Source organism: Lepidochelys kempii, chromosome 17, assembly GCF_965140285.1.
Source record: "Lepidochelys kempii isolate rLepKem1 chromosome 17, rLepKem1.hap1, whole genome shotgun sequence".
Lineage (NCBI taxonomy): Eukaryota > Metazoa > Chordata > Testudines > Cheloniidae > Lepidochelys > Lepidochelys kempii.
Window position 1 is genome coordinate 20433306 of NC_136396.1, and position 144179 is coordinate 20577484.

Sequence of the window (144179 nt, forward strand, 5' to 3'; positions counted from 1 at the left end):
TGCAGGGATTCAAACCCTAAGCCAGCTCTTGCTTGGGGTAAATGTTTGAACCCTGATCCCTGTCCCACGGGTCAGGGGCGTCAGATCTTAGACCCAGGCCCTGCTTCACGGGATGATGTTGGAACCTGGACTCTGCCTGGGGGCATTCAGATTTGATCCTGAAACAGGGCCCTGCCCAGCGTTATGAAGCTCCAGCTAGGTCGGGCCTGGGGCTTTGCTCTTGGAGTCCAAGGGTGGGATTTACAAGGTGAGGGGACCCTGGCACCAGGCTCTGTAGTGGGGTGAGGCTAGGGTGACCAAATGTTCCAATATTAGGGGCTTTATTTTATATAAGCAACTCTACCCCACTCCCTGAAAGAATTCCTGATTTTTCACACTTGCTAGCTAGGTGAGGGGACCCGCCCCTGCCTCGGGCGGGATTCGAACCCTGTTTGCCAGGGACTAGTTATTTCCGCCCTCATGGTCTGAGCACCACTCCCGGCCTGAGTTGCGCTGCCCCCGCCTCCCCACCAGCGGTCGCTGTGGCGGCGCCGGCCGGCAGGGCCGAGAGGCCGCTCTAGCCCTCCTCTCGCTGGCTTCCACCGCTCTGGCCCACGTCTCGTTGGCTGGCGGCGCCGGGTGGGGAGTTGTCATAGCGCCGCCGCCGCGCGGTGCGGAGGGGGAGGTTCGATGCAGGCGCCAGCGCCCTTCCCCTCCCCCCCCCGCCCTCGCCGGAGGGGACGGCCCGGGCCGGGTGATACCAGAGACACCCCCTCCCGGGAGCGAGGGGCAGAGCAGGTGAGGGGGACGGGGGGCGGGAGAGAGGCGGGGGGGCTGCCCGGGGTTGGGAGGGTGGCCCGGGGTTTTGGGGGGGGGCGGGAGAGAGGCGGGGGGGGGCTGCCCGGGGTTTTTGGGGGGCGGGAGAGAGGCGGGGGGGCTGCCTGGGGTTTTGGGGGGCCAGGAGACAGGCGGGGGGCTGCCCGGGGTTTTGGGGGGGCGGGAGAGAGGTGGGGGGCTGCCCGGGGTTTTGGGGGGTCAGGAGACAGGCGGGGGGGCTGCCCGGGGTTGGGGAAGGCAGGAGGGGCGGGGGTCAGGAGACAGGCGGGGGGGCTGCCTGGGGTTGGGGGGGCAGGAGAGAGGAGGGGGGACAGGTGGGGGGGCTGCCTGGGGTTGGGGGGGTGGGAGAGAGGCGGGGGGGCTGCCTGGGGTTTTGGGGGGGCTGCCCTGAGTTTTGGGGGGAGCGGGAGGGAGGGATGGGCTGCCCGGGGTTGGGGGGGCAGGAGAGAGGCGGGGGGCAGGAGAAGGGGGGGCTGCCCAGGGTTTGGGGGGGCAGGAGAGAGGAAGTGGGGCTGCCTGGGGTTTTGGGGGGGGCGGGAGAGAGGCAGGGGGGCTGCCTGGGGTTGGGGGGGCGGGAGAGAGGCGGGGGGGCTGCCCGGGGTTTTGGGGGGAGCAGGAGGGACGGATGGGCTGCCTGGGGTTGGGGGGGCAGGAGAGAGGCGGGGGGAGCTGCCCGGGGTTGGGGGAGGCAGAAGGGGCGGGGGTCAGGAGAGAGGCAGGGGGGGCTGCCTGGGGTTGGGGGGGGCAAGAGAGAGGCGGAGGGGCTGCCTGGGGTTGGGGGGCAGGAGAGAGGTGGGGGGGCTGCCCGGGTTGGGGGGGCTGTCCCGGGGGGGTAGGAGAGAGGTGTGTGGGGGAGGAGTTGGGGGGTCATTGGGCTTTGTTCTCTCTTGGGCGGGGGGTGAGGCGAAGGGGGCTGTATTGCTGCGGAGGGGTTGGTGAAGGGTTGGAGAGCCCCTTAACAAAGTCTTGTGGGTAAAGCCTGAGCTTGTGGGGACTGGGAGTTAGGAGCTGCTGTATTTCTAACCCTCGCTGCAGTGTGCTGGCAAGTAAGTCCCCTTCCCTCTCTGTGTGCCTCGCTTTCCCCATTTGTCCAAGGGCCACAGTGACACTGAACGCCCTGGCAGAGGGTTTTGAGGCTCAGTTAGCTACTATGTGTAAATTCTGCCAGACAGTGGAGTGCTGTGGAAGTGTCAAGTGTTGTTATTTTGCCTAAACTGTTTGCTGTCATGTGCATTTTATCATGTCCAAAGTCCTTGCTCATTTGGTACAATGCCAGTGGCACCAGGATGCTGTTTTCTTGATGTAATGGAGCCAAACTAGTTTCTCAATGAATAACTTTACCCGTATAGTAGAAATACCCTTCCTGTTTTTATGTCATAAACAAAATCAGGCAAAAATTAAATATTTATCTTAACAAAGTGTAAATAACGATGGAAACGTTAACAGGAAGGCAAAGGGGCATTATCTGTGAGCCAGGTGAAAAGTGAAGGTAGTTTGCCTGTTCTTCAGAGGCTTTTTCCTGTAAGCTAGACAAAGTGTTGCTGGGGAAGTAATGACATGCCTTGTCAAGGTAGGCTTCTAACAAACATTGCAGTATTGTGATTAATTGTACATTAGTGTCTCACATTGAAAACTCACTTACACATAGTCCAGTCTGAATTTGTACAGATTAGGCACTTGGTGGGCGGGGAAGGAAGCACCTGCAAGTACTTTATGGAAGGACGTTCATGGAAGGACTCTTGCACTTCATGACAGTTCATGTATCTTAATCTAATGTATCTTTATGATAGCAGAAGGCAAGCCAATACTGTAGAGGTAAGCATGACATAAGAATTTAGCTAGCTAGAAGAATTTAGCTTTACAGTTCACAGATTCTAGTAGTGTGCAAGGTGATGTTTAATCTGCCAAGAGAGATGGAAGTGTGTGTCATTTATGTATTGTTTACTAAGACTCTGCATTGCCACTAATTTTTTTTCACAGAATATGTATATGTTATGTCCTAGAGCATGTTGTGCAATTCTTAATTAGATGTTCTCTTTAGAGAACGATAATGCTATGGTGTATTAAGTTGTGTTACTCGGTCTTTCTCACTTGACTGGATCAATAAGGAACTGGACTAAGGGAAATACTTCTCTAGTTTCAGCACTCCCTTTCATTACGCTGGTGATTGGAAAGTAAAGTAATTTTTTATTTAGGATTATCTTTCTGCAGGTTTGAAGGCAGTGGGGGGTTTCTTTTTCTTACACTAGCTGTACTAACTGCAAATTGATATGGCATAGATGGCTACAGTAATCCTTTTTGGTTTTGTTCGAAATTTACTCAGTGTCATAATTTTCACTAGTACCATTTTATTTTGTCAGTTCCAAATAAATTGAACCCATATAAGTATTAGCAGAAGAGTAGTGGGGGTGAACTATCTGTGTTCAAACAATATTTTTATATTATTTCCTGTATGTTCTAGATCAGTGGTCCTCAACATTGTGGGATACACATGCAGCTCTCTGTGTTTTGTGGGCCTCATCCACACACAACACAATATACCAGGAGTGGCCAAACTTACTGAACCTCCAAGCTGCATACAATAATCTTCAGAAGTTTGAGAGCCGCAAGACACACACAACCTGCCCTATGGGGCGGCACCTGCTGGGCTGTGGGGCTTCTGTCCCGATGCTCCCCCCGAGGGCTAAAGTCCTTAACCCCCTCCCGGCAGAAGCCCCATGTCTTACCACACTGCCGCAGGGCAGAAGCTCCGAGCTTCTGCCTTGCCCAGTCTTGAAGGTGGAGAATGGATGGGATGCTCGGGGAGCTCCAGGAGCCGCACTTCGACTGTGAAAGAGCTGCATGCGACTCGTGAGCCACCGTTTAGCCCACCTGCAATATACTCTACCTGTACGTCCCTGAAAATGTCACATGGGCCGCAGCTCTGTGCTGATTGGGCCGTGGGTTGAGAACCACTGTTCTAGACCCTCCCTTCTCTCATATTCAAAATACTATGTCCCTATAACAACTTCTGTGTTCACAGTGTTGGTGGTGAGAAGGATTTGTGGTTATATCAGCAAGCTGCCCTATGGATAAACATAACTGGTTTTAATGGAACAACTGGGTCCAATGAAACAAATTGATCCACCTAAATCCATTATCGTGTCTACTACACTGGCCAGTGCTGGCTGCTTCAGGATGCATCCTGTGAGTGGTTGGGGAACTGTCTAACTATAGAGCAGAGGGGTTTGGGCATTTCCTCTGTCAGTATTAATCAGACTTTAATGAAAGCAAAGATATCTTCCACTGTAATTTGTCTGTGGATAAATGTTTATTTACCCATGCCTTTACTGAGGTGAAATAGACTTCCACAGGTTTCCACAAGAGTTATGCCCTTTGAATGGAGTGTCCCCGTACCCTCTCTTCCTATGCTTGCAGGATTAAAAATAAAATTAAGGCAGAAAGCCATACAATAATATCTTTAAACTATCTGGGGCTTGTTAGCATACTAGATGCATTTATTTTGTCAATCTAATTCCTTCCTCCCTTCCCCATCCCAAACCTGTATTCCCTGTCTTTGTTGTTGGCTTTGGAAGTACATGCTTTTAATTTTCATAGCTAAAGATGTACTGATTACTTGTAATACTGTAGCCTTGTAATTCAACCCACCAAGTTTGTTGGTTTCATTTACTTATAACCTAGACCGGGGTGGGCAAACTACGGCCTGGGGGCCGCATCCAGCCCTTCAGACGTTTTAATCTGGCCCTCGAGCTACCGACGGGGAGCGGAGTCTGGGGCTTGCCTTGCTCCACACGTGCCGTGGCTCTGCACGGCTCCCGGAAGCAGCGGCATGTCCTCCCTCCGGCTCCTACGCATACAGGCAGCCTGGGGGCTCCGCACACTGCCCCTGCCCCAAGCGCCAGCCTCGCAGCTCCCATTGACTGGGAACTGTGAGCATTCATGGCCCGCCATACAATTTCCATACCCTGATGTGGCCCTCGGGCCAGTTTGCCCACCGCTGACCTAGACTGTAAATTCTTTGGGGGCAGGGACTGATTTAAATGTTTGTTCAGTGCCTACATATTTTGGAAGGAATATTAAATCTAATGTTTCAGGCCTTAAACTAGTCTCTATAGAGATCATGGTGAAACCTCATGTCGAGGCAGGCTATCCTACAGCTGTCTACTGTGGGGATCATACACCTTTCTCTTGAGGTATCTGGTTAGACTTACTCAGTTTCTCTAAACTGGAGGTGAGGCTGATCAATCTGTAATTCCTGGAAACTCCTCAAGGCTTTTTTTTCTAGAAGATACATTTCCACATTAGTGACTTCAGAAAAATTTTTTGCTTTTAGAGCAGGGGTGGGCAAACTTTTTGGCCTGAGGGCCACATCTGGGTATGGAAATGGTATGGAGGGCCATGAATGCTCACGAAATTGGGGGTTGCGGTGCAGGAGGAGGTGAGGGCTCCAGAGGGGGAGGGCAGGGGCAGCGTGTGGAGTCCCCTAGCTGACCCTACCTGTAGGAGTTGGAGGGGGGACATGCCGCTGTTTCCAGGAGCAACGTGGAGCCATAACATGCGCAGAGCGGGGCAAGCCCCCGACCCTGCTCCCTGGCGAGAGCTTGAGGGCCGGATTAAAATGTTAGAAGGGCTGGATGTGGTTCCCGGGCCGTAGTTTGCCCACCCATGTTTTAGAGACAAGATGCATCCTTTTCAGGATCTCCCAATATCTATTGAGTACCTAGTAATTTACTGCACTTGAGTTTCTCAATTTGCTCTAGAATACTAATTAGATTTCCTTTTTTGGTAAAGCCACACTGACTTCCTATGTCAGGTAAGGTTTGAATAGGAATTGGTATGCCTTCATTTGTTTAGCTTGCCCCAAGAGCTAAACTATGTAAGTTGGGTTTTAACCTATGTAAGAGTGCTCACACACAAAAATGCATTGATTTAACTACATTAGTGCAACATCACACCCTTAGGTGCACTAGTGCAACTTGTATGTGTAGATCAGGGGTCGGCAACCTATGGCATGCGTGCCAAACACGGCACGTGAGCCGATTTTTAATGGCACGCTGCTGCCTGCCGGGTCCCAGCCACCAGCCCCGCTCAGCCCGCTGCCGAACCCCGGGACCCCGGCAGGCAGCAGTGTGCCATTAAAAATCCTGCCTGCCCTGGCCTGCCCTCCTCCTCCCCCCCCCGTGGGGGCAGGGTGAAGAAGGTTAGTCCTGCTGGCTACTGCTGCAGGGCAGGCAAGCTCCCTCCTCCCCCGCCTCTTCCCCCAGCGTGCTGGGTTGCTGCCCCTCCTCCTCTTCCTCGACGGAGGGGGAGAAGCCGAGCCTGCAGCGCACTCGCTGCTTCCGGGAGGAGGTGGAGAAGAGTTGGGGACAGGGCCTTGGGGACAGGGTGTGGAATCAGGGCATGTCCCCTCCAGCCCCCTGCCATGAGCCACTCTGGGCAGGGGGCTGGGAGCACTCCCATGACCCTAGCCCACACCCCCAGCCCTCTGCCCTGATCCCTGCACCCCCCTCACACACTCCTAGCCCTGACTCCAGCCCCCCCCCAGACTCAGCCCCTCCACACCCCATGCCCTGATTCCTGCACCCCCTCACATGCCCCCAGCCCTCTGCTATGACTCCTGCACCCGCCACACCCCATGCCTGGCTCTTGCACCCCCCACATTCCCACCCTGAGCACCAAATGGGAGTTCCTGCACACTCCCCCCCCCAAACATTCCCACCTGCACCCCTTGCACCAAATGGGAGCTGCCCAGGTAAGCACTCCACACCCAAACCTCCTGCCCCAACCCTGAGCCCCCTCTGTCATTCTAGCTCTTGGCCAGGCCCAACACCCCAACCTCCAGCCTACTCCTTCACCCCCAGCCCTGTGCTCAGTGCACTCCCACCCTCAGCTCAGTGCAGAGAGAGAGGAAGAGAATGGGCGAGAACCAGGGAGAAGGTAGGTACCCACTCTATGTGGGCAGGGCTGGGATCCCAGACTGGCAGTGGGCTGAGCCGCTCGGCCCACTGCCGGTCTGGGGTTCCGGCCGCTGGCCCCGCTCAGCCCGCTTCTGGTCTGGGGTTCTGGCTGCCAGCCCCTTGTCAGCCGGGGTCCTGGTCGCAGGCCCCGCTCAGCCCGCTGCCGGCCTAGGTGAACGAAATCCCAGGCTGGCAGCAGGCTGGCGGCGTAAGATCAGCATTTTAATTTAATTTTAAATGAAGCTTCTTAAACATTTTGAAAACCTTGTTTACTTTACATATGACAATAGTTTTAGTTATATAATAAATAGACTTAGAGAGAGAGACCTTCTAAAAACATTAAAATGTATGACTGGCACGCAAAACCTTAAATTAAAGTGAATAAATGAAGACTCAGTACACCACTTCTGAAAGGTTGCCGACTCCTGATGTAGATCAAGCTTATGTTGATATTGTCCCTTGTCAGTGTCAAAACAATCTGCTCTAAAAGCAGTCATTCTATGGTATCAGTAAATCGCTTCTTCGTACCATACCGTTCAGTCAGTTTTGTGATTGTTAAAATCACCCACTGTAAACATTTGCTAATGAGAGGTTATTTATAGTGCTTTCGGTTTATGTGCAATGATGATATGTTTTGTAGGCTTGCATCATGCATTCATAGTTTTCTTACACATTCACGTCAATATTCCTTTGGAACTTTTTTCTCTTTAGATATCTGTGGCTCAGGCAAGGCACTGAGCAATGGAATTCTTTGGCTGGGAGGGGTGGTGGGTAGCAAGTTAAAGCTGCATTGTACCTTGCAACTAGTGCATTCTGATACAACACAACTTTGGTAACTGCTGTGGTCCCCGTGAGGAGAGTTGGATTGGTGGACCCTTTGTCCTTTAACTAGTTGCAGTGAGCTACTTTTATTCATCACATCTCTAATGGGGTCTTCACAGGTACCTGGTTTTGTAATTTTGAGCACAAATGGGTCCTGGAGTCCTGAAATAATTTTTTTTAGAATGATCAGTATCTCTGTAATTATAGGAGGATGAATGGCTTCTGTGTTTAGACAATTAGCATTTTTTCTCATGTGAATCCAGGAAACTCTTCCCATATGTGCCTGACATTCTAGGCTAATTGCAGAGTCGGGTGAAATGTGAAGCCTAATAGATGGTTGGAGGGTGTTTTGGGGGGTGGGGTGATTAAACAATAATGAAACTGTTAGATGCTTGCAGGGAAACACTGCTGCCTGTGTGTGGACTTTGCACTGGAGAAAGTTTCAATTGTTCCAAAGCAGGGCTTGCTCTAAAATGTAGCTTTTGTGGCTGCTAGTAGCATAGTTGTCTAAATTACTGACTCTCTTGAGGCCATTATACAAGCATTGCAAAATATTTTTGGAAACAGTTTATTTTATGATTCAAATAAAGCTTTGTCTTAAATGTCCCTTCCTACTTTATAATCAAAAACCTAGAAATTGAGGAAAAGAATTCTTATATTTTTTAATTCACAGAATGCTGCAATTCAAAATTCAGGTTCTTCAAACTGGAGTCTGATATTTGCGTAGTTCATGCCTTGTAGTTTTTAAAGAAATTGAAAAACTTGTCAGGTGTTGTATGTGATCACTTGTTTCCTTATAAGGTCAGTCAGCTTCTGTTCTGTGTTGCTATTTCATATCATTTTGGTGCCCAGGGACCTCTGTTACCATAAGTAAGGGCAAGTTTACACTACAAAATTAAGTCAACCTAAGTTACGTTGATGTACAGCCGCCACAATAATTAAATCACTTTTACACATCCACAGTACACTCCTTGTGTCCGTGGTGCATGTCCTCACTAGCAGAGCTTGCACTGATGCAGAGAGCAGTGCACCATCTGTAGTTACCCCACTGAGCAACTTGCCACCGTCTAGCGCATAGTATTTTGGGAAGGGTTTGCACTGCGTCTTGGGGGCAAATGAGTCACACAGGGCTGACTGGAAACATGGTGCAGTTTTCTCTAACCCATAATGTTATCTCCATCCCATAGTTATCTCCATCCCATAATGTTTCACGCCTCTTTTCAAAAGCCCCACAACCCACTCCATCTGTGTGAGAAGGATGGATCCTGCAAAGCTCTGCATTGTTGTGATGAGCCTTGCAAGCATGGCACGCCTGATCCTGTGGTATTTGCAGAGCTGCCAGAGGAGCTACAGGGAACATGATGACTCCTTGCAGGCTAGGTTGCTGTGGGACATAGAAAGAAACAATTCAAGGTGGTTGTTGGATTCACAGAGCAGCTGCAGAGGTGGAGTGCTGGTTCGGAACCTTAGAAACAAGCACTGACTGTTGGGATCACATTGTTATGCAGGTATGGGATGACTCGCAATGTCCACAGAATTTTTGGATGTGCAAGGCCACATTCCTAGGTGTGCTTGTGTGTGTGTGTAGCTTTCCCAAGCCCTCCAGCAGAGTGACACCAAAATGAGAGCTGCACTGACCGTGGAAAAGCAATTGGCGATTGCTAGTGATCAGTTGGGGATCAATTTGGAGCAGGGAAATTCACTGTGGGGGTTGCTGTGATGCAAGAATGCAGGGCCATTAATTGCGTCCTGCTATGAAGGACTGTGACTTTGGGCAATGTGTAGGACATATTGGATGATTTTGCAGAAATGGTGTTTCTGAACTGTGGTGGAGGGATAGTGGCACACACACCCCTATTTTGGCACCAGACCACCTTGCCACAGAGTACATCAACGGAAAGGGATACTTTTCTATGGTATTGCAAGCATTGTGGATCACCAGGGATGTTTTACTGACATCAGCGCAGGATGGTAAAGGAAGCTGCATACACACACATCTTTAAGAACATAGGCTTGTTCAGAAAGCTGCAAGCAGGGACTTTCTTTCCAGACCGGAGGATTACCACTGGGGATGTTGAAATGCCAGTAGTGATCCTGGGAGACCCAGCCTACCCCTTACTCCCGTGGCTCATGAAGCCGTACACCAGCCACCTGGACAGCAGCAAGAAGCGCTTTAACAACAGGCTCAGCAGGTGCAGAATGACCGTTGAATGTGCCTTTGGCTGTTTGAAAAGCTGCTGGTGCTGTCTACTCATGAGATTTGATCTCAGTGGAAAGAAAATCCCAATGGTTGTAGCTGCTTGTTGTGTGCTTCATAATATCTGTGAAACAAAGGGGGAAAAGTTTCTGCTGGGGTGAAGGGTGGAGGTGGAATGGCTGTCTGCTGATTTTGAGCAGCCAGATACTAGGGTTGTAAGAAGAGCTCAACAGGGAGCTATATTGATTAGGGAGTCTTTGAAAGACCATTTTAATAGTGACCCACAGTAAAGTATGTTGCTGTAGTGTGCTCTTCTTGGCATTGGTTTTTTTGAACCCCGGTATGAACCTTATAATGAGTGCTCAGTGTGTAGTAATATAACATTGAAAATGAATGTACCTATTGCCATTATCTGTGAATGATGTCAGACTCACCCAGCATATGTTGTGAACTAATAAAGATGAATTAAGTTTCCATAAATAGACTTTTATTCCAAACCCATGCAAACAGACATATTTATAAATGAATTAAACTTTATAAATACAAGGAAAAGAACCTTTGAAGGGGAAAGAACATTCATTTTCATTTCACAAACACCAACTGTATCTCTCACAGGTCAGTGTATGTGTGGCTGTGATTGCCTGTACTCTCCTTCAGGGTGGAGTGATGGGGTAGTGCATCAGCCCCGGATTTCCTGGGAATGTGTGTAGGGAGGTCCCAGAATGCAACTATCTATGGGCTGCAGAGGAAGGCGAGCACGGATGAACCTGAAGATCAACAGGAGTCTCCAGCATCTCTCGTTTGCTGCTTGAGAAGTGCTAGTAGCATCTCCTGCTGCTCTCGCTCTCCTTTTCCTTTGCTTTTCTCCTCTCCGTTCTATCCCTGTCCTTTCTGTCCTTGAGGGTGATCCTCCAAGCTCTGTGCTCAGTATCTGAAGCACCAGAGGCTTGCAGGATCTCTTGAAACATGTCACTACACGTCCTCCTCCTTCTTCTTCTTATCTGACTGAGCCGCTCCGCTGGTGTGGATGGAGAGACCCTCAAGGTCACATTTCCAGATGCAAAAGATACAGTACACAGAGGTACTATTGAGAGTGTAATCACAAGATAAACGGAAACTTGGTATCCTGAACTCACTCCCCTTCATCCACACAAGTTACAGGCACTACATTCTCACTTCTCCTTGGGATTCATAGAGCACAGCGGCAGTCCCAGCCATGGTGAATACCGCCCAAAGACGGGGCGAGTTGGGACAATGGGGGTGTGGTAGCTCATGGGCATGACTATATGTGGTTAGGGGAATTGAACTGAATGCTGGTACCGTTTTCCACAGGCAGTGGTGATGTTAGCTGAGATCTCACTCCTGCGTGTAATGGAGGCTGAAAGGGAACAGCTCCTGCATGCGTCTGTCTGCAGACCGGGACCCTATGCTGCTAGCCTGTGCGCTGCAATGGTGCCTGCTGAAGTAATTGCTGAGTGGTGTGGGAAAGTGTCCTATTGTGGCGGAAGAAATAAGGCAGCCCCACCCAGAAACCTTGGGCAGAGGATTGCAGGCTACCTCCAGAAAAGTTTCCTCGAGATCTTTATGGAGGATTCATGGGACATCCCAGTGCACTTAAACAAATTATTGTGCAGGGCTCCCTTGGCCTAATTGTACAAGGGAGTGAGAAGCAGATAGCAACTTTGCATCTATTGATTATTTCACTACGTGTTCAAGCATGATTTAAAAAAGAGTAAATGAACAGAGGTGTCCCTGCAGTTTCAAAGCAAATTGCGCACTTACCAGAGGTTCCTTTCCCTGCATCAGGCTTGCCCATGCTGGACTGTAGGGACTGGCTCGACTGGTCTGGAATAAACAGGTCCTGGCTGGCTGCACCACTGGGTCCCCCGGTCATCTGTCCCCCATACTACTCCTCCCTTGTCCAACATCACCTCCTCACTATTCACTCAGGGGCCTGTGATTCTGACTCCCCCGAAGTACCCCGGGGCTCTTCGGGGTGGTCTCAGCCGAGGATGGCACGCAGCTCTTTGTAAAAGTGGCATATCTGCAGCTCGGCACCAGAACAACTGTTAGCATCCCTGGCCTTCTGGTATGCCTGCCGCAGCTTCTTGGCTTTCATGTGGCACTGCTACGGGACCCTCTTTTAGCCCTTCTCCCTCATGCCCCAAGCGGTCTGCTCGCAGATATGGATGTTTCTACAGCTAGATCATAGCTGTGCCTGCACAGTCTTTTCTCCCCACAGACACAGGACCTGCTGTGTCCTCCAGGCAGGAGCACGTCTGTGGCGTGTAACCAGCATGGTCAGCTGGGCAGTCGCTAGGTGAGCTGTCCGTGCTAAACAAACAGAAAATGGAATTTCAGAAATTTTTTGAGCATTTAGAGTAGAAGGGTGTATACCTGTGTACCTGGCTGCTGGGCAACAAAGTTCAAAATGGTGATCATGGCGGTCACAGCAGGGCATGGTGCGACACCTCCCAGAGGCCACTAAAATTGACATAAACAATGCAGTGTCTAGACCGATGCTGCGTCGACCTAAGTACTAGGCCTATCGGGGAGGTGGAGTTATTAAGTTGGCGTGGTGGGTGGGTTACATCAACAGGAGCCACATTTTAGTGTAGACGCTTACAGAGTTAGATCAACATAAGCTGCCTTACGCCAGCCTAACTCTGTAGTGTAGATCAGGCCTAACCCTATTTATTATAGAGGCTTCCTTTACACAGAGGAGAACTGCAATTTTTGTGTTTATACCAAGACTTTTCCCCTCCCCATCTCTCTTTTTTTTTTCTTCTTCTGTTTAATCATTGAAAGGTCACAATCCTCTGTGTATGACATCACTATATTCCCATGAAAATTACACAAGTCATTCAATCCGCATTGTGACTTCCTTCTAGGATGAAGTAAGAAATGGCTAAAATGTGTTGCCACTGATGCTATTAAATATATTGGAGCTCTAAAAGTGAATTGAAATATTTTAAAAACACATACAAAACTGTAAGATGTCAAAATGTAGGTAATTATGTATATTTAAATATTACAAATAATTAATGCATTTTGGAGCATAATGAAATAATCTTTGCATTTCAGAGCCAGTTTGGGTATGAATTTCAGGTTTATCTTGAATAAAACTAGTTAAGCAACACGTTTGCTGTATTTGTAAGTCACTAGTATTGTATCTACCTCTAATTAAAACTGTGTCCAAGTAGAGTAAAAGCTTACAAACATTAGAACAAGCTGAAATCAGATTTTTATCAGAATACAGATGGACAGCAGGGCTTTAGGTTATGCTTACAGCTCTACTTGAGTTTTATACTTTGATGCACAATTCTTCTGCAGTATCATGGATTTCGACTCCTCTTTTCCAGCATCACAGTTCCGTCAAATTTGTGGTATCATTTTTCCTCTTCCAGTGTATAGAGTGTGAAAAGAAGCCCATTTCATGTATGACTAGCAGCATTGCTCTTTATTTTTAACTTCAAAAATGATTTTAGAAGTTGAAGCTCAATTAAAAAAAATACCACCACCAGGACCACCTAGACTCTGCAAGGTTGTCATCCTGCTCTTGTGCACAGTGACACCTCCCAGGGCTTTCTCTCTGGAGGCTTGGCTCCAAAGCCTGCAGTCCTTTTTGTCAGGGTGTTTCCAAGCTACCTTTTCCGATGGCAGGTAGGGAAACTCAGGCCCTCCCTCTCCTCTGGGTTCTAGTCCATGGACCACGTGGCAAGCAGCGAAGATCTGCTATTGCAGACTCCTTGCTGCCTCCCTGGGACTTCTTCCTACCTTGGCCTTCCTTCAGGCCTTTTCCCACAGCTCCTTCCTGGGCTTATTGTACAATCTGCCTGTTTCTAGGCGCTTCCTTCACTCTCTAGTAACCAGAGAGGAACTGCATAGTTTTTCCCTTCTTTTCTTGCAGCTCCTTTCTGATCTGGGCTTCCTCCCTTTATTCTCCCCACCGAGCTTCTTCCTTAGCTGGGCCCACCTGCAAGATGTAACTATGTGCCTTAATTGAATTCAGTAGCTCCCGTTAAATCTCTTAGTGCTAGTGTGGGGTATATACCACATCACAGGTACATGGTGTAGGAATCCTCCTGAACTTCTATTTGATACTAAACTCTCAAATTGAAACATTTTCCACCTCTGATTCGCTAGGAGACTACATCCTGTGGTGGTCCGAATGGACTTTGAGACTGGACTGTTGCAACATGTTATACTTGGGTAGGAATCCACAGATACTAAAGAAACAGCGAGTGTATAATGTAGAAGGCCTGCTGACAGGAAAGTTGGGTGGAGTTTGTTATGCCATTGTTGCGTTTGTGGTGCTGGCTACTGATCAAGTTTAAGGACCTGATGCTTATCTTCCAGGCCCTCGGTGGGCTAGGTGTGAGCTATTTTACAGAGCTTCTCTTCCTCTTTTCAAGATGTTTGTAATAGTTTCATTGTCCCTTAATATCAGCTGATAGAGGCTAATGGGAACTGGAGATGGAGACTTCTTGGCAACTGGTGAAGGTCTGTGGAACTCCCTTCCCAAGGAACTGAGGATGACCACAAAACTGACTGTTCAGAACTAAATGCAAGCCTCACTCCTTTCCCATATATATGTTTTACATACATAGATGCAGAGAGAGAGGACACACACTTACACTTGCATTGTTGTTTTACCTTGGTTAGGATTGGGGGAGAGGAGAATAGTTGTAAAGTGAAGTTCCCAGCCATCCTGCTGGCTCCAGGGCTTTCTCTTCTCTCCGTACTGTTCTGTATGTATGTTCATATATATATATAATTTTTTGTGGTGATGAGTGTGGAATAAATATCTAGATAGTATGGTTATATTAATGTGAAAGGATATTCCACAGGAACAATTTTCATATCTTTAAAATATGAATGAGTGAATATTTTACGTAATATTATATGTATTTGTTCCTCAGCATAGTCTAGGGGAGAGGGGAAAGGAGACCATCATTGGTAAGGTTCTACCAAATTCATGGCCATGAAAAACACGTCATGGACCATGAAATCTGGTCGTTTGTGTGCTTTTATCCTATACTATACGGATTTCATGGGGCAGACCAGTGTTTCTCAAATTGGGGGTTCTGACTCAAAAGGGAGTTGAAGGGGGGGGTCACAAGGTTATTTTAGGGGATGGTCACGATATTGCCGCCCTTACTTCTGCGCTGCCTTCAGAGCTGGGCAGCTGGAGCGTGGCAGATGTTGGCCGGGCACCCAGCTCTGAAGGCAGCGCCGTCACCAGCTGCGGGCAGAAGTAAGCATCGCAGTACTGCAGTTCCCCCCCCCGCAATAACCTTACAGCTTCCCTACAACTCCTTTTTCGGGCCAGGAACCCGACAGTTACGACGCCATGAAAGTTCAGATTTAAATAGCTGAAATCATGACATTTGCCGTTTTAAAAATCCTGTGACCATGAAACTGACCAAAATGGACCATGAATTTGGTAGGGCCCTAATCATTGGAGGTGAGTGGGAGATCTTTGGGGTGGTGGTGGTGGAATGAAAGAGCTCAAAGGAGGTAAGGGAAAAAAGGCAAGATTGGGTGAAATAAGCCAATTTTATTTAAAACATCTCAGATACAGATAACGATATTCATCTTTAGTATTTTTGTATGTTTTGAGTTAACTTGCTCAAAAGAACCTCACTGACTTACAAATTTTCCACTTTCCAATATTTGCAGATTTCCAGGGACCCTAATAATGACTGATAGCAAGATGAGCACTTTACTTAACATTTCTCAATAAACAAAACACAACTTCAGGTCAGTAAACAGTTATTTGATTCAGATTACGCCTCTCCCCCCTCCCCCCAGTTTTCCATTCTGCATTTATGCATCTTTTCTTCTGCCTTCAATCAGACAAGGCTACAATTTGGGTATTGTCCAATTCCTCCTTTTTTTTAGACAAGATATTGCACAATAGGCAGTTCTTGCAGCTTCTCAGGTTTTCACTCTTTATTACAGAAGTTTCAATGGGTACTAACTGCAGATTTTTTTGGGAATGTGTGGCAGCCAAACATATCAGAGATGTGATTTAAATATTAATTCCTACCTTGTTCTCTGCAGAATCCAGCATCAGCTTAAGCCTTCTATTGTATTTCATTCTCCGATAACTTAAAATTCTACTCCCTCCTAAGTGGAGGAATGGAAAGATCTAAAATTGAGGCATTGCATCCTGTAATGCAATTAGTTTTTACTAATGCCTGGTCTAAGCATAGAGTTATGCTGGTTTAACCAAAGATGCAATTTTAAACCAGATTAGTTTAAATGGGTCTAACTGTGTGTGTGGAAGCTCAGTAAAACTAAACGGATATAACTAGTTTTAAACTGATATAAGTGTGTCCACACAGGTGTTTGCACCAGTTTAAATGGGTTTTAAATTTACATTAAATCAGTGCAACTTCTGTATGTAGATAAGCCCCACAATTTCAGTGCTTGCAGTAATCTCATTTTTGAAAAGGAAATCAGTAAGGACACATTAAAAATCACACATGCATTGAAAAAAACCTCTCTCTTACTACAAACACATTATGTAATTAAAAGTGAAAAATTTTAAAGTGAATCACGTAGCTGAAGTCAATGTACTTAGATCTACTTACTGCGGGGTACACGCTACGCGATGTCGACTGGAGATGCTCTCCCGTCGACTCCCCATGTGCTGCTTGTTCAGGTGGAGGACAGGAGTCAATGGGAGAGCAATCTGCTGTTGATTTAGCAAGCCTTCACTAGACCCTCTAAATCAACCGCTGATGCATCCATCGCCGCACGTCGATCCCCCGGTAAGCGTAGACAAGCCCTGAGACTGCAAGATTTTTTGACATGGACTGTATAATCCTATATCTCTCAAAAGATTCTAGCACATTGTTGGTGCTGTGTTTAAAATAGTAATGGCTTTGCTTTCCTGGCAAGCCCTCTAGTAGCACAAAAAACAAGTTATAAATACTTCTCTAATAAAGTTAAATTCAAACTTTAAAGTACCGTGGAAAATAGTCTCGTCTCTTACTCCCCAGTACTGAAGGAAACTGTTTTGTCAAATTTTGTACCCTATCAGAATAAAAGAAGTCATTTTTTTTTCAACCTGGCCTTTAAAAACATACCAGCCAACTACCCCAAACCCTCAGTTACGAAGCACTAATTTCTGGTGTATGTACATAACTGTATGATTGATAAATATTGGAAGACTTAAGACTTACTCCTACTCCCATCTACTTCAGTGGGAGTAGTAGTAGACCTCTAGCTTCTCATTGCTGTATTCACTCTGAAGTATAACTTTATTCTGTCTACAAAAGTCCTTTTGTAACATGGCCTTTCTTACAACTGTTTGCAAACACATACTGAATGTACAATATACAGACCATGGTGTAACTTAAATCAGTTTATGTCTCAGGAAACAGTTTCAAGTGGAGCATTTTTTTATGTTCCAGTAGTACTTAGGAAATTCCCACGTTCTCAGGATTTGTTTGTCTAAAATTGTACACTCTAATTTTCTAGGATTTTAACTCTTCTGTCTCTGTAAAACATTTGGTTTCAGGCATTTTACATTCCTTGGTTTTCACAATTTTCTTCCGACAAGACAACCTTTTTATTAGTCTTCTATAAGATAGTACTTACTTACATAATCTAAAACAGTTATGTCTCATACTGTTAAATTTATTTGTAATTATTTGTGTGTGTGTTACTTTTTCAACTGACACATCCACCAAGGTCAAGTAAATCTGGTGGTATAGTATGCCAAAGGCAAGCAATTAATAATTGTTTCCATTAATTTTAAATACGATCACCTTCTAGAATATAGAGTTGTTGTATCACTGTGAATAATACCGTGGCACCAGGCATTTAGTGGGAGTTGTTATGTTAGCTAGTTAGCGCGTCACAGGGGGAATCTAGCCCTTGTAGTCTTCAATGGGGGTACTTTTACTTTCTGCAGCAAAACTAAATTACAATGAACTGTGCTCCGTACTTTTCCTCTCAGACTATAACAGCTCATTAAAATAAAAGGGACCAGGAATCCTTGTGCCACATGGATAGAATCATCATTGCTGTTATGACTTCTCTTCTGTCTCATGGAAGGCTGCTTTAGGTATGATCAGCAAGTCCGTCGTTGCTGGTGCTTCAGTGATGGCACAGCGTCTAGTATACGTCGGTCATTTGAGCTGCGGTTTACAGAAGTTCAAATTCCTAGGAAAGAGTTCTGTTAGTAAGGCAAACCTGGGTTTTCCCCCTCCCCGATTTTTTTAATTTTGACATTTCTGAAGAATTGAGTGAATTTACATGCACCAAGTGAACAACATAAATTCAGTCAAGCCGTCATCTGATAAACTAGATGTGAAAATGAATTGATAAAACAATGCTTCATCTGACAGTTGAAAACCTAACAGTATTTTAAGTAATCACAGCTGAAACTTAACTGTTAGCAATCTGTTTGCAAAAGCACCCCACCACCCCTATGGCCACACAACAACATCACAGTGAGGGAATAAGGCTTACCTGGTGTTACAATCCAACACTGCAATACTAAAATTGGGGTGAAAATTAATGTACAGGATACATGAAGGGCTATTTGCTGTATTGTGTATTATGTAAAGCAGAAATCACTGAGTAGACTTTGCACTCTGATTTTATTATCAGCTCTGAGTCATTGTACTGTGTAAACTTTAGTCCATTGCTGAAGTAATATTTGCCAAAGATATGTCACAAGTTTTGCCAGTTACTCAGCTGGAAACCTGATGACTGTTTCTCATGTGGTGCAGTTATCTGAAAGCGATCTCCGCATTCTTCTTTGTACGGAGAACTTAATGGGAGCTAAGCTTGGACATGTTTTGAAATTTAAAAATACTATATTCTTTATGCCAACTCCATGTACTCTTTGTCCTTTAACCAATGCTTTTCTTTCCTTACTTTTGTACTGCTGCTCAGGCGTATATCTGTATCAGCAAAACTTGTAAGTTTAGACAAGCTCAGAGAGAAGATACCTGCTACTGTGGGGCTTTTAAAAGTGATAGACAAAACAGATAAGATCTAATGGCTAGAAGTAAAAATCAGCAAAATTTAAACTGGAAGTAAGATGCATATTTTGAACAGAGAGGGCAATTAATGACTGAACAGATTACCAATGGATCTGGTAAATTCTCCATCACTTGGAGTCAAAATTGGATGTCTCCGTAAAAAGTATATGTTAGTTCAACAAGAAGTTGGTTGAGCTTCATGCAGGAATCATTGAATTAAGTTCTGTTTGTGTTATGCAGAAGGTCAGGCAGGAGGTTATAATGGTAGCTTCTGGCCTGGAAATCTATGAAAAAGCATAGGTAACTGGATTCTAAGTTTAGTTACCATACACACAAAATAATCAAGATGAAACCTGAACCTTATCTTTGAACTATTCTGCTGCCAGCTGGTCTGTTTGTCAATGTCTCAGCAAGGGCAAATGTTCTTTACTTCCATTCTTTCCTTTTTTTCTAGTTCACTGTGGTTTGGCGAGGCTAGGTGGTGTTGTCTTCATTAGCAAGTTATATATTACTTTATTCCTTAGTCCAAACACCAGTACAAATAGATTTACATTTTTTTCATAGATTCATAGATATTAAGATCAGACAGGACCATTATGATCATCTAGTCTGACCTCCTGCACAACGCAGGCCACCGAATCTCACCCACCGACTCCTGCAATAAACCTCTCACCTATGTCTGAGCTATTGAATTCCTCAAATTGTGGTTTAAAGACTTCAAGGTGCAGAGAATCCTCCAGCAAGTGACCCGTGCCCCATGCTGCAGAGGAAGGTGAAAAACCCCCAGGGCCTCTTCCAAACTGCCCAGGAGGGAAATTCCTTCCTGACCCCAAATGTGGTGATCAGCTGAACCCTGGGCATGTGGGCAAGATTCACCAGCCAGATACCCAGGAAAGAATGCTCTGTAGTAACTCAGATCCCACCCCCATCTAACATTCCATCACAGGCCATTGGGCCTATTTACCATGAATAGTTAAAGATCAATTAATTGCCAAAATCATGTTATCCCATTATACCTTCTCCTCCATAAACTTATCGAGTTTAATCTTGAAGCCAGATAGGTCTTTTGCCCCCACTGCTTCCCTTGGAAGGCTGTTCCAGAACTTCACTCCTCTGATGGTTAGAAACCTTCGTCTAATTTCAAGTCTAAACTTCCTGATGGCCAGTTTATATCCATTTGTTCTTGTGTTCACATTGGTACTGAGCTTAAATAATTCCTCTTCCTCTCTGGTATTTATCCCTATTTCAAGGTTGCAGCATGTTTGACTAGCTTCATTTATTCCTTTTTGCCACATAAACAGTCTTTCATTTTCTTCTAATTTTTATGTCTGTATTTCAAAGATTTTTTTCACCTTTTTCATAAGAACTCTTTGAATTTGTCTAAGTTGTGAAAAGAAAAGGAGTACTTGTGGCACCTTAGAGACTAACCAATTTATTTGAGCATAAGCTTTTGTGAGCTACAGCATCCGATGAAGTGAGCTGTAGCTCACGAAAGCTTATGCTCAAATAAATTGGTTAGTCTCTGAGGTGCCACAAGTCCTCCTTTTCTTTTTGCGAATACAGACTAACACGGCTGCTACTCTGAAACCTGTCTAAGTTGTGAGTGATTTAAATTGGATATGTACAAATATTGTGCATAAAACTAATTTGTCCAGAAGATTAAGTTTAACATCTTGGAATCTTTACCTATCTCTCTTTCTGTCTGAGAGCATACCCTCTTTTGGAGCGGTTTTTGTTAGCGTGTTAATGAAAACTTTCATGCTATGGGTTTACTCTGTTCCATGCCAGAGTACAGTCTGGAATATTAAAGTTTATAGAAAAATCCATCATTCTGACCATTGGAAAAACAGGTTGATTTCATATTGAGTGGCAAGATACTGTACCTACTGTCCTAGTCAATTTGTTCCTTTTCTCTTGAACTTCCTGCTCAGAGCTGCTGTTGTCGTTTCAATTTATAAATCAAAACTGAAGGTTCATTCATTTTTCTTTGCAAAGAATATTCATTATCACACTAATGTTTAGAAACTAAGTGACTTGAGATGTCTTGGCAGGCAAAGGCAAGATAAAAGCATTTCTTGGCCAGCTACCAAGAGGTTACATACTACTGACCCTATATTCTAAAACCGCTGCTAAAATATCCACTTCTGCTAGCTAAAATTAACTGAGTATAACCTTATGAGTTTTCTGCACATGGTAAGGGTATTGATCTGAATTCTGAACCACATAATCTACTAAAATGGAAACCTTAATGTGAAGCAGATCTACTTTGAACAATGTCTATGGGAGCATCATAGAATCACAGAAATGTAGGGCTGGAAGAGATCTCAAGAGGTCATCAAGATCAGCCCCCTATGCTGAGGCAAGACCAAGTAAATCTAAACCATCCCTGACAGGTTTTGTCCAACCCGTTCTTAAAAAAATCTCCAACGATGAGGATTCCACAACCTCCCTTGGAAGCTTATTCCGGAGTTTAACTACTCTTAGAGTTAGAAAACTTTTCCTACTATCTAACCGAAATGTCCCTTGCCACAGATTAAGCCCATTACTTCTTGCCCTACGTTCAGTGGACATGGAGAACAGGTGATTGCTGTCCTTTTTATAACAGTCCTTAATATATTTGGAGACTGTTATCAGCCTTCAGTCTTCTTTTCTCAAGACTCAACATACCCAGTTTTTTTAACCTTTTCTCACAGGTCATGTTGTTTTTGTTGCTCTCCTCTGGGCTTGGACCAGTTTATCCGCATCTTTTCTAAAATGTGGCATCCAGAATTGCGTAAGAATCAGCTAAGAGCATCAGTACTCTGGCAGCTCCGTACTATTTGCTGGGGTTTACATCTGGCCTGCTAAAGCTTCAGAAGCCGTTTTAATATAGAGTAACTCCTCTCTTAACGTTGTAGTTATGTTCCTGAAAAATGTGACTTTAAGTGAAACGATGTTAAGTGAATCCAATTTCCCCATAAGAATGAATGTAAAAAGGGGTTAGGTTCCAGGGAATTTTTTTCACCAGACAAAAGACTAAATTTTATTTTATTTAATTTATATAAAGCAAACAGTCTCTCTCTCTCTGTATATATACATACACACACAGTATAAGTTTTAAACAAACCATTTAATACTGTACACAGTGATGATGATTGTGAAGCTTGGTTGAGGTGGTGAAGTCAGAGGGTGGGATATTTCCCCGGGAATGCCTTAGTGTTAAATGACGAACTAGCTGAGCACTCAAGGGTTAACACGTTAATGTAGCCTCACACTCTACAAGGCAGCACAAGTGGAGGGAGGGGAGACAGCATGACAGAGACACACCGTGTGTGTGTGAGAGAGGGGTGCGCATTGCCCCTTTTAGTACACTGACACCCTCCCCACCCCCCCACAGCAAGCAAGGAGCAGCTCCAAGGCAGAAGGCAGGAGCAGCACATGGCAATGGTGGGAGGGACAGCTGAACTGCCGAGGTAGCTGCCGCACAGGGAACTTAAGGGAGTGGGGAGCTGATGGGGGGCTGCTGGTCCACCCTGGTGCCAAGCCACCACCAGCTCGCTGCAACGGGCTGCTCTTTCTGCAAGCAGTGGACAAAGCAGACGGCTGCCAAACAACGTTATAAGGGAGCATTGCGCAACTTTAAACGAGCATGTTCTCTAATTGATCAGCAACGAAACAACGTTAACCGGGACAATTTTAAGTGAGGAGTTACTGTAGTCTCATCTCTTCTCCCCTTGGAGTTTGACAGGCAGGTTCCTGAAGATGATTTTCAAATACTGCATTTTTGCTGATAGTTTTGTTCTTTGATGTCCTTTGCAGGAAAGAGAAATCTCTTCCCTCCCAACCTGCCTCCTTTGAGGGCAGCCCCTCTCTTTCTTTAACACAAGAATTTTTCTTGCTTATCATACTCTTGGGTCGCTACTACTAGGGTATTTGTGCATCTCCCTAATTGCAGCAAATTCTGTTTCTTGTGGTAAATTAGCAGCAAAATTAAACTTTTGTGCTTTCTTATAATCTTATGGGTTGATGGAAACCCATAACCAATTATCACTATTTGTGGTGTTACATTAATGGCTGTCATTTACTCTTACTCATTTCTCTTAAACCTGGGAAGCAGCTTCTTAAGAACCTTACAGTTCAATGAACTAAAGTAACTGTTAACTTTTTCATATATAGAAGCTATTCTTTCAGACTTTATCAGCTAAGCAGGTTTAAGGATCTTCTGAAACCACATCCGAGTCTTATTGTCAACCTTCTGATAATGCTAGAACAGAATGTAGGCTTAATAACATTGAGCTCAGTCTTTGTTTCTTCTGGTTTGCTCATTCCTTCTTTGCAATATCTGAACTGGTGCAAAGTTTGAGTGAGTTGGCCTATCTTTTTAAGAAAAATAAATCAGGACAAACCGTAGACATTTGTATATGCTGCTACTGTGGGTGGCCTCAAGTTCACAGGAGTCCTTATGGGCTTAATGTGGATGTAGTTTTTTAATCTCTTGTGGAGGCTATGAATGCTTCTTTCAGTGTTCACAGGGTTCATATCTTGGGTCTGTAAACCGTAGGATCAAATTAAGACTCTCAAAACAGCTGAGTCATTCCATAAAATAGCAAAATTGCAAAAATGTTGAATTTCCAAAATACATAACTTCTAACAGAAATGTAATGCTCTGAAATTAGAGTTCAGAAAAAAGCATAGGTAAGTTCTGATGTGTATTTTATTTATAGTCTGTGCATTTATAGCCATTACCACTGGATACTGTGGTTTCAATTTAAGGCTAATACACATGATGAAGCTAAATACCTTCTGTATTATGACTTTGTACTATGGACTGCTTTTGTTAGACTGTATTCCTTGAACACGAGGTGTGTTTTCTTACTTTGGAACAAGTACCATGAACATATAATATAGAATGCTGGACTAACTACAGCTCCTCCACTAACATACTGGGACCTCAGACCTTACACCATGTCAATAACCATTTGTCCTGCTTTTTGTTGGTCATTAAACTTGTTTATAATTTGACATAAAAACTGTGTAAGGTTAAAAACCTTCTGGCACCAGGTTTTACACATACAGTTGTAAACCAGTCTGTATTGTTTATTAGCCTAAATGACCAGGTTATTTTTCAGTATGGTAGTTATCCCCAAATATTTGTTATATGGGATATACCGCCCCCACCCTCCGTTTCCCATGGTACATTCCTATTTAAAAACGTCTGGGCAAAAATAAAGCAGACTAGCCCCCTCAGCATATTTCAGAACAGCTTCAAATGGTATAGAAGTAAAGTCTGTGCACCTACACAAATAGATTATTTCCGTGGAAGTTAGAAAGAACAGGCTGTCAGCACGAGGTGATGTATGTAGACATAAGCATAAGAGACTAATTCAGTTAACCTGAAAATTTAAAAATCGCATACATTTGCTTTTTCATCTAAGGTGAGACGTCTAATTGCTGCTCTAAGTGTATAATTCACAGCATGACACACTGTATGAACTGTTTCTCCTGTATCATCAAGACTCTTGTTTTCTATTTGAACATTAAAATTTGCTGAACCTGCAAGCTTATGTTGTCATGCTCAGGCATGTGTCCACTATAGCGACAGTGGTAACTTTGATAGACCAAATTCACCTACACTTTGAAAGGATTAAAGAGTCCAGTAAATCTGCAGATTATTGGAACTGCACCAAACTTCAAAAGCCTCCTTGTTTAAGTACATCAGCCCAACAGGGCTGATTGTATAAAACATTCAAATACTATGTTAGCACCTCATGCCAAACACTCCTCAGAGCTTGTATTGATTCACCAATTTCCAAAGTATGGTTTAATCATGTCATAAAATGTTATGTAGGGAACATGCACAAACAGCCTAGCTAAGAAAAAAGGTTGACTCCAGGGGTTTGGAAAATCGAGGAAAATTGAACTGGCAGATACCAATGTTGACAGAATCTGGGAGATTTCAGGGGGGAAGCTTGCTGTGAATCAGGGGTGTGGAGTGGCTGCGAGGGGAGCTACTGAGAGTTGGCAGGGAGCAGCTGGGAAGGGGTGTCCTGGCAGTTCCTACTGCCATTCCTTGGTGCCCAATGCCATGTGTTCCCTCTTTCCGTTGGCAGCTGGCACAGTGATGCCTCCTTGTCCCTGATCCCAGTGGCTGACACGTGTGCTCCTGCCCCTCCCTCAGGCCAGGTGCCTATGCCAGGACCTGTGGTGGCTGGAAGGCGTGGAGAGGAGAGCAATCCTACCTGCTCCTTGGCGGTTGGCCTAATCTGCTCTGATCTCTCCTCCAGCTTCCGTGCTTGCCTCCACCAGATATTGGGCAGAAGTATACCTGAGCCCCCCAGTATTTCCATTGTGGGGGTGTTAGCCCCCCGCTCTGCCCCCTGCTTTCCTGGTTCTGCTGCCTCTGGACAGAATAGGCTGAAAGATTTAAAAGAAGCGTAAAAGTATCTGTCTGTTAACTATAACATGAATGCAGCAAATACAGGGTGGGAAGCAGAGTGTATTCCTTATGCTAGTGACTGATGACACCTAGCATATGGTCTGAGTGCCCAGAGGAATGTTTTCAGGCCTATGTGCTTAGTAGATTACAAATAAGTATGGAAATGTTATTGCAGAAATGGTTTTGCTCCAAAAATACTGAGAGGAAGCATTCCCCCTCCTCTCTTTGCTCTCCCCCTCTGTTTCCACACTGTTTCCTCAAGGAGTCTAGGTGGGGGGAGGGATAGCTAAGTAGTTTGAGCATTGGCCTGCTAAACCCAGGGTTGTGAGTTCAATCCTTGAGGGGGCCATTTAGGGATCTAGGGCAAAAATTGGGGATTGGTCCTGCTTTGAGCAGGGGGTTGGACTAGATGATCTCCTGAGGTCCCTTCCAACCCTGATATTCTATGATTCTAGGGGTATATCTCTTACCACCAGGGCCCAAGCAAATAGATACGTAGAGACATTCATAATTTCTTATCAGTTAGCTCCCCTGTATTCAACTGTGTTTCTAAATAAGTTAGCAGAGGTTAACACTGATTCACTGTCTGGAAGCTTACTGAGTGCAGGACGCAAATTAGGGTAGCTGTCTGTTTCCATTTCAGCTGAGTCCAGCTGAGTTCATGGGCACCGACACTGCCTGTTCTTGTCTGTTTACAGGCCTGCAGCTGTAGCTTTATATGTGGAGCCAGGCTGTCGAGAAAAACCAGCTAGGGTCTCGCTGTTAATCTTACACAAGCACCATGTGAGAGAGAACACGAGTCTCTAATATCTTTCTGAGGGAGAAATTCACCAGTGCCTCTAACCTTTCCCTTACTCCCTACTGCAAAGTAACTGAAAACTGCCTCACTCGGTTGTAGCTCCATAGTGTAATACAAATGACTGTTCTGCGATCATAGAGTTCTGAACAATGCCCATGCACAACAGAGTGGAATTTAAACATAGTCTTCCTCCTGCCCTAACGAGAGTCTCCGAAAAATGTCAGTAAAGTCCATTCTGAAACTCTGCCCGTGCATTTTCATTAAGGGTTTAGAGCATGTTGTGTGTTGCAGATATGTACGTTTTTGGCCTACGCCTGCAGTTGGTAAGAGAAAAGATCTAGTCCCCTTGCTACTTGCTGTCAAGTAGCTTAGTTAGTGAAGGAAGCATAAACATTTCAGTTCGTGCCCGGCCCTCACTTTGGTAGCAAATATGTGGCTTCCAGTACGTTATTTAACTTGTGTTTTTTCTCACCCTTTTAGTTATTATGTGGGCAACCTGTTGTAACTGGTTTTGTCTGGATGGACAACCTGAGGAGATGCAGCAGCGGCCGCAGCAGGGTGCCAGACCCCAGGCGTATTCCAACCCAGGTTACAGCTCCTATCCTTCTCCTACAGGTTCTGAACAGAACTGCAAGGCATGTGGGATGCACTTTGAAAATTCCTCCAGGAAGGTAAGGGGTGAATTTAGCCACTGATTTGGGCACCCATTTGGTTTGACTGACATACACAATCTGACTCCCAGATCATTTATTTACAGAGTCACTTTCAAGAGCCTGCAAAACACACAACCAAAGGAGGCCCTTGATTTAGGGACATAATGTATAGCAGAAGACAACTTGCCTTGCTTCTTTATTTCCTAGTTGCTTTCACAATTAGCTGGCACAAATGAAAATAACCAACAGTTCTTGTTAGCGCACAGTAGTCATGGCTGTACTGGATGCTTTATTAAAGGACAGCAAGCTACTTATAATCAGTTAAAGGGATACCACTTTAAAAATATGTTACCTACTGTTATTGCAATGACCACCTAGGGTTACTGAGCTTATTTGTAGATTGTTCAGGCATTTGACAGCAATTCATGTTGTAGTCTGTTTTTCCTGGTCGTCTTGTGGGCCTTTACACAGTAATAGGGGAGAAGAGAAAACGTTTTAAAAACTGGAAAATGCCATTGCAAAACCACAACAATTAGGCAGGTGTAGTACCTGAAATCATAACTAAGTTATTTTCAAATTGACTCTTTAAAACTCTTTAAAACATTTAGTCCTCAGCTAAAAAGCCATCACTGTTTATAGGGAGTGAATTGCCAGTTTAGTGTTCATCCCTGAATTTCTGCACTTCTTTTTTTGTTTTGTTTTACTTGTTATCCCGTTTTGTGTACTAGATCCTTGTGCATTGCAGCTGCCAAAACTATTGGTGTCACAAGATTCAAAATTAATCAGCAGCCTCTGGCCAGGGAAATGATTTAAATGGGGAAGTTCCTAGAGTGCTTCCTGAAAGTCTTTAGGAGCTGGTTAGAATCCACACTCCATGACACAGCCAGTATTTGATCTGTACCATGTTCTCAGAGTTAGGGTGATGAATAAAGAATGGAGGCATTTGACCTGGATAAATTAAACTTTTAAAAAACTCTATTTTAAGGTACTGCTTCATGACATAGTCTTCAAAAAGAGCTATAAAACCTACAATCAGCTCGGCAACTGCTAAGGAGTCATATTTGTTTTGGCTTTACCCCTTTTCAGGCATTGGAAATTTTGGACTGGGAAATTCATCGAATTTGACTTTGCATTTTTAGCCATGTTTGGATGCTCACATGTGTCTGGGAGAAGATAACTCTTGATAAAGCTGCTTTACCTGTCTGCCCGTAGAGACAACATGGATATGTCTGGTTTTGGTATTGTTATATTATGAGAATCTTACATTGCTTAAGAAACTATTCTAAGGATTAAAATTTTGGAAATAAATTTTTTTCGTAAGCAGGGTTCAGGCATATATGTGTACTCAGAACTCTGTTCTGAAAGTAGGCAGTTTATCTGTGTATAGTACTTTATACCACTACACTAGGCATCCTCTAAATATGTCCCCAGTAAGAGAGCATCTCTCTCTACAGAATACATGGCAAAAGAATTATTGAGAATCAAACTTTGACTCTTTTCCACAACAGGGAATAAAAGGTGAGGAATAGGTAATTTTTGTCAGCACAGTGAAAGATATGAATGAGATAGGCAGCCATAGTTCCAAGGGTGGTACATTATTGGTGGTAATAAAGACTTTATCTCTTTGCAAAAATCTAATCCACGAACAATGGAACCCTGATTTTTTTAAATGTGTATTTTAATAGAATCCATCCTGAAATTGATGGCCTACTACTTGAATCCCCATCAATAGCATCCCACAGAGTTGGTGGCCAGTTCACTGAAGGTAGAATTGTTTACTGATTCACACTTCTTGAGTTACTTATTCTCCACAGTGAGACTTTGGACTACCCATTTGCTCCATAATTTATTCAGATTTGTGCTTCTAAATAAAACCAACAAGTGTATGTAGTGTCGTGAAGATAATATTTTACTCATTTGTTTACCAAGATGTCATTAATGTTGTCTGGTCTAAGGTGATATGACTTCAGGCCACCATCAGGGAAATGAATTAAAGGATATATTAGAATCTGATTCTGCTGCAACAGGATCACAGAAAAAAACCAGTTACTCACCTTTGTAACTGTTGTTCTTCGAGATGTGTTGCTCGTATCCATTCCAATTAGGTGTGTGCGCACCGTGTGCACGGCCGTCGGAGAATATTTTACCCTAGCAACACCCGGTGGGTTGGCTGTGGAGCCCCCTGGAGTGGCGCCTTCATGGCGCTTGATATATACCCCAGCGCCCCCTCATTTGATTCTTGCTGGCTACTCCGACAGAGGGGAAGGGGGGGAGGGTTTGGAATGGATATGAGCAACACATCTCAAAGAACAACAGTTACAAAGGTGAGTAACTGTTTTTTCTTCTTCCAGTGCTTGCTCATATCCATTCCAATTAGGTGACTCCCAAGCCTTACCTAGGCAGTGGGGTCGGATTGAAGCAATGTGTGGATTGTAGGACTGCTCTACCAAACGCTGCGTCATCTCTGGCGTGCCGGATGATGGCGTAGCGTGAAGCAAAAGTGTGTACCGAGGACCAAGTCGTGGCTCTGCAGATCTCCTGGATTGGCACCTGGGCCAGGAATGCCGCCGCCGAAGCCTGGGCCCTTGTGGAGTGAGCAGTGAGGGGCGGGGTTGGTACGCTGGTCAGATCGTAGCAAGCGTGGATGAAGGACGTGGTCCACGAAGAGATCCACTGAAAGGAGACTGGGAGGCCTTTTATCCGGTCCGCCACTGCAACGAAGAGCTGGGTCGTGTTCTGGAACTGCTTCGAATGCTCAATGTAGAAAGCAAGGGCTCTACGAACATTGGGGGAGTGCAGCTGCTGTTCCTGGTGACTGAAATGCGGTTTTGGATAAAAAACCGGAAGAAAAATGTCCTGGCTGATATGGAAGTCTGATACAACCTGGGGAAGAAAGGCCGGGTGAGGCTGAAGCTGCACCTTATCTTTATGGAAGATTATGTAAGATTGTTCCGAGGTAAGGGCTCTCAGCTCAGAAACACGCTGCGCCGACATGATAGCAACCAGGAAAGCCGTTTTCCAGAAGAGGTAGAGGAGGGAGCAGGTGGCCAGTGGCTCAAACGGGGGCCCCATGAGTCTGGAGAGGACCAGGTTAAGGTCCTATGTGGGGACTGGCTGTCAAACTTGTGGAAAGAGATGGTTCAGGCCCTTGAGGAACCTGCCAACCATGGGATTGGCGAAGATCGAGCGGCCATTCGCACCGGGTGAAAAGCCGAGATGGCCGCAAGGTGAACTCTGACAGACGATGCTGCCAGGCCCTGCTGCTTTGGGTCCAGGAGATACTCCACAATGAGAGGCACGGACACCTGGAGAGGGGGCGTGTTGCGCTGAGTGCACCAGCATGAAAACTGCTTCCACTTAGCCGTATGCGTAGCCTGAGTGGAGGGCTTCCTGCTGCCCATCAGTACTTGCTGTACAGGTTCCGAACAGAGACGTTCTGAAGGGTTCAGCCACGCAGCATCCATACTATGAGGTGGAGTGTTCACAGGTCGGGATGGCAGAGGCGACCGTGACCCGGAGTAATCAGGTCGGGAAGAGGAGGCAATGGGACTGGAGTGTCCACAGAGAGCTCCAATAGCACAGGGTACCAGTGCTGCCTTGGCCACGCCGGAGCCTCCAGAATCACTTGCGCCCTGTCCCTGCGAACCTTGAGCAGGACCCTGTGCACAAGGGGGAATGGGGGAAAGGCGTGAAACAATCGGCTCGTCCATGGGAGTAGGAAGGCGTTTGTGAAAGAGCCCGGGGAGTGGCCCTGGAGGGAGCAGAACGCCAGGCATTTCTGATTGCTGCGGGAGGCGAACAGGTTGTCCTGGGGAAACCCGCACCTTCGGAAGATTGGGTGGATGACATTGGGGTGGAGTGACCACTCATGGGAGTGGAAGGACCTGCTCAGGTGGTCCACCAGCGTGTTCTGGAGCCCAGGTAGAAAGGACGCCACCAGGTGAATGGAGTGGGCTATACAGAATTCCCACAGTCAAACGGCCTCCTGACAGAGGGGGGAGGAGCGGGCCCCTCCTTGCTTGTTTATGTAGAACATGGCTGTGGTGTTGTCTGTGAGGACCGGCACACAACGACCCTGCAGCCACTCCAAGAAGGCTTGACAGGCAAGGAGCACCGCCATCAGCTCCGGGACGTTGATATGAAGGGAGAGTGCGGACCAGGGCCATATCCCTGTGTCTGAATGTCCTCGAGGTGGGTGCCCCATCCCAGGGCTGACGCATCCATGACAAGGGATAAGGAGGGCTGCGGGCTGTGAAAAGGAACTCCTTCACATACCGCCTGGGGATCTAGCCACCAGAGGAGGGAGGTCAGGACCCGCTCTGGGACGGTGTCCCAACCTGGGCGATAGACTGATATCAGCCAGGCCTATAATGGGCGGAGTTGAAGTCTGGTGTGCTTGGTTACATACGTGCATGAAGCCATGTGGCCGAGAAGACTCAAGCAACTTCTTGCCAACGAGGCTGGGAAGCTCTGAAGGCTCCGGACGAGGGCCACAATGGCCTGGAAATGAGCATCTGGAAGGAGGGCTTGTGCCTGCACGGGTCTAGAACCGCCCTGATGAATTCTATTCTCTGGGTCAGTTCTAGTGTCGATTTTGCGACAAGAGGCCTAACCGACGAAATGTGTCTATAACCAAGCAGAGGTAGGAGTGCACCTGTTCTCTGGTGCTCCCACGGATAAGCTAGTCGTCGAGGTAAGGGTATACCTGCACCTGCTGCCGACGAAGGAGACCAAAGGGAAGGGCTGTGAACTGATGATGTTCGCGGTTGACCACAAAGTGGAGGAAGTATCTGTGCGCCAGATGAATCGCTATGTGGAAATACACATCTTTCATGTCGAGGGCGGCGTACCAGTCTCCAGGATCCAGGGAAGGTATGATGGTGCCCAAGGAGACCATGCAGAACTTCAGCTTTACCAAGAACTTGTTGAGTCTGCGCAGGTCCAGAATGGGTCGAAGCCCTCCCTTTGCCTTGGGGATTAGGAAATAATGGGAGTAAAACCCTCTGCCCCTTAGCTCCCTCGGGACCTCCTCGATCACCCCCTTGGCGAGGAGCATCTGAACCTCCTGAATAAGGAGTTGCTTGTGAGAAGGGTCCCTGAAGAGGGACAGGGAAGGACGGTGGGGAGGAACAAAATTGGAGAGAGCATCCTGCTTCCACCATGTGGAGGATCCAGTGGTCTGTGGTTATGCGGGCCCAGGCATGGTGGAAATGGGATAAACGATTCAAGAAGGGTGGGGTAGGATCCTGAATGAGGTCCGGTATATCGTTCTTGAGCGTCCCTTCTTAAGGCCTGTTTTGAGCCTGAGGATGGTTCAGACTGGCCCTGACCTTGCGCAGACGGGGGTTGGAGGGCTTCCTCCTGCCATTACTCCCCTGTCTCCTATACAAATCCTGCCTCGGTCGAGGAGGGAGTTGGAGCGTTATTGTTGTGGCTGCTGCGGTTTGAAGGGCTTCCGCTGGGTAGCCGGTGTGTGCATGCCCAGGGACTTCATTATTGCCCTTGAGTCCTTAAGCGTTTGTAGCCTGGAATTGGTTTTGTCCGAAAACAGGCCCCCTCCATCAAAGGGGAGGTCCTGCAGTGTTTGCTGAAGCTCCAGTGGCAGGTAGGAAGCTTGCACCCAGGAGATATGCCTCATCGCTATCCCTGAGGACAAAGTGCATGCGGCAGAATCTGCAGCATCCAGCAAGGCCTGCAACAAGGTTCGTGCCACTATTTTGCCCTCATTGATCAAGGCCCCAAACTCTTCTCTGGACTCAGGAGGTAATAACTGCTTAAATTTCAGCATGGAGTTCCAGGAGTTAAAATAGTAATGGCTCAGCCTGCTGATTAGTGATCCTGAGCTGAAGACCCCCCGCAGAATAAACTTTGTGCCCAAACAGATCAAGGTGCCTGGCGTCCTTTGATTTGAGAGCTGGGGCCTGCTGGCCTTGCCATTCTTTCTCATTCACTGACGCTACCACTAGCAAACAAGGCTGTGGGTGGGCGAACAAATAATTGTACCCCTTTGAGGGGACAAAGTATTTGCGCTCCTCTCCCTTAGCAGTCAGTGGGATGGATGCAGGTGTTTGCCAGATTGTTCTGGTGGTGGATTGGATAGTCCGAATAAGGGGTAGGGCTACCCTTGATGGAGCTTCTGCTGAGAGAATATCCACCACCAGGTCCTCCACCTCTACCACCTCCTCCGCTTGCAAGTTTATGTTCCGCACCACCCTATGCAAGAGGTCTTGGTGGGCATGGAGGTCTATAGGAGGGGGACCCGAGACTGTAGTGCCTGCCACCGCCTCGTCGGGTGAGGAGGAGGAGGAGGATACGGGGGGGGGAGAGGGTCATCTAGGGCCTCTTGCGGAGCTGGGCCCAGCTGTCCTGTGCCAGTGACCTCAGGGCCCGGAGCAGGAACTGCTGTTAGAGGAGGTCCTGCAGCGGGAAGAGGAGCCACCATGGTCTCCATGCCTCCCGGGGCGGCGGCTGAGTGGCAGTAGCCTCTGGCACTCGTGGCTCAGACGGGGCTGAGCGAGAAGCCCCAGACAGAGCACCCTGTGCTTGGTGGTACTCCCAGTGTGTCCAGAACAGCCATTGGGTGGACCCTTGAGCAGGACCCTGCTCTTGTGCCTGCCAATGCCCAGCCCCTGACTCCAGGTGGCTATGGTCCCAATGGCGGCAGTCCGAGAAGCGCGACCCTGCCTCCGATCCCGAAGAATGGGAAATGGAACAGGAAGGCCACGGTGGTGCCGAGTGGATCTGCACGGGGTCGTGCCAACGGGGTGAAGTGAACGGTGCCACAATGCTGTGGAGCGGCGCCGGTATCTGGAACAGTGCCTGGATCTGGACCTGGCTCTAGACGATGAGCGGCATTGGGAGCAGCATCGGGTCCGGCATCTGCTCCTTGACGGCAACCAGTGGGCAGAGTGGTGCCGGGACTGCGAGCGGGAACGGTGCCGAGAACGAGATCAGTGCCGTGGCTCGACCGACGGTGCCGATGGGTGGATCAGGGCCAGCTTGCCTCGGGACGGTGCCACACATGCAGTACCGGTGCTTTGGCATGAGGCTATGGGGATGCCGATGCTATCATGGCAATAAGGTCCCTTGCAGTCGCAAAGGTATCCGGGGTGGATGGCAAATGGACCTTGACCACGCTGCGTACCGGGGAGTCCAGGGGTACCGGACTTAACGGCTCTCCTCCCAGGGCTGGAGTCCACGGTGCTGAGGCCGTAGATTGTGCCCCTCGACATTCCCCTGTGGGACGCGCCTCCAGAGGCGGTTCCAAGGAGGCTGGCCTCTGTGTCGGCGGGCCAGCCTTTGCTGGTTTCTGGTGCCACTTCTTGTCAGGAGAGTGGGAGTGGTGCCGGGCCGATGATGTCGGCTGCGGTGCCGGGGAGCGTCGGTGCTGCGGGTCTCAGTCACAGTCCAACCGTGGTGCTGCTCCTGCTGGAGCGCTGGGCACCGAGGCGCTCGGTGCCGGATCTTGGCGCGCCGCAGGAGGTTGAGGCCTGTTTGAGATGAAAGTCCCGCTCCTTCTTGGTCCGGGGATGAAAACCCTTGCAGATCCTGCACTTGTCTGCTTGATGAGACTCCCCCAGACACTTCAGGCACAAGTTGTGTGGGTCGCCCACTGGCATGGGCTTAGAGCAGAAACTGCAGGGCTTGAATCCTGGAGCTTTGGGCATGAGCCCAATAGAAAATCGGGGAGGAGAGGAAACCCCCCCAACCCACTAATCCTAACTAACTACAAGTATAACTATGAGCGATTATAAACTATGAACTATTATAACTAGCAACTGTAAGTGCTAGCGAGAGTGGAGACCAGCAAAGCTGAACTCCACAGTTCCAATGGCCATTACGGGTGGTAAGAAGGAACGGAGGAAGCGCCGGGTCGGCTGGGGTATATATCAAGCGCCATGAAGGTGCCACTCCAGGGGGCTACAAAGTCGACCTACCAGGTGTTGCTAGGGTAAAAATTCTCCGACGGCCGTGCACGTGGCACGCACGCACCTCATTGGAATCGATATGAGCAAGCACTCGAAGAACTCTGTATCCTATCCTAGGATGGCTGAAGCAGTTACTTTGAACTGTGATACCCAGTTAATATTTAAATCAAGCCACTTATATGTAAAACATAATGAATATGAAAGCGAAGTCCTTTCAAATTGGAGGCCATACAGATAAATGAATTTGTTAGAAGTGAGATTCAACAGAACGTTGACCTCTCAAAAAATATATTTTTTCAGGGTATTCAACCCCCTTACCACATATATATCAGTCCTGATACATTGTTAAATGGATCAGGGCAGAGAACAGTGAAGACGGTTGCAATGAGGCAAGTGTGGACATTTTCTTTGTATCTAATAAGATGCCTTTATATAATCATTGAAGCATCTTTAAAGGACATTCAATTGTTCTTGGTAGTGAAAGCAATCTTGTCTTCCTTATTCTCCAAGCTAACTTCTGATCCTGGCTTTCTGTTTCACAGGATGACCATTAATTTAAGTCAGGCTTCGCTGATTTTATATTTTTTCCTGCTGGTAGCAAGGTAGACCAGGCATTCTTCTGGGGCAAGGTCAAGTTCTCCTTGCTGCCTCCTCTTCCGCCCCCTGAGAAAGGTTTACGTGTCTCAGCCACTGGCTGACATTTTCAGGAAGGCCATTTTCTCTGAAGAATACTTACTGGAAAAGCTCCTGGCAAGCTCAGGTGTAAGATATAAAACAATAGCTCTTGTTAAATCTTGAATGTTGGCATTGACTCACTTTTATCTCAAACAAAATGATGTGCCAAGTGAATTGAATAGGAATTCTATAATCTCTGGAACCCTAGTTGTTAGTGCAAACTGAACCTTTCACAATTTAGAGCGTGCTGTCAAAGATTAAGTTCTAGGCAGTGTTTTGATTAAAATATTATAAAATTAGCTGATAGGTTGGCATTTGTGACAGATATGGCAATTCCCTGCAATATCCTTGAAAAAAACATATAGAATTACATTTAAATATATTTGGAGTCCATTGTATTAAATGCAAAGGTTATGTATTATTCTGGCCTGAGACTATATGTAACTTCTGTAGAGAGATGTGATGTAAGGCCTGGATGATCAAAGGACTATATTAAACAATATATGTCAGACAAGAATGGACTTTTGAGACAATAAACATGAAATGAATTTCCTGGGAAGTATCTACAGAGAGGTGAATGCAAATTCTCCACGGCCAGTTATACAAAAATGCAGCCTTTTGAAGCTACGCCCTGAGAAGTGGGCCTTTGTCTGCTGATCATCTGTTACATGAGGCCGAGATCAAAGGCGCAAGCTGTATAAAGGGAAGACTGGTTGTTCTGGTTCTGAAGTAAGGCTGTTATGAACTTGTAACCAAAGGAATAAACCCTTTGTTGGGTTTGAAGGATTGACTCCTACCAGAGACCTTGTTGGAGTTAAGGGCTGATCTCTGCTTAGCTTTTTAGGATGCATATAGGTTATTTTATTATTTTTAATATATTTTCTCTAATGCTTTCATCTTAAAAATAAACACACTTGCTTAGAGAGAGCTGTGTGGTAGCTTGTAATGGTTGTCAATTACAGCTGTTCATAGCCTTCAGAGAGAAAGCAAAGCACCCTGGCCTGTTGTAGGCACTCTGATTTGCTGGGGAACTCAGTGTAGGTACGCAACTGCGCAGTCCTGAAAAACCTTGGTTGGGAGGGAGGGTGGACACGCACCTCTCTCGGGAGAGGTGATGACTGAGGAACTGGGAACCTAGAGCAGGTGGGCTTGAGGGACCATGGAGGGGGGATACAGGTTGTTGCCCTGAACTGTGACAGGGTTATTGTTGCTGATCGCTTGCTGAGATCAGTTAGATGATGTATCTCTTGTACTATGCCCCTGTGGTAGCTGAACACCTCTGTGCTCCGGAGTGTTAAATGCAGGGACATTCTAGGCGAAGGGTCCTCAGCTGTGGAATGAGGTCCCTCTGCTGTTCCTTCAGAGCCAGTCTGCCAGGTTTTGAGTGTGGTGAAAAACTCAATCTTTTCAGATACGACTACCAGATGCTTCTAAACTAAAGCATTGCATCTCCCCTCTAATCTTCTCTGATGGCTAACTGGAAGAGGGAAAGTATTGGCCACAATAGATGTTCTCCATTAATATTTGTGTAATGTATCCAGATGCCCCTGTGATGAGCACCCCCACTGTAGGTTGTTAAAATAGGGATTGTTCGCTCAACTAATCTAGATGGTGCACAGACAACACTCCCCATCTTTGCACTGAACAGTGTTACATTGACTAGATCCCTTCAGGAGTCCAGTGTCCAACAAATCAGACCAACAGTAATATTTTATATTAACAAGTGGGGGGAGGAGGGGGAAACTGGTGAAGCTGGACAGTAACAAGAAGGGTTTCTTCAGGTATGTTGGCAACAAGAAGAAAGCCAAGGAAAGTGTGGGCCCCTTAATGAATGAGGGAGGCAACCTAGTGACAGAGGATGTGGAAAAAGCTAATGTACTCAATGCTTTTTTTGCCTCTGTCTTCATGAACAAGGTCAGCTCCCAGACTGCTGTGCTGGGCATCACAACATGGGGAATAGATGGCCAGCCCTCTGTGGAGAAAGAGGTGGTTAGGGACTATTTAGAAAAACTGGACGTGCACAAGTCCATGGGGCCGGATCAGTTGCATCTGAGAGTACTAAAGGAACTGGCAGCTGTGATTGCAGAGCCATTGGCCATTATCTTTGAAAATTCGTGGCGAACGGGGGAAGTCCCGGATGACTGGAAAAAGGCTAATGTAGTGCCAATCTTTAAAAAAGGGAAGAAGGAGGATCCTGGGAACTACAGGCCAGTCAGCCTCACTTCAGTCCCTGGAAAAATCATGGAGCAGGTCCTCAAAGAATCAATCCTGAAGCACTTACTTGAGAGGAAAGTGATCAGGAACAGTCAGCATGGATTCACCAAGGGAAGGTCATGCCTGACTAATCTAATCGCCTTCTATGATGAGATTACTGGTTCTGTGGATGAAGGGAAAGCAGGGATGTATTGTTTCTTGACTTTAGCAAAGCTTTTGACACGGTCTCCCACAGTATTCTTGTCAGCAAGTTAAGGAAGTATGGGCTGGATGAATGCACCATAAGATGGGTAGAAAGTTGGCTAGATTGTCGGGCTCAACGGGTAGTGATCAATGGCTCCATGTCTAGTTGGCAGCCGGTGTCAAGTGGAGTGCCCCAGGGGTCGGTCCTGAGGCCGGTTTTGTTCAATATCTTCATAAATGATCTGGAGGATGGTGTGGATTGCACTCTCAGCAAATTTGCAGATGATACTAAACTGGGAGGAGTGGTAGATACGCTGGAGGGCAGGGATAGGCTACAGAGGGACCTAGACAAATTGGAGGATTGGGCCAAAAGAAATCTGATGAGGTTCAATAAGGATAAGTGCAGGGTCCTGCACTTAGGACGGAAGAACCCAATGCACAGCTACAGACTAGGGACTGAATGGCTAGGCAGCAGTTCTGCGGAAAAGGACCTAGGGGTGTCAGTGGACGAGAAGCTGGATATGAGCCAGCAGTGTGCCCTTGTTGCCAAGAAGGCAAATGGCATTTTGGGATGTATAAGTAGGGGCATAGCGAGCAGATCGAGGGACGTGATCGTCCCTCTCTATTCGACATTGGTGAGGCCTCATCTGGAGTACTGTGTCCAGTTTTGGGCCCCACACTACAAGAAGGATGTGGATAAATTGGAGAGAGTCCAGCAAAGGGCAACAAAAATGATTAGGGGTCTGGAACACATGAGTTATGAGGAGAGGCTGAGGGAACTGGGATTGTTTAGTCTGCAGAAGAGAAGAATGAGGGGGGATTTGATAGCTGCTTTCAACTACCTGAGAGGTAGTTCCAGAGAGGATGGTTCTAGACTATTCTCAGTGGTGGAAGAGGACAGGACAAGGAGTAATGGTCTCAAGTTGCAGTGGGGGAGGTTCAGGTTGGATATTAGGAAAAACTTTCACTAGGAGGGTGGTGAAACACTGGAATGCATTGCCTAGGGAGGTGGTGGAATCTCCTTCCTTAGAAGTTTTTAAGGTCAGGCTTGACAAAGCCCTGGCTGGGATGATTTAATTGGGTATGGGTCCTGCTTTTGAGCAGGGGGTTGGACTAGATGACCTCCTGAGGTCCCTTCCAACCCTGATATTCTATGATTCTATGACTTTCCTGCCAGCAACTCACCTTGTAGTTTAATGGACTTGAATTACTTTTGTCCTGCATAGGAGTGTTCTTCTCCTGAGACAGATTGTGTGCTTTGGTGAATAGGAATCTTGAGACCTGATTTACGATCTGTACTGATTATGTGATAACCTCAGGATAGGTATAAAGGGGTGGAGATGATTCTTATCTAGAAATGTTTATGGGAGGAGGTTTTGCATCTTTCCATCGAGCCCCATTAACAGGTCTTTTATGAAGTTCCAGAACACCAGCAGAAGTCCCACAGATGTCACTGGCCAGGGATTCAGCTGGATATTTACCCTTCAGTAGGGTAAAATGGGGGAGCAGTGATCTAGGTTGAGAGGGAGCTTATTTAAGAGGTATAGTAGTCATACCTCTCAAGGCATTATCCACGAGAAGAAAACATCCGAACAGATCAAGCTCAAAAACCACACCCTGAATTCCTGTTCTAAAACAGCTGACTCAGAGGCGTGAATCTATAAATCTGCTTTCTTTGAACTTTATGCACAGTGGAGTTGAAGATTTTCTCATTCACCATAAGTAATTCATAAAACAAAAAAGAGGTTTTTTGTGTTTGGTTCAAGAGTTTCTATCTCTTGCTTTCAAGCCCAAGTTCTGATTCCTTATTGCTAAGGCTACGATTTAGTCACAGAGGGTGCGGAAGTCACGGACTCTGAGACTTCCAGTGACCTCCATGATTGCAGCCTGCAGCATTTAGGAGCCGCAGAATCCCCCATTGTCCGTGAGGGGCAGAGTGCTGCAGGGTAAGTGGCAGGGCCCCTGGAGCTCCAAGCCACCACAAGTGGTAGGGGAAACCCAAAGCTCCTGGCCCCGACAGGCAGCAGGGAACCCCGCAGCTCCTGGCCACCGCAGGCGGCAGTGGAAGCTCCAAGCTCCTGGCTAACGGCAGGCGCCCATGGAGCTGCTGTAGGCCCCCCGGAGCGGTGGGCAATGGGGGCAGCTCGCGGCTGCCATAGGACCCCAGAGCTGTGGGTGGCAGGGGCAGCTCGCGGCTGCCACAGGTGGTGGGGGCAACCTGCAGCTCCCAGGAGGGGGGGGACCCAGCAGCTCCTGGCCGCCGTGGGCCCTTGGAGCTGTGGGTAATGGGGGGCCCCTTGAGCTCTGATATCCAACCTGTGGTGGGGGACCCTGGAGCACCTAGCCACACATACAGCGGGCAGGCTGTACGGGAATCCACAGATCCCCATTTTGTCACAGATGTTTTTAGTAAAACTCACGGACAGGTAACGGCTTCCGTGAATTTTTCTTTATTGTCTGTGACGTGACAAAATCTTAGCCTTACTTACTGCATAGCGCTAAAGAGTCTGGACGGGAGTGCAAATTTATGGTGAAATCTAAAGGAAGAAAGCCAGTGACTAAATGGATGTGGGAAACAGGGGGATTAGTAATAGAATACAAATCCAGTTCAAGTTTGTAGTGATAGAAAATGATCTAATGGCTGATCTGTCGCATAGGCCACCAAAGTTTGGTCTCAGTCCAACTGCCAGTGGAGAACTGATCCTGACACAAAAATCTCCTTCGTAACTGGCAATCTCAAGAGAAGGGCAAAGTACTGAATCAGCTTGCTGAGTCACACCCTAGAGGTGGTCACTCTTGAGGTTAAGGTAAACTGCCAGACTTAGGAGGGGACCGAAAGTTTGTACATTACTGCATACGCTGTACCTGTTTTGTAGAGGGGAAGTGTCCCAAGTACGGCTGACCTGGCACCTTTTACTAGCACTGAATCCATCCATGCATAAAAAAACAAACAAAAAGACAAACAAAAAAACAGGAGAGAAGGAGGACTCAAGTGACTGTCCTAATGATGATCCTATTGTGAGTGCTCTCACCTGACTTTCAGAAATGCTGAACAGAGTTCCAGCTGTCAGCAGGAGCTGTGAGTGTTCAGAACCTCTGAAAATCAAGCCCCTGTGCCCAGGGTGCTGAGGGTAGTAGAAAAACTTAGATATGAACAAACAGAACTTAAACATTAAAATTGGTTTTGATGCTTGAAGCCGCCAGGCTCTCAGAAGAGCTCAGATGTTCCAAAATACTTAGCACCCAGCCACTGTCATTGTGACGTTGAAGGCCAGGTTCTGAAGAACTTACCTTGTTGCCAGTGTGCTGGGCTCCTTTGAAAACCTTGCTACTTATTTTGGAAAATAGAAGCTAAATTATTTTGAAAAACTGGCCATTGTTGTAAAACTTCTTCTTGTTTCCTTTCCTCGTGGCAGAGGCCTCCCCCAGCAGATAATTTATGCATGCTACTGTTTACATTTTTAAACCAGCACACACATCTGATTTACTTCGGAAAGTCTGTTCCCTTATAGGATAGTGTGGCATATTGCCGGCACTACTTTGATGGGTCTCGCGCTTTCTCTTCTTGGGGGGGTTCAGGGCACCGTTTCTCACCCCTGAACTGGGGTATTAACTGCCCCACTAGTGTCCTAGAGGAGGGGAGTGGAGAGGGAGGGACCCGGGCCCGCCCTCTACTCCGGGTCCCAGCCCAGGGGCCCTAGGGATAGCGGTAAATCGCTTAAACTAGAGGTTCCTTCCCCTGGGCTACTTCCGTCTCCTGCCCTTCAGCTTGTGGGGCTTCCTGCCCTCCCTCTGCACAAACCAGGTGTCCCTTTACCTAGGGTCTTGGTCGTCTTAGCCCACTGCAGCACTTCTCCAAATTCTCCTCTGCTTCCCTCCAAACTGCTCTCTGCTCCAGCACCAATCCACTCTGCTTCAACTCCTTCCCTTGTCTGATTGAAGCAGATCAGATGACTGGCTTCAGGTGCTTTAATTAATCTATAGCAAACTTTCTTCCCTCTACAGGGAATAAGGCTCCCTTCTGACCCTTTCCTGCTGCCCTCTGGCCATGCTGTATCACAATAGATAGATCTGTTGTATTCCATCTGTGATTTAGCTGGGCAGATGGGTTCAGAATAAACCATTGAAAACCGTTGCAGTGTTGGCATTCATTATTGTTTAAAAACATTTTTGTGATTTGTGTAACAGAATTTATCTAATTTCTTTTATAAGAACTGTGTGTTGAATCCAGACACGTCAGAAATATTTGTTAATTTTCTTTCAGTCAACAGCACACATTGTGTGCTTGACATATCTTTCATAAATAAGGTTTGATTTATCTAGGACAGTGGTTTTCAAACTTTTTTTCTGGTGGCCCAGTTGAAGAAAACGGTTGATTTCAGTAGAGCTGGGGATGAGGGGTTTGGGGTGCAGGAGGGGACTCTGGGTTTGGGGGGGCTCAGAGGTGGGAGCACAGGCTTACTTTGAGCGGCTCCCAGTCAGCAGCGCAGCGGGGGGGTGCTAAAGCAGGCTTCCTGCCTGTCCTGGCACTATGGACCATGCTGCTCCCCAGAAGTGGCCAGCAGCAGGTCCGGCACCTAGACAGAAGCACGCAAGTGGCTCTGTGCAGCTGTCACCCGCAGGCACTGCCCCCCCCCCCCCCAGCTTCCATTGGCTGATTCCTGGCCAATGGGAGTGTGCAGCTGGTGCTCGGGGCGGGGGCAGCGGGCGGAGCCCAGTGTCGTGTCCCCCCCCCTCCGGAGCCAGACCTGCTGCTGGCTGCTTCTGGGACATAGTGTGCTGTCGCAACAGGTCGGGACTTTTAATGGCCCGGTCGGTGGTGCTGACCAGAGCCGCTGGGACCCAGTGTCTTACATTCTGCAACCCAGTACTGGGTCACGACCTGCAGTTTGAAAACCACTGATCTAGGACATGGGCTTCAATTTATATTATCTCCAGCTTGCATGTTGGTTAACCCCAATACCATTCTTCGATAATCACTCTAAACCTTTGTGGCTTGGTGTCTTTTCTCTCCCCCTCTTCTGTTTTGAGCAGCACATCTGCTTTGACTGTAAAAAGAATTTTTGCACTTCCTGTTCAAGCCAACCTGAAAGCAGTCCCCTTCTCTGCCATCTCTGTCAGCGGTTCCAAGCCACAGCGTTTCAGCGGGAGGAGTTGATAAAGATGAAGGTGAAGGATCTACGAGACTATCTGGCACTCCACGAGGTTTCCACAGAGTTGTGCCGTGAAAAGGAAGACCTGGTGTTCCTGATTCTTGGGCAACAGCCTGTAATCACCCAGGAGGATAGAATACGAATCCCACCGTTAAATTCTGGCACATCTGGACAGCAAAGCTTTGTGATTCTGCCAGAGACCAGCACAGCATCTTCTACCTCACATGGAGATACCTCTCCAGTGTCTGCAGACTCCATCTTGAGTCCAATAACTCAGGAACATCAACAGGTACACCAGTCTCCAGTTAGAAGCACCTTTAGTGTACTTATTCCCTCTCGTTGTCAGATTAATTATTGAGATGCTGCCTGTGTTTTTGCCATCAAAATTCTGCACATATCTTCCTTGATTAAAGATCAGTGCCATGAGACTGCAGGACTTCTATTTACCACAAACGACAGTGCTTCAGCTGCGTATTACGCATGGCTGTCCCATGTTCATAGTAAAGCTAAGTCCAGGGGGTCAAATCCTGAGGTCCTTGCTTAGGCAAACACCCACTGATTGCAGTGTTTGAGTAAGGACCTCAGACATTTTGCTGTAGAATGAATTCCTTTAGTTTCTGAATTGTTCTAACTTGTGAGTTTCATTGTTGCTGTTTGTCAGTTGTGGCATTTGTCCTGCCTGCATTAATGGAATTTAATTTTTTTTTTTTTTGGACTTTCAACCTTATTTTTGGATCTTGTTTGGATATACTGGATACTTCAGTCACTGTTTTAAGGCAGTCTGATCATTGCTTTGTTTTGCACCCTTACATCAGCACTGGATACTCCTGTGACTAATAAGTTATATGGATATTTAATATCTATACTGATGCTAAAGCATATTTTACTTCCTTTTCTAGCCAGGATGTTGATATCATACTGACAACTACAAGCAGCTGTTAAAATGTTATATCCTCATTCTGTATTTCCTTATTTCTTGTGCCAGGAGGTCTCCAAAATTTCAAAGTGATATTGGAGTTGAAACAGTGGGGGAGGAGGATGGTTGAGGGGGCTCCTGGAGTCTGATCATCTACTGATTTGGGTCTGCAGAAATGCTTTGACTGAGGCCAAAAGTTATTAGTCCTGGCACAGAGAGTGCCAGAAACGGTCCAGCTGAATTCTTTTAGAGGAAATTAGTCATCTGATTATTTATATTGCCTTGCTTTGTTGTTAGGCTTTCTACTGACTGCTGTGGAATGTTTCCTTAGGGCTTGTCTATACAAACACTAAGTTCAGAGCAAGCTGGGGTGTAAATCTACCTCACATTAGCCTGCCGCACACTAGAAGTTCCCTACTGTGCTTTAATCTACTCCTATTTCAAAGTGGGATAGATCCAAGTGCACTGTGGAACTTTGAGTGCATGGCAGCAGGGTCCATGCAGATACTTAGTGCACTAGTGCGAGGTGGATTTACACGCCAGCTTCCTGTGAACTGTTTGTTTAGACAAATCTTTAATGTTTAACATCTACTCTGGGCCTTCCTGGCGGGCTTAATTATCCCGGGGCCATCTCAGAAAGTGTGCTGCTTAGTTTCTCTATAGGTGTATCATGAGGCATGGTATCTTGTTTAAAAATGGAGTTATTCTTGAGGACATCTTTCACGTGTGGAGTTAGAAGGGCTTCTTACTGCCATCGCGGTAGCTCATGTTTGGAAATACCTGTGTTCACCTATGAGTTCTAAGTTTTTTCTCCAGCAAATTTCAGCTCCTGGCTTGACTCCTGGTTTCATCTGGTCATCTTGTGGGAATTCTCAGTAATATCAGCTCTTAAAATGCTTTTCATTTTCCTAAAGTTTTACAGATATTAACTGATCACAGTTACCCTAAGTAGTAGGGGAACATTCTCTCCATTTTTACTAAAAGGCAAACTGAGGTGGAGAGGATAAATACCATGCCCAAAGCCACAGATGGGGAATCAATAGGAACTGGGATTACAGGTCTGTTCCTTTCACCCAGTCCAGTGTTCAGAACCCCTGCCCTCCCTCTCCAGCTGCCATTGTCCTGTCCCCATTGCAGCTTCTCACCCCTACCTGTCCACACAGCACTCCACTCTAGGGAAGCCGTAATCTCCAGAGCAGTTTGAGGTGTGGGAGCTGGAGGAGAGAGGCAACTAATCCCTCACTTAACATCTCCAACACAACACCCCAAACCCAGCAACAATGTGCAGAGAGCACCGTGCCCTAATGGTCATTGAGTAACTGATCTGAGCAATCTTGAAGAGCGCCATCAAGTGGTCTCTCAATGAGAAACACAGCACAAATTCTTGACATATTCTAGTGATTGTGCTGTCAGTGACATCACACATGGATGCCACCTCACAATGAAGGATTGTAGAGCAGTGTCAAGATTTCACATCATGATAATCAGGTGGCTTTGTGCAACGCCATTTTGAGTCTCTATACCATCTGTCTCCTCCCAGTCCAGACTCGTAAGCCCCGTGAGAACAACATGTGGGGGTATATTGTACATCATCAAGTATTCTAACAGGGCTCAATATATAATAAGGTGGGACCTGAAAGGGCCAAATGTAACACTAAAGTTTCAAATTGAGTTTTACTTGTTTAAGTGTCAGGAATGTAGTATAGGAAACTTACTTTCTGCTAACGTGGCTCTGTTTTGTCTTGTAATGACTTTCCTAATTCCACACTTGAGCTCTGTGCTCAAGCCCATTTCCACTCTGGATATGCAGGGAGATTCCCTGCTGGTGAAAGATTTATTTCCTCTTCTAGGCAAATGGGCATGTGCCGCCAAGCCAAGACGATATGACAGAAATTGAGAATGCAGCAGAAGCACCAACAGAGGAGGAGACACAGGTTTGTGTGTGTCCCCTAAAATCAGACCATAGAACTAGGAAGGGTTCTTATAAGGGTTATTTCGTCCAACAGCCAGCTAGTGAAGAATTGCCCCTACCGCGGGTACTGCACAGAGCAGCAGAATAGCAGTTCGGAGTACAGCTGCCAGAAGACACTTTTCTGTACGTGGAGAATGGCAGGACATATGCAGAGAACCTGGTGTCACTTTAACACATGTGTCCTCCATAGTGGAGGACATTATAATGTAACTTTATAATAGGAGGAAGTGCTTTTATCTCCCTCCTAGAAGGCCCTTGTGTTCCTCGTAACTGAAGGGATGAAAGATCATTCACCTCCATGGATGAGTTCCTGCTAGTAAACCTACGAAAAGCTGCTTTGAATTCTGTCATCACATTGTGAGGTCAAATGTTAGTCTGTCTTTGTTCCATTTCAGTCTGTTGACTCGGAGGATAACCTGGTACAGGGACGGAGGGCCTCTCTTTCTGACCTAACGAGTGTCGGAGACATTGATGCACTCTCTGTGCGACAGCTGAAGGAAATCCTGGCTCGCAACTTTGTTAACTATAAAGGCTGCTGTGAGAAGTGGGAGCTGATGGAGAGAGTGACCCGTCTTTATAAAGAGAAGGACCTTCAGCATCTGGGTAAGGAGGAGGAACTGAATCAGTTTGCCAGACTAACTGTCTTTCTCAACTCTTCGCTTTGGCATCAGCAGAAGCAAGCAGCAAGTCAAAGGGAGAAGGGGCTATAGTCTCCTTTTTCTTCCCTCCCTCTTCTCGAATGGCTCCTCCAAAAGTTTCTGCCTCTGCCCTTTGCAAGTGAGAGTTGGGACAGAGGCATCAAGGACTAAATAAACAAGGCAAGAGCGTGTCAGAGTGAATGCTGGTAAACTTATGGTTAGGCTTAAAGAGACAAGGTGGGTGAGGTAACACTAATTGTCAACCTCACGTCAAAAGATACAAAGTAAATATCCTTAAATCAAACTCTTAAGTTCTAAAGCAGCCCTATCTTACTTTGCTTATGTGTACATTTTGATTATTGATGGAAATATTTAATTCATCAGTTTGTTTGTACTGTGAAACCTGTTTATCCATATTTACCAATAATCTAACCTGCCAAGCCTATGGTTTACCACTACATGTGTTTACCTACATAAAAGCTTTGTTAGTGTGGTTCAACTCAGGAAGGCAACTGCTCCATTGTGTATTGAGAGTGAGAGTGATTGACTCTAGTGACAAAATGTGTTCTTCCTGCCAGAGCCAACAGAGCTGTGGAAGATTCGAGCTACCACCTAATTCTTAAAAAAAGGAGGACTTTTGGCACCTTAGAGACTAACAAATGTATTTGAGCATAAGTTTTCGTGAGCTACAGCTCACTTCATCGGATGCATTCAGATGAAGTGAACTGTAGCTCACGAAAGCTTATGCTCAAATACATTTGTTAGTCTCTAAGGTGCCACAAGTCCTCCTTTTCTTTTTGCAAATACAGACTAACATGGCTGCTAGTCTGAAACCCACCTAATTCTTGTGCATCATCACCAGAACTGTTAAGTTCCAACCAGATGCATCCATGCATATCTGTGGCCAGCAGTTTCTATAGGTTATTACTGAGGGGCAGTAGTTGGAAAATAGTTGTTATATAGGTCTCACTGAGGGCTTTGTTAGCTCTGCAGATTCTTTGTTCCTGGGGGTGACTTGCAACAAGGAAAGAACCCATTTTAATTCTCAGAACTCAGGTTGAGTTTCAGGGCTAGTAGTTAGAAAAAAACGTTTCTTTATTTGTAAACTGAGGCTATTTGTTATGGACTCTGAGAGGAGATAAACATGGAAACCCGCTATGCCAATTGTTGAGAATCATTTTAAGAACAGAATCTTTAATTTTCAGGTTTAGAGCTGTATTTATTTTTGATCATCATTTACAGGGGAATATCAACTTAAATCAAACCTCTCTCTGAAATTTGTAACGTACTATCGTTAAAGTAAGATTATAACTAAAGGAAGGACCAGAAGACTTTTCTTCCTGCATTTTGTTTACTTTGTGCTTTAGCCAAACACTTTGCATAGTCACTCAGTTTGCCTCCTGTGAGGATCTTTTGTACCAGAACATAGTGAGGAAAACTTTTAGAGAAATTGTGTAAAACCACAAAATTGGAGTTCAAGTGATGTCTTTTTATAAAATACAGAAATAATTTAAGATAGTCATTTTGCTTTGTAAGGTCTTAAATTAACTGTACTTGAAGTAGACAATCTATTAGCCTACCCATAGTCGTTGTCCTACATAATGCAGCTTTTCTCCTCTCTTTTTATATTGCAGTTTCTGACACGGATGATCAAAATGGTAAGTAATTTGTTTGTTCAACGATCTCACCACAAAGATTCTCAGGACTAGTTGTTGCTCTTGTGTGCTCATATGGGGGGGTGTTTGTTCTAGGCATAAATTTTCAGCTCCTCCTTCTCAGATGATCAGGTAAATAGTCCCACATCGGTATCAATGCAGGGCCAGGAGCAGGACTGTTTACAAGTGCTTAGTACACTTGTGAAAAGATGGCGCTTCTGAACTTTAGTCTCACATAATTATACATAATTTGATATTTGACACTGAAGCCACTATTAATATATGTGTATTGGATAACACTGAACATCCTGTCCTAACGCCATGATATCGTTTCTTTAAATCTAATACGTATAACCCCTTTTGTCTTCAGTTTCCTCAGGCAGTGCAGGGCTCCCTAGCACTGAAGAGAATCTCTGCAAAATCTGTATGGACTCACCCATCGACTGTGTCCTGTTAGAATGTGGCCACATGGTCACCTGCACCAAGTGTGGAAAGCGTATGAGTGAGTGTCCCATATGCAGGCAGTATGTGATAAGAGCTGTCCATGTATTTAAGTCCTGAGTGAGCATGAGGAAGACCAGTGTTGCCTTAAAGCCTCATCCGCTGTTAGAGATGGTCAAAAACCTCTACAGGTAGGTCAGAGACTGGCACGCAGGACCTCACAAGAAACCTGAAGTTCACAGGCGAGATGAAGAAAGGAGAAAGCTTGGGGAATTGTTCTGATTAAAGCCATTGACTGGCTGTGCCCTTCACACCACAGTGCTTTACCCTGCAGTACCTAGACTCCAGGAGCCCACCGTCAGCAGCAGAGACGGAAATAATTAACAGCTTGCATTCTAGGCTAGCTTGATCAACTGATGAGGGGGGACAAATAATCACTTGGCTTTCCAAAACTGACCCCAGCTTCTGAGGCTTATTTCCTCCACAGTAATAAATAAGGTGGACTGAGGTTTTGGCACGACATTTGCTTTTGTTTTGCTGCTACTGAATTCTCCCATTCTGGTTCCCTCTTTAATTTGCTCTGTTCCAGGTCACACATCCACTGGTATTTTTATTTTCAGGGAACAAAATCTTATTGGGCTGGTTCCCTCTCCCTAGGCTTTGCTTTTTTTTAAAAAAAACGTGTAACTTTATTTTAATCTCTAGTTCCTTATGCTTGCAGGCCAGGCTGAACTTTTGTCCTCTGTGGCCTTTAGCTTTTTCATATTCAGAATTTATTTCAAAGCCAAGCCCTGTAAGATCACGGTGGAACATTCACTATTGCTACACCTTAATATGGAAAGGAGGCAAGACTTCATACTGTTAAAGATGCATTCTTCCCCTTTGAAAGACAAGAGGCAGTGAAGTGGCTTAGGGCATAGAGCCTCCTCTTGAAGCTTACCCAGCATAGGCAGCATTTGTCTTCCTCCCGCCTACAATTTGCCTTTCCTTGGTGGTTCTTTGTTATAACACCAAAGGACGGTGTGTCGCCTGCAGGGTACGTAAGAAATCCCTGTATACCTGAACTGGCTGAGAGTCAACCTCCTCCAGTGACTAATGAGTTGGGACCCTGAGGCCCTAGTCCCCTACCATGTTTGAACACTAGTGGAAAAATCCACTATGGCCAGAGTAGTGAGATTTTGGTCTAGGACTGCCTATGCTCCTAAAAGGGATTGGTGAGACATTTCAATCATGAAGCTCTCAGCAGTGTATTCTTATAACAATCTCCTAAGGCCTAGAGATGAAGCTGTCAGAGAGATTGTGAAGTTTGGAGGACTTTTTCCACTGTGAACCTCTACAGCTGGGTTGTGTATTTTCAGTCTCATTTCTTGCTGTCTGCTGATTTGTCTTATGATTTGAGGATAGTGATGATCAGTCCCCAGCCTTCCTTTTTCTGCCTGTTTACCAATTCACTGTTCCAGAGTCCTGATGTGTTGCCAAATATGCAAAGACGGTTTGCTGAAGAGCACAAGATAACTTCTCCATTTTCCTTTTATGGGGATGAGGCTACAGCTTCACCCTTAGAGAGAATTCTGCAAGGTAGACTTGGGACATCAATCAAAAGCTGTTCATGACATCTGTGGTTTAGAAAGTCCCAGTGGACCTATTGCAGTGTTTTTTCCCCTCTATGGGGTATTAAAAAAAAAAAGTTATCTTACAAGGTGTCCTGGAAATACTCCATTCTGAACTGCCAGAAAAATATTCAATTTCAAAATCATCCTATTATGCGTTAAATAAGATTTTTCAGCTAAATTAGGGTTACACTGGGGTCTTATCTTATGCCACATGGCTCCTGGACCCATTTAAGGCTTAACAGTTGTTTCCAATTGTTTTTCACACACAGTTGTAGGCCTTACATGAACTGTAACTTTGAGTTCTTCTTACATTATCATACTAAGTGCAGGGGTGTTCCGAATGAATGTGTGGGCGCATGCATGGTATGGTATGGGGCCAGGAGCAGCATCTCTATACAAAAATTGTATTTGTCCACTCAAATGAGAGTGGCCATTCCTAGGCTCTGCACCATTAGAGAGGTCTGTAAAGAAGCAGCTTCTATGGATGGATCTAGGTACGCTTGTGGTAACAGCTGGTAATCTTAAGTAACTGCCAACCTATGTAAGCTTTGCAACTATTTAACAGTGCTGTAAATAACAGTAGCAATGCCTCTGCTGCAAGAAATGCCTGGGGTGCGTGGTGTCTTTCTTGGGGAAGAGAGTAAACCATTCCTGGTGGCTCATAAGTATCATTCATGGATAGATATTTAAAGGAAGGGGCCTCTGCCCTGTGATCTGCAGCACCTGTCTGTTAGAGAAGGCCTTTACTTTTAGTGGTAGCAGTTCCTGTAGAGGAAGGACAGGAGCCTCACCTTGTTTCATGGATCTGTGTCCTTGCCCTGTCTCTCTTCATTTCATGGTAAGAGAGCTGCTACTTCTGGACAGTTTGACCTGTTTTTATAATCTCTGGCAAAAGGCTGAGCCCAGACTTTCCTAAACAGAGGGGTACTGATACATATTTTGCCAGCAGCTAAAGTGTATTATGTTAAATACTCTTCCCATACAAGTAATGGCTGAAGTTACTATTGAGCTGTTCAATCATGAATGGGAAGAGGGTGTTTACATCAACCTCTACATGTGGCCTAAACTTATGAACCCCCTGATCTAGCAAATTCACTGTGAAAAATAATGCATTTTACCATGTTCAGCAATAACCTCAGGCCGGAGGGGCTTAGGTGGAGGAAGACACTTTCCCTAGTCAGTGAGTAAGTTTACTTAGCTTCTGGTCTCTAAGGTTCTTCTGCCTGTATTATACAGTAGAAAGGCCCTAGTGCAGATCAGTTTTTGCAGGGATGATGTACACACCCACCTCAAGCTTGCAATTTGCCTTCCTAGTTTGGTAGTGAATAGTTTTCCCATTGCAAAAATTGATTCTTTGCTGTAGGGGTGACTGATAGAATTTATTTTTAAGTGAAACTTTTAAAAACTAGAAGAAACTGGTTCATAATCCAAAGGAATATACTGATCTGAACTAATAAATATATTAAAATAGTCAAGTGCTTTATGTACATTGTACACATTTGTTCAAATATTTTGAAAGTTAATGTTCTACTTGAAATGGATTCTATTAAATTCTTTAAATCCTAGTAAATAGACTAGTTTTGGTACAGAGTTCTGCTTTATAATTTTATAATAAAGTGAAAATTTGATTTATCCAACTATTGATATTTTCTGAGTTTCTCTCTTTTTGGGAACAGCAGAGGGCTTGGCAGAGATGTTTGACTTACTGCTGCTTTTGAAGTTTAAAAGATAAGGAGAAGCATGAAACAAAATACCCCTATGCTGTGTAGTATATGAACCTGAATATAATGTAAATTCATCACCAAGCTCCCCCGACCCAACCTGGAGCTATTCTTCCTCAAAAGTCTGAGGAAGAAAAGATGGAGAAAGCTCAACTCTCAACAGTAGAATTCTTTAACCTACTTATAGCAAAGTAGTCAACTGCCATTGAAGTCAACAGGACTTGAGGGTGATCAGCCTTTTGCCATTTTCATATTATGTGTTTAATGCAGGTGTGTGTAAACACTGATAAGAGCCAACACAACCGCTGCAAAGCAACTTGTAACCAACATGCAAAGTTAAACTACATCCTAAAGCTTAAAGTGAGAAAGAAAACTAAAATAAAAACCTACATTAATAGGCCTCACTAACAAATGTCTGAAATCCTTTTGAGCATCTTACTAAATTGATTCCAAGAAGACTGTTGGAAAAGGAAGAACCCAGTGTGTTTCCTTAGAATTCCTGAGCATGTTTTGGCCTAAATTTATCAAATTGCTTTATGTACCTGAGGGGCATAGGTCATCCCACCTGATAATCAGATCCATTAGACCATCTCTAAAATGACTTTGAGAGGCAATTTGGTTACAGTCCACATTCAATGGAATGATACATTCAATGGAATGACAAAACTCTGAACACTGCCTCACTTGAGGTAGAAACAAATAATCCAAGTGTGGATTAGAGAAATATTCCTAGACACCAACAAGCCAGAGATCTTCGGTTCATGCTAGAATGGAACAGTCCTTAAGTTAGAGGCATTACCTTGAGAAGCAAGTTGTTATAAAATGAGTGGGGTAGAGCAAGCATCCCACCGCATCTACATGCTTCCACCGTTTCCTTTATAAGCAGCCTAGGAAAATCAGAGAGACAAATACAATTTTCCTTATAGTACCTTATTTAAGTGCTGCCATGAGTGAAACAGTCCAGCCCAAACCTTGGGTGCTGAGTGGCCTTCCCTGGACTAAAGACTTCATTACCCTGCAATGATGGAGAAACCACATGGTACATTCACATTACAGGAGCTAGAGGTTGAGGGGAGAGTAGGGAGGCTTCATGTTCTACAAGGTGGGGCAGGGGAGAAGATGCATCTGCTGCTTCACACGCCATGGCACTGGGAGCATGAGCATCATGCTATCACTTGAACCTGACCCAGCAGCTACAAGTCTGGCTGTTCTGAGCCAGCCTTGCTTGTAACACACTAGGACAATCACAACAGTAACTTTCTAATAAAGCACTTGGACTCCAAAATCCATGATTTTTTACTTTCCAAGTTATCAAACCCCCATTAAATATCCATCTATTTCTCTGCAACCCTATTTTCTATAGGAGTACCACCCCCAGGCCATACATGAGCTGTCTATTCATAAAGTTTAGTGTCATGGAATAGTCTGCAGTATATTTAGATGGCAAAACCTGCAAATAACTCAGCTCCCAAGTTTCACTCCATGAAATGTGCACAGCAGCCAAGAGATCAGATTACTTCTCCATGGCACTGATGTAACCAACTTCTACTGGAATAGTCTGGTGGCCACAATTCAAGGAGATTGAAAAATTGGAGGGGGGTTTAGAGAAGAGCCATGAGAATGGGAAAAGATTGGAAAACATCCCGGATATTGATAGGGATCCTGGAGTCCGTTTAGCTAAATCTTCTCTTAAGGGATGACTTGATCACAATCTGTAAGTACCTACATGAGAAACGGCTCTTCAATCTAGCAGACAAAAGTATAGCAAAATTCCAATCCCTGGAACTTGAGGTTAGACACATTCAGACTGGAAATGAGGCACAAATGTTTACGGTGAGGGCAATTAACCACTGGAACAACTTACCCAAGGCTGTGGTGGATTCTCCACTGCTGGCCACTTTAAGACTAGATTTTTTTTTCTAAACACATTAATTCAGGGAAGTCCTATGCTCTGTTATATGGTCATAGTGGTTCCTTCTGGCTTTATAATCGACAAATTCCAGGAGACACTGACACAGAATTAGCTCTTCACTAACTGTTGATCCCAGCAGCCTGGTTGTGACAAAAGAATATCTTGGGGACACAAACCCTTAATGGAAGTTTATTTGGCCCAGTTTTAAAATGAAACACTGTCTAAACTGTTTCTGGATGCTAGCCCATAGCTCTGATTGTTAAAACACGTTAGCCTAGCCAACAACAGTCTTAAAATAAAACGGAGGAGAAAATACCAAGCAGTATAAATGGCAGAGTGTTTAGACTAGCCTTCCTTTGTTTGAACTATAATAGTGCAGCAAGTTCATACTGGTAATAGGTCTATAGGAAGTTGTACACGCTGCCAGGGTTTGTCTTCTGTTCAGATACAGAACAGCCTGAGAAAAATATCTGTGTCCTTACCGGAAAGGAGAAGACACTGTGTAGTTTTTATTTATAAAAATACCCAAACTTTAAAACAGAACAGATGAAACCAGCACCGAGAGCGAATGGACGGGTTCAAATGATGGGCAGAAAGAACGGATTCCAATGGTGCCATCTTTTAGTGAGATCTCTGAATTCATTCCAGCTGGCACTGATAAAAATCAAAGTGGTTGCTATGGATCCTTAGAACCCACCTGTGAGGAACTCCAGGCATTTGATAGAGATGTGGATAGAAAAGCAAAGGATCTCAGCCTTTCTTCCACCTGCCTAGTTGCTGCTGTTCCCTTGTGTTCCTAGAGCACAGCAGTGTTGGGCCAGGTAGCTGCCTTGAGTTTTTAACGTGGGGCCACTAGCCTCTGTTTCCGGATACACTCCCAGATCCAGTCAGGAGAGACGCGCTTGGCTCCAAGGTTCTCATCAACATCCCCTATTACATGTGTTGCTGAGGCAGTGTCGAACTCTTGCACAAGGTCTCCATCATACGCCACAAAGTACCGGCGGATTTTGCTGAAGTCCTCCACGGAGGGCGGTAGGTACAGCTTCACCCCTGTAAATATGTCCAGCAGCATCTGCAAATTGTGGGGAAATAGAAAAAGATGGTGAGGAGAAATAAGATTGGGAAAGAGACTAGAGTGGTCTGGGTGCTTTACTAGATTAAGCGCTCTTTAGGCATGGACTCTCACTACATACAGCTCCCACCGCAAGGGGGCTGACAGAGGTCTCTGGGTTCTACTTGTGAAAGTAGAATGAATTATATTGAAATTATAATTCATTAAAGAAATGCTGCTTGAAGGGTTTGCTGAAGTATGGTTGTCAGGAAGAGAAACATCAAGGAGTGTGAGACAATGGGTCCTCAAACTAATTAACTTAGAGCTCCTACTGAGCTAGGAGATTGGTAAACATTAGTATGCAAATAAGATATGTATATATATTGTCAGTTTCTGCTTCCTTTTGTCTCCTATGTTAAATTGGCTTTCCCTTATCTGTTTAAATAAGTTAGCTTGAGCTTTTGCAGGAGGCTCACATATCTGGGTGCACTGGCAAAGCGCTTTGCTAATAAACAGAGTGGTCTGACAAATTCAGTGAGTCTTGAATCTGACTTTGACATACTGCAACACAAATAAGGATGCAGCTTATTTAATACAAGCTTTGGGAACAGACTCTCTTTCCTCCATGCTGAAAATGTTCAGTATAGTTTCAAATGGGACCTCCCAGCAGGAGGTGAACAGGGAGCACGCTGAGGAAGCAAGATGCCCCCCAAACTCAGATGGGTAGGAAGCGCAGGGCGTTACCTTCTGTGTTGCCACTGTGCAGTGTGAAAGCTACACATCTGTTCTGAGACACGTAGTGGTGGATTAGCAGGTGGTGCTGTAGGTAGGGGTTAATAGAGCCAACCCCTTACTCACTCTGCAGCAATGCCTGCTAAGAACCCAGCAGGACCCCCCCCAAGCAGACATTGTCAAACTGAACAAACGCCCTCCAGCTCCCCAATCTCAGTTCTTTGAAAGCATTCAGCAGGTTCCAAGCACAAGCCCCTCAAGTACAGAGTCCTGTGCGCTCAGAAGAGGGGGCTGCAAACCAAGAGGATCCTGTTCTAATCCCAGTTCTGAGGCTGTCTTGCCCAAAGAGTGAGGGATTTACAATGGTTTCAGTTAATCCATCTGCACTGGGACCTCTCTCCCACAGACACACTCCTGTGAAAGTCAGATACTGCAGCTGAACTCTACGTCCATAGCTAAGTGCCTTACCAAGAGCTACAGGGACACGATTAGCCCCAATAGCTACCTCTCGCCGGCTGCTCTCGGGGCCCAGTGACCGAAACATGTCTGCTGCTGAGGCTACGTCTACCCTAGACACTTCAAAGCGCTGCCGCGGGAGCCCTCCAGCGGCCGCACTGTGAAGTGCGAGCGTGGTCGCGTGCGAGCGCTGGGAGAGAGCTCTCCCAGCGTTCCATCTCCACGAGGGGACCGGCTCCGAGTGCTGGGAGCGCTGTTTCTAGTGCTTGGAGCCTGACCACACGAGCGTGTTGAAGCGCTCCAACTTGCTGCGCTCGGGGGGGTGATTTTTCACACCACTGAGCCAGCATGTTAGAGCGCTATAAAATGTAAGTGTAGCCAAGCCCGGAGATGCCCAGTGACTTTGGCAGTTGGTGTTTTTCAGTTTATCTAGTGCAGCATGGTAGCCCTGGGAGTTCGCACTTGCTATCCCCATCAGGAGTGTTCCAGCCGACACTAACCCAGGGACTGCTCCCACAGGTTTCCATGGACCTGGTCCCGCACCCCACCCCCAGCTCGTACAGAGCGAAGCAGAGGCGTTGCGCTCTCTCTCTCTCTCTCTCTCCATGCAAAGGCCACAAAGCTCAAACCTTCCACAAAGAGCTCAGCAGGGCCAGCACAGCCTGCTACAGGAGCCAATGCACTTGCTTGTTGAAGGATTTATTGCTGATTGGCACAGCAAAACCCAATTTTTCCAGCCCGTTCCTCATCTACTGTGTCACGTGAAAGCTCCTTGTCCTCACCTGCAAGTTCCTGATCAGCTCTGCCTGCGTCTCCTGTCGTACTGTCCCCACTGCCAGTCTGTCCAGGCATCTCATAGGTGGCTGTGCATTCCTCCACACCATGCTCTCCGCATGGAACACCTCCCCAGACTGATCCATGATGCGATCGCTCTCCTTCTGCAGACCCACCTGGCCTATGATTTCTACTGGCAGTCACCCAACTAATGGCTAGGGCTGAAGATCAGTTGATTTATTTTAAACCGCCAAACTCTACAATCTTTTCGGGGGCCTAGGCCATATAGCCATGTGACTTTATCCTCCCAATGATGAATCACTTACGTAAGCCGCACAAGTACACTCGTTAATGCAGAAACGGGAATGGCTCAGAGGCTTCATACTGCAGACACAAGGTGATCCCCAGCTGGGATCAGGACAGATACTTCCTCCCCTGTGCAACCCGACCGCTTCCACACACAGCACTGCACCAGCGACCAGGTGCAGTAACAGTAGCCGTGCCTTCCATCACAACATCTAGTCCAGCCCACTGCTGGAGTCAGGACAATGGGCACCGATGTGCTCTGGGTTGACAAGCCCTGTTATCTCAGCCACTCCGTACTCAGCGTGAAAGGAAGTGGGGGGAGGCAGAGGCTCAGCCGGAGGAGCTTGCTGCTACCATTTCTGCTTTTACATATCACCGAACTCAGACTGGCTTACAACGGATCCAGTGGTCAAATACTGAATCATCACTGCTTTGCCCAGGATGGAGGGCAGAGGCGGACTGAGAATGCACACTGCGTAACAGACAACCCCTGGAAGAGAGCTAGGCTCTTGAATGAGCCAATATGCCTGCTCACCGCATCTACGAGAAGCCACAGCCATTTCCTGCAAACCCCAGCTGCAGTGCAACACATCAGCGGGCTCTTTCGTGACAGAAAAATCTAGTCAGTTAGTTTCAGTCTTTAATGACTAGCTAACAGGCTTCTTTCTGAGAATGGCTGGGAAAGGCTCTAGCTCTTCTACATGCTGATCTGCTAGCACCTTCCTGGGTGCCCAGCTCACCTGCTGGTTCTCTCTCCAGGTCTGCTCTGCAACAACAAACAACAGCCCCTCTGAGGAGCAGTTCTGCTTGTTCCGAGTCTCCTTCCCAGCCGAGACTTGGGTCTGCATGTGCCTGGGGGTACGAGGCCCCAGCTCCCCTGGAGTAACTCACAGCACATTCCCATTGCTTCCTCCTGGCTCTCCCCCCCCCCCCCCCCCACTGGCTTCTCCAAAAGACTGAATGTACCTCCTCCTAGCCTGAATGGACTGTTGGCTTGGCCCAGAGATTCGGTACGGTTCTGGCAGATCTTCTTCCACCGGGTGCAGTAGCCAAGAGCAGCCTGATGCTCAGGTTGAGGCAGGGAGGCTTAAAGCACCCACCTGCACATGCCAGGCCTCACGAACTGCAGCATAGCAACCCTTGTTTTTCAGACAGCCGGCTGCTGCCATGCCGGGGAATGTGTCCCAAAGCAACGGACTCCACTCTGCTGCTCCCTGGTGAGCCCACTGTACTGTGCGGAGAGCGAGCAGACCTCGCAATGCCGAGTTAGAGGACGTGCCTCCTTTCCCTCCCAATCTCTGGATCAACTGCACAGGGGGCAGCTCCGGAGCCCAGTCTCCCTGAGGTGGGGCTCTGGGTCTCCACAGCTCCTTGGGCTGGACGCAAGGCGGCAAAGCTGGAAGTGAACCAATGATGGCAGTGCCCCCACTTGGCAGTGGCATGCTCCAGGCCAACCCTTAGCCCTTTTCCCCAGGGCATGGCTGGCTATTGCTTGCTGCTGGGCCATGCTGAATTTGACCTGCTGGGAACAGCTGCTTTACTGCTCACCTGAGAATACTACTGCTGCTACCCAAGGTTCAGGGGAAGGTTACATCAGGCCAATAGACTCCAGTATGGCAGACACCTTAGCAGCCTAGCTGCCCCCTGCACAGCACATGGCCTCTGCTTCAGATTTGTTCTGAAACACTAATGCATTCCCTGTCTCTTAACTGCCCTGCAGCTCCCGCACTGCTCTGAAGCCAGCCCCACCCAGCCGTCCATACCTTCTTTCTGTTGTCATCCGGCTCAGCTGCTTTCCGTTTCTCCCCTCGCTTCTCCTCCGCCTTCTTTGCGGGAGATCTAACAACTGCTTTGCTGCCTGTCAACAGGAATGGCCTGGGTTAGTGCATTTTGCAGAGACAGGTGTGTTTTAAAGCAGGTTTGGATGCGCAGAGGGAGAGAGGAGAATAAGTTCCCTGCTCTAACCACTGTATCTGGGATTGCTTTTATTATTGACCAGTGTGTCTCAATACTGGGCTGTAGGACCACATCAGCCTGGCTTCCACCTCCTCTCACTCCCAGTGGGCCTCAGAGCCCCAGCCACTCACTTTACACTGTGAATTGCCACGCCCAAACTGCAGGTGCTCACACCTTTGCACAGTGCAACTGACATGAACATTAGGTACATGGTGCTGCAACACATACACCAGTGTTAGCTGAAGGCAAACGAAAGCCCAGCCACCAAACCCAAATCCCCAGAGGCCCTTAGACTCTGTGGAGGGCACTCTCTTACCTTCTGGCTTCTTGGCTTTTGCAGGTGACTTGCTTGGGGGTGTCTTAGCAATTCTGTGGGGTGTGGAAGACCTAGAATTTCCCTCATTCTCGCCACTGCTGCTGGCTGTGGACCCCTCCTCCTCTGCTACAATATTGAAATCGGACTTCTCCTTGGAAAGCTGGTACAGCTCCTGTCCCGCAAGGAAAAATTCTGCCCGTTAGCCACAGTGGAATTCCCTGACATCAGACATGATATGCCCAGAGACACGAGACACAAGTGATAAGCCAGGCACTCCCTTGGGATCCTCCACCCTCTCCTAAATTCCTAGCAGCTGCTCCACACAAGACACCAGGAGAACATAAAGGGTCATGATTAAACACCGAAAGACAATGGTGAGGCTGAGAACAGAGCTGACCAACGGGTGACTAGTGAAGGCAACCAAGAACCCATTTCCATCAGTCAAGGAAGTGACAAGTACAAAGATGCAGTCATCATTAATCAGATTTATTATGGTAGTGCCTAAGCCAACCAAGAACAGGGCTCCACGGTGCTAGGCGCTGTACAAACAGAAGCACATGGTCCCTGTCCCGTACAGCGTACAATCTAAATAACCAAACCAATCCCAGAAGCAGTGCAAAAATGCAGCCTACCACCACGAACACCACTTCCGGCAAATGTCTTTGTACACACAATGCAATCTGAATTTGCCTGCAACTTTATGAAGGGGTTTCCCTTTGGATTGATGTCCTTACTATGCTGCACCTGGGAATATATTACAAGTCTCACCTTGAGTTGAGGGAGGTTGGTGGCCGTCTTCCAGTCTTTGTCATCTCGGATCCGGGTGCAGCGAGGGAAGCGGATGGAGATCCCATCTGCAGTGTGGGCTTCTGCTTTAGAGAACTCAGCACCTGTGATCTCCCACACAGGGGCTTTCTAGACCAAGAATATTGGAGATCCATCAGCAAGGAAGCCCTACATTATTTTCCTTTGTAATCCTCCATCTCATCTACTAACTGAATGCATGTCTGGCCCCCCCCCCCACTACAAGAGATCAGGCCAAACTGAGCTAAATACACACAAGTTAATTCATTGAGTGTTGCCATTAGATCTTCTGCCAAACACCTACAGGCAGCCATATCTAGTAACTCTGTTGTATTTTCAATTATATGACCAGAAACATCACAGACTGGGTTTACGTGTGTGTCAACTTCGAGATAATAAAATGTAACAGATATGCATGGCACTGAAGCGGTCTGCAAAATTATGGAGTGACAGTAGCAACTTCATATTTAAGGTTGCAATTCAATTTTCACCAGCCCTTTAACTTCGTGAAGCTCCTTTCTGCCTGAGAGTTCATGTGAGGTCCCTCGCCAGGATGGATTTGTTGGGAAAAGTGAGTTTGCTAAGATCAGGGGTTTCAGAGAAACAGGATTTTTCCAGAAGTAAACGAGTCCTCTAAAGCAATGGTTTTCAAACTTTTTTCCTGGGGACCCAGTTGAAGAAAATTGTTGAGGCCCACGACACAACGGAGCTGGGTCAGAGGGGTTTCGGGTGTGGGAGGGACTCTGGGCTGGGTCAGAGGATGGGGTGTGGGGGTGAGGGCTGCAGGGTGGGGCTGGGAATGAGAGGTTCAGGGTGTGGGAGGGGGCTCTGGGCTGGGGCAGGGGATTAGGGTGTGGGAGAGGGTCAGGGCTCTGGGCTGGGGGTGCAAGCTCTAGGGTGGGGCTGGGGATGAGGGGTTTGGGGTGCAGGAGGGGGCTCTGGGTTTGGGGGGAGTGATGGCTGGGGCAGGGGATTGGGGCACAGGCTTACCTCGGATGGCTCCCTGTCAGCGGTGGTGCTAAGGCAGGCTTCCTGCCTCTTCTGGCAGTGCAGACTCTGCTGCGTTCCAGAAGCGGCCAGCAGCAGGTCTGGCTCATAGGCGGAGGTGCGCAAGTGGCTCCACGCAGCTCTTGCCCACAGGAACTTGTCCCCCCACCCCCCCCTCAGCTCCCACTGGCCGGGAACTGGCCAATGGGAATGCAGAGCTGGTGCTCAGGGCAGGGGCAGTGCACAGAACCCCATGCGCCCCCCCCCCCAGGAGCCGGACCTGCTGCTGGCTGCTTCCAGGGCATAGTGCGCTGTTGGAACAGGTAGGGACCAGCCTGCCTTAGCCGGACAGCACTGCCAACGGGACTTTTAATGGCCCGGTCAGCGGTGCTGACCAGAGCGACCTAGTGCCTGACTTTCCGCGACCCAGCACTGGGTCTCGACCTACAGTTTGAAAACCACTGATCTAAAGGTTTTTGTCAATTCTCTCTTAGCAGCTTGGGCTGGAAACCTCAATTTTAAAGTATTTTAATCTTAGATGAGGTTTGATGCACCGGAATATTTTTCCCAAGAAAGGCTGCAAATGCAACATTAAGAACTTGTGCTTCCTCTCAGTGCCCCACCACAAACTGCTCTGTAGCATAGAAAACCTCTACCTTGACTAAGAGATTAGTGCACTGCTGCGTGCCACCCCTGGAAAGCATGATCTGTCCATGGAAGCACTTGCCTTTGGGTCTGGAACAATGAAGTCTGGATAATAGATCTTGTTAATTTTCAGCCAGCTTGGAATTTTACTGGGATCCTAGAAGTCCAAGAGGACAGGATCAAACATAGGAAGGGTGATTATTACAACAACATGCCTGTTAAAATACGAACCTGCTCCAACAGCAAATATGTGTTAAAGGGACGTTAGCCCTTACCCTGGTTCTTGTCACGCAGACAGAAAGCAGAAGACCAGAAGTCCAAAGTGCAGACAGTGCGATGTTTATTGGGGTTAATCAGGCAAGCATATCCATAGCACTGCACACCGGCAGAGCCTTTATCCCAGTGTCCCCCCTTTCCCCTTCCTTAGGGGGCATAATTATAAAGGTCCCACCCCTTACAATTTATGGTCATATTCGGTTTTGAAGGGTCTTGGGGCTTCGGCACCACTTCTTTTGTATCCCATGGGAAGGCTACGGAGTGAGGTTGTGCTTTGGTCAGAGACAGGCATTTCTTTGGCCTTTTCGTGTTTCTTATATCTTCCCCCCCCCCGCCCCTCCCAACTGGTTACTTGACCTTATCTCAAGAGAGGAGTTTGAGGCAGAACTGTCCTTCAAGTGTGCGTTCGTATATTACACTCCCATTCTGCCCAGCAACACTTTAGCTCTCTCTCTTGTTCCCCCCTAATCTGCTTGTGGGCAGATGCAAGTGTCTTTGTTTACACATTAGTAAGAATATAAAAATATCAAAAATCAAATGGGCACACAAGACCCAAAATTCTATCTCAGGCAAATATACAGGCCTGAATATGACATCATCATCACTAGCACTAAACACCTGGTAGATTAGCAACAGCTCATTGCATCTCCACACAAGGGATCTCTACCACTAAGAGCCCAAGGTACTCCCTCATGCCCCAAGAAAGCAGGTACTGGAGGCAGAGTATCCTTTAGATCTGCAGCAACCCCTCTCCTGATTTGGGAGAATTGGCTTCCATCTGTATGTGAACCAAATCATAGCCAGGTAAAATTAAGTGTTTCCCCGAACAGTTTAACTCGCTATAAACAGATTTTAGTCTATACAGATTTGCCAGGCAAAATGAATTCTCAACCTTCTAAAATACGAGGTAAATGCTCCAAGCCCAGTATTTGCAAACTTTCTACACCTAGATGAGATTTAAAGTGGCCTGAGATATTGGATTTCGGCATCAAAGGCACTTGCGTTTGAAAGTCAGGCCTTGGCATTTCTGAAGTAACACTCCCCTCTAGCGGCTAGTGAGGTAAAGCACAGCAAACCACACCAACTGCCATTTGCTGCTGCTCGTCGGAATGTCTAGTAGCCTAAATGGGAATCGAATGGCGAGTAGCCTCCCACGCTGAGCTTGGATCCAAATATAAGATGTGCCCACCCAGGCACATGCCAGAGCCCCCCTCACCTTGCTGATCTTCACCATGTCCAGCTCCTTCTGCAGGCGAGCCAGGGTGGCATCATCGTGCCCACCCGCGCACTTTGTCACCGTGCACCATTTCTGGCTCTTGGGGTCATAGCAGCCCATGAGGAAAATGGACATCATCCCACCTGGAACAGGGAGCAGGGGTTTCAGCATCGGAGTGCCAGGAGGAGCCCACCACTTCACGGCACACAAAGAGCCATCAAGCTGAACAGTGGGTCCCAGTCCCTGTGAATCTTGGGACTTTAGGCTTGTGACCGGGATTCCAGCCAGGCAAACCCCAACCCACAAAGCTTAACAATGAGCATCTGTACATTGGGCCACAGTGCGCCAGCTGCCAACTCATTCGGCTCAGCGCACTCTAGCCCACAATGGAGCCGGGCTGCTAGCTGTATTATGGGTTACAGTACACCCACCCACACAGAGGAAGTGGCAGGCAATAGCTGGTACAGCCAAATCTTAGCCAAGGAACAGCACAGTAGCCTGGAAACCAACGAGCCAGAGATTTTTCTCCCACCTGAAGCATAGGCAAGTTATCGACTCACGTTAGTTCGAGGAGACACACCTTTACTGCCTTGTCCATAGAAAGCTCCCAGAACCACCAAGTCTGCCGTGTCAGCCATGGCACCTTCATTCAGATAGTCCTTTTTCACTTTTAGCCAGTGACGTTTACCAGGCTCGTACGTACTCTGCAAACAAGCAAGAACGCTGAATCAGAAAGAAGCCTATTCAGATTTCTGTGGGGAACCATTTAAAAAAGTGGCCCAGGACTTCTATTTGGCCACACTGTACTTGAGCTGTGTTTCCACGACTGGTCTTTGGACTGGGCTGGTCCCTGAGATCTCCCTGACACAACTTAGGAATGCAGCAAGTCAGTCCCTAGTATCCAAAAGGTTGAGAAACATTGTACTAGAGCACTTTGATACACCAGTTCATAAGGAAAGGTTTAGACTAAGGCTTCCAGTGTTCATGAAACCAGCACCTACCAAAATCCAGCATGACATGACACTTCAAACACAAGCTAATAATAAATAAGTGACACGTAATGTTTTCATCCATAGGTCTCAAATCACTTTCAAAGGGGATTGAAGTATCATCCACATTTTACAAAGGGGGAAACTGAGGCACAGGGAAATGTAGTGACATGCCTATTGTCACAGAGCCACAACTAGAACCCATGTTTCTAGACTCCCAGTTCAGTGCCCTAGCCACTGGACTACACTGCTACAGGAACATGAGCGCAATACAGCCCTGCTGCAGGGACATCAAACGCATTTAGAAAACCCAGGAGACCAGATGGCAAGAAAACAATATGCGAGTGCGGAAGGAATTAAGAAATGGTTTAGGTAAGAAGCAGTGTCAGTAATCTGGAGCTCAAATGAAATCGACTGTAAGGCATTCTCGGCATAGTTCAAAGGCTTTTATCTACTTAAGAGTAGAGTTCAAGGTAAGATTAGATTAAAACAATTTAACATTACATATGGTGAAATCTTATCCTGAGAAATTGTTACTCCAAGATTCCAGAGAAAGTCTAAGCAAGGAAAGACCGTGACCGTAAGCAGACTTGCCTTTATATCTTTCAGCACCAGTCCTTCCAGCCCCTCACGGATGACTCGAGTGATCATATCTGCCAGATCTGAAGCTTTCTGGAAGAGAAAGGAAACGGTTGTGTTAAGATTACCCTACCAGATGGGGCTATGTTCACGGACATTCCTGTGCCGACCATTACAGCTCTCAGGCAGGAGCAGAAATGCATAAAGAATACGAAGTGACTGCAAGGGAAATGAACAAGAAGCTGGTTTCAGCAGGTGATTTTCAGAGCGAACAGTCCCACTTTTGCTTTTCTCTACTGTCAGTCTGTGCATGCAATGACTGCCACCAATGTCTCCAAACACAAAGAACTGTCATTGACCTTACAGTAAATGTGGTTATTCTAGATGCGTCATCCAAATGGATTCCAATTCTGGTGCACACGACTCCACACATGCGAGAGCCGATTCTTTTGGCTGGCAGTGTCTTTTGGGGCTTTACCTAAGTCTTTGACATCCTTGTGCTCCTCACCTACGGGTATAAGACGGTGGAGCAGACCCAACTGTCCCTCAGTTCCTTCACCATACAGCATCCAGATGATATAAGACTCTATTGTAGAGGAAGAGGAGGAAGGCTGGTTGTGGAATCCATGTGGACTACAGAGTCACTGAGGTAAGTAACTGTTCTTTTGTCAAGTGATTGTCATATGGATTCCACTTCTGGTGACTAAAAGGCAGTAATCTCATTCAGGAGGTTGATATTAGGAGTCCTATTTAAATAATGACAGCAGGACAACTCTACCAAAGCAGGCATCAGACCTTGATGCCTCAGCGAAGCTATAGATAGTGCTGTGTGAAAGCATGGACGGACCTCCACCTGTTGAGACATCTCAGATCTAGAATCAGGTGCTAGCTTCCCTTCTTCTTGGGGATTAGATAACATCAGTAAAACCTCTTCCCTATGAGTTCCAAATGCACCTCCTTCCACTGCTCCAAGATTTCGAAGGAAATCCACTTTTTTAACAGTTGCAACAGGGAATGAGGTGGGAAGGAAGCAACTGAAATGGGATGGAATATCCCTTGTTATAATTTCTAAGAACCATTAATCCGAGTCCAGGTCTCCCAAAAATAAAAAAGATGGTTGCCAAAGGGGGAGAAAAAATGGGGCATAAATCTTGGAATGGTTCTGATTGGCTCTCAACGATGGTGACCAACTTGCTGTGAGGTAGAGACAGGGTGTGCAGTTGGGGAAAAAGAGGCACAGGGCCTCCTGTGCTGGAACCCGTTTGTCCCTCAGTGGCTCCGATGTCCTTTATGGCTTGTAGCAATAAGCAGAAGGTCACTGCTTCCTCCTAGGAGCTGGTGTGCAAATGCCCAGTGAGTGGCTCTTGAATCTTTCAAAGCATGCAGGGATTCATCAGTAAATCCATTGAACAGATCACAACCTTCAAATGGAAGGTCCCCAATCGTCATTTGGCCCCTCTCTTTCAGTATTTCCAAAGATTAGAGCCATGAAGCACCGCTCATGTTGATGGAAGGGGACACTGACCGAGCTGCTGTATCTGAAGCATCTAATGCAGCCAGTAATGATGTTTGGACTACTTAAGATCCCTCACTCACAATGGATTTCAGCTGCTCCCTATGTTCTTGCAGGAGCTTTTCTAACTATACTATTAACTAGCCTACGAAAAATTGCACAGAGTAAGCAGACACTACAAAGGTTCCATATTGCTGCCACAGATTGTAAGAAGTTAAAGAAATGATGAGCCCACTCCAACCTTTAGGCCCTCAAGCAGGAGAATGTGAGGGCATGTAGCGTGCAGGTGCAGCCCTAGCCACTGAAGGCCAAAAGAATCTGAGCACACCAGAAGCGGAATCCATGAGGACAATCACCAGGATAAAAATCACAACAATTGCAGAACTATACTGCTGCTCCATTAATCATGGGGCAGCAAAGTGCCCAGGTCATAGGCCAGAGAGATTACTATTTAAGATGCCTTTTTGCTAGCTGAAACTGAACTCACCGTGACATGCTTCATCTCAGAGAAGAGTATCCGGTTGGGGATTTCCACCATGTTATCATGGAGAAACTTTCGACGCTCACGCAGGGGCCTAAGGAACACAGTACACACACATCAACCAAGGAGAAGCAAAAGATCCCCATAGACACTAAGTACTAGTCACACGAACATTTAAACAGCACTTTGCAAATGCCTTCCTACATTTATTTCTACACATAGAAGTAGAAAGTTCCATTTTTAACAACTTGCACGTGTAGCACTGATAACGCACGGAGCTCAAAGTGCTTTGCCAATACTGAGCAAGCCTCACAACCCCTCTGTGAATTAGGCAGCCTTCATTACACACAATATATTCTGTATACATTATACAAATGAACTGTGGCACACGGGAGTGACATGCCAAAGCTCACAACAGGAGTAGTTAGTGGCAGAGTTCTGAACAGAACCAAGGAGTCCTGGCTTCTACTCTTTTGCTCTCAAATACTGACCACATTGTAAGCAATACTAAAAATTTAGAGTGTTTTATTTCCTTCCTAAAATTCTGGCTGGAAATCGGTGTCCTACATTCCATTTGCCAGTATGTCAGCCAGAATTTTGGGGAGGAAAATGTGCAGAGCTATCTTCAGACTAGGGTTGATATTTTCAAAAGTGCCCCACTTAAAAGCTCAAGTCCCATTTTCAAAAGGTACTTAGGTACTTAAGAGCCTAAATCCCATTGTCTTTCAGTGTGACTTAGGCTCCCAAATGCTTAAGTCAGTTTTAAAAATGGAATTTAGGTGCTTTAGAAAATGTTGCCCTAAACCTATTTCTCCATCCTGAACATCAATGAAGCTGTCGGTCAAACTCACCTGTCCATCAGGCTGGTGTCATTGAAATAGATGCAGTCAAACACAAACAAGCAGACATTGGCATCCTGGAAAGCAGCTTTCTGCAAAACAATTAAGATCAAAGAAATCAATCTGTTTGAGCATCAAAATTTATTATGCAAGCAGGAACACAGGAGAAATGTGACTATATGCAAAGTGCTCTCAAGCGTACAAAACACTAAACAGAAAAATATTTTCCCCTCTTTGATCTTTCATACTAAAATTGTATTTTGTAACAGTCAAACATTCTTACAAAGCCTGATTTAAATTTACAGTGTCTCTTTACACATAAAATAGGAAAATAAAACATGTTAATAATTCCCAAGTGACCTGGTAGTAAAAGCTGCATGATATTAATGGCTTAAAGCAACCCAAGTATAAGGAGTTACTGCTATGGGGAAAACCCAAACAAACCTTCCATTGATTTCAGATAAGCAGCTCCTCAGAAATCAGTAAAACAGTCCTAATTTAATTTTCAGTTTATGGCCCTGATCCTCACCTCAGTTTAACATAGGTCTGAACTTTAAAATCATGCTGATGTGGACCTAAAGCTCACGTCAGTATCATTTTGTCCTTTTCCACCTACTAAAGAATGTTGCAAGCAATCCTGAACACTCAATGGCAGAGAAGCCTGTAAGTGACTGATTTGTCCCTGAAAAATTTTTTTTTCCTTTTTTTAATATCCATCCTGGGTTGAAGTTTCCCAAACATCTCGGTCACCATTTGATCAGATGATCTTCTGATAATCTGGTGCACTATGTCTCAGCTGAAACTTCTAATTTACACTATCACATCCTTGGGCCAGGGGCCAGATCTTCCTCTAATGTTCTGTTCAGCACTGGACAGGTGAATGGCCTTAAGTGATAATGAACTGCATGATAAAAATGTTTAAGGTGACAGACTAATCACGTCTAAACCACCAGCTTTAACCTTCAGACCACAGCAGCAACACATGGCAAGTGCCCACTTTGGTACCTTATGCACTCCAAGGGTCCCGAAGGGTAGCGGTTTGCCTGCTTTGTTGTCAATCAGAAGAACTTCTGCATCCAGGATCATACTATTTCCACCAGGGAACGCCTGGGGGATGAAGTCCTTAAAATGGGCTACCTGAAAAAGCACATAGCAATGACTTACTTTCCTTACACTCTCTAAGTCTGCCTAGGGGTCTGTCTCACTCCTTTAGCAAAGATGGGGCCCCCCCACCCTTCATGAAGTCCTGGGAGGAAAGCAAACAGCAATACACACAATGTTTTCCACTCAGAATGCAATGTGCTTGGCTGGACAGCTTCTCATTACCCCAGCAGCAAGCGATCGTACACTGGAGAGATACATAAGCCACAGCTAACTGAACCAGAGCTTTAAACACATGGGAACATACCTGCAGTAACCTGCAGGAGGAGCAAGTTCCCCCTTTCAACTTTGTGTAGCAGATAAGGCTGTAGTATTAAACACAATGCCATTCACAAACCCCACCACATCCTACTGCAACTAACCCACGCCATGTTGGCAGCCAAAGCATCCCTGACAATGAGAGGTGTAGGCAAGAGATGGGGTAGGTACAAAGGAGGGGCAGAACCATATTCCTGCAGACTTTCCCGGGCCGGGAGAGGGAGTTATGGAGAAACATGGAAAGGAGAGGTAGGAAGCAGGTTTGTATATAGGACATGAATTCTAGAAGATTGAGAGTGAGTTCAGACTCAGACTTTCAGAACAAGGTACAACAAGTCTGAGCCTCTCCATGTGCCTCACAGTAAGAATCAGTTCTCTTGCATGCCATAAATACACCCCCTAATGGAAATCTTACCAAGTGCCCAGCATCATTCACCTGCCTTCACGCACGGTGTCTTTGAATCAACCTCTGAACGGGTGGTGTCAAAATGACCCTCAACCCTCAGTTCCCAGCAGTTCCTGGGCATTTCCCACAAATTACAGGATTAGAAAACACATTTTATAGTGATAGACTTAAAGAGCTCAATATATTTATCATAAGGGTTAAGGGGTGACTTGATCACAGCCTACAAGTATCTACACAGGGAACAAATATTTAATAACGTGCTCTTCAATCTAGCAGAGAAAGGTATAACATGATCCAATGGCTGGAAATTGAAGCTAGAGAAATTCAGACTGGAAATACGGCATGAATTTAGAATGATGAGAGTAATTAATCATTGGAACAATTTACTGAGGATAGTGGTGGATTCTCCATCAGACAATTTTTAAATCTACATGGGATATTTTTCTGAAAGATCTGCTGTAGGAATTATTTTGGGGAAGTTCTCTGACCTGTGTTGTACAGAAGGACAGACTAGATGATCACGACTGTCCCTTCTGGCCTGGACTCAGGTCTCAAACATCCATACTGCACTATACAGACCTTTTGACTGGGATGGGCAGCTTGAGCTGTATCCAAACTGCAAAAATCACAGGGCTTGCACCCAAGGACTCAGGCTGTGACCCAACCCCCTAGAAGGTTCCTAAGGACCCAGGTCCTGAGTGCTTGCTGATCCAGGTCAGGCTGATTTGTGTGTGGAAGAAAGCAAGGCTTAGGCTCAAACCTGAGTCAGAGCCCAGGCTTACTGTGCAGTGTAGATATACCCCAAGAGGTTAACAATGAATTCTGCCCACAATGTTGAATGCAGCTTTTAAAATTCATATTTAATATGGTACACAATGGTCTGCAACAGACACTGGGCTTCTTGGCTCCAGGAACTGCTGGGAAATTCACAGTTTATCACACAAGCCTGGAGAGGAGAAAAGCAAACAGAAGACAAATTACAAAAGGGAGCTTAGGACTCTGCTTACTTTGTGAGGGAGGACAGGTTTGAGGCTTCGGCTGAAGTAGCTGAAGTGATCTCCATTCTTGTGGACCTGGACTCGCTCCCCATCGTATTTGATCTCTGCATACATCCCATTGGGGCACTTCTTCATGGCGTATTCAATTGACTTGCAGGCTTCAGCCTTACAGAAGACAGGAAAGAAGAATCCCATGAAAACTTCACTTGTGGAAGTAGTGACTGGAATTACTTTTAACTAGCTTCTACAAAACTTCCCAAAGAAAAGCCAGAACAAACAGGAGAGAGCCAGAGAGATTTTTGCTTGTGTGACATCACTACAATACTTATACAACACACTTAGTACATGGAAGAGCAGTTTAAAGCCAAGTATTATATCAGTGCCTCACACCCCATCACCCCAATCTTGCACAACCATTTATGCTTCTGTTGATTCTTAAAGGTCAGGATATCTCAGGACAGTTTGTATGAGGATCCTCATCTCTGCCTCCTATGTAGGGTACTGAGGAAATCCATATTACCAGCATGGGCTGAACAGGGGTCATCAGTGAGGCCTGGACGCTGAGGGTTCGCTTCAAACCTGGCAACTTGTCAGCCTCCTGCTGGTTCCTCAGCACTCGCTCCACCACATTCTGGAGATTGCGGGAGGCTTTGAATGCCTCATAAGCATTAGGATCTAAAGCATCCAACCTTTAAACAATTAAGGGGGAAAAAAAGAAAGTCACTCTCTCAAGCCAAGCCTTCTACAGACAGTTAAGGAGGTTGCTGCCTGCTACCGTTTTTACTTCTCAGACAGTAAATGTGGAACTCACACATGCTTTGCACCAGCATTCATTTTCAGATCATGCTTTATTAGCCTGATGATGCATTTCAGGTCATTCCCTGTGCACCTAAAATGAAAAGAGGATTCAATCAGAAGATGTTCATCTGACCTACTCCTTCCCTTGATAATAGGGAAAGGAATCTGCTCCAAACCTCAGTACCATGGGGTAAACACTGCAGCAGAATGAGAGCATGACTACACAGAAGCAGAAGTTAAAGATGGGGACCCCCTCTGAAATTTGAGTCCCATAGAGTTTTTAGCTTATACAGTGTCACTACAATAGCAGTTATATAACACAAGGTGGGCCTCTCTGCAGAAGAGCAGCTTAAAGCCATGCCACCAGTCACTGCAACGTACTTTTTACGGCTCTGAATGACTGAGGAAATTGAGCTCCCATCACTTTCCCTGGAAAGCGAGGTGTATAATCGATTTCACTGTTACATGTGTGTTATACAAATCACAAGACAGATGGCACAGCTGCATTTCAGCAATATCACCACTGTCTAGGTAGGAGGTATGCCCACTGTCTGCTGAAGTTAGAGCAGCTACAAGCCACACACTCAGCAGGTCACAGTACGGAAATCAGGGTGTCTGGTATTGATTGAAACACTCACTCAGCTCCCAACAATCTATGAAAGTAATCAAAAGAAATGCACTCAGGAGATGGCTTGCCAGTGATCTAAATTTTAAGATAAGGCTCTAAAACTCTCCAGAACCATAGAAAGAATGAGAAGGACTTGTGGCACCTTAGAGACTAACACATTTATTTGAGCATAAGCTTTTGTGGGCTAAAACCCACTTCATCATTCAAATCCCAGCAGGGTCAAAACCTTTCATCCTTCAGCAGCAAACTAAGTTCCATGCAATTTACTGCATGTGGTGGTGAGGGGGCTTTTAGAAGAGACCTTGTGTGAAATGTCTAAATATTAAAGATGCCATAGGATTTTACACAGGGATTTGCCCTTTTCTCACTGTTGCACAATGGGTTATTTAGCTGATACAACCATCTCTCGGAGGAGGGCTATCCAGTGCTGTTTTACATAGCATCATTGCAAACTGCTTTGCAAATTATATGCATAGGAGGTCAGAGGAGAGACTTCTTTGTATCAACCTTCTAGACCAGCGTTTTTCAAACTGGAGTCTGTGAGGGTATTCTAGTGGGTCCGCCAGCCCCGCTGATCAACTCCTCCCCCTCCCTCCCTCAACTCCTCTCCATCCTTCTCAGTGCCTCCTGCACACTGGGGAACAGCTGTTCAGCGGCATGCAGGACGCACTGGGAGAGAGGGGGAGAGGTTAAAGGGGGGGGAGTTGATTGGCGGGGCCGATGGACCCCCGGAGTATCCTCAGTTCCCCGGTGTGCAGGAGGCACTAGGATGGATGGGGTGGAGTGGGGACGGGGTGTGCTTGGGGGAGGGGGCGGAAAGAGGCAGGGAAGAGGAGGGGCAGGAGTGGGGCCCTGGGGAAGGAGTGGAGTGAGGTCAGGGCCTGGGGCTGAGTGGGGAGCTTGAGGGTCCGTGAAAATTTTTAAATCAAAATGGGGGCCCTCAGGTTGCTAAAGTTTGAGAACTGCTATTCTAGATGTTGAGCATTAGTGTCATCTCAGTGGGATCTTGGCCCTGGCACCCAAGTAAATGGCAGAGCTGAAAATTTTACTGACTTCCTCTACCCCTAACTCAGTTAAAGGATGATTCTCTCAAGTCGATATTTTCCAGTGAGGGACAAAAGAGACCAACTCCTATACAAATTAAAGGAGAGTTACCAAAAAGATTGAGAACATGTCGAATCTGGGAAAATGGAAAAATCCAAGAAGGTCTCGCTGCAAACTCCAAGGAATTCATTCTTTTGGCAATAAGTAGCAGTAGAATAAGAGCTTATTTGCAAAAACCAAGAAACAAGCACTTGACACACAGTCATTAGGAAAAGCAAACAGGAAGCTGGCGGAAGTGGAGCTCTTATCACACATCAGTTGAGAAAAAAATTGATGGTGGCAACAGTTCAGTCTCATTGACTGAAAGATTAAACACGGACGTCTGCGCTCTGTAACACTCCTATCCACGTCAGCTGAATTAAGTATGGACGGAATGAAGTATCAAATACCTGACTTTAGATAGATGAGTGATACCGAGTCTGTGTGGCATGGTAAATATCAGGGTCCAGATTTTTAAAAGTGATTTTGGGCGTCCAACGTGAGATGCTTTCAAGCCATCTGATATTCAGAAAGTGTTGCTGGGCACTGCAAATCAGGCCCCTTTAAGGTATCTCAAAAGCTAAATACCCAAAAATGGAGGCACTAAAAATAATTCGCCACACTGGAACATCTTGGCTCACGTTTTTATCATTATTCAAGTCCGGAAGGATCAATTCAAAACCCTTACGATGATCAAAGAACAAAAATGTATGAGATTTTACACTCTTACAGGCCCCAAAATATATGGCTTGAAGAACTTCGCAGGGTCCTTCAAATTTAATCCCCTACAGTAATTCTATTTCTTCATATACAGAAGTTGTAGAAAGATCATTAACAACTTCATTTTGAAATGTAACAAATTAATGTAAATTAAAAATACGGTAACGGGTCCATAGCCTGACACTTATATGGTGACTGAGCAAGACATGCCCAGGTTCTATACGGTTTCTTCCCTCACAGTGGCTGAGAACAGCAGCTTTACATGCAGGTTGGATCTGAAGTTTCTCTATTAACCTTTTGCTTAGTGCTGGTGCTAGATACCGACTCGATAGCCAAGACTGAAATTCTTTACACAGCGCATGAGCAAAAGCAACATGCTCTCCACGCTGATCAGTACTCAAATGAGATTTAACTCTGCCACTGAAGGACCCTTTATAGATGCGAATAGCAAGTTCAGTCTGTATGGCCTTTTCAGTCAGTAACAATTGTGGTTATAGTTTTTAAGGTGCACACTTATCCACTAGGAACTGCACTGAGACAGACATTTCACAGACTGCCAAAAAGCCAGAGTGCAAAGACTACCAATCTGGGCCAGATTCAAACCAGTTATCTAAATGTAAGAGACAGATCCTTATCCCCCTTAAAAAAACAACCAGAACCACCCACTGGATTGTGCTTATGGCCTCAGAGTTAGACTTAACCCGTGTCTCACCCTACCTGCTAGCCATATCCTGTAGCACACTTTGCTGGTCATCCTCCTTGGAAAGCTTTGAAAGTTGAGTGAGGAACTCATCCACTTCCTGGATGGTAAGGAGACTTTTGGCAGCAGGAGGGCAGGACTTGCTCTCTTCAAAAAAGATGCGCACCGTTTCGGAAACATCTCCCTGTCTCCAAAACAAACAAAACCAGGGTGTTTATCAAACCTTTGGCAGGAGACTAAGGCAAAAGGGATGGGGCACTGGAGATGAAGTATGGGTCAATAACTAGATCTTTAGTAGGAGGGGAAAAAGGGAGTCTGATGCCAGACCTCTATGAATGGGTCACAACCAAAGAGCGAGGAAGGGCAACAATGATGCAGCACTGGGATTGTCTTCCCAGCCATTTCTTTTTTAAGTGGTATATGCAAGACACAGACCCTGTGTCCTGCTGTCATCATATTTTCCACCACTGCAATATTTGGTGCCTTTAATTTCCTCACCATGAATCCAATCTTGTAGAGTTTATGTGCCATGAACTCTTGCTGAGTTCACTGGAGGCTAATACACTCTAAGCCTACAGAAGTGGACCCATCATCATCGTTTGGATTACAATTTTGCTTTTATTTTAAAGTAAATCCTTGCAAAACAATCAGTTAAATGGGAATAAGCCAGACAAAACAAGAACCTCTAGGGTAGCTGTGGCAAAGATTTCAGTGCATCAAGTGCAACCAGAGGATTGTTCAGAACTTTTGCATTACTACACCTTTAGTCCTGGATGCTGCGGGTTAACTGATGCGCAGCATAACACTAGCCTGCGTTCTGTTGGAATACCATTATATAAAAGGTCCAGTTTGTGGGAAGCTTCATGATGAAAAAGAATCACCAACTGCAGCTCTGAAAACTTATAATCCTTTCAAGTGAAGGAAAATTTGCATGGTTTCAGTATCAAGAGGCTGAACAGTGAGATGAAATGAACTTGCAGTCTCCTTTACTGACCTGCTCCAGGTCTCGGACCATCTCGTCCTGGCTGCAGTTGAAAATCCTGCTGAATAGCTTGACAATCTGCTTGTCGTTCAAGTTGTAAACACTTTTAATGACACCTGGTAATAGCAGCTTAATAGTCAGGTAGAGGTCACCATGGAAGCCATCTGGAAAAAGGCAGGTGCATCATTAGAAACTACCAGACATTGGTCTCAGCAACAGGCTCTAGATTCACGTACACAGGGGCCATCAGGTAAGTACTAACTCTAAAAGACAGCAACACAACCATGGCCCACCATGTGTTGCCCTATGGGGTACTACTCTACATTCAAGGGCACCTCCCAGTTGGTCCTCCATAGCTAATTCCGATACTGCAAATTTAGCACCAGCTACAAAAATTTCTCCTGATCCCGCCACGGGACCCAGTCTTATTGAACTTATTATCTAGATAACAGACAAGAACAAGGCAGTCCACACTGTAGGCACTGTCCACATCACAACAGACACAAAAGTGGTGCAGCGCATAACTCTGAGAATCACATCTTACCCATGGACTTGACTGTCCTTTGTCCCCATCCCTGACAAAGCTGGGTGGTCTTTGCTGTTCATTATTTTCAGATGCCCTCCCAACACAGAAAAATGCCAAGCAGGAGTCACACATACCTCCCGCAGTTCCTTTTTGCAAGAAGTCCTGAATGATCTGCGTTTTCACGTTATAGCTGGGCTTCTCGGCAACCATGGCGCACAACTTTCTGAACTCCCGCAGCAAGCAATCCTTGTGCTTTGGGTCACACTTCTTTGCAGAGAGGCTAGACTTGTGGGAAGAGCTTTCAGGGGCTTCATCAGAGTTGCCCGGTTTAGCTGTACAAAAGGAGACACAGCATGTATTTAACTTTTAATAAGTAGGTTGGGAGGATACGGTACAAACTTTGAAGATGAGGGTCACTACTGTCCAGGCAAACGAAAAGCAAGAACAATCCCTACAAGCTGGCAAAGCTTCAGATGTGAGTAGCAAAGCGCACATCAATGAGATTTGTAAAATCATGATTGAAAATCTGAACGTGCATTTTTAACAAAAAATTCAACTACTTTAGTATGTACCTTGCACTCAGAGCACGTGAGAATTTTCTGCAGTTTATGAAATAAAGTTAAAATTGCAATGAAAAATCATCACGCTGACGGATAATTTCATTTTATTCTCACTTTATAGGCAATTCTCCACTCCAGCATCAGGTTTCCCCAATACTCTCACAGCAAAAGGCAACCTTCAGTGGAAGAAAAAGGCTTGACAAAGCTGCTGGCTCCCTTAGAATCCCTCCCAAACCATTTTTCATTTCTTCCCACTCAACTTCCAGAGGCAAATGCCAAGATGGAGCCCATCCCATGAGTCACAAACCGGATCTGGACACCTGATGTACAATACGACCAGTTCATCCAAATAAAAGCAGGGGACTTGGAATTTGTTTTAACTAATTTGGAATTTGTTTTACTATGCAAGAGGTGAGGGGGCACAATCTAATTTCCAGTTGCATATTGATAAACTAGGTTCTACTGTAATTACTTTGGGTACCTGGTGAGCATCTGTTTGTCTTGATGTTACAGAGACAAGAGGATAAATACCTTAGCAATAACTTAGTTAACTAAACCCAAGCCTCTTTACTGCTCACAAGGTTCAGGAACTAACCAGCAAATGCTCAACTTATTGCAGAAGCTTTCAGTTAACAGGATACTACTCCACTTGGGAGGGATTAAAAGATCTGCATAGCTTCTGGACAGTTATATTCTGAAAACCATGAGAAATTTATTTCTACACTTGCCAACTCTGTGGTTTCCCTTCCCTCACCCACAAGAAAGATGGATGCTCAATTTCTTAGAACTAAACTGGACAAAACTAGAAAATAGCATAAGAGAGAATCCTACATGGGCAAGAAAGACTGGGTGAAGTAATGGAGTCTTTCCATCTCTAGCTTCCGTTATACAATTCTGAGCACGATGAAATAACTTACAAAACCAGAGTTTGTCCAATACAATAAAACACGTTTACTGAATTTTCATTAGACATGAAGTTTTTTCCAGTGGAACCAAGGCAAAGAACGGCTGTGCCCACATTTCTGAATTCACAATTCTGAGGGAAAGTGATTTTATTTTAACAAGTTTCACTAAATATTAAAAAAAATCCCAGATTGTGCTACCTGATTTATTTCAGCCTTTCTTCCTGTAGAAAAAGGTGCAGTTTCCAAATCTCAAAGGCTCTTCAAAGAACCAGCCAGGTAGCCAGTGTAAGTCACAAAATAAAAATGCTCTCCACTTCAGTTATAGGTTTCAAAATCACTGTTCATGAATACAATTGAGTCCAGATCCTCCTCCCCTAATGTCAGTCAGAGCTTTTCCACTGACAGGTACAGGTCCTTCTGATTACCGATATCTGGAGTCAACATTCCATCTAGACCAGTGGTTTCAACCTGTGGTCCACGGGCTCCTGGGGGTCCGCAGACTGTGTCTAAGATTTCCAAAGGGGGCTGCATTTTTTAGGGGCTCGCAAACTAAAAAGATTGAAAACCACTGATCTAGACATATAAATGCAGTTCTGCAGTCTTACTCTTTCTGGGCAGAAGATTTGGTAGATTTTATCCTTTTTGTACACATCACCAAAATAATGCAAACATCAGTTCTTTTATGACTGACATCTTAGAAAACACTTAACTTTGTCTACACAAAGTAAATAAAATATGAAGTTTTGTTAGCATTAAATCATTTCTTATTCATTAGATATAAACTACTGAGGTCTGACTCAAATTGAAACTCCACCGCTAATGCTAATATTATAAGAGGAATAAAGGTTCCCCCAGCATCAGCGTAATAATTCCCACCTGTGAAGCCAGAGAATTTCTTTGGTGATGGATTGGGGGTAGCTAGCAGCTCCTTCTTGGGACTGGTTATCTGTCCACTGGGGGAGAGCTTCGCCTGGATAGTCGCCTTTTTCTTAGGTGTGTTCGCAGCCTTGGAACTGGCCTCTGTAGAACATAGTAAGAGGTAAAGCATCGAGTCAAAGCAACCCATAATCCCCAACAACAAAATCAGGTAAGTAATTCACAATACTTTGCAATGAGCAACTTGTGTGAGAACTTACAAACAATTAACCCACAAAACACATTGAGGGAGGGGATAGGTAAACATTTTACAAATAAGAAAACTAAGAGTGGTTAAGTGATATGACAAAGCTCAAACAGCAAGATAGAGCTAGCTGGGAATGGTAGCCAAGATTTGAGGCTCCAGTGTCTTGCTATCACCATTAGACAACAGTGCTTCTCTCCTCCACTCTTTTAGTGCTTGAATTCGGAGAATAGGTCTTCCCTGCAGAGTTAACTCAGGCACTTGTTTAGATGTTGCCTCTAACCCCTCTGATCCCCACATAAAAACCTTACATGAGTTTAGGGATGCTTTAAACCTGGGTTAACTGGCCCATCTGGGGAGGGATAGGCTAGAGCCTGGGTGTCACTTTCACTCAGGCTGATAATCCTCCCATTTTTCAGTGAGGATGTAGGCTAAACTACTTGGGGCAGGGACCCTCTTTTTGTTCTGTGTTTGGACAGTGCCTAACACAATGGGGGCCTAGTCCATGAATGTGGCGCCATGGTAATACAAATAATAATAAATAGCTCGAATGCCGATAGTCCTCCAATGCCTTCCCACAGTTCCCCTCAACTGCCCCCTAGGACAGACAAGTTCTCTCAACTCACTGGGAAAGAATCAGAGCACCTCAGCTCACTGCAGTTCAAAGATAAATTCATGGAGGATAGGTCCATCAATGGCTATTAGCCAGGATGGGCAGGAATGGTGTCCCTAAGCCTCTGTTTGCCAGAAGCTGGGAATGAGCGACAGGGGATGGATCACTTGTGATTATCTGTTCTGTTCATTCCCTCTTGGGCATCTGGCACTGGCCACTGTTGGAAGACAGGATACTGGACTAGATGGACCTTTGGTCTGACCCAGTAGGGCCATTCTTATGAACCACGGGATATGTTCCCAGACGTTCTAGTGACACACAAGTGAGGGTGCAGCATCAATGAGGACACAATAACTCAGGTATGCTTTGTGGTATGGCTGCTCACACTAGGCTAACCCAGATAATCACCCAAGTTAACTCTGCCATGAAGACATACCCTGAGTATCATGGAGCAATGAGGAAGGATCCACTCCAAAGCCTTAGTTGCCAACCTCTTTGGAAAAAAATTAAGTTTTGATTCTTAGATGGTTTCTAAGGTAGCCAGGGTCTGTAACAACTGCAGAAGCAATGCACTCAGCCCCAGTGGAATGATACAAGGCTCCTCCTCTTCCAACAGTGACCACTGTCAACTGATTAAACAACTAAATGGTATGACTGACTGCAAAAGGTGAAAAGCTTTTCAAGGAAATGGCTTAAAGATGAGAAATTTGTGAAGGGAAGTCCTCAATACAGACTGGGAACAGAAAAAAAAATTACGACTCAGTGGAATAACTGGTGTTGTAGAAAACAAAAGCATAGAAGCAGTACTGATGTTTTAAAAAGCAAAAGCAAATGCAAATACGACCAACTTCAGTGCAAGCAGGCCATTTTTAGGACAAATTAAGTATATGGTAAAGGCAATTGCAATAAGGTGACAGCAACTGTAAAAGGCTTGTGGAATTACAGCATACAACACTAGCCTCCAATCTTTCTTGAGCAAGTAGATTAATTTAACCAAAGAATTTAGCTACACTTGCTAGCACCTGACACCTCCCATTCACCTGTACATGAGGGAATTGGAGCAACTTGGGCTTTTCCAAATCCACGTCATGATTTCACAGCTCTCAATCTCCAGGATGGATTACAGCACCACTGAATGGAAAGTGGCCCATCCTGGAGACTCATTATAATGCAGAGGAAGAGCCAGCTGCACTAGTCACAAAGAACTGCAATGCCATTTACTGGTCCAGATACTCTTGGGTAGGAATCACTGACATACAGCATTGCCTAATATTACCGATTATTAAGGCCCCAGACAAGGGCACAGAGGCTCTCCCTCAAGCATCTCACCTGAGATATACTGGTTTATCATATCTTTCTCCGGGTCCTGGAGCTCTTCCCAACCCTCCAAGTCTGTGATGTCTTCAATCTTCTTTGTTGTGGCCCGAGCCCTCTCTAGCTTCTCAAAAATGCACTTCACATGGTACCACTCCTTCATCTCCCCGCCCGACTCTGTGAAGGGGTTGGGGACCACCTTCCCAATGCGCACCATCCCCTTCAAGATCTTCTCCTTACATTTCTTGCAGCCGGCTGTGCCGCGCTTGGCATAGTCCACGCAGTACCTCTGTTCCGCCATCTCATCAGGGACCGCGCAGACCCTTCGATGCCAAACATGCAAAGCTGAGGGCACAGCAAAGTCTTCAGCACAAGCTCCCTGGTTTCTGCCGGCAGAAAGGAGAGACTTATTTCTTACCAGCAATCGGAACCAAGGAAACGGGCCGGCCACCAGGAGACGCAGAAGGCAACTTTCAAATCTCAGCAGAAAAGCCTGTCTCTGGGGCAGGCAAAGTCCTTCCCTTGTGCTGAGCGTCCTGGCAGTCTGTAAGAAGAGGCTCTTGAAAACGGCCGGCATACAGCCCCCTCGACGCCACACTAAGCCAGAGAAAAAGGGGAACAAATCAAGGCGCCTTCCTAAGCCTCTGAGCAGCGTAAGCTGCCCCCCGAGTATCGCCCCAAGGGCTTTCCCTGGGCTGAACCCGGAGAGAGACACGGGAACGGGCCAGGTGCAGGCCACCGGGTCGCGGCGGTTTCAACACCGGCCGTCCCGGGCCAGGGGAGCGGCGGGGGGGGGGGGGCAAGACAAGGCCGCCGCCGGGGGGAGCGGCCCTCGCCCGTGCCCGGCTTGGGACGCCCTGGGCCGGGGTTTGCAGCAGCAGAGGCGGCGGGCGGGGCGGGGAGGGCCCGGGAGCGACTCGGCGGCCGAGCCGGGGACGCCGCGGCCCCGGGAGGAGACGGGCCGGGCCCCGCCGCGCCGCAGGCACCTGGTTCCGGCAGCCGCGGGCAGGAGCGTCCGGGGACTGACCGGCCCAGCCCCCTCGGCCCGCGCCGCCGCCCCCGCGTCGCCTTCAAATCCGGGACTCGCGGCCACGCAGGGCGGGCATCGCGCATGCGCGCGGGCCCGCGAGCACGGGCGGCTGGGGCGGGACGGGCGTGGGGCCCCGCCGGCTGACCCCGCCCTCTGCAAGTGGCCACGCCCCCCGGTACTGACTCCGCCCCCAGCGGTGGCCGCGTTTCTCTCGCGGGAGCTTCGCCCCCCTCAGGCACAGACCCTCGGTCCTCAGTAGGGTTGCCAACCCCTCCAGGATTATCCGGGAGTCTCCGGGAGTTAAAGAGTAATCCTTAATGAAAGATCAAGTAATGTGATGAAATCTCCAGGAATACCTCCAACCAAAGTTGACAACACTACCCCTCAACAACTCCGGTCTCAGCCTAGTCCCCACCTCCTCATGGCAAACCCCGCCCCCTCAGCACAGACCCCGCCCCCTCAAGGCAAACCCCCCCCCTCAGCACAGACCCCCCCAAGCAACCCCCCATCAGAGACCCCGCCCCCTCAACAGAGACTCCACCCTCTCATCAGAGACTCTGCCTCAGCACTGCAGACTCCGCCCACTCAGCACAGACCCCGCCCCCTCAAGGCAAACCCCGCCCCCTCAGCACAGACCCCCCCAAGCAACCCCCCATCAGAGACCCCGCCCCCTCAACAGAGACTCCACCCTCTCATCAGAGACTCTGCCTCAGCACTGCAGACTCCGCCCACTCAGCACAGACCCCGCCCCCTCAAGGCACACCCCGCCCCCTCAGCACAGACCCTGCCCCCTCAAGGCAAACCCCGCCCCCTCAGCACAGACCCCCCCCAAGCAACCCCCCATCAGAGACCCCGCCCCCTCAACAGAGACTCCACCCTCTCATCAGAGACTCTGCCTCAGCACTGCAGACTCCGCCCACTCAGCACAGACCCCGCCCCCTCAAGGCAAACCCCCCCCTCAGCACAGACCCCGCCCCCTCAAGGCAAACCCCGCCCCCTCAGCACAGACCCCCCCAAGCAACCCCCCATCAGAGACCCCGCCCCCTCAACAGAGACTCCACCCTCTCATCAGAGACTCTGCCTCAGCATTGCAGACTCCGCCCCCTCAGCACAGACCCCGCCCCCTCAAGGCACACCCTGCCCCCTCAGCACAGACCCCCCCAAGCAACCCCCCATCAGAGACCCCGCCCCCTCAACAGAGACTCCACCCTCTCATCAGAGACTCTGCCTCAGCATTGCAGACTCCGCCCACTCAGCACAGACCCCGCCCCCTCAAGGCAAACCCCGCCCCCTCAGCACAGACCCCCCCCAAGCAACCCCCCATCAGAGACCCCGCCCCCTCAACAGAGACTCCACCCTCTCATCAGAGACTCTGCCTCAGCATTGCAGACTCCGCCCCCTCAGCACAGACCCCGCCCCCTCAAGGCAAACCCCGCCCCCTCAGCACAGACCCCCCCAAGCAACCCCCCATCAGAGACCCCGCCCCCTCAACAGAGACTCCACCCTCTCATCAGAGACTCTGCCTCAGCATTGCAGACTCCGCCCACTCAGCACAGACCCCGCCCCCTCAAGGCAAACCCCGCCCCCTCAGCACAGACCCCCCCCAAGCAACCCCCCATCAGAGACCCCGCCCCCTCAACAGAGACTCCACCCTCTCATCAGAGACTCTGCCTCAGCACTGCAGACTCCGCCCACTCAGCACAGACCCCGCCCCCTCAAGGCAAACCCCCCCCCCTCAGCACAGACCCCGCCCCCTCAAGGCAAACCCCGCCCCCTCAGCACAGACCCCCCCAAGCAACCCCCCATCAGAGACCCCGCCCCCTCAACAGAGACTCCACCCTCTCATCAGAGACTCTGCCTCAGCATTGCAGACTCCGCCCCCTCAGCACAGACCCCGCCCCCTCAAGGCACACCCTGCCCCCTCAGCACAGACCCCCCCAAGCAACCCCCCATCAGAGACCCCGCCCCCTCAACAGAGACTCCACCCTCTCATCAGAGACTCTGCCTCAGCATTGCAGACTCCGCCCACTCAGCACAGACCCCGCCCCCTCAAGGCAAACCCCGCCCCCTCAGCACAGACCCCCCCCAAGCAACCCCCCATCAGAGACCCCGCCCCCTCAACAGAGACTCCACCCTCTCATCAGAGACTCTGCCTCAGCATTGCAGACTCCGCCCACTCAGCACAGACCCCGCCCCCTCAAGGCAAACCCCGCCCCCTCAGCACAGACCCCCCCCAAGCAACCCCCCATCAGAGACCCCGCCCCCTCAACAGAGACTCCACCCTCTCATCAGAGACTCTGCCTCAGCACTGCAGACTCCGCCCACTCAGCACAGACCCCGCCCCCTCAAGGCAAACCCCCCCCCTCAGCACAGACCCCGCCCCCTCAAGGCAAACCCCGCCCCCTCAGCACAGACCCCCCAAGCAACCCCCCATCAGAGACCCCGCCCCCTCAACAGAGACTCCACCCTCTCATCAGAGACTCTGCCTCAGCATTGCAGACTCCGCCCACTCAGCACAGACCCCGCCCCCTCAAGGCAAACCCCGCCCCCTCAGCACAGACCCCCCCCAAGCAACCCCCCATCAGAGACCCCGCCCCCTCAACAGAGACTCCACCCTCTCATCAGAGACTCTGCCTCAGCATTGCAGACTCCGCCCACTCAGCACAGACCCCGCCCCCTCAAGGCAAACCCCGCCCCCTCAGCACAGACCCCCCCCAAGCAACCCCCCATCAGAGACCCCGCCCCCTCAACAGAGACTCCACCCTCTCATCAGAGACTCTGCCTCAGCACTGCAGACTCCGCCCACTCAGCACAGACCCCGCCCCCTCAAGGCAAACCCCCCCCCTCAGCACAGACCCCGCCCCCTCAAGGCAAACCCCGCCCCCTCAGCACAGACCCCCCAAGCAACCCCCCATCAGAGACCCCGCCCCCTCAACAGAGACTCCACCCTCTCATCAGAGACTCTGCCTCAGCATTGCAGACTCCGCCCACTCAGCACAGACCCCCATCTCCTTGTGGCAAATCCCTCTCCCTCCTGACAAACCCTCCCTCTCACCCAAGACCCTACTCCCTCATTCATAGATTCCAAGGCCAGAGGGGTCCATTGTGGTCACCTAGTCTGGCCTCCCAGCACAGGCCAGAGAACTGCCCCAAAATAATTCCTGGAGCAGATCTTTCAGGAAAACATCTGAGCCTGATTTTAAAATGGTCAGTGATGAGAATCTACCAGCGCCCTTGGTAACTTGTTCCAACTGTTAAATACTCTCGCGGGTAAAAATTTACGCCTTATTTCCCATCTGAATTTGTCTAACGTCAGCTTCCAGCCACTGGTTCACGTTAGACCTTTCTCTACTAGATGGAAGAGCCCTTTATCAAATATGTGTTCCCCAGGTACTGTGGATCAAGTCACCCTTTAATCTTTTCTTTGTTAAGCTAAATAGAGTCAGCTCCTTCAGTCTATCACTATAAAGCAGGTTTTCTAATCCTTTACTCATTCGTGACTCTTCTCCAAACCCTCTCCTATTTATCAGCAACCTTCTTGAATTGTGGGCACCAGAACTGAACACAGTTTTGCAGCAATGGTCGCACCAGTGCCAAATACAGAGATGAAATAACCTCTCTATTCTTACTTGAGATGCCCCTGTTTATGCATCCCAGAATCACATTAGCTCTTTTGGCCACAACATCACACTGGGAGCTCAAGTTCAGCTGATTATCCACCATGACCCCCAAGTCTTTTTCAGAGCTGCTGCTTCTCAGGGTAAAGCCCCCCATCCTATAAGTATGGCCTGCATTCTTTGTTCCCAGATGTATACCTTTACATTTAGCCATATTAAAATACATATTGTTAGCTTGCACTCAGCTTACTAAGGCAATGTCTATGCTACCACTTGTCAGCAAAACTTATGTTGCTCAGGGGTGTGAATAAACACCCCTGCCCCAAGCAACGTAAGTTTCTCCAGCATAAGTGGTAGTGTGCACAGCATTATGTTGGTAGGAGAGCTACTCCCACCAACATAGCTACCGCTGCTTGTTGGGGGTGGTTTAATTATGTCGACGGGACAGCTCTCTCCTATTTGCAGAGAGTGGCTACACAAGAGATCTTACAGCGGTGGACCTGCATGGGTACAGCTGTCCTGCTGTAAGGTCTGTAATATAGATCTAGCCTAAGAGATCTAGATCGCTCTGAATCAATGACCTGTCCTCTTCATTATTTACCACTCCCCCAATTTTTGTGTCATCTACAAAGTTTATCAGTGATGATTTTACGTTTTCCTACAGGTCATTGATAAAGATGTTAAATAGCATAGGGCCAAGAACTAATCCTGGTGGGCCCCAAGTGGCAACAGACCTGCTCAGTGACAATTCTCTGTTTACAGTTACATTCTGAGATTTATCAGTTAGCCAGTTTTAAATCCATTTAATGTGTGCCATATTAATTTTATAATTGTTCTAGTTTTTTAATCAAAATGTAATGCAGCACCAAGTTAAATGCCTTACAGACGTCAACACTATTACCTTTATCAACCAAACTTGTAATCTCATCAAAAAAGGATATCATGTTAGTTTGACAGGATCATTTTTCCATAAACCCATGTTGATTAGCATTAATTACATTACCTTCCTTTATGTCATTATTAATCGAGTCCTGTATGAATTACTCCAGTATCTTGCCTGGGATCGATGTCAGGCAGACAGGCCTATAATAACCCATGTCATCATGTTTACCCTTTTTAAAAATTGGCACAACATTAACTTTTTCCCAGTCTTCTGGAATGTCAACCATGAACCAAGATTTATTGAAAATCAACTTTAATGATCTAGTGAGTGGCTTAGCCACTCTTTTAAAACTCTTGGATGCAAGTTATCTGGATCTGCTGATTAAAAAATGTATAACTTTAGTAGCTTCTGTTTAACATCCTCTAGAGATATTAGTTGAATGGCAAACTCCTCCTCCTCAACACAGACCCTACCCCATCATGGAAAACCCCTTCCACTCAGAACATACCCTGCCCCCTCCTAGCAAATCCCACTTCGTTAGCACAGACCCCACGTCCTCAGGGCAAACCCCTCCCCTTATGGTAAATCCCATCCCCTCAGGCCTGCCTATACACCTTGTGGCCCTAACTGCTTGGAAATCCAAGGCTGGAGATCATTATTGCTTTTACTAACCAGAAAAATAGAGAAGTGTAAAGAAAAAATAAATTAACTTCTTACATGTTGGCAAGTTAGACACCTAGAGTGGTTGTTGCCATGGATATAAATAAGGTTCACCTGACATGACTAGCAATCTAAGACCAGTACAGGAGCCAATAGGAAAGCAGGACTTCATTATCAACATTCCATCAGCTTTATAATGGAAGATAATGACCAGGACCCAAATCCCTTAAATCTCAGGTTTTGGCCCAAATTTTTTTCATACACCTATAAGACAGAACAAATTTAATTGCTTCATTTATGGTACAGTGCTGGAGAGATTATCAAAGCAAAAGGTCATCCTCTCCAAATCTTCTGGTAATCCTTAAATTGATATTTTTTTTGGTCTGAAATTAAAGTCTTGATGCAAGACTTGTTTCAGTTACATTCCAATGAATCCAATCTTCTTGGTATTGAGAAAATGTCCAGAATCACACTATATAAAGGGAAGATGTCTGGAATTTTAATAACTGCTGTGAACAAATGTATCCATGGCCGCTAAAGTAGGTATGGAATCTGGGTATTAGCAGGAAAGGCATAAGAGAAATAGACAGGATTACTGAAAACAAGCACGTACATGGAATTATTATTTGAAGAAAGGTGGAGTAATGCTGGTGAAATAAGGGATTAAGCTGTTGTATAATGAGCCTATTCAACTCAGTTTTACTCATTTATTTGCATATTATTTGCCAATAAGGTTTATTTTAATAGGGTTTAGAAAGGAAAGCCTATTGCAGCCCTAATGGCAGAGTCACAACTAGAATGGTGTGTACATATTCACTTTGAACAGGATTCATAATTTGTGTGTGTGAGAAGTGGTTTCGAAGACTTTCCCGGGTTCTGAAGTTAGAAAAGGTGTATGTTTGATTGACTCTTCAGTTTATTTTCATGGTCATATCTGTTTGGGTGAAATTCACCTCTGAGTAGAAGGCTAAGCGCCACTTAAGTTCCACTAGAAACCTGTCTTAAATGGGATTAGTGACGTCTAGGGCTTTTGCTAGTCCTCTGCACAGGGCTGAATATCATCTGTTGAGAACTCATAGACAAGGTACACTTTCATTCACTTCATGTGCATTCACAAAGGTAGACAATGGGTTCTCTGGAACCAAAAGTGGAAGTAGGCCTTGGTTAACATACAAACAAAAGAGCTCTGATCTCAGGAGAATAAATTCCCTCTGCTATTGCACAGTTATTATGGTCCTGATCCAATGCCCAATGATGCCAATGAAAAGATTCCTGTTGACTGCACGGGCTTTTGATCAGGCGAGTGGCAAAACCAAATAAAAGTTGGGAGTTTAACTCCCTTAGGCTCCAGCGCTCACTAACAGGTGATTACTGAAAAGGGCAGACCTCTTCCAGCAACACACAGTCTCTGGATCTTACTTCCGATGCAGCAACGTATCTCGAATCGCAGCAACATTATCTCTTCTAATACTAGTGTTGTGGTATCATTAAAAGCAACTAAATATCAAGGCTGTAAAATTAAGACACCCCTCAAAATGCAACACAGGAAAATTTCTAATGACGTTTTTTGTTTTTGTAATGATTCCCGGGCAAAACTGGACCCTGAGTGAAAAAGGCCTTTGAAAACCCATGTTTAAAGAAAATAAGTAATTTTGACAGAAACGGGGCATTGTGTTTTCCATAACACCCCCACCCCAAAGAGATTAAGTGGGTAGGATGATCGACACCTACTGAATATGATATTGAAATATCAAAATGAAGAATTGCTAAATGGTAGGATTAAAAGCTTTGAAAGCTGTATTTTAATGATTTGTAATTATGGATAGTGAATGAGTTTCGATGAGGTAACACTTAGGCCAAGGGTGTGCTGGCATAAGTAGTTTTGCCAATTTTTATTTTACACAGAATTGCTGATCTGCTTAAAATGATGTTATTGCTGACTGCAAAAAGGTCGCATGTGCTGGAAGTTTTGAGGTAAAAATACACAAACTTGTAAAAAGAAGCCTTTTTTCTGGGAAGTCCCAGGAACACGGTGACAAAAAACAACATGACTTAAAAACTGCATAAACAGCAACAAATGCAGAGATTGTGTAAACTAAAGCTTGCATGTGCATAACGTATGGGTTGCATAAAACCCAAAGGCTTGATGTGCTAAAAGCTGATTGGAGAAAAGTTAAGGAATAAGGATTGTGGAAATTCATAATAATCCAAGTGAACAAGGTCCAAATCAGAGAAACACCTGACCAGAAACTGAAAGATGGGTCTGAAGGAGAAGACCAAGGGATCAGGGCAGGTGATGACTATCATCAAGTAGAGGAGAACTTCCCGGCATACTGGCATGTGGTAACTTGGGTCCTCTACCTATTCCATCTTGTCTGGTATTATTTCCTTGCATAAATGTGTATTCAGATACTATAGTGACAATAATTCTGTTTGAAATTGTATAAATAAAGGCAAAAATTGATTAAGCCTAAATTGGGTGGACTTGTGACTCAGTTTCCCACTTTAAATCCCAACACTGGCATATTATTGTGTGACCCAAATGATGAAATGAGAATTCACAGGTAGAGTTAAGGCTGAAATGCCCAGAATGGTAACTTCTTAAAACATCCTATTTCATTCACGGAATAAAACAAAAACAATATTTCAAAAGACAGGCAATGGCCAGCTGAGGTCAGCCAACCAACTTCCACTCTGTGCCTGTGTAACAGCAATTTTGCATGCTTCAAAAAAGCATCACCAATTGCCTGAGAGACCGATGCTGTCATACGTGACTTTTCATGAGGAGGATTTGCACGATAACTTTAAGGAATCTTCTCTCTAATAAATCCACTTTGTTTATCAAAATGTGGTTCCTCTCCTTCCCCTGCAGTAACCACAGTCCCTACTGCATCCCCCTCTTCCTGGGCTTTAACGTAGGCTGCCTCAAATTCTCCTGCACCTGCATGTGCCAGAACTTCAGCCCCTCTGGGACTCTCTCTCCTACCACACACCTTGCACTATCTCTTCTTTCCAAAAACACCAGGTGAGTCAAAACAGGGACCTACATTCCACTCCAAGATACCATCATGGACATGAGGAGGGGGACACACCACTGTTGATGTTGTTGCTGCTATGGAGACCCTGAGGCCGGTCTCCATCCCCCAAATTTAACATTAATGCCAGGCTGACGTATAGACCTGCAGAGAGGTCTGTTCATGCCACTAAGACTCTGAGCCTTGGCTCCATTCACCCAGATTAATATGAATGCCAGGCTGCTATCTAGCTCTTCAGGGAGGGATCCATTCCATAAATATAATCCTTGCCTACCCAGTTCCAGGCTCCAATTCTCAGGCTTCTCAGACTAGTCCCAGTCTCCTTACCTAGCCAGTCCCAGTTGCCCCCCCAGCCTAGTTCCTTGTCCGATCTGTCTATTAGCTCCCCCTCCTCCCCCCCGCCCGCCCACTGGCTCCCACTCCCAGTGTTCCTTCCCAGGCCCCTCATCAGACTGTCTCCCCACCCCCACTCTGGCTTCTTGTCCCAGTCTCTTTACCCAACCAGTCCCAGTTCTCCCCCCACATCCCTGCTCCTTGTCATAGCTGGCGCTCTTTTCCCCTACCCTTTTCCCCAATTGGTTGCCCGTCCCAGCCGTGTTGTCCAGCTAGTCCCAATTTCCTTCCTCTCCCCAGCTCCTCATCTGATCTCAGCGCCCATTCCAGCAGCCAACTGCCCCCCAGCTTCCACTTCCCACTCTGGCTCCCAATCTCCCCCCCAGCTCCCAGCCACAGTGTCTTTGCCTAACCATTCCCAGCCTGCCTTTCCCCTTGGCTCCCGGTCTCCTTGCCCAACCCATCCTAGTCTCCCCCCTCAAACTCCCAATCACAGTTTCCCTCCTCTCATTAGACTCCTCAATCCACTCCTTTTCCTCTCTCCAGCCTGTCTTTTGTCCCCTCTGCATTAAAATCAGGTAGCTTCCCCCTTCTTGGTGCCAGCAGGGGGATCACTGAGAGCACAGGAGAGACGGGCTCTCTATTCTCAGTTCCAGTGCTTGGCCCAGCCCTGGTCCTGAGCAGCTGGGAGCAGCCATTGAAGGGTTAGGGATAGTTTCCATTGCAGGGAAAGTCCTCGTGAACCTCTGGGCTGGAGCAAGCTCAGTCGCTCTGTGGGGAGGGATGGCACATGTGCAGGCTGGTCAGCACCAAGAGTTGTAAGGGGCTGGAGCATGTTCAGTGAGAATGGAATTATTTCTGAGATTTTAGCTGTTAAGTTCTAGCAAGTCTCTACTGGCTTCAAGAATTTTTTTTAACACGGGTGAAACAATGTACTTTTCCTTCGCTTCATTCTCAGAAACAGCTAAACCTTTTTTGGCTGAAATTTCCCCAAAACAATTAGCCTGAGACAGATGTCCAGCATCAAAAATTTCAGCCTAAAGGGTTAAAATTTGGCAAAAGTGATCAGCAACTGAAAACAGGGTCTTATAATGGAAAATGTTGAGCAATCTAACCAAAGGTCTGCTGCCAGCTCTACCTATCATAACATCATCCTATCCATCACCCTTTCTGCATTGCTGGTCAGCCCTCTCTACAATGATGTGCTTCCCCATAGCTCATGGTTTCTTGAAGGACGTCTTGTATAATGGCAGAGGTGTGAGTCTGGTGAGCTGAAGATGGCTTATTTATGATTGTACATTGTCAAAGTTATTTTTTAAACAGCAGAGAGTAATTAAACTCCGCTATAAAATAACTGGGGAAGTGCCTGAAATAAATACAATAGAGACAGCTGCATGCTGAAATAACTTTATTTAAAATGACATTAAAAAGAATCTCCATCCTGATCAGGAACATAAATCCAGACTCTTCCCTCCTCTCCCCTCCCCGACTGCCTGAGCTGTCTCTTTAAGAAAAGAATGTTGTAACTGCCTGAAAACAGGTGTTAACTGGGCGGGGAGCCTCTCAGCCGCTGCTGATTAAACCCAATTTACCAGCCTCCTCTTGCTATAAAACTCCCAGGGAGCAGGCCTGCTGCTTTATGGCTCTATGGGGGAAGGAAAGATGTGTGGGGATGTTTGCAGAAATTAGGGCTAGGCGTTGGTTTCAAATGTTCCATCTTTTGAATACCCAAACTCTGACAGCCCTGTGGATAGGGGAGAGACTATAGGAAGTATTAGCTCAAAATGAGGCCTGAAGTGCTGAGAACATCTGAACAGGGACCTCTCTAAATTAGGTTTAACTAGTTCCTATAAATCAGGATATCTTTCTCTCTAGTGGCCTCAGAGGATTACTAAATTAGTCAGGAAGTCTAGAATATGGAGGTTTCCTCTACAAACCGGTAGGCTGGGTATTCTGGATCTAGCCTCAGAGGAGAAGGGGCTGACTTTTCTTGTACAGAGACTTGAGAGGTCTTCTTCAGATCTCTCAAGCCTTTAGCTCTAATCTACAGCAGTACAGTACTTCAGCTAGACAAGAGAAACCTCTCCTGACTTCTGTCTCCCTTGTTAAACCTATTATGTCAGTAACTATTGCCTGATGGTAACTTAACTGTCTTCCCAACCTTACCTACCTTCCTCAACTGAATGAATTGAGTGAAGGGCTTTTTAGAAACAAGGTTTGTTTTAAACCTACTTATTCTTAATCTCCCTGTTCTAAGCGATCTGAGCCAAGATGAATATTGGTACCTGAATGTATGTTGCTATCATCTTCTCCCTCTTAAAACTAACTTGGTTAATATCATGGAATATGTCTTATGGGGGGTGAAACAACTTCTGGGAACATCCAAGAAACTCCATTGTGTAATGCTGGGTGGAAAATTAGGATTTATGAATGGGCAGTCTGAGGTCTAGTAGCTATAATGTCTACAGTCCTACCTACCACAGGAACCTAGGTTAATTGGTATGTGTCTCAGGTGTAAAGCAGGTATGCAGTAAGTCTTTTTGGCTCTGGTGTTGAACAGAATCTAACTCCTATTATTACACTGGAGTCAGTAATTAGCTGGAATGTGTGCGCCTGACAACCAGGGCCTCTTCTCTGGATGCTGTGGCAGCTTTTAGGCCCTTCAATTGTCTATAGGACATACTGAATCAAACATTCCCTTAATCTGAATGGGGAACACTAAAAATGAGATTTAACTGCTTTTTATAAATCAAGTTTTTTAATCTCCTTTCTAGAAGAAAACACTGTAAAGGAAAAGACTGTCTAGTTGCTAGCAAATAGCTGCTAATGCATCCTTGCTCTAATGAAATGCCTTGGAGGGGTAATGCATGGTACGAACATGATCTGGACTAATACACTGCAGTAACTAAAAAGCAGATCTAAGTAAATAGCAAGAGTTTCTGGTCCCCAGTTTCTTTAGAATCTCAGGTGTGCTTTCCCCTTCTGAGCTTAGAAATGCAATGCACTTAAACACATGAGCTGAAATGACTTGTGGCTTAGTGATGAGGGTATTAAGAAATCCTATGGATAAACATTTGCTTAAACTGCTTTTTCCCTCCTCCTGATAGGTTTCCAAACATACTCTTCTGTTTCTGAATCTGAGTTGCCCATTCTTTACTTTGCTTTTGATTCTGCTTAACAGCAAAACATTCTTTCCACAAACCAGTCAGTGAATAAATGATTACACAAAATAACCAGAATCCATTGTCCACTTACACAAACACCTTTATTGGTTCTCACTATTAAAGGTCTAAGTGGTGCTTAAAAAATGCAGACAGAAGTTGCTTCTCCTAGCTGAATCACCACAAAAAATCTAACTTCTGGATTGCTGGCTCAGCATAGGTGGGGAAGAGGTTACACAAAGGCACTATTTTGCCATATTCACCAATCCTCTTTTCCTATTGCAAACTTGGACGTATCTCTCTAACTCAATAAAACCATTTCCCCATTAGAAGCCTGTCTGAAACTTTTGGGTGTACCTTCAGAATTTTGAACTAAAATCAGGTGAAATGCAGCAGCAGCTATCTCCTTGGGTTGCTTTTATTAAAACTAACTTACTGGGTCTTCTAGATGAAGCACCTCTCTGGGCCCTGGTCTACACTAGGACTTTAGGTCGAATTTAGCAGTGTTAAATCGATGTAAACCTGCACCCGTCCACACGAGGAAGCCCTTTTTTCTACTTAAAGGGCTTTTAAAATCGATTTCCTTACTCCACCCCTGACAAGTGGATTAGTGCTTAAATCGGCCTTGCTGGGTCGAATTTGGGGTACTGTGGACACAATTCAAAGGTATTGGCCTCTGGGAGCTATCCCAGAGTGCTCCATTGTGACCGCTCTGGACAGCACTCTCAACTCAGATGCACTGGCCAGGTAGACAGGAAAAGAACCGTGAACTTTTGAATCTCATTTCCGGAGACACTGGGAACTGTGGGATAGCTACCCACAGTGCAACACTCCGGAAGTCGACGCGAGCCTCGGTACGGTGGAAGCACTCCGCCGAGTTAATGCACTTAAAGCATTTTCTGTGGGGACACACACACTCAACTATATAAAAATGATTTCTATAAATTTGACCTAATTTTGTAGTGTAGACATACCCTAAGTAGGAGTCCATTAAGAAGCAACACAAGAAACCAGCTGCAATAAGCTGGTAGACACCAGTTGCGTACTCAGTGTGGGTGTTGTGGAGGATTGATACCACATTGCATTGCCACTAGACCAACTATTCAGCCTGCCAGCATGCTATCTGACCATTTACTAGTAAATCAGTATCCAACCTCTCAGAGGGCACTCAAACTGTGAGGAGCTAAATGAGTGTTTTGAGTTTTTTCCACACTAACTTGAAATCTGGATTGGGTGGGCTTTAATACCCAGCCTGAAATGGCTCTGCTCCATCCTTCAGTGTAGTTGCCACTTATTTGATATGAGATGTAGCAATTTCACTTGAGGAATCTTTCATCTTGCCTCTATATTTAACTTGGGAAGAGGTGCCATTCTTTGCTTTCAGTGAAAGCAAGTCAATGTCTCAACTAATCTGAAAAGTGTGGGTGCTACAAACAGCTAGGAACACCTTCATATTTAAAGACCCAGTAATCGCCAAATGAGATCTTCCCTAGCTCACACAGAGCAGAGTTTGTCAGTTCATCTTTCCCATCGTAAGATGTTGGACTTGTACTGCCAAGCCAGGCAGCTTTATAATTTAGCTTTTAGGAGACTGTGCTAGATGTGAGCTAAAATAGTAATTCTGAATCTGCTTAACTCAGTTGAGTCTCAAAGTAGAAGAATGGTGTAACTAAGAAGGCATGGTGAATGACATCCTTGTCTATTTTGGCCTGGTGATATAAGTCGGGGTATTCTTTGGTACTGTATTGTTTACAAAATATACATACAAGCCTGTTTCCCAGAAGGCAGTAGAAGAAGCAAGTAGTTTTCTTGCCTGGAAATTCCCAAGCCTGCCTTTCCAAGTTCTGTGCCCAAGAAGCATTCTACTTCAGCTCAGCGTCACACTCACCACGGCTTCTCTTGCTTTCTGCCTTTCACACCAACCCAAAACTTAGATCCTGCCTTTGTAATATTTACCTGGTTTAGGTTTTACTCAGGTCTTGGCATCTGGCAGACTGCCTTGGGCAGTAGTTGCTATTGTTTCTACCTCTCTCTGTATGAAGCAGGTTAATTGCTGCTTCCATTTAGCCAGAAAGAAAGGTGTTTAACACACCCATTGGCTTTAATCAGGTCCCTGAGTCCTTGGATCAAAGACTCTCCATGGCAGCTATTCACAATTTCCAGCAGAGTACTCAAACTGTAGCTATAGTTCCCTGTCGCTCCTTGACACTAAACAATGCAGGGAGGGGAAAAAAAATTCTGCCTTCAGGTCTATGTAGCTACATTAGCACCGACCGAAAAACCTAACTGTTTTGAGCCAATCCCCAGGGATGAGTCCCATATGGGGATTCTCTGAAAGTATCAATAGAATAGTTAATAGTTTTTTTGTGAAACCAGTCAGAGGCCAAATTAAATCCCTGCACGAGTGGATATTAAGAAATGGGCAACATGAGAGCAGATGAAGTCAATGTTGATATGCAACATCTGGAAGGGATGTGAACTATTCATACACCCTTTTTATGGGGTTCCAAACACCACAGCGGAGACCAGGTTACTGTAGGCAGTTCACTGAGCACTTCTGCTCAATGTGGAGTAGTGGTTTAATAAAAAAAAAAAAAAGCAAACCACTTATTTTTAGGATGCATAATAAAAGGAATTAAATGTTACGCGGTGCTGCTGTATAAAGCAATTGTATGGCATCACTTGGAATACTACTTTAGCTCTAGTCTATCTACATCAGAAGATAGAAAGGGGGGCTCATACGTGGCTGAGTGACTAGAAGCACAGAATCCATTAAATACTGAAGATTGGGACTAATCTTGGAGAGGAGATGAATAGAAGAAACGTGGTAAAGGTATGCAAAATGAACGGCTAGAAGTTCCTAAGCTACCTTCCCTTATTCTTTAGAGAGGGTAAAGAGAGAACATCTGAAATTGAAGAGTGGTAAATTTAAAGCGGAAAGGAAATTTTCCACACAGTGCACAGTTGGCCTCTGGAACTCCTTGACACAAGATGTCACTGTGGCCAAGAGCTTAGCAGGATTTAGAAAAAGTGGACGTTGCTTTTATCAATCCAAAAATATCCAAAGTTAAAGCTAAAAACTTGAGTCCTGGAAGGGCTTTATCTCATAACTGCCTCCTGCAGGGCTTCTTGAACCTTCCTCTGAAGCATCTGGTACTGGCTGCTGCCTGATAGCTGGCAGTGCACCTTTATGAAAAGCATTGCAGTTCTGAGCTACAGACCTTTCCTTTAGGTCTGAGACAATGATTTCTAGTTGCTTCTCTGTGGTCTTGGAGCTTTATTTTCCTCCATGAAAACTCTTTATTCTAGTCATGGCACAAAATCTGACAGATTTTTCAGGTGTGATCTTAATATTTCAGTTTGTCCTTTTCCCCTAATAGGGAATTAAGTCCCCCCGATGCTCAAAATAGTGAATAGCAAGTTTACTTCAGTTTCCAGTGGGAGCTGGTTAGGATTCTAAAGGTACTGCTCCATCTGGCATCTCTAAACTTTTTTTATAACTAAGTTGAATTGGTAACTTGAATAAAGCTATCTAGTGCATACCTTAACCAAGATTGCCTAGTTTTAGGGCTTTTCTTTCACATTGAACCATCAAATCCTTATAAAGAACTTGTTTGGAACTGAATGCAGGCCGGTTTTCCTTCCGGGAATATAAAATGAGCCCAAACTCCTAGCAAACGGCACCTTTTGGAAGAGGAACCATCTTAAGATTCATGAAACAATATACTATGTGGGGTTTCTTTGCCCACTACTAACAGTCCGAGTTGAACATCAACTTGCTTTCCTGAACATGCATATTCAATTTAATCTTTGTAAAAATCAAAGAAACTAGATTTAAGACCACTCCATGCATTAAATGAAACAGGCCTGGGTGTAGACACTGTCTTGAATGATACAAAAAGGGGGTAACTGTTATACCAATAAAATAAAAACCAGCAGGATCTTATTAAAGGGGAAAAGGCAAAATACCACATTTTCTGTGAATACAGAGAATCATAGTAAGCAGTTATAGCTATAACATTCCATTCAATTTCATATTTATTCACACACACACAGGTTCTGCAAGGTTGTTGTTATAGTTACCAGCCTTAGAGTTGCTCAGGCCAAGCCACTGGCCAGGTGGCCTGGACATGAGGAGGGAGCAGGGCCTTGTCAGATGCTCATCTGATGCTCCTGGAAGTTGGTTTGCAGAATCAGACCCCAAAGTTCTCACTTTCTAGAGTCCATTTTTATAGGAATTTCTTCCTATGCCAGTCTATGGGAATTGCTTCATCATGCTGTTGCTGAATCAATCAGCAGATGTCACATTCCTGATGGCTCCGTGCTGCCAGATGTTATCTTGTTCTTTGGTTCTCCCATTCTTGAGGCTGTTGGGTGGATTCCAGTCTGCCCTCTGGGGGTCCTCTGGTTATTTCCACTTGACGCCTTCTTCAGCTGATGGACACTGGATTCTTAGGCTGGCACCTCCCCTGATCATTCAATTATTATCCACACCAAGCATCCATCCACATACATCCTCTATCTCTATTTTAATCACAATTGCTAACAAAGCGAGATGAATACAACAAAATGGCGGGGAGTCTCTGGGTGCTGTTTCTATTGTTAGAGTATTGCTTTGAGTCTCTCTCTGTGTAAGTAGTTGTTACAAAGAATTGCTTTGAGAACAGACTGTCTTAGAATGTACTAACACAATTAGCAACTTGCAAGTTTTACACATAGAGGGAGAGAGACTACCAAAAACCAAGAGACCTCTTAGTTTAAATTCCAGGGTATTACTAATTATGGGGAATCAAACTCATTTGTGATTTTAATGCAGAACTTCTTTAATATGATCCAACATAACAGCATAATCAATGTCTTGTTCATGTGAATTAAGTATGAATGTCAGTGTAATTTCTTGCTCCTTAGAATTGGCAAGGCATTCTGATGTTTTTACTAGTCTCAGAAAATGAGACTATACTGGGAGTCCTATTTCCATTTAGTATTCTGCCCTTGACAGTTAAAGCTTGATATATATATATATTTTTCAAATCATGTTAATGGTGCTTTTAACTCCTTTCCAATGTCTTGATGCAGGAGTTACCATACACCTTTACACTAGCCTTCTCAGCACCCGCAACACTGCTTCATGATTAAATCATTCTTGCAAACTTGGTTCTCCCATTTCATTTTAATATCTTAGAGTTACAGGGTCTCATAACTTTGATCGATTCACTTCCCATACTTTTATAGCTGCCTATATAACATCTGATCCTTAAATCTGACAATTTATGTCCCCAAGATGACTGATGGAAGGTAGCAATATATTTTAAACATTAAAAACAAAGATCTAGCAATAGAACAGAATTGTATGGGGGCAATGAAATGGTGTGCGTATGAATCAACTTCAAAACTTGATCTCCAATTGTAGCTAAATCTGTCCCAAGTCGTCTAGAAACTAACAAATCCATCTTAGGAGCAATTTTGCCTAATTCAAGAGGGGGAACATGAATTCCACCCAAATGTGCAGAACAATGGGCGTAGGAAGGCATCTAAAAGGAAGCATTCTAGATAAAACTAGAGAGCTAAATGAAATAAAGCATGACAAACATCTGTGCCCCATGTTCAAGCCATCTTTAACTTTTTTTAAAAAAGGCCAAGGAGCTCCCAAAAACCAGACTTGGTTCTGCACATACGTAATCAGAGGAAACCACCAGTTTGGATCTGAAGATGAGTTCTCAACTGCTTCAGATCAGAAACTTAGGTCAGAGACCAGTTAGCATTTACATTGTATTAAAGAAGCACCCTACTGCTAGAGGTGAAACAAAGGCTTATAAAATAGAAGCCACTTGGGAGCCAGACCTGGGTAGCATGGCCTTGGGGCAACCTCCTCCTATAAACAGGGATACCAGCCAACTCCAGGTGTAGCATGGATCCAATGTTTGTAAAGCACTCTGAACATGAGATGCCACACAAGTATCAAGCATTCATAGATTTCTGTGCCTCAAAAGGAAGGATGCAAAACTAATTCAAATGCCAGGGCAAACCAGCCCCATCTTCACTGCTGGCCGTAGAGATACAAAGCTATCAAAAAGAAGGCTTACTCTCCTCTGAGGCTGCCTGCTACCAGGCTGCATAGCCTTTTAGAGCTTCTGAAGAGGCGAGGGGGTCAACTCCTAGGGGTTGCCATAGAGGCTGCTACAACAGCCTTTCCTAGCCATATTGAGGCTAACATGTCATGTCAGGGCTGGGGGCTTGTGAAGAGAACAAGTGCCCCTTGCTCCTGGACTTCCTGGCCATTATCTGACCAGATGTTGCCACTTAAGGCCTAGACTGAAATATGTCATCAGTAGAGCTGGTTTAGCTCTTGTGCTAGGAAACCAATGCCGAGAGATGGCTTGAGCAAAATACATTGCAATGAGAATGGATAAACTCGTGTGATGTGCAGCAGCATGCACTGGAAATGCAAACCGTTTCAGCACAGAGGGGGAGGTGTCCCACGTCAGCATGCTGAAGGAAGCTAGTTGCTCACGTATGCAGGGGGGCAGTTCCTCTAATAATCGCCGTTCCTCAGTTACATGCTAAAGGAGTAGGCAGGTCTCCAGACAGTTAAACGGAGCAATAAAGGTCTCACTTTTATTGATTCTCAGCTGAAGACTTCTTACCTACTCATTCTGTTGAACAGATGTGAATTCAGACTCCTTTTATGTGCGGCCTTAACCAAATGCACAACCAGGGCACTTGCATTCTTAACAGGAATGAGCAAATAGCGGGACACGCGCTCTGCCAGGCAGGTGCAGATGGTGATAGTAACAAATCCTTACATTGCTCAGATCCAAGAAATGAAGATAAAAATCATCCACTCTTCTTATTAGAAGGTGGCAGCTCTTGCACACAGCACATTCCTGAGCTTGAGTCCTCCTTTTTTTTTTTTTTTTAAAAGGAGCAGGGTTAACCCACGTGTCCCATTTAGACAAGTTAAACTAACTCTACTTTTCCGGAGTTAAATAATTGACATTTTGCTGAATGTTGCTTCTTGGGAGCAGCCACATTCCTGGAGTAAATCCTGTTCTGGACACCTTCATTCCCAGAAAGATGTGAGACTCTAAACGAAGGGTATTAAGAGCGTAATGGGCTTAAAACGGTAGCCATAACTAGCCACAAATCAGTGGCAAAGGATTTATTTAAGGAGCTACAAGGAGGCACGACTTGGAGCAATGGGATTAGACAAGCCATTAGTTAACAAATTGCATTAGAATATTTCCATCAATTTAGCTACATCAAACTACACTGCTTAGAATCTCAAGAGGAGGCTACTCACTACAAAAATGTCTCTCAAATGGCACCTGTGTGTCTGCCGGTGCTATTTGAACAGGTAAATGACTGTTGGCTTCAAATACCTCTACAGTAGTGTAGAAAAGGTAAACAGACCACTCACGTCTCCACTGTGAGAACTACTTGCCCTGGTTTTTGGAAATGAGACACCCACACTGTCATTTAACCTATTTAACCTCAATTGAGTTGCTTGAAAACAGAGTAACTGCAGCTGAAGGAAGTCCAGAAAACCACTTATGGAGAAGAACTGTGTGTGGACTCAACGGTTCAGGTAAACTCCTCCTGGTGCAACCTTCTGACATAAACAAGGCCTAAGAGGGAAATTTTAGCTGAACATATGAAGATGTGTCCCGACCCAAGGCTTCTTGCCTTGCTGCATGACAGATGCCACAAATTGCAGCAAAACTGTGCTCTTACTGTACAGCTCTACAAGAGGCCTCCATTGTAGCAATGTTCATCCTCTTTGCACAGTTGAAAGTGCAAGGGAGGGATTGCAATGGTTGTAAAATAGCCACCTGGTGTTGGAAGCCCCTATAAGCTTCAGAGGCGGCCTTCTGCAATTAATCAGCGTAGTTCAGTGTACTTATGTTGCCAACAGTGCTGTAGGAAAACTAGTTGTTGGACTCAAACCAAGGTCTCAAAGTTTCTGGGCAACCTATCTGTAGCTTTCTTACTGTATATGAAGTGGCCAACATTTCAACAGGACCAGATGTTTGCTATTCTCTTGAAATTATTTCTTCCCAAAAGTCCTTCAAGGTAAGCCTTCAAAAATGGCTTCCAGTGTCTCCTCCAAGGTAGGCAAACCCAGAAAGGTTGAAACATTGTTTTCTATAATGGTTTGCTGAACTAGCTTACTTTCAAGAACTCCCTTTATTTGTATCCAGGGTACTTGTATTTTGGCTTCTGAGCACCAAAGGCAAGAACTCTGAGAAGTGTAAATGGCCTGCTGGCCACTTATCCCCATTCAGAACACGCAGCTAAATTGGCTCTCGTAGGGTTCTGAGGCAATGGAATAGACACCTCCGTGCTTGCCTGGTGGTTAATGAATTGTGATTTTTTTTTTTTAGTTGGCTTGGCAGATAAGACAGGACTGGCCAGGTATAGAGAAGAGGATCAAGCTGGCAATCTGCCCTCAGATGGTCAGTAGTGGCTCTGACCTACAGCCCTTGGGAGGACAGGTTGCATGTTTGATAAAACTCAAAACACCAGTTATAATCCAGTGTAACTGGGCCAGTCTGAAATATTCAGATCCTCTAGGGCTGCAATCCTGATTGTAGATTCAGAAATAGCAAAACCGGGAGGATGAAAGCTCCCTCTAATCTAGGCAGGTGAATAGATCAAGGGAAAGATTAAAGGGAGAAAATAGAAATGTGTGTATGGGGAAACTTAATGTTCATATATAGACAAGGTGCCAGAGGTAAATGGAGCCCTGAAACCCGGGAAGCTACAACAGATGAATCAGCAGGAAGCGCTTCAGTGTTTGACTAGTCAAACGCTAAATTATGGCAAAATAATTAATGGATACCTCCAGCACAAGCGTACTTTTCAGTTTCAAAGCTGAGGATTTCACACTAGAACAGATGGTTTAGGCTAAAGCAGCGGTAGTTGAAACATGTATTTGTAGAATATTTGTACAACGACTGAAGTGAATACGTAGACATCATGTCTACTGTGCAGGAAATCTGTTTCTCTATCTCTCAGCATGTATGCGTGACCATGGGTCTGTCTTTTAACCATGGTTGCTGGAGCTGGGATGCAGATTCCTGCCAAGTGACAGGGCCAGGAAATAAAGATCAGTGTCTTATTGCTACACTTACCTCTGATAAATCTGTACAGTAACTGGGAAACTGACATGTTCCTATAGCTCATGAAGTTATTAAATGCAGAGCATATCTTGATAAACAGTGACAATACTCCACTGTTAACCTATTCCCTTTTTTAGGAATGATGGCTGCTCCCAAACAGCTTCCAGCATGGAAGTCCCTCCCAGCTGTGCCAGTGGGCACTTATGGCCTGTCAGTCACATCCAAGTTCCTACCAGCCTGAATTATATCGCGGGGTGACCCCAGCACACTGCTAGTCCCAGGTTTTCCTCCACAAATGTCCTGCACTGTCCAGCTTTCCTAGACAATATAAGCTCCTATAAAGTCTGCCATTTTATTAATGAGCACGATAAACCTATGTCCTGTTATCCCAAATGTAGTTCCCCAGACATACTGGATTAGATACATTACAAATTTACAAACCGATTGAGTACAACTAATGACGCATAAATCAAAAATAGTTACAAGACAAAGAGCAAATGCAACTAATGCCTATCTTAGCATGCACGGCATGCATCCGATGAAGTGAGCTGTAGCTCACGAAAGCTCATGCTCAAATAAATTGGTTAGTCTCTAAGGTGCCACAAGTACTCCTTTTCTTTTTATCTTAGCAAACTATGTTAAATTCAAAGTGAAGTTTTTCTCACAATGTGCTCGCATATCAGTGATGAAAGCAGATTTCTTTTTCGGTGTATCCTTACCTATAACTCAAGGGTATTTACAGATTCCTAATCAAAAACTGAGATTTAGTTTTGCTTTAAAATATCCAGCATGTCAATTCTTGGCATGGAATACACATCTGATACTGTGCCAGCACTGAGTTTTCTATAATCACCACAAAACCTTAGTGTTGTCTTTCCTAGGGACCAAGACCACAGGTGATGCCCTTAAGCTGTCAGACTCTTTAATTACTCCTAGGTCTAACATGCTTTGTAATTCTGTACAAATTTGTTCTTGAACCTTGCCAGTGGCCCTGTAGGGTCTGCTGGGAGGTGGCTGTGTGATCCTTCTGTAATGATTTTATGAGTTAGCAAGTGTTGTCCTGGGCTTGTTAGAATACACTTGTTTTCTGCAGCACAGACAACACCTCTGTCCTCTTGACTGGTATTAATGCCCTGCAGATACTGATACTTTCCAGAGTTGAGTCTGTTTGGCATTCAGCCATCAAATCAATGAAGTGCTGTGCCTTGGTTTCCCCTTTTATACAATAGATCATGTTTGCCATGGCTTCCCTGCTGGAATAGGCTTTGTCTGTTTACATGGACTAGCTGGGGAACAGCACTACCATGAGCTTTGTTAACATTTACTACCTCAAAAGGTCCTTCCCAAGAATCTTGCATTTTGTACTTTTTTCCCCCCACAGGGCTTAACACCAAGAAGTCTTTTTTTTTTCAAAACAGTATTTACAAGTATTTTTATCACGCCAGGCCTTTTGTTCGGATTGACTGTCTTGAAGGTTAACTTGAACAACATGCATGATGTCTTCACTTTTTTTCTGAACCTTTGTCCATATTCAGTTACTGGCTCTTCCTTTCGCCTCAGTGTCCCCAAGGACCCACAGGGGCAGGCCTGTGGCCTCCGAGGCTGGGCTGTCGGCACCAGTGATCCCTGTTTCTGTGGCTTCCTGCAGTGAATCCAGCTAGGCCAGACTCCTGTATTGTAGCCCTTCAGCGTACAAGGAGTATTCTCTTTTAATATAAAGTAGCTTTCCTCAAGGGCACTAGGCCCTGCAAGAATTACAGAAAAGGGGTGTTTGCACCATGTATCCATGCCCCAAACCACAGGGCAGGGTTTCAAGCCCTTCTGTGGTGCCTTTCTTGTTGTAATTTTTTTTTAATGGACTTTGTCTCTTATGATAGAGGGATGCTGCACCTCTGCCTTTTTAGGGCTGTTCTCCCCTAGGTTTACACATAGTCTAGGACTAGACCTTTCACACACTGAATTGATTTCTTTGTGGCTTGCCACAGTCATGGTAATCCTTTGACTTCATACAGATCTTTCCTCCTGCCACTAACTCCATGATGTGTTGATTGGGTGGGATCTCACTTGTCCCATAAACACCCTCCCCATCCCCCAATCTCCCTCCCATTTCACAAATATCTCTGAGTCTGGCATGGTACAGGCAACGCTCTTGGGACCTGTCTAGCAGGTCGCACAGTTCTAAGCCAGAATAAGCAGCGATGAAACCAGCTGTGAAGGTGTTTATATTGCCAGAGATCATGAAGTGTTTCCTTGCATGCTTCCAAGATGCACAAACTCCCTGAATGAAAACTCCTAACTGGGGCGGTAGTGGGGGACAGGTACTGAAAGGGTTCGTCAGGGTCTCTCACGGTGCTGGTATTAGGCAGGTTTGTTCTTTGTCTGAATTTACCCCACAGAGAACTAAAAACAGTTTAGCAATTTGGCACTTTGCAGGGTTCATCATGATCTCAAGTTAGTGTAGAAATCCATGAATGTATGTATTTTTGTCTTTGTCTGTGCATCAGTTGGGATATCCTGGCCCCTCTGGTTTCTGACAGAGGTGTAATTTTATGTACTCAGAAAAGTCAGATTTTTCTTCAAAATGCCAGATTTCCTAGACTTTCAGCACCACATACCCCTTTGCTGTGGCATTCAACTCCATAGTGCGCCAAGTCCCCAGGATGGCCCTCTCCTCAGCAGTATGGATGCATGTCTCTTGCTGCTCAGTTTCTGCACACATAGTGGCATAGTGGGAATATAAGTTTCACTCATTCTGATAGATAACTAGGGAAGAGAGGCTTCGGGGGGTGCACTTCAAGTTTTGCAATTCCAGAGTCATTTGTGAGGGAGCCAAATTTGTCAGGAATGTTTCTGGGGTGTTGGTATGGTACTCTTTTCCATGCAGAAAAATATATATTTTACTATTTTGAATGTACACAGGGTTGCATGTGCCCAGTTGCTTTTTTGCAATGTGCTTATAGCCAGAAAAATGATGAGAATTTAAGGGCAAGGAATGTCTCTGCCTTTCAGACTTTTATTGGCAAAACGTTCCAGGATTCCACATTCATGGTATACAGTTCCAAAGGCTGTGAGGTGTATTTTGTCGATAGTTAGTGACGGCAAATATAGTACAGAGAATGGATCACTCAGGGTAGTAAACTAATGGTCTTAACTTTAACAAACATAGGTATATGTTTTATAGACTCTTGACTCAAGTTTAGAAAGTCCCAGAGGCAATGTGGTTTGCCTGGCTCTTAGTCTTTCCCTCAAAACTCGCCTGTTTACAGCTCCGCTGGCTCCTGTGCCCTTGCAGCTGTCTGGATCTGTTACTTTGTTGCAATTTAGTGGGCTGATTTAAGAAAACTTCAGCAGACAGGTCACCCTTAGTAGTTCTTATGGATCCACAGGTCCAGGGCTCTTGAACAGCTCTGGAGGAGTCCCTGGGAAGATGCCTTCTGTGTGTCAGTCCTGTTAGGGTCACACACTCAGAGGGTAAGCCACTTGGGGTCCCCACCTCCTGGGACTGAACCTTGGAGGGTCACTCCTGCACCCCGGGTCATGCCATGAGCTCCCTGCAGCATGTTCATCTCCGTTGGTCACCAGAGGGAGACTTGGACACCAAAAGGGAGCACCTCCCCCACCTTCCTTAACTGGCGTGATTCTCTGCCAGCGTTGTGAAAGCAGAAGGGCTCATTAGATGTCTGGAACATAGAGTAAAAAGTCATTAGTTAACATGGAGAAAAGTTAAGCATAGTCCATCTGAGTCAGATCAGAGCCTTTAGAGCCAGTCCAGAAGCTTCTCTCGGCCCTCAGCAGCCCACACTTACCAACCCCCCCTGGCCACTCCCCAGCCCTTTGTCCTCCAGCTGGTCACACCTAGCTGGCCTCCTAAGGAGGGTGGGCCATCCATGGTCATCTGTTGCTAGGTGCCATGGGCCCCCAGCTAGCTAGGCATCAGTCATGCCTGTAACACAGAATTTGACAAGGGTTCTCTGTCCCAGAATGTCCCCACTCCAGGAATATCTTCCCATTAACCACCACCTTCCAGTCGCTCTGGGGATCAGAGGTACCTGGGCCCGGGGGAGTACAAGAGGACATGTATTCTGGGGCCTGGAGTGAGAGCCAGCCTGCTTGGCTCCAGGAGTGAATTATGTGACTGACCTTGCTGAGGGAAGCAGTCACAAAGCCAGCTGCTCAGGGGGTAGTGACAGAGCCACCGGTTGTTTCCCTGGTTGAACAGAGGATGTGTTAGCCCCTCTTTGAGGGTTCTGTTTGGCCACCATTTCCTTTACCTTTGGGCATTGTGCCCATTTACACCCTTTTGGTCCTCAGTAATTACATCTCAGGTCTCTGTGGTTCCTTAGAGGAAATTTGCTGCCCTAGGCCACTTCCCACAGCTCTGGATTTACTGGAGTCCCACTTCTGGGATGCCTCTGTGGGTTCCCTTGCTCTGGATCCATGCTTAGGCCAGTCCCCTTTGGGTCTTTTTTACATTCGTGTCCACAAACTCATAGGCCAAGCTGCCTGCACTCCGCAGGTCTTTAGGCTTCCTGTCCACTAACCACAGTTTCGGTCCTGACTACAGATTAGTAGTATAAGGGCCCACCATCAATCAGACGTTGGCCCTGTTCCCTGACTTGTCAGGCCCCACCCACCTGTCACCCTAAGACCTGCCCCAGGGATATTACTTCTGGGGTGAAGATGGACACATGACTGAAAGCAAGGGGTGTCATCTGACACCTCTAAGAACTCCTCCCATCGACTTCTACTAATTGGGTGGGTTTTGCCCCCTGTAGGACTGTCCCAAGAGTGTTAGCTTTAATTGTGACTTTTTCCCTGACACAATGCATTTTGAACTATATACATAATGTTCGGGTTCCTGTTTGCACATACTTAGTAAAAGCTTTCTCAATTTCATCACTTTCACAAGCAGAGTTCATCATGTCGTCTATGAAAATCATTTACTTTATTGGTTAGGAAACAAATGGTCATCGTCAAAAGCATGGGGCAGCCCCTCCACAAAACTGATGAAAGGGATGTTCCCGAGCAGCTCTTTATACAGAGGCTGGCAGTGACTGTGACATCACACAATGTTCTCAGGCGTAACGGACAGTGTGTGTTCGGCATTATCCAACACACTTTTTATAAAGTAACTTTTCCTGCAGTTGCTGGGCCCTGCGAGAATTACAGAAAAGGGGTGTTTCCACCTCCTATCCATTTCCAAAAGCCATAGGGCAGGGGTTTAAACCCTTCTCCGAGAATCCTCTTGTTGTAAACTACTTTCTGCGTTTTCTTAAGGGCCTTTGTCTCTATTTGCCACTGATTTTTATTCCTTATGATAGAGGGTTGCTGCACCTTAGTCTTTTAAGGGGTGTTCTCTCCCAGCTCTGCGCTATAGTCCAGGACTCGATCTTTCAAACTGTGTCAAAGTGGATCGTTTCACAGTTAGCTACATTCAGGGTAATCCCTTTGACTTTCATATAGGCCTTTCCTCCGTACGGCTTGTATCTGTATGTTTTCGGGCCGGCTGATGCACACTCCATGATCTGGCCGGATCTCGCTTGTGAGGTCCCCTAAATATTCCCCCGAGAGGAGATCCCCAGTCATCCTCCCATTTCACAAATATCACCGAGTCAGTGTCGTGGTCCAGGGACTGCTCTTGCAGTCTGTCTTAAAGGTTGTATAATACGAAGCAGGCGTAAGCGGTGGTGAAGCAGGCTATGAAAATGTTGGTATCACCAGAGTCCCAGTAGCGGACTATTGCATGCTTTCAAGACACACACGCTGTTTCATCGTCTATAAACTCGCAGGATGAAACCTCGTAATTGGGGGCAACCAGGTACGGAAAGAATTTGTCAGGGTCTCTCTCGATGCTAGTATTGGGTAGGTTTGTTCTTTGGCCAAATTTACCTCACAGTTTTAAAAACAGTTCAGTGATTTGGTGCTTAGGGGGGTTCAATGTGATCTCGTGTTAGCATAAACACATGCCTTCTTTCCGGTAGAAATGGTTAATTTACTTATTTTGTGTTTCTTTGTGCACCAACTGGGATACCCTGAAGCCTCTTGTTTCTAACGGAAGTGTAATTTTATGTACTCTGAAAAGTTTCAGATTTTTCTTCAAAATGCCAGATTTTCTAGATTCATAGCCACTGTGTATCCCTTCACTAGGGCAGTGTTCAATTCCACCATGCACCAAGTCCCTAGGATGGCCCTCTCCTTGTCAAAATGGGTGCACATCTCCCACTGCTCGGTTTCCACACAGGTTCGGCATAGTGAGAAGAAAAGTTGGCCTCCCGCTCTGACAGGTAACAATGGGGGAAAAGAGGCCACTTTAACTTTCACACTTCCAAAATAATTTGCAAGGGGTCCAGATTTGTCATGAACTATATCAGGGTGTCCGATAAGGTATTCTTTGGTTTTTACAAAAGGGTACAGGCTGGGAAAATCATAGGTGGATTTCTTCACTGGGGTTAAGTTTGTAATACAGGAGGATAGCGTTAGTCCTCCCCCCGAAGAAGAGCATCCCTAGGCATGAGACACAGAGGCAACTAGGCTATGTTTAAGAACGACAAGCTCCCTATCTATTTCTATCCTCACCTCCCACTTGTGCTCCAAGAGGGTGCTCACTACATAACCAAGTCTTGCAGATAGTCCATCTTCTAATAAAGAAACCCAAGAGTTGCCCCCATCATAGGGTTCTGTGTTTTTTCACAATAGGTGATGCAGTCGTGGAAAAAAGAGGCTTTAAACACAAAGGCTGGTGCGTACCCGGTCAACGATGGCGTAACAGTCTTGAAAGTAGGAGCCTACCTGTAATTCCCTACCCCGTAAAGGATGCTGTAGCTGTGTATTTTCTTTGTGAGCAGTACTCAACAGCCACCGAATAGATGGGGTCGAATCTCTTTTTCCGTTTGTGATAGTTGGCTGGAGGGAGAAGAGCTACTGTGTTAGGCTGCAAAACCATAAACCTGTACATAGCCATGCAGACAGTTGCCAGGCTTATGTACAGGAAAGGATCTATACACAATTTTACCTCTGAATTTCAGGGCACCGCTACAATATCTCTGTCATCTGTCATTTTCATGATCTCTTCTCTGTACAGGATACAGGTCCATCTCAAAATTTTGACATCCTGCTGACAATAATATGCAAGCTCTTTCTGCAAGTCAAACATCTCATAGCTGTTGACCCGATACCAGTCAAGAAATTCTGCTTTCTCCCCAGGCATCATGCTGTCGACACCATAGTGCTTCACCCCAGGCATAGGCCCCACATAAATTTGGTTTTCTAAAGTGTTAAATGTGGGAAATACCCTTTGCAACCTTCAAACCCCATCGCCTGCGGCAGCTTGCTAAGCTTTATGGGCAAGATGTTTCAAGTGTCTATAAAATGAACGCCTAGGCCTTAACTTTCACACACTAGTTTACTACCCTGACTTATTATTTCTACCCACATCTTTTCCTTCAGTAACTGTCTAACAACAAAGTACGCATCGTAACTTTTGGATTTGTGCTCTATAAACATGTAGTCCTGGAACTTTTTGCCAATAAAGGGCTTAACAAAGGTAGAAAGACACACACTCACCACCTTTAAATTCCTAGGATTTTTCCAGCTTTAGGGAAAATAGCAAATATGCAATTGGGCACATGCAACCCAGTCTCCTGCGTGCATTCAAAGTAGTAAAAAATACTTCTTGGTGATTCAGGCTTCTCATGCCGTCTGTAAACACAGGTGGCTGTCTGCAGCACCGGTGATCAAACCCTGACCCTGCTTACAGCGCCTCCCTTTACACCTGTGCCCCTTGTCCACGTAAGACCCAGACTTATCACAAAGTTTTAGACAGGCATTCGACTTGCTTTTCGATGCCCAGTTGACGTGTCTGTCTAAACACTCTTCGGACCGACAATACAGTCTACAGCTAGGACACCTCAGCTGCTCGCTCACGCTGTCAAAGCACGTCCCACACAAGCAGAGACAGTAACACCTGCAAGAGTGGGCATGACTCTACGCTGCCTGGCAAAACTCAATAATTTTTCACACTGAACAACTTTTTCACATCCAGAGCCTCATAGTAATCGTGCAACGGGATGAAAAGAGTCTTGGGGTACACCGGGCCTCCTGCTTTAACCCCCCCACCTGCTTGTTGACTCATAAATGCTGTTCAAATGCCACCACATCTCAGCATAATCTTTTTTGATCTGACCACCCCCGTTTCTCATGCAACTTTCTCGCCCCAACTGACCACTTCCCTCTGTAGGTTTACAGTCGGACATGACGGCCAAGAGGCTGCCCGCAAAATGCAGATTGGTACCGGTGTAAGTCAGGTCCACTAAACACTCTTTTTATGGACGATTTGACAACTGAGAATAGAATTTAAAACTCTCTACAGCTACCCCCGCCTGTGTTTTTTACAACCATCACAATGAGGCGCAACGTCCCATCGACTTGCATCTCTCTAGTGCTCTGTAGTAGCTTTCAGGTCTGATTTAAAGAATCTTCAACAGACAGCTCCTCCCTAGTTCTTATCAAAAACAAAGGGTTGGTTAAATTACGACGCTCTAAAACATAACTGAATGCAATCATCGGGGCTAGCCTACTGTAAACGTCATCGAGAACTAACTGTATCTCCCCCCCCATGTATGGCTTCAACCACCTGCTGAGCTGAATTTATTCACTCAAGACTGACAAAACAAAATTCCTCACACTACACCGACCCCCCCCCCCAGGTAATTCCCATTGGCAACTTCTGACTCGCTCCATATACAAGTCTGTTTGGGGGTCTGCATCTGCATTTTCAGGGTTACTTTGTGGTTCCTCTACGGGATCATCCCCTGTGTCTTCTACGTCTGACGCTATGTGAGAGTCAGACTCCGAGGGGACACCGCGAGGATCATCAGGAGTAGACGGGGACCCATCTAGAGAGCCTTCTGGGGAATTTTTAAAATCACTTTGAGAGTCACTATCGCCCCGCAGGTCAGATTGTGCCTCCCCATTCTCAGACACCAGTTTGAGCGCCTCCAATGGGGGGCATCTCGTTCGTTTGTGTGTGTTTGTTTTGTTCTCCTCATCTCTTCAGCCTCTTAAAAAAATGTTAATAGTGACCTTTGCCCATAACTTTTTGGCAGCCATCTATGTATCCCCCAAACACTGTCCCCCACCTTTGTTTATGCCTTAGCTGTTGTGTACACTTGAGGGTGCCTCTCTTACCCAGGCCCCTTTCCATGAGTAGTGAGGCCCGCTCAGAGTCCCCTCTGGAAAAATCAAAGTATTTTTCAAAATCACCCACACAAGAGCTTTTGTCTTTGATGTAATTTACAGTCCTCCTTTCTTTTAGAACCCATGGGGATATCAGCTTTCTGAATGAAGTCCTATTTTCCCCAAACTTTTTTAGAATACTGAAGACAAGCTGTGTCTAGCTTAAGGAGGTGGGAGAAGAGTTCGTAACAATTGCTAGATACTTCATAAGGAGAAAGCCCTGCACTGTAGGAGCTTTCAGGTTTTTTTTATTCACAACCCCTAAAGCGCGTGCTTTGGGTTTGTGAATGTGTGGGGGTTTTTTTGCACAGTTTTCTCAGGGCTTGGTTTGGTGTTGACCGCTGAGGAACTGGAGGAGTTTGTGTTGTTGCTTTTTACCCGTCTGTTTTTTGTTTTGTCCTTGGTCTTTATGTATCTGAATGTTGGACTGCCCTGATGCTTCTGCTGTTTTGCATTGGGGTTGTTAAAGGTCTGAGTGGATTCGTGGAAGAGTCCCTAAAAAGATCCCTTCAGTGTGTCAGCCCCGTTAGGGTCAGAGACTCACTAGCGTAAGCCACTTGGCTTCCCCGTCTCCTGGGACTGAACCTTGGGGCCTTCAGAACCCCTGGGTCATGCCGTGAGTTCCCGCAGTGAGTCCATCTCCATTGGTCAACTGAGGGAGACTGGGCCACCCAAAGGGAGAAATACCCACCACCACCTCCGCACTTTCCTTAACTGGCATGACTCTCTGCTGCAATTGTAAAAGCAGAAGTGTTCGTTAGATGTCTGGAACATAGCATAGTAAGTCCTTAGTTAACATGGAGAACAGAAAGTTATAGCATAGTCTGTCTGAGTCAGATCAGAGCCTTCTGCCCCTTCTTTAGTGCCAGTCCAGAAGCTTCTCTCTGCCCTCAGCAGCCCACACTTACCAACCCCACCTGGCCACTGCCCAGCCCTTTGTCCTCCAGCTGGTCACACCTAGCTGGCCTCCTAAGGAGGGTGGGCCATCCATGGTCATCTGTTGCTAGGTGCCATGGGCCCCCAGCTAGCTAGGCATCAGTCATGCCTGAATCACAGAATTTGACAAGGGTTCTCTGTCCCAGAATGTCCCCACTCCAGGAATATCTTCCCATTAACCACCACCTTCCAGTCGCTCTGGGGATCAGAGGTACCTGGGCCCGGGGGAGTACAAGAGGACATGTATTCTGGGGCCTGGAGTGAGAGCCAGCCTGTCTGGCTCCAGGAGTGAATTATGTGACTGACCTTGCTGAGGGAAGCAGTCACAAAGCCAGCTGCTCAGGGGGTAGTGACAGAGTCACCGGTTGTTTCCCTGGTTGAACAGAGGATGTGTTAGCCCCTCTTTGAGGGTTCTGTTTGGTCACCATTTCCTTTACCTTTGGGCATTGTGCCCACTTATGCCCTTTTTGTCCTCAGTAATTACATCTCAGGTCTCTGGTTCCTTAGAGGAGAATTGCTGCCCTCGGCCACTTCCCACAACTCTGGATTTACTGGAGTCCTGCTTCTGGGATGCTTCCATGAGTTCCCTTGCCCTGGATCCATGCTTAGGCCAGTCCCCTTTGGGTCTTTTTTTTCATTCGTGTCCACAAACTCATAGGCCAAGCTGCCTGCAATCCGCAGGTCTTTAGGCTTCCTGTCCACTAACCACAGTTTCGGTCCTGAGTACAGATTAGTAGTATAAGGGCCCACCATCAATCAAACGTTGGCCCTGTTCCCTGACTTGTCAGGCCCCACCCACCTGTCACCCTAAGACCCGCCTTAGGGGGTATTACTTCTGGGGTGAAGATGGACACATGACTGAAAGCAAGGGGTGTCATGTGACACCTCTAAACTCCTCCCATCGACTTCTACCAATTGGGTGGGTTTTGCCCCCTGTAGGACTGCCCCAAGAGCATTAGCTCTAATTGTGACTTTTTCCCTGACACAATGCATTTTGAACTATATACATAATGTTCGGGTTCCTGTTTGCACATACTTAGTAAAAGCTTTCTCAATTTCATCACTTTCACAAGCAGAGTTCATCATATCGTCTATGAGAATCATTTACTTTATTGGTTAGGAAACAAACGGTCATCGTCAAAAGCATGGGGCAGCCCCTCCACAAAACTGATAAAAGGGATGTTTACCGAGCAGCTCTTTATACAGAGGTTGGCAGCAATTACGACTCTCTAAAACATAACTGAATGCAATAATCGGGGCTAGTCTACTGTTAACGTCATCAAGAACTAACTGTATTCCCCCCCCCCCCGTGTATGGCTTCAACCACCTGCTGAGCTGAATTTATTCACTCAAGAGTGACAAAACAAAATTCCTCAATACACCGACCCCCCCCCCCAAATCTAGGTAATTCCCGTTGCCAACTTCTTACTTGCTCCATACATATATGTATGTTTGGGGGTCCAGATTGACAAAATGAACTTCTTCCCCAGTGCCACTCCTCTAAATCTAGGTAATTCCCAATGCTAGCATCTCGTGCTCCCTGTACACATCTGTCTGGGGGCTGCCCATCCCAAAAGTTGTTTGGTGGTTCTTCTGCAGAACCATCAGATGCCTTCTACATCAACATCAGACACTATTTGAGGGTCTGCCTCCAAAGAGCTATAACATGGCTCGTCAGGAGTGACTGAGAGCCCCTCTACAGACTCTTCTGGGGAATATTCTAAATCACTCAGTCACCACTACCCCCTCCAAGCCCAGGGACAGACCCACATTTCATTCTCTGGCATGTCAGTTTGAGCATACACCAGGGGGGCAACTTTTTTGGGGTTTTTTCTCATCACTTTTTAGCCTCTTAAATTTTTTTGTAGTAACTCTGCTGCCAATCAGTTATGGGCCAATCTGTTCCCCAAATGCTGATTTCCCCCCCCCCAATGTTTTCCCAGTAACTCTTGTGCAACCCTGTTCTTACCCCTAATACCCCCCAAACCCTGAACATTCAAACACCTTTTACCGCCCCTTGTCTGCACAACCTTGATATCAATGCTACAAGTTAACCTTTGAAAAACTTTCACTTTTTTTTTTAAAGCTTTATATGTGTCTTGTGCCCTCTGGACATCTGGCGTTGCAACGACCAAGACAAAACCATCTATCGCCTCTCTTGGAAGAATCCTAATCTTCCCAAAGAGTTTTAACAAATTTTGTCACTATCTCTGAAGAGACCATATGTCATCAATCGTTTCAAACACTCCATGACTTTTGCACTGTGTGAACTTTCACATCTTTTTGTTTGCAATCCCTGAAGTGCAGGTTTCTAAATCTGTGTTTTCACTCCGTTTTCTCAGGGCTTGGTGTGATGTTCACCGCTGAAGCACTGGAGGGGCGTCTGCGTTGCCTTTTACCAGTGTGTTTTGTTTTGTCCTTTGGCTTTGATGGATCTGAGCACTGGATTGTCTTAAAGCTTCATGGTCTGCGGCTGCTTGTTAGTGAAGGGGTTCAGAGCCGCTTCCTGGTTATGCTGGCTGTGTCTCTGTTCTGACTATGGCATTGTCAGAGTTAGAGGCCTGAGTGATGCTAAATTGGAACATCTGTTTTCTTAAATACCTATTTGATTTTATTCTCAACAAACTTAACTCTCTAATCTCACCCCAACTCTTCCCCAGCTATGTGTTTGCTTAAAAACAAAACCAGTTAAATGACCAAACAAATACTCAAAATATATTTCCTAGGCTTCAATTGTCAGCTGCCCCGGGAGAATTTTCCTTTTCAGCTTTCCTTTTTGGAGCTTGTTAACAACCAGTTGAAGGCAATAGTCACCCTGACAGCTTTCCAGATACAGGTCAGCACACAGGGCCTGGACTTTGCAGTTTATCTCCTCTGAAGTCCAGTTCACACAGCTGCTGGCCCGGCGCATTTATAGCACAGCCCTTGGTCTTCAAAAAGTTTACCACTAAGACAATGATTAAGGACAGCATAAGCAAATGCAAACAATAGACCGCATAACTTTTATGCTCATGTAGCATAGGCACCATTAGCTTCATTAAATTCAGCCATCGTCCTCGTCACACTTGGGGTTCTCTTGAACAATTTGTGTTGAGAGAGAAAACAAGTTGAGCCTGATTCATCTTTGCTCTTGGCAATGCTGTCCAGGGTCTCTAGAAAGGTGGTGGTGAGCTGTTGAAAGATTTGTCAAAAAAAAAAGATACAGCTGTAAGTTCCCACGGTTTTGTGTTTAGATTTACACAACCCTAGGATGGCTCCTACCCCTTTACAATCCCCTGGCCTTCAATTTTTTATATTTACCTGAACATTTTCTCTGTTCACCTTGTCCACCCCTGACTCCAAACCATGGTTCCCCTCCTCCATGGGCACGGAGGAGTGGCCATCACAGTTGTCAGCCTTGGCCATCATGAGCACTTGGGTCTCATGGTCAGGTTCCAGCATATTGAGCAACAGCTGGGCCTGTGGCTGCTTCCACCTTCTCAGAAGTGGTGCTGATGTGTAGTGCCTTCTTCATTGGTGACCAAGCACCCTTGGTGCTAAAAATGAATTCTGGGGCAGGGTTTGTGTGAAGGAGGCCATGTTTCCTCTGTTTTTTCAGAAATTGTGGGAACATTCTTGAAACAAGGCCTCTACCACACGGCGATGGAATTAAGCTCCAGAGGTTGGGGTTTGCAGCCTAAACCCTTGTGCTATACCTATTCTGACGGGCACACATTTCCCTTCTGGGAGGGCCTACAGTAGGGTGACAGCCTGTCCCTAATTGGGCGGGACAGTCCCAAAATGTACATTTCAAGTCCCAGTCCTCTGGGAAAGCATTTGTCCCTGATTCCCTGTAGTGCCACTCCATGCCTGCCTTAGGCTCAGGGGCAACACCAGCCTCTTCCCAATGGGTAGGTGTGGGATCCGAGGCTCCCCACAGTGGCCTGTGCTCCTGAGAGGCTTGTAGCATGGCCCACAGCTCTCCCTGGTCACATCCTTTCCCTGCCCTGAGTCAGGGGAGAAAACAAGACAGGCCACATTGGCATTACACCTGGATCAGTCTCCACCAGCCTATGAGAGGGGAGAACTTCTACCAGATTCACCTTCCTATCTTGCCTAGCTGTTTGCAAGACAAACCTAGAGCCTTTAAAACACCTCCTGTCCTTTGGACAGGGAAGGCATCTCTTTACAGGAGCTCATTGTTCAAGGGAATTCACCCAGCAGAGCAGCATCCCAGTGCAGAACAGCTGGAGCCTTCGTAGCAGTTCTAGGGTCTCAACATGCTCAACATCTGTATGATGATGGTCAGACTAACCTGGGAACCTGCTGATCATTGAGACGTACATTGCTGAAGAGGCCTGCGAGAGGGTCCTATTGGGTTTCATGGTGGGCACAAGCCCTCCCCCAGCTTATGGAGGGGAATCGACTGAGCCTGGGACAACAGGAAAAATAACAAGGACAGGTGGGAAGGTCAAAACAAGGGGACACTGAGCTGAGAACCCCAGACAGCACTTGCTGCTCTGTGATGGTGTCAAGGGAGTCAACAGATGCAACCCAGGGGAACTGTGCCCACAGCCAAGAGAGGGGCATCCCCAGAGCTGGTGGAGGGGACAATGGGGGGAGGAGGAACTAATGTCACGGCCAATGGAAGGGCCACGGCAGAGGGGGGCAGCCCCTACCATGGCGGGCTGGGCCTTCCCAGAGAGGCTTTTACCTTTCTTCCCCAGCCCTTCCTGCTGGCTGTGGGGGACTCCCCCAAAATTTGAGGAGATTGAAGGCATGGGAGCAACTGAGTCTGCACTTGTGCCCACTGCTGCCCCAATGGGGAGGATGGTGGGCAGCCCAGCAGCAGCAGTCAAGAGGATAGCCACAGGGGAGGATGGGTGGGAAGCAGGATCAACGTGGTGGGCCCCATCTACTGTATCTCCTGTCATTTGATGGGACTTGGATGAACACCGAAGGAGGGGAAAAGGCTAACCACTCCTCCCCGCCAGGCTGCAGGCAGGGCAAGAGGGCACCAAGTGAAACATCTAATCAGGCAGGGACCCGGGGTGGGGGGGGCAGTCACTGACACAATGTGGAAGAAAAAGCACCAGTCCAATTTTGCTACCAATAGCAACTCCTGCCACAAAAAGGTGGCATTTTTGCTTCCACCAGAACTTGCTACCATCTGTCTGGGGTAGCAAATTCGGAGGGATGGGGGTTTGCCTTGACACCATTTGCAATTGATTGATTTGATTATTGCAGGGTCAGAATGAGAGAGACTTGTGCATTCAACCATGGTGTGCTGTGCTGAGTCACCTTTGCCTTTCTACAGGTCTCATTTTGTCTGTGACCTACTGAAGTGAGACGTGGGGTACAGAGGGTAGCAAATTGTGGCAAAGTGGCCCCCAGCCATCATACTTCACTACCAATGCACCCCTCACAGGCCCAGGGGTGCTTTTTGCATCCTCTGGTCCGGGGCAGCAAATTCAGAGGGATGGGGTGCCTTGCTAGCTGACAAAATTTGCTACCTTCTCGCTAATTTGCAATTGATTGAGGTATACTGTCTCATTGTGTGGATAAGTACTTGTAAAGTGAGGTAAGACTTGGGGGTATGGCGGACAGTCTTGACCCTGTCAAATGGCTACTTCCAAGGGTAGCAAATTGCGGCAATGTGGGTCCCCATCCACCAGACTTCGCTACCCATGCGCCTGTCACCGGTCCAGGGGTGCTTTTCACATCCTGTGGTCCAGGGATAGCAAATCCTGAGGGATAGGCGTTTGTATAATTTGCATTATACACATGGACACACACAATTATATTTCAAATTTTAAAAATATTATAATGTTGTACATAAAAAAATTTGCTTTTTGTTTCAAGATGTTTTGAGCAACAAGCATGTACACAATTCACTAAAGAACTGAACTATGCACATTCATTCGCATCAGTCATGCTTTCCTGATGGGTTCCTTCTGGAATGCAGGGCATGTGTGCCCACCTCTTGCAAGACTCGCACTGGACCTTGGAAAAGTAACAACTGAGAAAATGAAATCACAGAAGTTATAATGTTACACAATTTCCATTCACTCATGCTATTCCTTCCACATGTCAGCATTACCTAAGATATGCTTATAAACATGATGAAAGTGTTTACTGTTGTGGAATTTTTACAAGAATCCTGATCCTTAGGCAGGTTATCGTATGGGTTTCTGATCCAATTCTATGTTTCTTACCATCGTGCAATCCTTCTTCCTTTTCACAATTGACAAGGTTGCAGTATATGCAGTAGTCCTCCATGCTGTCTGAAAAAATCAACGTAGCTGATTACATTACAACTAACACGCTAAATGCAAATCTTGATTAATTAATTGTCAATATTTTAATCCCATCACTGGCTTGCGTATATTTCTTTTGAGTCCTATTTTGTCAAATTTTCCCATACTGCAGCTGGGTATAAAAATATCCAATTTCATTTAACTGGTCTATCAATAGCAACCGTTCACCCCATTCAAGTTTTTTGGTACTTAAAGATACTATGGCTACAGAGTCACCATTACAGAACCAGACCTGGGAGATAATACCCCTAAAGTGGGGTATTAAGATAACTGTCTGTTACGTGACATAATTCAACTCTTCCTGCTATCTTCACATGTGCCTAATGAGCCCATAGTACATGGGAGAAAGTTATGACCTGACTCCTTCATGAGAAGGATTGCTATTTGTCTTCTAAACGCAGTATTAGCCTCTTGTGGTGTTTCTACCATACTGATGTCTTTCTGCTGCAAATATGTTTCTGCAAACACACACTTCTATTTAGAAAAAACATTGTGACAAGAAGGCCGATGTTCGTATGGTGGGTCCTGCGTTTTTTGGGGGGGCGGCGAAGACACTACCCTTTGCCCCTGCTCACTAAAAATCACGTACAATTCCTCAGGCATGTTCTTTCATATCTCATCTCATACTAGGGGTCAATTAACAACAATTCTTTTGTTTTCATCAATGCTATCTAAGTGTAAATATAATGTACAAATTATAAAATTGTTGAAATCACCACATTGCCAATATAACTTCTCAAAAAACAGTCCATTAACATTCTCATTTGTAATGTCTCACTAACATAAGAGAAGCATATTGTGAATTCATTGATCAAATCATTAGACTGTATTCTTCCAAGTCACATTAACAGAATTTCAGTCTTCATGGTAGTGGTGTTTTTTTTTTTTGTTTTTTTTTTTATAACTCAGTTCTTGGAATGTCAAGAGTTGCATTCACATTCCACTTTCCTTTGCATGCACTGAACTCACTGAAAACCCACAACCTGGGAAATTTTAGCAGTGCTATCCAGCTGTGTTACAAATATTATATAATACCACATTTAGTGCCCATAATCCCGAAGAACAATAGAAAACATCTTACCGCAAGAACCCAATGACCTGGTGTGTGGTGAGGAAGCAGTACTATATCGAAGAATTCCACTCTGTATACGTTGGGGGAAAAAATTAGAAATGCAATGAGTTTCCAGTGATGCAAACCATGAAATGTAGATTATGCTGTATTTCCCAGTTTCATTTCATGGATTACTATTACAGTGCTCATTCCCCATCAAACATAGTATTGTATTTGCTGTTTCACACAGTGTTTAACTGACCAAATGGAAATGTGCTTTGCTCATGCTAGCTATGAAAGCTTGTTAGCGTTTACCTTCACTTCCATTTGTGTTGCTCTGCCTGAGAGAATGCTTACGGAAAGTACGGATGAGATGGCTTGTACTTGTCGACAGTCAATCAAGTTATTAATGCATTAATCATTCTGGCACATAAAGAACGTAATGAAGTTCATATAGACAGACACGCGAGGGATCCATCCTTAGTGTTACAAATAAGATATGTAAGTCCTGTAAAAACAAAGATTTGTAATCAATGTGCTCTGTCTTACTCAATGTCAAAACTGACTAAGCTGTTCGCATACTTGTGTTTAATTCATGGACCCACTGAACTGTCAAGGATTGATTGTCTGATATGCACCTCCAAATAAATTTCAGTACATGTTTGGCAACAGTAAATACACTGAAATGTTGCAATTTTAGGTTTATATTGATATTTCAAGGGTATTTGGACTTAATTACGTTGTACCACATATTCATGTGATTGGTTTACTTGATACAATTTATACTTTCATGTACCATCACAGTAAGTGGCCTACCTTTCCACCTGCTTTCTCGACTACACAGTTCAAATACGCCTCAATAACCTACAACATGTGACTAAATAAAGGGAACAATTTAATAATTGATGAATCAATCCTGTTACCATACATGTTTAGTGGTACTTAAATGCACCTCACTTATCCAGCTTCTTGGCTTCAGGCAATGAAAAGAGCTATACAATTTGATTTTCCTCACTTTGGCCTCCAGTCTGCATTTTTGCCAGTCATTACAAATTTGACTAGGGGGAAAAAAAACATTACATGCATGGTAATAGTTTCCTTTTTTCTCTGTTTTACTACTCTGAATGCTGCCACTTTGTACATGAAAACCTTTAATATACACATCATAAATGGAACCATGTTAAAAACCTGTTTAAGAAAGATGTGGTAACCAATTACCTTTCAGAAACCACTGTTTGTCTTCCCCATCCTCCATAAGCATATCAACATCATCCTCATTTGTATCATTGCTTGAAATATCTTGCCCTATATACTCTTCTTTCATTGCTGGGACCTCTGTTTTTCACTGTGCTGTCACGAGACTTGTGAGATAGTGACATTTTCCAATCTCTTCTGAGGGTGTGTGGTGGTCAATGTCACCAACAGAAATTTCTATTTTTATGTTTCCCTCTTATTTGCTTCCAGCAGATAAAGTTGGTGGCTCTTTAAATGGTTTTAAGTGTGCAATACTGTACATGGTTCCTAACAGTTTCCCTGAGATGGTTTGCAATTTCTCTTACCCTGAGTCTTAATTTTGTATGGTCCCTGATAGGTAGATTGCAGCAGTCCTCCTTTTCTTGTTCTTTCTCGCATTGTAACATAACATTTGATGTTGGGGACTGTTATTTCCCCATATTTAGAAGTCTCTTTTAGTAGAATATCTGTTCTTGTGCTTTAGAAATGTTACAAAGAGCCAGTGCAATGTCAGATTTCATATTTATGCTGTATTCTTTGCAGAAATCTTTCCTGAATGTATTCATGTCTGGGATCTTTGTAAACAAATGGCGAGGGGGTTGTATTTGTAAATGAAGATGCAGAATGCCATATGTACATGAAACATGTGGTACTAACATACTTACCATGTAACGCTCAGACTTCTGGAAACACTGGGCCATCGCTTGACAAAGCCCTGGCTGGGATGATTTAGTTGGGGATCAGTCCTGCTTTGAGCAGGGGGTTGGACTAGATGACCTCCTGAGGTCACTTCCAACCCTGATATTCTATGATCGCAAAACATTAGTCAAAACGGTGAAGTTGTTGTGTGTACTTTAATTTGCAAAGAAAACAAAATGGGCTTAAGGAATTCATCCCAATTACTCCCAGTGTCAACCATCTTCCACAATGCTCTAACAAATTTTTTTTTGTGTGTGGGGGGGGAGCACATGTACCATCTAGACTGAAACAGATTTATACATAATCAAAAACACTTTCAGTGTAACACACTGATTTTGAAGACTTTGTAGTGAGTTGCTTTTCTGGCATGGTACACTCTACTTGCCATTAGTATTGTAATATTCCCATTCACTTATCTTTTGATGGATTTATTAGGGTTTTCAACCAAGCCATTGGTTTGTGGGTGTACGGGCTGGTGAAGCTATGTTCTGTTTCCTATCTTTTGCAAATATACAGGTTAAACTAAATAAGTTACACCATAAACTTACATACAGACTTGTCTTAAGGAACGTTCCTTCGCCTATTTGCCATTACTTTTATGTGTAATTAGCAACAGGAATAGCCCATCTTTTAATATTACTATTGGAAAGAAGTTGTGGGTTTTTTGGTAGATATGAAGACAACCCCTCCCCCCCCCAAAAAGCTATAGCAACCCTGACTGTGACGAACAGCAGTGTATCAAAAAAAGTACAGTGATCTCAAACGGTAGTCATCAATGTGCCTTTAATTAAAAAAAAAAAACAACAAAGGTGAGGTTGAATACATAGTAAAAATAACCTGCAAAATAATTCCCTTATGATTGAATTCAGGATGGACATCTGTCAGTATCCGCCATGGGCATCCACGTCAAACCACCGTTTTGTACATGCTGTTGGCCACCTCTATATGTTGACTTTCTTCAAAGTGGAAAGGCTTCCAACCATCTTGAAAGAGAATCTATGGCTGTCGGTACAGACTTCGTACAGTAGATACAATCCATTGGTTGTTGCTGGTAATGGTCCTTGTAACAGATCGAGCACTCACCACTGCGGCGCCTCCTGCTGGTCATCCAGGAATTAGCTCAATTCCAGCACTCTGAGCGCCCTCTGCTGGCCGGTGTCTCACCAGCCTCAGGCCCCCGTGTCCCTCCTGGACCCCAGTGCCCTTTATCTCAGGGTTCTGCCCCCAGCAGTACCCCCCACAGAGTCTCCTGTCCTGGGGGGACCCCCAACCCTCTATGCCCACCTTGCCTCAGTGGCTACTGCCAGTCATCACCTAGCCCCCTTTTTCTGGGGCAGACTGCAGTCTGTAATGGCCACTCATCACTGGCAAGGGGGTTGGACCAGCTGCCTCTGCCTATCCCGGGGCTGCACCTCTGCAGCCCCAGTACCTCCTTGGGCCTTAAACAAGGCCTCAGCCTGGGGAGTTGCCAGGCTGGAGCTCCCCAGCTCCTCTTGCCCTTCCCCAGCCCTGCTCTGCTTCAGGGACGCTGTGTTCCCAGGCAGCCAGGTCCTTCTCACTTCCAGGCTGGAGTGAGACTCTCTCCCAGCTCCTCCCTGAGCCCTTATATCAGGGCCAGCTGTGGCCGCCTCTCTAGTCAACCTACCTGAGCTGCCTTTAACCTTCTTCCCCCTAGGAGTGGGGTAACTGCCCTGCTACACCTCCCCCCCTCAAAATGCCTACCCCTGGGGGTAGGAGAGACTTTGCTTGGGCTCCCCAAAGCTGCCTCTCCAGGGCTGTCTGCTTCATTTCCACAGCCTCCCACCCTTTGGCCATTTCCCAGGTGTTTGCCTCCAGCCCGCCCACAGGTCAGCATCCCCCAGACCCTCCACCTTTTAGGGTCTGGGTCCATTTTGTGGCCTGCTCTATGACCACCTGGGTCCTGACCTCCTGCTGGGTCCACTCTGTCTCAGTTCCTCCGTTTGAGACCTGCCTCGTGATGGTCTGGGTCCCGACTTCCCATTGGGTCCCCTCCATCCCCGTTGCTGCATCTGCCACCTCCTGTTGGTGGCCAGTCCGCCAGCATCCCTGCGGCATCCACCCTGTCCATTTTTGACCCTTCTGGGCCCCCAGGCACCACCTCCTTCGGCCCCTCTCAATGTGGCCCGGTTCACGGCAGCCACAGCAGGCTCCCTGCCTCTTCGCTGCCTTGGGCCTCTCGTGGTCCTCCTTGTGTCCAGCCTTCTCACCAGGGCTGACTTGGACCCTCCGCCTCGGACCTGGGCATGCCCACCATACGTGTCTGCTATGCCCACAGGCCCAACAGCTCCGTCGCCCCCTGGGTTTCCTCACCCAGCGCCTTGTCCCTTCCCCTGCTCCAGGTGAGGCTTCTTGCCCCCAGCACAGTAGGGACAATCCCTCAAGTGTCCATGCCTCCTACAGGCGTAGCAAGCCCTGCCCTTCAAGCCCTGGCACTGGGCTTCCCTTCCGGCTCTCAGCGGTTCTTCTTGAACTCTTGCCTCAGCAGTCTTAGCAGGGCTCGCTGCCCTTCCGCCAGCTGCCCCAACTGCTCCTGGAGGGCCCACTGCACCTCCCAGAGTCCCTCTTGGGTCTCCCAGATCCCTTGCAGCAGGGATCCCCTTCGCCCATGCAGTGGCATAGCCACGTGGAGTGGACATGAAAAAAAGGTGTCAGCCACATGTACTCACCTGGCAGCGCTCCGGGTCTTCGGCAGCACTGAAGGACCAGCTGCCGAAATGCCACTGAAGACCCGGAGCACCGCCGGGTGAGTAAAAATGAAAGGCCCCACTTGTGATCAGTGGGAAAGCAGCTGCTGCCCTGTTCCCACCCAGCTATGCTTCTGCGCCCATGTGATTTGTCAGCCTCCTTCTGCTGGGGTGCTGATGCCTGACCCCAACCAGGTATAGCACCAGGGGCCTTTGCAAAGAGAGCCCCATCGTCCCGTCCTCTGTACCTCCGGTTCCTGGCAATAGTCCCAGTCCTGTCGCTGCCCCTTGTATCAGGGGTGACCATCTATGCCCACATTCTCCACCATGTGTAACAGAATGAGCACTCACCGCCGTGGCGCCTCCTGCTGGTTGTCTGGGAATTAGCTCAATTCCAGCACTCTGAGCACCCTCTGTTGGCTGGTATCCCTCCTGGACTCTGGTGCCCTTTACCTTGGGGTTCTGCCCCCAGCAGTACCCCCACACTCTGAATCTCCTGTACTACGGACCTCTATGCCCACCTTGCCTCAGTGGCTTCTGCCAGTCATCACCTAGCCCCCTTTCTCTGGGGCAGACTGCAGTCTGTAATGGCCACTCATCACTGGCAAAGGGGTTGGACCAGCTGCCTCTGCCTATCCCCAGGCTGCACCTCTGCAGCCCCAGTATCTCCTTGGGCCTTAAACAAGGCCTCAGCCTGGGGAGTTGCCAGGCTGGAGCTCCCCAGCTCCTCTTGCCCTTCCTCAGTCCTGCTCTGCTCTGCTCTGCTTCAGGGACCCTCTGTTCCCAGGTGGCCAGGTCCTTCCCACTCGCAGCTGGAGTGAGTCTGACCCAGCTCCTCCCTGAGCCTGTGTATCGGGGCCAGCTGTGGCCACACAATCAACCTACTTGAGCTGCCTTTAACCTTTTCCCCTAGGAGCGGGGTAACTGCCCTGTTGCTGTCATAGAATCATAGAAGGTCAGGGTTGGAAGGGACCTCAGGAGGTCAACTAGTCCAACCCCCTGCTCAAAGCAGGACCCATCCCCAATTAAATCCATTCCCACCAATTCCCAGATCTGAGTGACCTCTGTGCAAGGGTACGAGTTATGGTCGTACTTCACATGCTTCTTACTAAATGTTCTCAATAGACCCATATGTCGCAAGCAGAGTCCACAATGTAATATGGTTACCATAGCCACACAATCAGAATGTAAAGCCCACTTTTAAAAAGAGAATAAAAAGAGAAAAACAAACAAGGTACAGGAATGGGTTAGGAAAAAATGATACAAGAGGAAAGCTGAAGAAAAATGCCCAGCCAGTACAAAGGAGCAGTAGGGGTCATTGCTGAACTATGCTGTGCCCCTTTTATGCATTGCACTTGTTTCAGAATCAAGGCCTCATTGTATAGCAGTAATAACGATGCATAATGATAAACAATCGTGTCTGATTCCAAAATTCACTTTTCTGCTTTTCAAGGTGGTATCCAGATTGAATTCCTTTCCCTCTTTCTGGCAATGCAGACATCACGCAACCTAGTTTGGATGGAACAATATGATATTAACATTTCGTTATGGAAATAGTATTTGCAAGGGAACAGAGTTCACATTTGCACACCAAATATATTTTTAGAATTTTTATAAATTTTGAACTGGTATTCCAATTGTAAATAGCATTCTTCAGGATTTAGTTTCATTACTTGACATGCCCAATCGGCAATGTCTTTTCTCATCCTTGGCCAATAGTATTTTGATGTCAGCGCAGTTCTTGTTTTGAATATTCCTTGATGTCCAGCACGTGGACTGTCATGACACACTTCAAAGAGTTGCAGGGCTTGTTTCATGGTATGCACAACGACAACCTTCCTTCCTTTTGCAGAATGGAACAATGTCCCCTCTGTTGATCATAGAAGACGGAGCACAGAGGATGATTAAGGTTTCTCAGGGCCCTGGCCCAGAACAATTGTTGGGCCCCTACTCACCATGTCCGCCTGCTGCATCACCCATGGCCCTACCCCTTTCGGCCTCTTCCCCAGGATCCCAGCCATGTTCCACCTAGGCTCCCTGACATTCCGCCTGCCCCACAACTCCTTTGCTCATTTCCCACACAGCCCCAGGACCAGAGAAGCTCTGTCCTTGTGTCATGGCCCTGGGGCTGTACCAGGGAGTGAGATCTCCTCCAGTCCCAGGGCTGTGGCGGGGGTTTGAGTGCTGCGCTTCTTTAGGGGACCAGGAGCAGGGTGCTGGGGCTTCTCCTGCCCCACCCGGCACTTCTGCTGGAGATGGGGTCGGGCATAGGGGCTTCCCCTGCCATCCCGCGGCTTCTGCCAGGGCTGGGGTGGGGGCAACATGGGAGGGCTTTCCTCCACCCACCCACTGGGTGGAAGCCGGGGGCTCCCCCATTGGCCGTGGCCCCCCCATTGGCTGTGGCCCCTTGGCCTGGGCCCAGTTGTCAGTGGCTAATCCGCCGCTGAGGGAGACTTGCTGATGAAATCAAGTGTTGCACTTGAGCTGTGACCGGTTGTTTGCAAAGCCATTCATTAATTATAAGGCATATGCATATCAAAGTCCTCTATATACAGTATCCTTCGTAATGGCTGGAGTACAAGGGAGGAATTTCAGTGTATGGTTACCACTAGGTGTGTTTTTTAAAATTCGAAATCATTGCTCAGTGACCGTATGTGATGGTGGTTGGTGCTTGCAGCACGCTGGGTAACCTACGTGAGAAAAAAGGAGGACTTGTGGCACCTTAGAGACTAACCAATTTATTTGAGCATAAGCTTTCGTGAGCTACAGAAAAACTTCAAATCCAGACTCTAGCGAGAGACTGCTGCATTGGAATTCATTTGCAAATTGGATACAATTAACTTAGGTTACCTTGCATAATGACTTAGCCACTCCCAGTCTCTATTAAAGCCTATTTCCCCTTGTTTTCCTAACCCTCGTCTCTCTTCCTCAGATGTTCTTGTTAAACCCTGGATTTGTGCTGGAAATGGCCCACCTTGATTATCATACACATTGTAAGGAGAGTGATCACTTTATATAAGCTATTACCAGCAGGAGAAGAGAAAACCTTTTGTAGTGGTAAACACCCATTTTTTCATGATTTGTGTGTATAAAAACAAACACCTTCTGTATTTTCCACAGTATGCATCCGATGAAGTGAGCTGTAGCTCACAAAAGCTCATGCTCAAATTGGTTAGTCTCTAAGGTGCCACAAGTCCTCCTTTTCTTTTTGCGAATACAGACTAACACGGCTGTTACTCTGATACGTGAGAAATGAAGCAAAGTCATAGGGGTTTTCGGTAACATGCTCCTTTCTCGTGTCCCTGCCCACTGTTTGTTGCAGAGGTAGCAAAGGAGGCTTTCTGGAAAATTTGAATAAAACTAGTGATCCCGGTCCCCTTGGAGGGAAGGTTAACACTCCAGATAATCCCAGTGCTGGGACATCAGGACCATCATTTTCAGGCTGAAGTTTCCAGTGTAACGTCAGCCTTATATGAAAGGATTCCTTGCCTTCCAAAGAAAAGTTGACAGCAAATCGACGCAGGTTCAGTCTGCCTGCTTTATTCATTTCTTCAGGATATGTGTTACTCCTTAGATATGCCAAAACATTCCCAGTTTTTCCCTCAAAAGAGTTCCCTGAGAATTGTTCACAACAGAAAACAGTTACTTAAGTGGAAACAGGCAGTATCCATCCATATAAGACTCAAAGCTCAGTTAGAAGGTATGAGGGTACATTGTGGACATATAAGCAAGGTAAACCAAAATCAACAATGCCTCATTCGTAGGCCAGTCACAAGACCGACCTAAATAAATTGCAGCTATGTGCATAATTCTGAAGTATTTGTGGCTTACAAAATGTGGCTGTATTTGATCAGTGCAGATAGACTGTTTTGAGATAATGAGATCACCTACAAGATTGTAACAGAGTATAGTCCTGGTAACTCAGGACAGGAAATGTAACAGCACAAAAATGTGAATAAAAAAACAAAAGACAAGCAGAGGTGCTTGAAGATAATGGGTTCAGAAAACAAATGAATACACGTGGAAACACTCTACTTACCTGCCATAATGATGTGTGTAGAACAGGTAACTTTTTTTCTTGGTGCCACTTTTGGGGAGAAAATAGTTTTCTGCAATTCTGAAGAATCTGAAATCAACCCCTATAACATACACATTTCAGTCTCACCTGTTAGAGGGCTTATTCCTTCACCCTCCCACTCCCCTGGCCCTTCTCGCGTGAACAGAAAGCAACAATACCCAAAGTCCAAAGATGCAAACAATTCTATGGTTATTGGGGTGAGCTTCCAGCAAGCAATGATTCCAATTTCGTCTTTTCCTTATTTCCCCCAACTGACGTCCTGTTTGCCCCCAATTTATATAGTAATATTCTCAGCTATGCCTTTAACCAATCATTTTACTGAAATTCAACTAACCAATCCTACGTATTGCAACTTGATTATCTAACCAATTATATCCAACCACCTTAATTGGTTTACACCCAGGAAAATTAATTACACAGCAGACAAAAAAAATCAAAGAACCAGACAGAGACCATACAGGTAAACAATAGAGAAACGGGGACCATAGAAAAGAAAAAAGAAATCACCATGATTACAGGCATGCAAACCATTTAAGAAATGACTATATTGTTTTTGTAGATTCTTGATTATTCACGCACTTAACCCCAATAAATGAGCGTACCCCAAGTAATGGTAACAGTATCCAAATACTAAGGGTCTTCCTGGCTAATTGTTTGGGGGAGGGGAGTTTTGATAATTCTATTCACGGACTGCTTGTCACTTGTGTTCTTAGAGCTCTACTTTTCCCTTTGGTCAGTTCCCTCGCAATGGAGCTATCCTGCACCCAGGTCCCCCAGGGTTGGGTTCTTTCCACCCTCTGAATCAGAAACACACCATATCTAAGAGGACCGGGTAATTGGCACTCACAAGCTGACCCCTTATATGTCCCTGGACTCAGTAGGCCGCGTCGAACAGCAGTGTTGAGCTGTTACCCTCCTATTCCCTTGGACTCTGCAGGCTGGGCTAAATAGCACTTTTCAAGCTGCAAAGTACTCTTATCTGCTGCTGTGATTCCCTGAATTGCGCGTTCTTCCTTATAATCCATTTTAATTATAGTTTTGCTCCTTTAAAAATGTTTCTATGACTCTTATTACGCGGAACGCTTCGTCATTTATCTGTATTATCGTTGTGCAATGCATGTCATTGTGCTGTTTTGTTTTTTATTTTAATAGCTAATGCTCATCAAAAACATTTAGGTTTTAGCAATTCCATCTGTATTTCTATTATAGCACTTGCGATGGTTTTTTTGTACTTTGATTTGTAATTTGGAATTGTTAATTGTTTTTCTTTTTCTTTCTTCTAGCACAAGTTTATTTTGTTAGGTCATGTGACTTCCAGTATGACTGATTTCCTGTCCTGTTTTCAACAATTCCTTTGCCTTTGATCCACCAATGAGGATTGCCTTTTGCTGCATTTATCTTGCCTCTGAATACAGCCCTTAGTGTCCCATGTTCACATGTCCTTGCCTGTGTAGAAGTTGATTAACAAATATTCAGTATGTGTATTATATTGTGTCCTCTTACATCCTTCCCAAGGGCAAAAATTTTCCGCAAGTCCACATTCCTGCACCTGTGTGCAAAACTCACCAAAATAAAAGCTGCACTGACCATGGAGAAACAACTGGAGTGTGGACGAGTCAACTGACTCTCCGCTGCATTATACCCTGTGTAAAATGTACCACATTGGAATAATCTAGGTCCACGCCACAAAGCTTTAAAAGATTGCACACGGGGCACAGACCAGGTTCATGGTTTTTTTTTTTTTTTTTATTTCTCACCCTCCTTGTTTTTAAATAGCTCCTACATTTGACTGGGTGTCAAAGGGCGTTTGGAATATGGGGACCCTGTAATAGCATCAACCACCTCTCAATCTTGCCCCCTTGTGGCCTGGGGTGTGTCTGTGGTGCCCTGCCTCAATTTCCCATTTGGCTCAGGTTCTTGGGAATAACCCACAAAGAATTTCCATCCAATAACGCCCTTCCTTAGGGTCTGGGTTTATTAACAAAACAGTCCTCAGAACAAACCACTCCTGGCCCTCTAGCTGGAGTCCTTTTGCCGCCTCTGCCTGCTTTGTCCAGCTCTCTGGGCTCTCTGCTGCTCTCCTGTACCTGTCCTCAGGTCCCTGCAGGAGTCTTTTCGCTTCCTGTGGTCTCAGCAGCTCTTTCCAAGCTTCGGTCCTTACTGGTGTTTCCAGCCCTCCTGGTGGACTATGCCAGGAGCAGGGACGTCCCTAAGGGGGTTCAGGGTTGGGACAACCCACCCCCACTGCACTCCTTCCCCCAAGTCCCCACCCTGCCTCTTTCCGGCTTCCGCCCCCTCCCCTGAGCAATGCAGAGAGCTGGTGAAGTGTAGGAAACTGTTCCCTGAAGGAATGGGCTACCTGTAGCTGTTACTGATTGATTATAGAAAACTGTTATCTGATGTAGCAAATGCCTACAGCTAGCAGTTAGTCCTGCCATGAGTGCAGGGGACAAAGTATTATCTAGACCATTCCTGAAAGGTGTTTGTCTAACCTGGTCTTAAAAATCACCAGTGATGGAGGTTCCACAGCCTCCCTAGGCAATTTATTCCAGTGCTTAGCCACTGTGATGGTTAGGAAGTTTTTCCTAATGTCCAACCTAAACCTCCCGTGCTGCAATTTAAGCCCATTGCTTCTTGTCCTATCCTCAGCGATTAAGAAGAACAATTTTTCTCCCTCCTCCTTAACCACCTTTTATGTACTTTGAAACATAACCGTTTTCATCTTCCCTCATAGGCCATATTTTCTAGATCTTTAATCATTTTTGTTGCTCTTCTCTGGACCTTCTCCAATTTGTCCACATCTTTCCTGACACGTGGAGCCCAGAACTGGACACAATACTCCAGCTGAGGCCTAAACAGTGTGGAACAGAGCGGAAGAATGACTTCTCGTGTCTTGCTGAAAACACTCTTGCTAATATACCCCAGAACGATGTTCGTGGTTTTCTGGGTTTTTTTTTGTGCAACTGTTACTCTTATTTAGCTTGTGGTTCATTATGACCCCCATATCCCTTTCCCCAGTACTCCTTCCTAGGCAGTCATTTCCCATTTTTTGTGTCTGTGCAACTGATTGCTCCTTCCTAAGTGGAGTACTTTGCATTTGTCCTTATTGAATTTTATCCTATTTACTTCAGACCATTTCTCCAGTTTGTCCAGATCATTTTGAATTTTAATCCTATCCTCCAAAGCACTTGCAACCCCTCCCAGCTTGGTATGATTCACAAACTTTATAAGTGTACTCTCTATGCCATTATCTAAATCATTGATGAAGATATTGAACAGATCCAGAACTGATCCCTGCGGGACCCCACTCGTTATGCCCTTCCAGCATGACTGTGAACCACTGATAACTACTCTCTGGGAACGGTTTTCCAACCAGTTTTGCAGCCACCTTATTTTAGCTCCATCCAGGTTGCATTTCCCTACTTTGTTTGAGAAGGGCCTGCAACACAGTATCAAAAGCTTTAGTAAAGTCCAGCTATACCACATCTACTGCTCCCCCCTATCTACAAGGTTTGTTACCCTGTCAAAGAAGGCTATCAGGTTGGTTTGACATGACTTGTTCTTGACAAATCCATGCTGACTGTTGCTTATCACCTTATTTTATTCTAGATGTTTGCAAACATTATTTGCTCCATTATCTTTCCGGGTACAGAAGTTAAGCTGATTGGTCTGTAATTACCCGGGTTGTCCTTATTTCCCTTTTTATAGGTGGGCACTATAATTGCCCTTTTCCAGTCTTCTGGAACCTCTCCTGTCTTCCATGACTTCTCAAAGATAATCATTAATGGCTCAGCTATCTCCTCAGTCCGCTCCTTGAGTATTCTAGAATACATTTAATTAGGCCCTGGTGACATGAAGACATCTAACTTGTCTAAGTAATTTTTAACTTGTTCTTTCCCTATTTTTGCCTCTAATCCTACCTCATTTTCACTGGTATTCACTGTTAGATGTCCAGTCACCACCAATCTTCTTGGTGAAAACTGAAACAAAAAAGTCATTAAGCACCTCTGCCATTTTCACATTTTCTGTTATTGTTTTTTCCCCACTCATTGAGTAATGGGCCTACTGTGTCCTTGGTCTTCCTCTTGCTTCTATTGTATCTAGAAGAGGGGATGGGGGAAGGATAGCTCAGTGGTTTGAGCATTGGCCTGCTAAACCCAGGGTTGAGTTCAATCCTTCAGGGGGCCATTTAGGGATCTGAGGCAGAAATTGGGGATTAGTCCTGCTTTGAGCAGGGGCTTCGACTAGATGACCTCTTGAAGTCCCTTCCAACCCTGACATTCTATGATTTGTAGAATGTTTGTTTTCTTGTTACCATTTATGTCTCTAGCTAGTTTGGTCTCATTTTGTGCCTTGGCCTTTCTAGTTCTGTCTCTACAGACTTGTGTTGTTTGTTTATAGTCATCCTTTGTGATTTGACCTAGTTTCCACTTTTTGTAGGACTCTTCTTTGAGTTTTAGATCATTGAAGATCTCCTGGTTAAGCCAGGGTAGTCTCTTGTCATACTTCCTATCTTTCCTACGCAGTGGAATAGTTTGCTCTTGCGCCCTTAATAATGTTTCTCTGAAAAACTGCCACCTGTCTTCAATTGTTTTTCCTCTTAGACTTGCTTCCCATGGGATCTTACCTACCAACTCCCTGAGTTTGCTGAAGTCTGCCTTCTTGAAACCCATTGTCTTTATTTTGCTGTTTTCCCTCCTACCTTAGAATCATGAACTCTACCATTTCATGATCACTTTCACCCAAACTGCCTTCCACTTTCAAATTCTCAGCCAGTTCCTCCTATTTGTCAAAATCAAATCTAGAGCAGCCTCTCCCCTAGTAGCTTTCTCCACCTTCTGAAATAAATTGTCTCAATACATTCCAAGAATTTGTTGGACAATCTGTGCCCTGCTGTGTTATTTCCCCAACAGCTGTCTGAGTAGTTGAAGTCCCCCATCACCACCAAGAACATAAGGTGGTTATTTGCTGACTTGTCCTAATTTGCTAAAACTTGACACTGGTTTGGGATGGAAGCATAAAGCATTTGGCTTCCAACCGACCCTGCCCGAATTCATTGTAGTGGGACATGTGGAGGATAATTTAAACTCTTACTTTCCTTAGGGTTCACCTTCAATATACGTCTAGGCTTTTGCGATCTCTGGCCATTACAGTTCATCAACTCGGCAGGCAGGCACAGGGAGCAATACACTTGTCCTGTTGCCCTGACTGAGAGAGGTTTCTGATCAAAGGGAGTGTAGAATCCAGCCAGCTCCTGGGGTAATCGCTCATTGGAGATGAAAGGGCTTGTCCAGAAATAGATTTTGAAGTCTGTAGGATAAAGATGAGCCAGATGGGTTTGTCTCCATGCAGGCGTATGTTGTTCTCTGGGGGCTGGGTAGAAAGGAGAGAGAGGTATTTTTCATTTTCTATTTCCCTTACTGAGGGCCAGCTAAACTCACCTGAAATTTTTCCTGGCAGAAGCACTTGCTATCTATTTCTTACAGGTTCAAAATATGGCTGCCATCACAGAGAGGCATTGGTGGTGGTGTAGGTGAGAAGAGGTCCAAAATACCCTTTCCCTCCCCCAAACACTCCCATGCATGTGGAAGCCATAACGTTGCTGCTGCCTAAATACCCTGATAGCAAACGGGGAGGGGCAGAAGGCCCTGCCAGCTATACTGAGCACCCCAGAGGAGCCAGGCACTGTGTGGAGTGTAGGCTGCTACACCCATTCTGTACTGGTGAGACCAACCCTCACTCCCCAGTGCTCCTGGTAACCCCAAGGCTTCTCCTGGCTTCCACCAGCACAAACATCACTCCTACCACCATTGCTTGAAGATATACCACCTTCACCACCACCCCATTGCTCAAGCTTTAGAGCCATATCTGAGCCTCCAGTTGGTAAAGTGCTCATGATCTCTATAAAACATGACCTAGGATAATTATAACGGTTACTACTGTGGATATCGAACTCAGACAAACCTTAGTGGGGAGGCAAAGAGTTCTATTGAAAAACAGATGTGGTGTTTTCGGTGAGGTGAATAGCTCTTTAGAGGTTCAGGCTTCTCCCATGAACAAATGAGCCAGCGAAGCAGCCTAGCAAAATAAACAAATCTACCCTGCTATTTACATTAGGAGGATAATTAATGCTGAATCCTGCTGCTGAGAGAATGCGATATAAACCAGTATCTCACAGAATATTTCACTGCAGTGTTTTCCACAGAAATTGAAATTAGGAGGTGTGTTCAAAAATACAGGGGGCGAGAGGAGGACCAATGAGGGGTGAGACTGTTAGGGCAAAGGTGGGCTGTATGGCACCATAGTAAAAACTGAAAAATGTTTCACGACCATTTTATTAGATTTAACTCATGTTTTTAAATCACACAAATTACAGTTGGCTATACAAGCCTACTATGAAGCTACATCCTTCTTGGTTTCTTGTTGTAATTTTGCACAACTCTGTTAATGAACTTCTCGAATGCCGTGCATTCATCTTTGGTGGCGTCTCATGTGTCCAGTACTGCCAGTCCTTCATGATATGCTTATGATCAGGCAGAAGATGACTTCTTTCAGAACACACAATTCTATTCAACAGGAAAAAACACCCAACTGTAGCTGTTATGACTGGAAGTAGCAAAAAATGAACTCCTACTTCTTTCATCGAGGAGATGTAGCACAAAGATTGGGTCGAGCCACTCGTGATGATAAAGAAGTTGAAGTAAAATCTTCCTTTGTTCGTCATATGATATTCCACTCTGTGTTCAAATTCTCTATTCTGTCCTGATCACATGGTAGCCCCATTGCTGGTAGTGCCTCACTCCATTCAATTGTCAGTGTTTTATAAGACAGGCATCGGTAAAAGCTATCTCGAGGCTGATGGAATCCAAAAGTTGTTTGTTTTTGTTGAGATGTAAGAATCAAGTCTGTGTACTTTACTTTTTCAGCTGGCTTAACAAACACTTCATGTCGTCTTCATTTAAGGAGTTAATATAAGTGCCCTGATTATTCAACTTCTGAACTGAAGTCTTTGCTTCTTCCAGTACATTTTCAATGGATAGCTCTCTGATTGATCCAAGTGTAGCTTCTAGTGCTGGACAAAGATCTACTACTGTTGTAGCAGATGCCTGGATGGCATTGTTTAATGACCCAAGTAGTTTCAACAGTAGACTTACAAGAGAGAATGGCAATAGTCTTCTCTGAACTTAGTAACAAAAGTAGTCCACCAGCCTCACTACTTAAATCTGTCCCATCTTGGTAGATACTTTCCAAAGCCAATAATAATGGTTGCAGTAATTTTAAGACAACAGCCAAGAATCGCTCATGAGAGAGCCAGTGGATTTTCCCAGGTTGGACTAATTTAAACTTCTATATTTTCCAAAAAGAAAAGGAGTACTTGTGGCACCTTAGAGACTAACCAATTTATTTGAGCATGAGCTTTCGTGAGCTACAGCTCACTTCATCAGATGTTCATCAGATGTAGCTCACGAAAGCTCATGCTCAAATAAATTGGTTAGTCTCTAAGGTGCCACAAGTACTCCTTTTCTTTTTGCGAATACAGACTAACACGGCTGTTCCTCTGAAACCTATATTTTCCAAGACGTTCAGTCCTTTTGGACTCTTGCTGAAAAAGAGAACAATGAAGACATTAAATATATAGCTTTTAAAATGCCTTTTGAAGATTCTGCAGCATGTGTTAGTGGAGTAGAGGGTCTCTGCAGTGTGTATAGGAGAGATTAGGGTTACACTTTTCCCTGAGCAAAGGTTGTACTCCACCATGTCTTCCAGAGAAGTTTGCAGCTCCATCAAATGCACACACAGCCACCTGTTTGGGGTTCAATTGACAAGCATTTAACTCTTCTAACATGTAGGTTGCCAGAGATGAAGCCGATGTCTTCTCTAACCTGAACATCTAGAAATTCATCTACTGACCTACCCCTGACATCAAGATAACGTACACAGTGACTTAATACTTGACGCCCATTTCCACTGGTGCCTTCATCAGCCATGTATGCACATTTTCTGAATGTGGTGAGGGAGTTCTTCATTTTTTCAACTGTTGAGTCTTTCACTATTGTACCACATTCTTCTAGCCAGTCAGCTGAGTTTCTTGCAGAAAGATAGTGAACATTTGCCGGTCTTGGTTGGAACCAGTGTTCAACTTCAGGATGAACTGACGATGCACTTAACATTGGCCTCCAGTTTGTAGTGTGTGGTATCTCTTGCTTAAAGAGAGTGTGTTCCCATGTTTGTTCCCATAAACTGTGTTGTGTCTCCAGCATTCTTAACAGCCTCATTAAGTACTTCTAAAATTGGCTTATAAGGCTTTCTGCATGTCGATGCAGTCCAGAGGATGGTGTTTTGCAGCCTTTTCACGTAGGTTGTCAGCATTGGCTTTGCTGATCAGTCTGGCAAACCAAGCTCTTCCACTTTTACTATATAAATCCACAGTATGCTCATATCTTGAATACTGCATGCAGTCCTGGTCACCCCATCTCAAAAAGATATATTGGAGTTGGAAAAGGTACGGAGAAGGGCAACTAAAATGATTAGGCGTATGGAACAGCTTCCGTATGAGGAGAGATTAAAAAGATGGGGGGACTTTTTGGCTTGGAAAAGAGACTGCTAAGGGAGAGATATGACAGAGGTCTATAAAATCATGACTGGTGTGGAGAAAGTGAAAAGCTCCCTCACATAACACAAGAACTAGGGGTCACCCGATGACATTAATAGACAGCAGGTTTAAAACAAACAAAAGGAAGTACTTCTTCACACAACATATGGTCAATCTGTGGAACTTTTTCCCAGGGGATGTTGTGAAGGCCAAAACTAGAACAGGATTAAGAAAAGAGCTAGATAATTTCCGAGGATAGGTCCATCAATGGCTGTTAGCCAGGATGGGCAGGGATGCAACACCATGCTCTGAGAGCTTGTTTGCCCAAAGCTGGGAGTGGATGAATCACTCAATAAGTGCCCTATTCTGTTAATTCCCTTTGAAGCACCTGGCATTGGTTACTGTTGGAAGACAGAGTATGGGGCTAGATGGACCATTGGTCTGACCCAGTATAGCCATTCTTACGTTATGTAAAAATAATTTAGTACAGAAACTCCCAGCACCAGCCAAAATTGATCCCTTGGGCAACACAGCTCTGTCTGCTGGATACCTAGGCAGAGTAGGTGAGTTCATGTAAATACAGTCTAGTCCTGAAGCCTTTCCCCTTCCTTGGCTCATCATTAGCTGTCAAGGGAGAGCTCCTTCAGCCCTTGCTTACAATCATAATTTTGAAATTAGAAGATTGGCCAACATTGCCGAAATGAATGCACAAACATTGTCAGCAAAAACAGCTGTGTGAGGAAGTTAGTCTTTGTTCATACTTTTCAAACCTATTGTACTTTTTCAGGCACAAGTATTTTATCATACACTGTCTATGCTTTTAAAGTGTGTATTGTTTCAATTTCAATGCAAATTTCCAATCAATGACTAAATTGGCAAAGCTGCATGTGACTAGTTGACCACTGGGGGCGTAGGGGAAATTCAGGGTGGTGTAGGGGAGGCCCGGTTTCACTGAATTAAGTCTCCTCCTGCAGCACCTCAATAGGTTACATCAGATAAGAGGAGCTGCAGTGACCAGGCATTTGGATGCCTGTGCCTTTAAGAAGCCAGCCCTGGGAAGCCCATGCTGAGAGGATGGCTCTGGCCAGGAGTCTGGACTGCCCTGGCCGCAGTTAGGCACTGGACCTCATTTATGATCACCCAGCTGGGGACGTGCTCTGATCTAATCCCAGGTGGGGCTGACGCCGTGAAAGGGGCCAGCCACCCTGTGGTGGTACATCCCCCTCCGTGCTGCTGGCCCACTCCTTTCCAAACGTGGTACAATCTGGGCTGCTCTCTTGCCTGCTTTGCCTCTATTCTCCCTCTGTTATTAGACACAGAACATTCTCCACCTCCCTGGGCTCCGTACAACTTGTTTCCTGCTCCTGCTGGGTTTGCAACGTCTATGCAGGACACTCAGTCTTTCCCGCTTGTTCTCCCTCTTCTTCTGGAGAACCCATGCGGGAGCCTTCATTTCTTTCAGTTCCTTCTCCCCAGCCCACCCTGGGCTCCTGCCACCTCCTTACAGCTTTTCCTCCTCTTTTTCCCATCGAGCTGTTTAAGGGGCCAGGTATCCCTCATTAGACCTGATGGGGCGGTGGCTCATTAGGTAGGCTGGGCTACTTCCCCTCTAACGGGCACCTGCCAGCCTGTGACACTAGGTTTTCTAACTCTGATATTAACTAGTTTGAAATACAAAGTATGAATTTAGAAACTTGAAGCTGTTGAATCTACCTACATATTTATCTGTATTGTATCCACTTGCTTCTCACGTTACACACCTGCAACTAGTGCAGAATTTGTCTCATCCGTATTATTCTCCATAAAATTACATGGGGAGAAATAGGAAACTCAAACATGCACAGTCAAATTGCTTGTTTGCCTAAGTACAGCTAATAGCTGTACTTACAGAAATTGTGTTGGAAATGCTCTGTAACAAGGCACTTACGGCTTCCTTGCAAAATGTCTTTAACCCTGCATAAAACTTCAGCGGGCACTTCTGTGGCTGAATACAAAGCAATCTTCTCGTCTGTTCAGAAACCTCTAGCTTCAGTTGGTAAAATACTGTTGGAAACTTCCTCCAGTTTTGTCAGACTCTAAGATGAGAGCTGCTGGCTGAATGCTCAAAGTATGTGGAATGATCTGTCAGAGGTCACCTTCCTGCTGCATACGTTCTGGGCCACTGAAAACCTAAGTGTATTCTCTTGTGCTCACATTTTCCAAAGCAAACTCCTTCCAACTCCAAAATTCCTAAAATCACTTAACTATAATAGTTAGTTCATCCTCTGTTAGAATACCACCACCTCTGCAAACAGTTACCATATTTTTCCCTCAGAGCAGCTTCTTATGTAATGAAGTAATCGACAAAAGGACATGGGGGGGGGGGGAGGGATAGCTCAGTGGTTTGAGCATTGGCCTGCTAAACCCAGGGTTGTGAGTTCAATCCTTGAGGGGGTCATTTAGGGAACTGGGGCAAAAACTGGGGATTGGTCCTGCTTTGAGCAGGGGGTTGGACTAGATGACCTCCTGAGGTCCCTTCCAACCCTGATATTCTATGATTCTATGAATCCTTCTAAGAAAAAAACAAAAGGACATGGGCATTATTGGTGGACACTCCATGGGTTTTCGAACAAAACTGGGTCATGATTTCAGAGCCACAACTCGCGCTCTGTGAAGATTCAAACTTTGACTTCAAAATTTTCTACCCGGCAAGCTAATGATCCTTCGCAATATTATTTTGCAGTGAAGTTTGAAGTGTGTTGAATACCCACAGATAGGGCCCTACCAATGTCACTGCCATGAAAAACATGTGGTGGACCATGAAATAAACCCTTCCCTGTGAAATCTTAGAACATCAAGGTTGGAAGAGACCTCAGGAGGTCATCTAGTCCAACCCCCTGCTCAAAGCAGGACTGATCCCCAATTGAATCATCCCAGCCAGGGCTTTGTCAAGCCTGACCTTAAAAGCCTCTAAGGAAGGAGATTCTACTACTTCCCTAGGTAACCCATTCCAGTGCTTCACCACCCTCCTAGTGAAAAAGATTTTCCTAATATCCAACCTAAACCTCCCCCACTGCAACTTGAGACCATTACTCCTTGTCCTGTCCTCTTCTACCACTGAGAATAGTCTAGAACCATCCTCTCTGGAACCACCACTCACGTAGTTGAAAGCAGCTATCAAATCCCCCCTCATTCTTCTCTTCTGCAGACTAAACAATCCCAGTTCCCTCAGCCTCTCCTCATAAGTCATGTGTTCCAGACCCCTAATCATTTTTGTTGCCCTTCGCTGGACTCTCTCCAATTTCTCCACATCCTTCTTGTAGTGTGGGGCCCAGAACTGGACACAGTACTCCAGATGAGGCCTCACCAATGCCGAATAGAGGGGAACAATCATGTCCCTCGATCTGCTGGCAATGCTCCTACTTATACAGCCCAAAATGCTGTTAGCCTTCTTGGCAACAAGGGCACACTGACTCCTATCCAGCTTCTCGTCCACTGTAACCCCTAGGTCCTTTTCTGTAGAACTGCTGCCGAGCCATTCGGTCCCTGGTCTGTAGCGGTGCATGGGATTCTTCCATCCTAAGTGCAGGACTCTGCACTTGTCCTTGTTGAACCTCATCAGATTTCTTTTGGCCCAATCCACCAATTTTGTCTAGGTCACTCTGGACCCTTTCCCCCCAGTTTAGTGTCATCTGTGAACTTGCTGAGGGTGCAATTCATCCCATCACCCAGATCATTGATAAAGATGTTGAACAAAACCAGTCCCAGGACCGACTTCTGGGGCACTCTGCTTGATATCAGCTGCCAACTAAACATGGAGCCATTTATCACTACCCATTGAGCCCGACAATCTAGCCAGCTTTCTATCCACCTTATCATCCATTCATCCAGCCCATACTACTTTAGCAAAGCTTTCGATATGGTCTCCCACGGTATTCTTGCCAGCAAGTTAAAGTCAAGGAATAACACGTCCACTGCTTTCCCCTCATCCACAGAGCCAGTTATCTCATCATAGAAGGCAATTAGACTAGTCAGGCATGACTTGCCCTTGGTGAATCCATGCTGGCTGTTCCTGATCACTTTCCTCTCCTCTAAGTGCTTCAGAATTGATTCCTTGAGGACCTGCTCCATGATCCTTCCAGGGACTAAGGTGAGGCTGACTGGCCTGTAGTTCCCCGGATCCTCCTCCTTCCCTTTTTAAAGATGGGCACTACATTAGCCTTTTTCCAGTCATCCGGGACCTCCCCTGATCGCCAGGAGTTTTCAAAGACAATGGCCAATGGCTCTGCAATCACATCCGCCAACTCCTTTAGCGCGCTTGGATGCAGCGCATCCTGCCCCATGGACTTGTGCTCGTCCAGTTTTTCTAAATAGTCCCAAATGACTTCTTTATCCACAAAGGGCTGGTCACCTCCTCCCCATGCTGAGCTGCTCAATGCAGTAGTCTGGAGCTGACCTTGTTCATGAAGACAGAGGTGCAAAAAGCATTGAATACATTAGCTTTTTCCACATCCTCTGTCACTAGGTTGCCTCTCGCATTTAGTAAAGGGCCCACACTTTCCCTGACGTTCTCCTTGTTGCTAACATACCTGTAGAAACCCTTCTTGTTACCCTTAACATCTTTTGCTAGCTGCAACTCCAAGTGTGATTTCGCCTTTCTGATTTCACTCCTGCATGCCCGAGCAATATTTTTATATTCCTCCCTAGTCATTTGTCAAATCTTCCACTTCTTGTAAGCTTCTTTTTTTGTGTTTAAGATCAGCAAGGATTTCATTGTTAAGCCAAGCTTGTTGCCTGCCATATTTACTATTCTTTCTACACATCAGGATGGTCTGTTCCTGCAACCTCAATAAGGATTCTTTAAAATACAGCCAGCTCTCCTGGACTCCTTTCCTCTCATGTTGTTCTCCCAGGGGATCCTGCCCATCAGTTCCCTGAGGGAGTCAGTCTGCTTTTCTGAAGTCCAGGGTCCATATTCTGCTGCTCTCCTTTCTTTCCTGTGTCAGGATCCTGAACTCGACCATCTCATGGTCACTGCCTCACAGGTTTCCATCCACTTTTGCTTCCCCTACTAATTCTTCCCGGTTTGTGAGCAGCAGGTCAAGAAGAGCTCTGCCCCTAGTTGGTTCCTCCAGCACTTGCACCTGGAAATTGTCCCTTACCCTTTCCAAAAACTTCCTGGATTGTTTGTGCACTACTGTATTGCTCTCCCAGCAGATATCTGGGTGATTGAACCAGGGCCTGTGATCTAGTAACTTCTGTTAGCTGCCTGAAGAAAGCCTCGTCCACCTCATCCCCCTGGTCTGGTGGTCTATAGCAGACTCCCACCACGACATCACCCTTGTTGCTCACGCTTCTAAACTTAATCCAGAGACTCTCAGGTTTTTCTGCAGTTTCATACCGGAGCTCTGAGCAGTCATACTGCTCTCTTACATACAGTGCAACTCCCCCACCTTTTCTGCCCTGCCTGTCCTTCTTGAACAGTTTATATCCATCCATGACAGTACTCCAGTCATGTGAGTTATTCCACCAGTCTCTGTTTTCCCAGTCACATCATAATTCCTTGACTGTGCCAGGACTTCCAGTTCTCCCTGCTTGTTTCCCAGGCTTCTTGCATTGGTGTATAGGCACTTAAGATAACTCGCTGATCATCTTGCTTGCTAAGTATGAGGCAGGAGTCCTCCCCTCTTGCGCTCTCCTGCTTGTGCTTCCTCCTGGTATCCCGCTTTCCCCCAGTGAACCTAGCTTAATGCCCTCCTCACTAGGTTAGCCAGCCTGCTTGTGAAGATGCTCTTCCCTCTCTTCGTTAAGTGGAGCCCCCATCTCTGCCGAGCACTCCTCCTTCTTGGAACACCATCCCATGGTCAAAGAATCCAAAGCCTTCTCTCCGACACCACCTGTATAGCCATTCATTGACTTCCACGATTAGACGGTCCCTACCTGGGCCTTTTCCTTCCACAGGGAGGATGGACGAGAACACCACTTGCGCCTCAAACTCCTTTATCCTTCTTCCCAGAGCCACGTAGTCTGCTGTGATCTGCTCAAGGTCATTCTTGGTTGGTCCTGCTTCGAGCAGGGGGTTGGACTAGATGACCTTCTGGGGTCCCTTCCAACCCTGATATTCTATGATTCTATGATTCTTGGCAGTATCATTGGTGCCCACGTGGAGAAGCAGGAAGGGGTAGCAATCTGAGGGCTTGATGAGTCTCGGCAGACACTCAGTCACATCCTGATTCCTAGCTCCTGGCAAGCAGCACAGTTCTCTGCTTTCCTGGTTGGGACGGCAGATAGATGACTTGGTCCCCCTTAGGAGGGAGTCCCTGACCACCACCACCACCACGGGCCTCCTTCTCCTGGGAGTGGCGGTCGTGGAACCCCCAACCCTAGGACAGTGCATCTCATGCCTTCCAATCGGTGGAGTCTCCTTCTGCTCCCTTCCCTCAGATGTATCATCTAGTCCACTCTCTGCATTAGGACCTGTGGAGGGAACATGAAAATGGTTGCTCACCTGTATCTTCGTTGCTGGTACATGGATGCTCCCCTTTCTTCTTCTGGAGGTCACATGCTGCCAAATTTCTTCACTGTCGTCCTGTCCCCCCTGCGCAGCCTGCTCTGAATCTTCAGAACGTTGTGTCCGTAGAAGCATGTCCTGACGTCTGTCCAGGAAATCTTCAGTTTCTCTTATGCAACACAGGGTTGATACCTGTTTCTCCAGACCTTGAACCTTCTCTTCCAATATGGAGACCAGCTTGCACTTTTGTACAGACAAAGTCACTTCTGTCCTGTGGAAGAAAGACAAAAATGGCACATCCTGTGCAGGTCACAACAGCTGATTGCTCCCCATCCATATTACCTTCCTTCAAAGAGCTTCCTCAGCTGTTGCAGTGACTACTCAGAGAAGCCAGTAAGATGAAAGCCTCAGTGGGCTCTCCCCAGGCAAACTCCCGCTGTTAGCCGCTCCGCTGGTTCGCAATTGGCTGCCTTTTTATAACAATCAGGCCCACTCAAGGCCCACATGGAACAAAGCACTCCCAATTCAAACTTTTCAAATCTGATTTCCCCCTTGCTGCTGGGAGTGCCCCAGCCAGGGGGCTCCTAGCTGTGAGTCCCTGATGGGCTGGGGAGGGACAGGACTTTTCCTTCCCTCGCATGGCAGCTCG

General features: G+C 46.0%; 2 protein-coding genes across 11 annotated transcripts; one reads left to right on the top strand and one right to left on the bottom strand.

Annotated features, from left to right (window-relative positions):
• Positions 1–622: 622 nt before the first annotated feature.
• RFFL (ring finger and FYVE like domain containing E3 ubiquitin protein ligase) lies at positions 623–49919 on the top strand. 9 transcript variants are annotated; one of them, XM_073315555.1, is made up of 9 exons: positions 623–777; positions 8783–9103; positions 15475–15555; positions 26492–26682; positions 42699–43106; positions 45584–45667; positions 46101–46308; positions 47978–48001; positions 48369–49919. In XM_073315555.1, the coding sequence occupies exons 4-9, from the start codon at positions 26497–26499 to the stop codon at positions 48557–48559; spliced, it is 1101 nt and encodes a 366-aa protein (XP_073171656.1). In that variant the 5' UTR covers positions 623–777; positions 8783–9103; positions 15475–15555; positions 26492–26496; the 3' UTR covers positions 48560–49919. The 9 variants fall into 9 exon arrangements, with proteins under 9 accessions (XP_073171656.1, XP_073171655.1, XP_073171662.1 ...); XM_073315554.1 differs by lacking the exon at positions 8783–9103; XM_073315559.1 differs by lacking the exons at positions 623–777; positions 8783–9103 and adding an exon at positions 1726–1862.
• A 4255-nt stretch (positions 49920–54174) lies between these two features.
• LIG3 (DNA ligase 3) lies at positions 54175–81555 on the bottom strand. 2 transcript variants are annotated; one of them, XM_073315551.2, is made up of 20 exons: positions 81364–81555; positions 80393–80974; positions 78207–78350; positions 76000–76197; positions 75352–75503; positions 74375–74541; positions 71240–71317; positions 70949–71117; positions 70438–70593; positions 68611–68742; positions 67618–67697; positions 66773–66860; positions 64788–64865; positions 63785–63908; positions 63205–63347; positions 61795–61869; positions 60045–60191; positions 59277–59448; positions 58768–58862; positions 54175–54757 (listed from the first exon to the last, which is right to left on the bottom strand). In XM_073315551.2, the coding sequence occupies exons 1-20, from the start codon at positions 81488–81490 to the stop codon at positions 54524–54526; spliced, it is 3141 nt and encodes a 1046-aa protein (XP_073171652.2). In that variant the 5' UTR covers positions 81491–81555; the 3' UTR covers positions 54175–54523. The 2 variants fall into 2 exon arrangements, with proteins under 2 accessions (XP_073171652.2, XP_073171653.2); XM_073315552.2 differs by having other exon boundaries at positions 80393–80763; positions 81364–81552.
• Positions 81556–144179: the final 62624 nt, after the last annotated feature.

Coding starts and splice junctions, on each gene's coding strand:
- RFFL (XM_073315553.1), top strand. Junction 43,107..45,583: donor TAACTCAGGAACATCAACAG/GTACACCAGTCT, acceptor TTCCTCTTCTAG/GCAAATGGGCATGTGCCGCC. Junction 48,002..48,368: donor TGACACGGATGATCAAAATG/GTAAGTAATTTG, acceptor TTTTGTCTTCAG/TTTCCTCAGGCAGTGCAGGG.
- LIG3 (XM_073315551.2), bottom strand. CDS start 81,490: ATGCGCGATGCCCGCCCTGCGTGGCCGCGAGTCCCGGATTTGAAGGCG. Junction 66,861..67,617: donor GACACCAGCCTGATGGACAG/GTGAGTTTGACC, acceptor TGTGTTCCTTAG/GCCCCTGCGTGAGCGTCGAA. Junction 59,449..60,044: donor CCAACCTCCCTCAACTCAAG/GTGAGACTTGTA, acceptor CTTGCGGGACAG/GAGCTGTACCAGCTTTCCAA.